This window comes from Saccopteryx leptura, chromosome 4 (assembly GCF_036850995.1).
Source record: "Saccopteryx leptura isolate mSacLep1 chromosome 4, mSacLep1_pri_phased_curated, whole genome shotgun sequence".
Lineage (NCBI taxonomy): Eukaryota > Metazoa > Chordata > Mammalia > Chiroptera > Emballonuridae > Saccopteryx > Saccopteryx leptura.
The window spans coordinates 212608082-212744718 of NC_089506.1; the positions used below are offsets into that span (position 1 = coordinate 212608082).

A 136637-nucleotide genomic window follows, 5' to 3' on the forward strand; every position below is an offset into this window, starting at 1 on the left:
CTAGCAGCCAATCAGAGGCAGCAGCGCTCTGTGTCTCTGGTCCCAGCCAATCACTGTGTCCCCCGGTTCCGCAGTCTCCAAGACCTACTAATAATCCCCCAGACCTGTCCCGGCGTAGGCGCGGTAGACTTCCCCCCGGCCGCCGGGTCCCGCCTCCCTGCAGCGGTCAAGGAGGAGACTGTATGTTTCTCTTCTTTTTAGGTTTGCCCTTAGTGATTCCGGACTGTTGTGCCTGTATGTGGGTCAAGATCTACAAGATCTACGCAGTTTCCATTAAGTTATCTTAAAGAACAGATAAAAGTATCAATTCAAAAAACAAAGCATTTGTTAACGTGGCTAAGAATAGTTTTACATGACAGATGGGTGAAAATCACTAAAAAAAAAAAAAAAAAAAAAGGTCAATCTATTTAAAATCGGTATATAGAAACCTTTATAACAATATTATAACATTTCTAGGTAGGTTAGGAAGGAAGGGCTTTGTGGCTCCCGTGCCCAGATGTTGACTCTTAATCCTGATCACAAGTAAAGAGATGATGTGGTTTATTCCATGACGTGGGGAAGAGAAATGTACGATGAGACAATTTGGAAATTTTTAGACTCAGTTCTGTGAAAAAGAAAAAGTCTATAATGATTCTCAAATAGAATAAAGTCAAATGAGATGAGCTGAAAGAGATTAGGCTGGAATTCCAATAATGTTTACAGAATCGCCTAAAGGTTGATTCACCCAAACCCATGTGCAAACTGCAATGATGTTTTGGTTCCCCCTGTTACTGTAAACCAGGCCATAAAGACGAGCTGAATTCCTCAGAGTGTCAAGTCCCATTAACTTTATTCAACTTGAATTCTTCACCAGATTGCAAGAAAAGGTATGGGTTTGGAAAGACTCAAAATACAAAGGGTTGGTAGAAACATCCTGGGACTAGACCAGGGGTCCCCAAACTTTTTACAAAGGGGACCAGTTCACTGTCCCACAGACCGTTGGAGGGCTGGACTATAAAAAAAACTATGAACAAATCCCTATGCACACTGCACATATCTTATTTTAAAGTAAAAAAACAGAATGGGAACAAATACAATATTTAAAATAAAGAACAAGTAAATTTAAATCAACAAACTGACCAGTATTTCAATGGGAACTATGGGCCTGCTTTTGGCTAATGAGATGGTCAATGTATGGTTCCATATTTGTCACTGCTAGCCATAACAAGTGATATGAAGCACTTCCGGAGCCGTGATGCGTATGTGCCGCATCACTAGAAATAGTACTGTACGTGAGCAATGCCGTGCTTTGCTGCGCGGCCACATACAGTACTCCAGGAGCACAGGATGTGGCTGCTGACCACCAATGAAAGAAGTGTCCCTTCCGGAAGTGCCGCAGGGCTGGGTAAATGGCCTCAGGGGACTGCATGCGGCCCGCGGTCCGTGGTTTGGGGACCCCTGGACTAGACAGTCTCTGGGTCAAAGTTCAGAATAGTGGGTCAGTCCCCAGTGTGCAACCTCCATTCCAGACCCATCCTAGGAGAGTCATTTGCTTCTGCATTTGTAATCATTAGTTGAGAAAATAAAGTGATCCATAGCGCTGATGCTGATAGTGGTTTAGTAACTTTTTTAAAAAGATGCTTAAAAACATTCAGTAATCTGAGATATCAAATGTCTGATTTATTCATTTTCCAGGAGTGCTTAGGAAGACATTACTGGCTGGATCTGCACCCCCACCTCCATTAAGACATCAAGTAGAGTATGTATGGAATTGTTTGAAATGCCTAAGGGAATTGAATTAATCAGGCTTGTAAAGCATATATAATATTTAGAGGGGTCATCAACCTATCAAATTTATAATCTAGCTCTGACTGGATAGCTCAGTTGGTTGTAGCATCATCCTGAAGTGCAGAGGTGCCAGTTCAATCCCCAGTCAGGCACATACAGGAACAGATGTTCCTATCTCTCTCTTGCTCTCTCCCTTCCTCTCTCTAAAGCCAATAAAAGTATTTTATTTATTTATTTATTTATTTTATTTTTTTGTATTTTTCTGAAGTTGGAAATGGGGAGGCAGTCAGACAGACTCCCCCGCATGCGCCCGACCGGGATCCACCCGGCACGCCCACCAGGGGCAACGCTCTGCCCACCAGGGGACGATGCTCTGCCCATCTGGGGCGTCGCTCTGTTGCAACCAGAGCCATTCTAGCATCTGAGGCAGAAGCCATGGAGCCATCCTTAGTGCCCAAGCTAACTGCTCCAATGGAGCCTCGGCTGCGGGAGGGGAAGAGAGAGACAGAGAGGAAGGAGAGGGGGAGGGGTGGAGAAGCAGATGGGTGCTTCTCCTGTGTGCCCTGGCTGGGAATCGAACCTGGGACTCCCGCACGCCAGGCCAACGCTCTACCACTGAGCCAGCCAGCCAGGGCTAAAAGTAAACATTTTAAAAAATTTATGGCCCTGGCTGGTTTGCTCAGTGGATAGAGCATCAACTCAGTGTATGGATGCCCTGGGTTCCATTCCTGGTGAGGGCATAAGAGAAGCCACCATCTGCTTCTCTCCCCTCCCTCTCCCCCTTCTCTCCCTCTTTCCCTCCAGTAGCCAGCGGCTTGATTGGTTAAATTCACCAGGTGCTGAGGATAGCTCAGTTGGTCTGAGCATGTCAGCCTCAGGTGCTAAAAAATAGCATGGTTGATTCCAGCATTGGCCCTAGACAGGGCTTGCTGGTTGGAGTGCATGTGGGAGTCTGTCTCATTATCTCCCCTCCTCTCACTTAAAAAAAAAGAAGAAGAAAATTTATAATCTAATTGAACATTAATCAAAGAATGTGAAAGCCAGTTTTACAACCAAATTATAAAATTAATCAGTACAATGATGTCCAGAAACAAGTATAAAGGCTTAAGGAAAATGAAACGTTAGTTTAATAACTTTAATAAATTGTTTATAAATTAAGACTCAAATAAAGCCCTAGCCAGAGAGCTCATTTGGTTGGAGCATTGCCTCAATATGTCAAGGTTGCAAGTTAGATCCCTAGTCAGAGCACATATGGCAATCAACCAATGAATGCATAAATAGATGGAGCAAATTGATGTTTCTCTCTCTCTCTTCCATTCTCTATAAAATAATTTTTTAAAAAATAAACAGTTGCTTATTGTTTTTTTTTAAGTGAGAGGAGGGGAGATAGACAGATTCCGGCACGCGCCCTGACCGGGATCCACCTGGTGACCCAATCTGGGGATACTCAAATCAACTGAGCTATCCTCAGCGCCCCAGGCTGACACTTGAACCAGTTGAGCCACTGGCTGTGAAAGGGGAAGAGAGAGAGAAGGGGGAGAGGGAGGGGAAAGAAGCAGATGGTCATTTCTCGTGTGTACCCTGACCAGGGATCGAACCCAGGATGTCCACATGCCAGGCCGACACTCTATCCACTGAGCCAACCAACCAGAGCCAACAGATGCTAATTCTTTAAAAAACACACACACACACAAAAAAAACCCCAAAACAACACAAATAAAGCACAAGTCCCCTAACTCCTTAACTTGGGTATGGCTCCCTCACTAGTTTGTTACCAAGGGATGCCCCCTCTCCAAGGGCAGGTCTGAATCCATTCTGTTCTCATGGTCTTTCCCATCAGAGCAAAGCTGCTGGCACACAGCCACATTGTTGGGAGGGAGGGAGGAAGGGAGGGAGGGAGGAAGGGAGGGAGGGAGGAAGGGAGGGAGGGAGGAAGGGAGGACAGGGTGGAGGCTGTAGGCCACCCTAACCCCAGGCAGCCAACCCCTACCCTCAACCCCTGCCATGGCACACAGAGGCAAATAGGGAAGCACATTGCCTTTATTAATACTTCTAGCCCACAGGACACCTCAGGCCAGAGACTAAGCCCAAGGGTCTGGCCATCCTTGCAAAGCAGACCAGGCTCCAGCAGAGACGCTCAGGATGAGCAGTGGATCAGCTCAAGTGCTCAGCACTTCCCATGCGAGCAAAGGCCTGAGAAGAGGCAGAGAGAGCCCTGGTGAGGCGCCCGTTCCTACCTCTTGGGGGGAACTGAGCTCTCTCTCTCCTCTGATCTCTGAGGTCAGTCACTCAGTAGTCACCGACACAAGGTATGAGAGACTGCCATCCCTCCCAAGGGAAGCCCGAAGGGGTGACAGTGGTGGCATGAAGAAAGTGGGGGACACTCTCACCTCCATAGCCATTTTCCACTGGGCCGCTGCTGCCTCTTTTCACCTCAAGGCCCCCTAAGGTACAGACAGACAAGCCATGGGACCTGGGCCACAGAACTCTGAGTGCTCCTGCTCCCCCCAGCTTCACCCCAGGCCTTGGGAGACCCCCCACTCACCAAAAGGCCTGGGGCCCAGCTCTGGCCTCAGCTGCCCATAGGGCCCTAGGGAGAAGTACAAAAGAGGGGAGCGCTGAGTCCCCCCAATGGCCCTTGTTCTATCTGTTACCTCCCACCTTAGTCTAGGTTCCAGGATCATACTCAGGGCCCCTGCTCCACCTATCCCTCCTCCAGTCCCATCCATTCCGGCCCCCTTCACACTCCCACCACCATGAATGTCCCTTCCATCTCTGAAGGGCAATAGGATGGGCCTGGCCCCAGGACCCAGCTCCTTAAAGTCACCCTTTACCCTCCACACAATGCTCTTCCACATACCCCATTACCTGGCTGGCCTGCGACCTCTGGATATGCACCTATGGCCCCATATCCAGACTTCAAGGTGGCCCCCCAAGGCTGGAGGGAGGGCCAAGGAGAGCCCCTCACAGCCTCGGTCTGACCTGCAAAAGGAAAGCTGGCGTGGAAACCCCTGCCCACTGGACCTGGGCACCCAGCATACCCCAGTCTGCCAGGAGCCTCAGAGCGCCCCAGCCACTTGGCCTGGTCCCTACAGCCCTTGCCAGAGTTCACTCTGCTCCCTGAACTCTCATTTCTTACCATTTCCTTCAGAGGCTGGAGCTGCGGCTTTGGGGTACACCAGAGCTTCCCTGCCATACCCTGCAAGAGATCCATGCGATTCATTCCTGGCCAGTCCCTGGATGTCCCTTTACTCCAAACCCCCTGCACTGTCCCCTGGGTCCAACTCACCATCCCTAAAGCCATTGGCCCCAGGGAACCCTGGAGGAGGAAAGAGATCAGAGGCATGAGCAGTCCCTGAGCCTGGCGCCCCTCCCCCCCCACCCCCCCACCCCACCCCCAGGCACCTGGCTGCAGGAGGGCCTCAGAGAAGACGCCAGCTCCCAGACCACCATTCCTGTAACTAAAACCTGCAGGAGAGAGATTTGATGGGCTAGGGGAGGGGGGGGAGATGGCACTGGGGAAGCCAGAGTGACCAGCTCATGGAGAGAAAGACAGACTGACACCGAGGCCACCTAGAGGGCGCCTCTCACATCTCACACCCTCCTACCCTCAGCAAGCTAACCCTGTACAACCTTCTGGAAGCCTTCCCTGACTCCTCTCTGGCTGGTTCCCTTTCCACCTGGCCTGTCTGTCACTCTACCCTCACCTGACATGGTATCGCACCTGGCTCTGGTCACCGTTACAGCCCAGTACGTAGTAAATATGCACTGGGCGAACAAGGAAAGAGGCAGACGTGACAAAGATAGCAACAAGGAGGGCTCGCCACGAGGGAGGCACCAGCTCCTGCCCAAGATGAGGGCCCTGGGGGGCTCACCAACTTTCTGAGGCTTGAGGCCATCACCAAAGCCTGGAGTAGAAAAAATGGGGGTCAGAGATGGGCGTGTGTGTCCTAAAGAGCAGCAAGGGGTGGGGATGGGATGGGAGGAAGAATAATCCAGGGGAAGGGCCTCCTCACCCGGCTCTGCTCCTGGTCCGTAGCCACTCAAAGGGCGGTACACTGTGGGGAGAGTGGAGGATGGTGGGCGGACCCAGACTTCCCCAAGCACGGATCTTAGGAACTCTGAGGAGGAGGGGGGGCTCTTTCTATCCACAGGAGAAGGAATCAGAAGACGTGTTTAGGAAGCAGCAAGAGAGAGGGAGGGTAGACTCAGGAGGGACCTTCCTGGGCTGGAGAGCTGAGGCCGCCTGGGAAAGAGGGGGAGGGGGAGTGGCCCAGGTCCAGCACGGGGACACAGGCGGACGGACTTATACCTGCTTTCTGAGGCTTCAGGCCCCACTGGGTGGCTGGCGTTGGTGCTAGGAGGAAGCCAGGGGACAGGAGTGAGCTCAGGGCCAGGCAGGCTAGGACTTGGGGGAGCTGCCACGTTGGGGGTGACAGGGGGTCTCAGGGCCAGAATTCAGGCTTTTCTTCCTGGCTCACAGTAAGCCTCAGTCTCGGCTGAAGAATGGGCATGTGGGCTTCTGAGCAGCCCAGCAAGACTCGGCCCCTCCTGGGACCAGGCATACCACCCCTCTCATCGCCCCTCCTGCACACTGACCTGGGAACTTGCCATTCTGCACGGGGGGAGGGGGCTGGGATTTGGGGCCCCAGCCACCTGCTTTCCCAGAAGGGGCCCCCGGAGTGGGAAGCCTGGGGAGAAGCAATGGAGGAGCCTTCCCATTGCAGGGACCTAGATGGGAGAAGACGGGAGAGGGCGGTGAGCCCAGACCAGCACCTCCGCCAGGATGCCCGCCTGGCCTTGGCCCGGCCAGTCCACCAGCTTCTAGGGCAGACACAGCTTCCCGGGGTGGGGGTGGGGGTGGGGCATTGGTCAGGTCAGATAAAGCCCAGTGCCTGTGAGTCACAACCACAACCTGTGCTGGGGATCAGGTGACCCAGCCACCTGACATGGTTCCTGCTATTTGCCCAACCAGCCCTCCAGCTGTCCGGCAACCTCCCTCCTGCCCACCCCCAGCCTCTGGGACCTTACCTGGCTGCGCCCCCAGCCCATTTCCATTGCCATAGCCTAGAGAAGGAAAGCAGGCATGTGAGGGATGCTATTTGAGGGAGGGGGTTCCCGGAAGGAGAGGCAGGAGAAGGTACAGGATAGAAATGGGGGACTCTGCCATTTGCCTGGCTTCTGAGGTTTCATACCCCCTCCAAGACCTGCAGGAGAAACAGAGGCAGCCTCAGAAAGTGCCGGCCCCTTCCTGACAGTGAGCCCTCTCTCCCCGCTACTGAGACCCTCATGTACTCACCTGGCGGGAGCCCATTCCCTGGTGTGTATCCTGGGAGGAAGAGCAGGAATGAGGGCCGGGGCTGGGCTGGGAGCCTTCAGGTGGGGGTGGGAGAGGGGCAGGGATGGGCTCACCTGGCTTTGGAGGGCTCATACCCCCCCCCCAGGCTTGGGGAGAGACAGAGGCTGCGTGATAGGGGGACTCCGCTCTGCCCTTCTCTTTCCTAGGACCCAACTCTGCCCCATGGGGTCCTGTGCCATCTCTTCCCCTCCCCCCACCTCCCAGAACTCCACGCATGCGCTACCTCCCTCACTTGGCTGGGCCCCTCCACTGGGGAAGGCTCCGGCTCTCAGCCCATTCCTGTAAACTGGGGACACGGGCTGGGGGGTCGTGAGGGAGGAAGGGTGGAGGGAGTAGGCAGTTTCTGGGGGTAGAGTGGAGTGGGGGGTTCCGATTCTGACACCAATTTCTATTCTAGGGGTTTCCCAACACCACCAAGCAATTTTCAGATACCAGCTGGGTGTTATGCAATTTAACTCAATTCTGACACTATCTATCTGGAGTTAGCATCAAATCCCACAGATTAAGGGCTCAGTGCCCCTCCCACTTCAGGTGCCAATTGTCAGTCCAGGTTGTTACCTGGGCTTTTGTCCAACCAGCCAGCTATATAAATCAGGTTCCCATCACCCCCTGTTTGGTTTCAATTAATTTTCTAGAATGGCTCTCAGAACCAAGGAGAACAGTTAACGTACTAGATCACAGGTTTATTATAAAAGGATACAACTCAAGAACAGCCATAGGAACAAGATGCATAGGAGAAGGGGTGTGGGGAAGCATGAGGAGGTCCCATGCTCAAACCCACCACCATCCCTGAAGCTCTCTCAACCCTGTCCTTTGGGTGTTCATGGGGGCTTCAGTGCATGGGCACGATAAATTAAATCATTCCTCGCTGGTGATTGAACTCAGTTTCCATCACTGCCCCCTCCCAGAGGTCAGGGGGTGGGATTAAAAGTCCCAACCCTCCAATCACAAGGTGGGGTCCCCTGGCCACAAGCTCCTACCCTTAGGTGACGTAACAACTTTCCAAAAGTCACCTCATTACCAAAAAAAGAACCTTTATCAGTCTTAGCACTTGAAATATTCTATATATAGTCTTTTTTTTGTTTTTTTTTGGGGGGGGTTTTTTTAGAGAGGAGAGGGAGAGAGAGAGAGGAGAGACAAACAGAGAGAAAGGGGGGAGGAGCTGGAAGCATCAACTCCCATACGTGCCTTGACCAGGCAAGCCCAGGGTTTCGAACCGGCGACCTCAGCATTTCCAGGTCGATGCTTTATCCACTGCGCCACCGCAGGTCAGGCAGCACTTGGGATATTCTAAGGCTTTTAGGAGCCAGCTTTGTGCCAGGAATGGGAGGAAGATCAAAAGTATATTTCTTTTTTCTTAACCCTTTTATTGTTTATTTTATTGATTTTAGAGAGAGGAAGGGAGAGAGAGAGAGAGACAGGAACAGTGACCTCTCCTTTATGTGCCCTGATCGGGGATCGAACTGCCAGCCTCTGCCCTTTGGGACGATGCCCCAACTAACTGAGCTATCCGGCCAGGACCCAGAAGTATATTTCTTGTTATAAATCACAATATCAGCCTGACCAGGCAGTAGCACAGTGGATAGAGCGTCGGACTGGGATGCAGAGGACCCAGGTTTGAGACCCCGAGTTCACCAGCTTGGCCGTGGGCTCATCTGGTTTGAGCAAAAGCCCACCAGCTTGAACCCAAGGTTGCTGGCTCCAGCAAGAGGTTACTCGGTCTGCTGAAGGCCCGCGGTCAAGGCACATATGAGAAAGCAATCAATGAACAACTAAGGTGCTGCATCGTGCAACGAAAAACTAATGATTGATGCTTCTCATCTTTCTCAGTTCCTAACTGTCTGTCCCTGTCTATCCCTCTCTCTGACTCACTGTCTCTGTAAAAAATAAAAAAAATAAAAATAAATAAAACCCTATCAATAAATCACAATATCACAGTGGGGGCAGAGAAAGAGGGTTTACCTGGCTTCGGAGGCTTCATGCCCTCACCAATGCCTAGAAAAGGAATGGGAGCAGGTGAGGGACCCATTACCCACCCACTGGGCCTCTCCTCCAGAACCTGCATCTGGCCCCAGGGCCCACTCCACCACCTGGTCCATGCCTGGTGGGAACTGCAGGACCTGTGGGGACGGGAGAGGGAGACGGAGAGACAGAAGGAGACTGGGGGCTGGGCTGCCTTTTCTCCCAGTTTAGAAACCAGAAGCCCTGGGACTTCCTCGCCTCCTGCCACCTCCGTTCAATCACCAACTCGGAGATCTCCAAGTCTGGCAGGAACCCATAAGATGGCCATCAGAACAGGGTCTGGGTGAAGACCACTTCCCCCCTCCAAGGGCCCCCTACTCTCCTCCTTGCCAGCTTCTCTCAACCCCTCCGTACCTACCTGCTCTGGAGCCATTCTGAGCTGGGGCCCAGTGGGGTTGGGAAGGATGAACAGAGGGTTTGGAACCCTGGCTAAGGTGAGGTGAAAGCCGCTATGTGGTCCCTCAAAGCCCAGCCAGAACCAGGGATCCTTTTCATCATTCACCCACCTTGCCCCTCAAAAGCCTGGGGAGGCGGGAGAGGATGTCCAGGTGCAGTGCAGACCCCCCTCCCGTCTCACCTGGCTGGGCTCCCAGCCCGTTCCCGTTCCCGAGTCCTGGGGAGACACGTGGAAGTGGGGTATGAGTGGGGGGCAGCAAGCTCTGGACAGGTGAGGAGGGGACAGACAGGCAGGGGTGGACGCACCTGGCTTCTGAGGTTTCACAGCTGCTCCATAGCCTGGGGGAGAGACAGGCAGCCGGTGAGGGCCCCGGCCCCTCTCCTCGCCTTCCCAGAGCCTCAGCCCACCCCTACCTGGTCCGTAGCCGTTGTGAGCTGCAGGGCCTGTGGGGGGAAGGTAGGGGAACGATGAAGCTGGACATGGGGTTGAGGGGCTGCGGGTCCTTTGACCTTGTCCCCCACCCCGAGGTCCTTGGTGGACCTGACACCCCTTACTCCTGAATCAGGTAGTGCCACTCATCTTGAAGGAATGCGCAGAACCCCCACTCAATGCACTTAGTGTTGAGGGAGGGGGTGAAAGAGTGAGGCCTGAGAAGGCGGAGTAGGGACAGGATGGCTGTCCTCTCACCTGGCCCAGGGACTTGTGAGGTGGAGGACTAGCATAGACCGGGCCAGGTCTCTCCTGGGCACCGAGCCTCTGTCGCCCTGGTTCCCTGCGCCCTCAGCTCTTGCTTATCCCCCCCCCCCCCCGCAATTTCTAAGGCCCCAGGCCCTGCTGCCCTCACCTGGCGGGGCTCCCCGGCCACCATTTCCATGACCATAGCCTGAGGAGGGAAAGCAAGGGTGGGCCTCAGGGGCCCTGGAGGCAGACACAGGCAGCCCAAGAAGAGGCCGGTGGGGAGAGGGTCTCTCCCCTCACCTAGTGTCTGAGACTCCACTCCCCTACCCAGGCCACAGGCCAAGCCTCCAGCTCCCCATGCTGGGCACCTAGCTCTCTGCCCCCTCAGCCCCGGCCCCAGAGAAGGCCCCGCTGTTTGCAGGTCCTGGAGAAAGGTAGACAAATGCGAGTAAGGGCGGCTCTGGCTCCAGCTGGAATGTGAATAGAGCCAAGGCTACAGCAGGACTCACCTGGCTTTGGGGGCTTCATGCCCCCTGCAAAACCTGAAGAAAATTAGGGAGCAAGTGAAGGACTCGGGAGCACTCCCTCAGAGCCGTCCCGGTTCCTGCCCGCTCTACTCCTACCTGCTCCGTTTCCATTCGGGATGGCTGGGCCTGGGGAAGAGCAAGAGGGAGCTGAAGGGACTGGGACTCGGGCTGAGCTGAAGGCGGAGGCCCCCCTCCTGGACCAAGCCAGAACGCTGGTATCCTAGAGCAGGGGTCCCCAAACTTTTTACACAGGGGGCCAGTTCACTGTCCCTCAGACCGTTGGAGGGCCGGACTATAAGAAAAAACTATGAACAAATCCCTATGCACACTGCACATATCTTATTTTAAAGTAAAAAAACAAAACGGGAACAAATACAATATTTAAAATAAAGAACAAGTAAATTTAAATCAACAAACTGACCAGTATTTCAATGGGATCTATGGGCCTGCTTTTGGCTAATGAGATGGTCGATGTCCGGTTCCATATTTGTCACTGCTAGCCGTAACAAGGGATATGACGCGCTTCCGGAGCCCTGACGCGTGCGTCCCGCGTCACCGGAAGTAGTACTGTACGTGAACGATGCCTCTCACTGACCACAAATGAAATAGGTGCCCCTTCCGAAGTGCGGCGGGGGGGCTGGATAAATGGCCTCAGGGGGCTGCATGCAGCCCGCAGGCCGTGGTTTGGGGACCCCTGTCCTAGAGGATTCCCCCCAGAGCCCCTCAATATTCACTAGTCCTGCCCCTCGAAGTCCTAGGAGAGAGGGGAGAGGAGAAACCTACACACAGGCACCCCCAGGCTCACCTGGCTGCATTCCAAACCCGTGTCCGTTCCCATTCCCGAATCCTGAGGGGACAGAACCGGGTGGGGTGTAAATGAGGAAAGAGCTCAGGGTCTGGGAGAGGTGCAGAGAAACATGCTTAGGCTCACCTGGCTTCTGGGGTTTCACACCTGCTCCCACACCTGCTGGAGGGACAGGGAGCAGGTGAGGGATCTGGACCCAGTCCCGGCACCTCCCCAGAACCCCATGCACCTACCTGGTCCATAGCCATTTTGAGCTGCAGGACCTGGTGGAGGAAGACAGGGACTCATCAAGTGCCTGACCCCTAAGTTCTCACCCCAGTCCTCCACCTCAGTAGACACCCGGGGGTCCTAGACTACCCCTGCTGTCCAACCTCACTTAGGGAATGAATGTCATACCTAGCATACTGGGTCATCCTAGCTGTGTCACTGCCAGCCACCATGTCAGCGAGCCAAGAAGGTGAACTCCTTGATGTCTTTATCTCCTAATCCACCACAAGCCAGGAAGCAGCCTTAGCTCATGCACCCATGGCTTAGCCATCCGCAGAGCCTGCACTCTCCTGGTCCTCATTTCACAGTGGGCCTCGCCATCTAGTGGGCCCTCAGGACCCCGGTTGAATTTACACTCCTTCCTTTCTGCCTCGACTTCCCCACATTGCCCAGACCTTGGAGGGCCTGTCTCCAGCACTTGGGAGGCCCCTGGCTGTTTGTTGAGTGAGTGTGTCTTGTCAGACATCAAGTGGGAGAGGCAGATTGTGGGTCTCACCTGGCTTCTGAGGTTTTAGTGCTCCAGGACCTGGGGAAGAGATGGTGCTGTCCGAGAGTTCACCTCACTCCTCCTCTCCACTTAGAACGAGGGTCATTGCCCCTATAAGCTACCCCCTCAGTGACACCCATACTCCTGAGCTCTAGGGCAGCGGTTCTCAACCTGTGGGTTGCAACCCCAGCGGGGGTCGAACGACCCAAACACAGGGGTCACCTAAAGCCATCGGAAAATACATATTTATTATGCTGCTCCAGGGCCTTACCTGGCTGAGGTCCTGCTCCTGGGAAAGCACCGTTCCCTGCTCCTGGGGGACAGAGCAGGAGGGAGTAAGGAGAGATCTGGGACATGGGGGCGGGGGGAGCAGACAGATATGAAGATATGAATAGAGTGGGGCTCACCTGGCTTCTGGGGTTTTCCATTCCCTCCATAGCCTAGGGAAAAAATAAGCAGGTGAGGAACCCCGAAACGACCACCTCTGGTCCAGCCCCGGAAACTCAGCTTCTACCCTCATACACCAGCCTCCCTTCTCTACCTGGTGCAAGGCTATTCTGTGTAGTGAAACCTGTTGGGGGTGGAGAGGCATAAGAATATGAGAACAAGAAAGCTGTGTGCTGCTGAAGTGGGAATGGTCCACAGCCTTCTCGAACCTGCTCCGCAGTTCTCTGGCCTCCCCCACACATCCCTGTGTTCATCCTGTCCCGGTTCACAAAGTGGGCAGGTTCTCTGTGATGACCTATGAGAGGAACTGAACTAGGCAGACTGAGGCAGTGAGGAACTGCAGCCCCTGACCGCTCCCCACAGCTGTCCTTTGTTTCTGGCCCATGAGACTTCCAGGTGACTTAAGTCCTGCTGCTTCTTCCTGCCAGTGCAGGGATCCAGGGAGTCCAGCCCTGGAAACATCAGCCTCCAGGACCCAGGGATTTTCATCTCTCCAATCCCCGGGCCTCCGGTGCCCTTCCGGCCTCAGGTCTGCCCTCTCACTCTCCACCACCCATGGGTTCTTTCAGCCTCACAGTCCTGACGGTCCTCGCGATGTCACTGGGCTGTGTGATTCTGTGGTGTGTGCTGAGCTTAGGGTGTTGTTGTTGCTGTCAAGGTTAATCTGAACAGAATCTGCAGTTTCTGCAGAGAAACATCCTTAGGCTTACCTGGTTTCTGGGGTTTCACACCTGCTCCCACACCTGGTGGAGGGACAGGGAGCAGGTGAGGGAATAGGTCCTATCCCGGCACCTCCCAGAACCTCATGCATCTACCTGGTCCATAGCCATTTTGAGCTGCAGGGCCTGGTGGACAGAGAGAGGGGCTTCTCTGAGATTCCACTCAAGCCTGGCCCTTTAGCTCTAACCTCAGACTTGGACCCACAGACTCTTTGTTTCTGGGTCTGAGACTTCACTCTGGTGTCCAGCCTCCCTTGGGGCCTGACTGTCATACCTAGCTTCCTGGGTCACTCACCCTGGCTGAGTGTCACTGTGAGCCGCCCTGTCAACCAGTCAGGAAGGTGAACTCTTTGACTCCTCCTTCCCCTCACCAGCTACAGGATAGCAGCCCTAGCTCCTGCCCCTATGGCCTCTCAGCCATTTGCAGAGCTTGAACTGTCCTGGTCCTCATTTTACAGTGGGCCTCGCCCTCTAGTGGGCAGTCTGAACCGGGTGAATTTACACTCCTTCCTGTCTGCCTCCACCTGCCTACATTGCCCAGGCTATTGGAGGGCCTCTCTCCAGCACTTGGGAAGTCCCTGATGATTGTTGAGTATGTGTGACTTGTCAGACACCAAGTAGGAGAGACAGAGTGTGGGTCTCACCTGGCTTCTGAGGTTTTAGTCCTCCCGGACCTGGGTAGAGAAGGTGATGTCCGTGAGTCTGTGAGTTCGTGAGTCCAGCTCGCTCCTCCTCTCCTCTTAGACGCAGGGTCTGCGTCCCTATCAGACACCCCCTCAGTGACACCCATACTCCTGAGCTGCAGGGCCTTACCTGGCTGAGGTCCTGCTCCGGGGAAGGCACCGTTCCCCACGCCTGGAGAGAGAGAGCGGGAGACAGTAAGGAGAGGTCTGGAATTGGGGGGACTGGACAGATACAAAGAGACGGTACATGGTGGGGCTCACCTGGCTTCTGGGGTTTTCCATTCCCTCCATAGCCTGGGGAAGAGATGAGCAGGTGAGGAACCCCGAAGTTACCACCTCAGGCCGCCCCAGAAACTCAGCTTCTACCCTCATACACCAGCCTCCCTTCTCTACCTGGTGCAAAGCCATTCTGCGCTGCGAGACCTGTTGGGTGGGGGCGTGAGGACATGAAACAAGAACGCTGTGTGCTGCTGAAGTGAAAATAGCTCCCACTCTCCTCGACCCTGCCCCACAAACACCTGGCCTCCATTTACACATCCCTCCGTTCACCCTGTCCGGATTCACAAAATGGGCAGGGTATCTGTGATGACCTATGACAGGAACGGGCTGAGCAGACTGAGGCAGTGAGGAACTGTTGACCCAGACCACTCCCCACAGCTGCCCTTTGTTCCTGGCCCATGAGACTTCCAGGTGACTTCAGTCCTGCTGCTTCTTCCTGCCAGTGCAGGGATCCAGGGAGTCCAGCCCTGGAAATATCAGCCTCCAGGACCCAGCGTTTTTCATCTCTCCAATCCCCAGGCCTCCAATGCGCTTCCAGCCTCAGGTCTGCCCTCTCACTCTCCACCACCCAAGAGGTCTTTCATCCTCATGGTCCTGACTTTCCTCGAGATGTCACTGGGCTGTGTGATTCTGTGGTGTGTGCTGAGCTAAGGAGTTGTGGGCACAGTCAAGGTGGATCTGCACAGAATCTGCAGTTTCTACAGAGAAACATCCTTAGGCTCACCTGGCTTCTGGGGTTTCACACCTGCTCCCACACCTGGTGGAGGGATAGGGGGCAGGTGAGGGATCCAGACCCTATCCGGTCACCTCCCCAGAACCCCATGCACCTACCTGGTCCATAGCCATTTTGAGCAGCAGGGCCTGGTGGATGGAGAGAGGGTGCTCTGGGTACTGGGCTGTGTATTAAGCTCCACCCCAGCCTCACCCCAAACCTCGACCCCTCCGGAATCCCAGTCCTTGGTCCTAGATATTCCCCAGACGAGCTGTCGCTCTTAGGGCCTCAGTGTCCTAACTAGGTTCCTGGGTCATCCTGGCTGGGTGTCACTGCCATCCACAATGTCAGCCAACCAGAAAGAGGGACACCTTGATGCCTCCTTCCCATTACCAGCCAAATGTTATCAGCCTGAGCTCCTGCCATTTGCAGATCCTGCGCTTTCCCTGCTCCTCATTTTGAAGTGGAACATGCCCTCTAGTGGGCAGTCTGGACACTGTTTGAATTTTATTATTACTTTTTACCAAAGAGACAGAGACACAGAGAGACTGAGAGACAGACAGGAAGGGAAAGAGATGAGTAAGTACCATTAAGTTGTAGTTGTGGCAGCTTAGTTGTTCATTGCTTGCGTATGTGACTTGACCGGTGGCAGAGGAATAGGCCCGAGCCAGTCCCCCTTGCTCAACCAGTGACCGTGGGCTCATGTCAGCGACCTGCAGTAATGTCTATGATCCCATGCTCAAGATGGAAATGACCTGCTCAATCTTATACGACCTGGTCAAGTTACATAAACCCTGCTCAAGCCAGCAGCCTCTGCCTTTTGAACCTGGGCCTCAGCATCCTACACCAATGCTCTATTCACTATGCCATGCCCTGTTAGGCCCACATTGAATTCACACTCCTTCCTGTATTATTCCATCTTCCTACAAGATTCAGGCTCTTGGAGGGCCTGTTTCCAGCACTTGGGAGGCCCCTGGCTGTTTGTTGAGTGAGTGTGACTTGTCAGACACCAAGTGGGAGAGGCAGAGTGTGGGTCTCACCTGACTTCTGAGGCTTTAGTGCTCCAGGACCTGGGAAAGAGAAGGTGCTGTCCATGAGTCTGTGAGTCCGTGAGTGCACCTCGCTCCTCCTCTTTACGTAGAACCAGGGACATTGCCCCTATAAGCTATCCGCTCAGTGATACCCATACTCCTGAGCTCTAGGGCCTTACCGGGCTGAGGTCCTGCTCCGGGGAAGGCACCGTTCCCTGCTCCTGGGGGACAGAGCAGGAGGGAGTAAGGAGAGATCCGGGACTTGGGGATGGGAGCAGATATAAAGATACTGCACAGAGTGGGCCTCACCTGGCTTCTGGGGTTTTCCATTCCCTCCATAGCCTGGGGAAGAGATGAGCAGGTGAGGAACCCAGACATGACCAAATCTGAGCTGGCCCCAGAAGCTCAGCTTCTACCCTCATACACCAGCCTCCCTTCTCTACCTGGTGCAAAGCCATTCTGTGCTGTGAGACCTGTTGGAGTGGAGCGTAAGGATATGGAAACTAGAAAGCTGTGTGCTGCTGAAGTGGGAGTGGCCCCCAGCCTTCTCCAACCTGCCCCGCAGTTCTCTGGCCTCCCCCACACATCCCTATGTTCACCCTGTCCCGATTCACAAAGTGGGCAGGTTCTCTGTGACGACCTATGACATGAATGGAGCTGGGAAAACTGAGGCAGTGAGGAACTGGAGCCCCTGACCGCTCCCCACAGCTGCCCTTTGTTTCTGGCCCATGAGACTTCCAGGTGACTTAAGTCCTGCTGCTTCTTCCTGCCAGTGCAGGGATCCAGGGAGTCCAGCCCTGAAACATCAGCCTCCAGCTTCCAGGGATTTTCATCTCTCCAATCCCCAGACCTCCAGTGCCCTTCTGGTCTCAGATCTGTTCTCTCACTTTCCACCACCCATGGGTTCTTTCAGCCTCACGGTCCTGTTGGTCCTCGCAATGTCACTAGGCTTGTGTGGTCTGGGGTGTGTGCTGTGTTTAGGGAGCCACTGGCCCTGTCAAGGTTGATTTGCAATTTTTGCAGAGAAATAGGGTGAGGCTCACCTGGCATCTGGGGCTTCACACCTGCTGCAACACCTGGTGGAGGGACAGGGAGCAGGTGAGGGAATAGGTCCTATCCCGGCACCTCCCAGAACCCCATGCACCTACCTGGTCCGTAGCCATTTTGAGCTGCAGGGCCTGGTGGACAGAGAGAGGGGCTTCTCTGAGATTCCACTCAAGCCTGGCCCTTTAGCTCTAACCTCAGACTTGGACCCACAGACTCTTTGTTTCTGGGTCTGAGACTTCACTCTGGTGTCCAGCCTCCCTTGGGGCCTGACTGTCATACCTAGCTTCCTGGGTCACTCACCCTGGCTGAGTGTCACTGTGAGCCGCCCTGTCAACCAGCCAGGAAGGTGAACTCTTTGACCCCTACTTCCCCTCACCAGCCACATGCTAGCAGCCCTAGCTCCTGCCCCCATGGCCTCTCAGCCATTTGCAGAGCTTGAACTGTCCTGGTCCTCATTTTACAGTGGGCCTCCCCTCTAGTGGGCAGTCTGAACCGGGTGAATTTACACTCCTTCCTGTCTGCCTCCACCTGCCTACATTGCCCAGGCTATTGGAGGGCCTGTCTCCAGCACTTGGGAAGTCCCTGATGATTGTTGAGTAAGTGTGACTTGTCAGATACCAAGTAGGAGAGACAGAGTGTGGGTCTCACCTGGCTTCTGAGGTTTTAGTCCTCCCGGACCTGGGTAGAGAAGGTGATGTCCGTGAGTCTGTGAGTTCGTGAGTCCAGCTCGCTCCTCCTCTCCTCTTAGACCCAGGGTCTGCGTCCCTATCAGACACCTCCTCAGTGACACCCATACTCCTGAGCTGCAGGGCCTTACCTGGCTGAGGTCCTGCTCCAGGGAAGGCACCGTTCCCTACGCCTGGAGAGACAGAGCAGGAGCGAGTAAGGAGAGGTCTGGAATTGGGGGGACTGGACAGATACAAAGAGACGGTACATGGTGGGGCTCACCTGGCTTCTGGGGTTTTCCATTCCCTCCATAGCCTGGGGAAGAGATGAGCGAAGGTGAGCAACCCCAAAGCCACCACTTCAGGCCGGGCCCAGAAACTCAGCTTCTACCCTCATACACCAGCCTCCCTTCTCTACCTGGGGCAAAGCCATTCTGCACTGAGAGACCTGTTGAGTGGGGGCGTGAGGACATGAAACAAGAACGCTGTATGCTGCTGAAGTGAAAATAGCTCCCACTCTCCTCGACCCTGCCCCACGGACACCTGGCCTCCATTTACACATCCCTCCGTTCACCCTGTCCCGATTCACAAAGTGGGCAGGGTATCTGTGATGACCTATGACAGGAACGGCTGGGCAGACTGAGGCAGTGAGGAACTGGAGACCCTGACGGCTCCCCACAGCTGCCCTTTGTTTTTGGCCCATGAGACTTCCAGGTGACTTAAGTCCTGCTGCTTCTTCCTGTCAGTACAGGGATCCAGGGAGTCCAGCCCTGGAAACATCAGCCTCCAGGACCCAGCGTTTTTCATCTCCAATCCCCAGGCCTCCAGTGCCCTTCCGGCCTCAGATCTGCCCTCTCACTCTCCACCACCCAAGGGGTCTTTCAGCCTCATGGTCCTGACTTTCCTCGAGATGTCACTGGGCTGTGTGATTCTGTGGTGTGTGCTGAGTTAGGGAGTTGTGGGCGTAGTCAAGGTGGATCTGCACAGTTTCTGCAGTTTCTATGGAGAAACATCCTTAGGCTCACCTGGCTTCTGGGGTTTCACACCTGCTCCCACACCTGGTGGAGGGACAGGGAGCAGGTGAGGGATCCAGACCCTATCCCGTCACCTCCCCAGAACCCCATGCACCTACCTGGTCCATAGCCATTTTGAGCTGCAGGGCCTGGTGGATGGAGAGAGGGGGTTCTGGGTACTGGGCTGTGTATTAAGCTCCACCCCAGCCTCACCCCAAACCTCGACCCCTCCGGAATCCCAGTCCCTGGTCCTGGATGTTCCCCTGGCGTGCATTCGCTCTTAGGGCCTCAATGTCATAACTAGCTTCCTGAGCATCCTGGCTGGTTGTCACTGCCATCCTCAATGTCAGCCAGCCTGGAAAGGGTACACCTTGACACCTCCTTTCCTTCACCAGCTAAATGCTATCATCCTTAGCTCCTGCCACTTGCAGATCCTGCCTTTTCCCTGCTCCTCATTTTGCAGGAGGCCCCGCCCTCTAGTGGGCAGTTTGGAACACGGTTCAAAAAAAATTTTTTTTTTTCCGAGCTGAGAGAGCCACCAACAGGGACAGGAAGAGAGAGGTGAGATCAGCTCCTAGTGGTAGGACCTTAGTTGCTCATTGCTTGCTTTCCCATATTTGTCTTGACAAAGGCTGGCGGCTCCCACTGAACCAGTGACCCCTTGTCAAGTCAGCAACCGTGGGCTCAGCCAGCAACCATGCGGTCATATCTGTGATCCCATGCCCACCTGTCATCCCCACGCTCAAGCTGGTAAGTTAGGCTCAAGTTACATGAGCCCACGATCAATCTTGCCACCTCAGGGTTTTGAACCTGGGTCCACATTATTCCAGGGTGACACTCTATCCACGACACGACTGCCTGGTCAGGCCCATGGTGCCATTCACACTCCCTGTAGTCTTCCACCTGCCCACATGCTTCAGGTCCTTGGAGGGACTGTCTGCAGCACTTGGAGGCCACTGAATATTTCTTGAGTGAGTATCTCTTGTCAGACACCAAGTGGGAGAGGCGGAGTGTGGGTCTCACCTGGCTTCTGAGGTTTTAGTCCTCCAGGACCTGGGGAAGACAAGGTGATGTCCGTGAGTCTGTGAGTCCGTGAGTCCACCTCGCTCCTCCTCTTTACTTAGAACCAGGGTCAGTGTCCCTATCAGACACCTCCTCAGTGACACCCATAGTCCTGAGCTCCAGGGCCTTACCTGGCTGAGGTCCTGCTCCGGGGAAGGCACCGTTCCCTGCTCCTGGGGGACAGAGCAGGAGGGAGTAAGGAGAGATTCGGGACGTGGGGGTAGGGAGCAGATATAAAGATACTGCACAGAGTGGGCCTCACCTGGCTTCTGGGGCTTTCCATTCCCTCCATAGCCTGGGGAAGAGATGAGCAGGTGAGGAACCCCGACGCCACCCCCTCTGAGCCGGCTACAGAAACTCAGCTTCTCCCTCATACACCAGCCTCCCTTCTCTACCTGGTGCAAAGCCATTCTGCACTACGAGACCTGTTGGAGTGGAGCGTAAGGATATGGAAACTAGAAAGCTGTGTGCTGCTGAAGTTGGAATGGCCCCCAGCCTTCTTCAACCTGCCCCGCAGTTCTCTGGCCTCCCCCACAAATCCCTATGTTCACCCTGTCCCGATTCACAAAGTGAGCAGGTTCTCTGTGATCACCTATGACATGAATGGAGCTGGGAAAACTGAGGCAGTGAGGAACTGGAGCCCCTGACCGCTCCCCACAGCTGCCCTTTGTTTCTGGCCCATGAGACTTCCAGGTGACTTAAGTCCTGCTGCTTCTTCCTGCCAGTGCAGGGATCCAGGGAGTCCAGCCCTGGAAACATCAGCCTCCAGGACCCAGCGTTTTTCATCTCTCCAATCCCCAGACCTCCAGTGCACTTCCGGCCTCAGATCTGTTCTCTCACTTTCCACCACCCATGGGTTCTTTCAGTCTCACGGTTCTGTTGCTCCTCATGATGTCACTGGGCCTGTGTGGTCTGGGGTGTGTGCTGTGTTTTGGGAGCCACTGGCCCTTTCAAAGTTGATTTGCAATATTTGCAGAGAAATAGGGAGAGGCTCACCTGGCATCTGGGGCTTCACACCTGCTGCAACACCTGGTGGAGGGACAGGGAGCAGGTGAGGGAATAGGTCCTATCCCGGCACCTCCCAGAACCCCATGCACCTACCTGGTCCATAGCCATTTTGAGCTGCAGGGCCTGGTGGACAGAGAGAGGGGCTTCTCTGAGATTCCACTCAAGCCTGGCCTTTAGCTCTAACCTCAGACTTGGACCCACAGACTCTGTGTTTCTGGGTCTGAGACTTCACTCTGGCGTCCAGCCTCCCTTGGGGCCTGACTGTCATACCTAGCTTCCTGGGTCACTCACTTTGGCTGAGTGTCATTGCGAGCCGCCCTGTCAACCAGCCAGGAAGGTGAACTCTTTGACACCTCCTTCCCCTCACCAGCCACATGCTAGCAGCCCTAGCTCCTGCCCCCATGGCCTCTCAGCCATTTGCAGAGCTTGAACTGTCCTGGTCCTCATTTTACAGTGGGCCTCCCCTCTAGTGGGCAGTCTGAACCGGGTGAATTTACACTCCTTCCTGTCTGCCTCCACCTCCCTACACTGCCCAGGCTATTGGAGGGCCTGTCTCCAGCACTTGGGAAGTCCCTGATGATTGTTGAGTAAGTGTGACTTGTCAAACACCAAGTGGGAGAGACAGAGTGTGGGTCTCACCTGGCTTCTGAGGTTTTAGTCCTCCCGGACCTGGGTAGAGAAGGTGATGTCTTTGAGTCTGTGAGTTCGTGAGTCCAGCTCGCTCCTCCTCTCCTCTTAGACCCAGGGTGTGCATCCCTATCAGACACCCCCTCAGTGACACCCATACTCCTGAGCTGCAGGGCCTTACCTGGCTGAGGTCCTGCTCCAGGGAAGGCACCGTTCCCTACGCCTGGAGAGAGAGAGCGGGATAGAGTAAGGAGAGGTCTGGAATTGGGGAGACTGGACAGATACAAGAGACGGTACCTGGTGGGGCTCACCTGGCTTCTGGGGTTTTCCATTCACTCCATAGCCTGGGGAAGAGATGAGCAGGTGAGGAACCCCAAAGCCACCACCTCAGGCCGGGCCCAGAAACTCAGCTTCTACCCTCATACACCAGCCTCCCTTCTCTACCTGGTGCAAAGCCATTCTGCGCTGCGAGACCTGTTGGTTGGGGTGGGGGGGGGGGTGAGGAGGTGAAACAAGAACGCTGTGTGCTGCTGAAGTGAAAATAGCTCCCACTCTCCTCGACCCTGCCCCACAAACACCTGGCCTCCATTTACACATCCCTCCGTTCACCCTGTCCCGATTCACAAAGTGGGCAGGGTATCTGTGATGACCTATGACAGGAACGGGCTGGGCAGACTGAGGCAGTGAGGAACTGTTGACCCAGACCACTCCCCACAGCTGCCCTTTGTTTCTGGCCCATGAGACTTCCAGGTGACTTAAGTCCTGCTGCTTCTTCCTGCCAGTGCAGGGATCCAGGGAGTCCAGCCCTGGAAACATCAGCCTCCAGGACCCAGCGTTTTTCATCTCTCCAATCCCCAGGCCTCCAGTGCGCTTCCAGCCTCAGGTCTGCCCTCTCACTCTCCACCACCCAAGGGGTCTTTCACCCTCATGGTCCTGACTTTCCTCGAGATGTCACTGGGCTGTGTGATTCTGTGGTGTGTGCTGAGTTAGGGAGTTGTGAGCACAGTCAAGGTGGATCTGCACAGAATCTGCAGTTTCTGCAGAGAAACATCCTTAGGCTCACCTGGTTTCTGGGGTTTCACACCTGCTCCCACACCTGGTGGAGGGACAGGGAGCAGGTGAGGGATCCAGACCTTATCCCATCACCTCCCCAGAACCCCATGCACCTACCTGGTCCGTAGCCATTTTGAGCTGCAGGGCCTGGTGGATGGAGAGAGTGGGCTCTGGGTACTGAGGTGTGTATTAAGCTCCACTTAAACCTGACCCCTTAACCTTGCACCCCAGACTTCAACCCCTCCGGAATCCAAGTCCCTGTTCCTAGATATTCCCCTGGCGTGCCATCGATCTTAGGGCCTCATTGTCCTAACTGGCTTCCTGAGCATCCTGGCTGGTTGTCACTGCCATCCGCAATGTCAGCCAGCCAGGAAGGGGTCCACCTCCTTTCCTTCACCAGCTAAATGCTATCAGCCTTAGCTCCTGCCACTTGCTGATCCTGCCTTTTCCCTGCTCCTCATTTTGCAGGACGCCCCGCCCTCTAGTGGGCAGTTTGGAACCTGGTTCCAAAAAATATATTTTTTTGAGTGAAGAGAGAGCCACCAACAGGGACAGGAAGAGAGAGATGAGATCAGCTCCTAGTGGTGGAACCTAAGTTACTCATTGCTTGCTTTCTCATATTTGTCTTGACAAAGGCTGGTGGCTCCCGCTGAACCAGTGACCCCTTGTCAAGCCAGCAACCGTGGGCTCAGCCAGCGACCCTGGGCTCAGCCAGCAACCATGGGGTCATATCTGTGATCCCATGCCCACCCGTCATCCCCACGCTCAAGCTGGTGAGCTCGGCTCAAGTTACATGAGCCCACGATCAATCCTGCCACCTCAGGGTTTTGAACCTGGGTCCACATTATTCCAGGCAGACACTCTATCCACAACGCGACTGCCTGGTCAGGCCCATGGTGCCATTCACACTCCCTGTAGTCTTCCACCTGCCCACATGCTTCAGGTCCTTGGAGGGACTGTCTGCAGCACTTGGAGGCCACTGAATATTTCTTGAGTGAGTATCTCTTGTCAGACACCAAGTGGGAGAGGCGGAGTGTGGGTCTCACCTGGCTTCTGAGGTTTTAGTGCTCCAGGACCTGGGGAAGACAAGGTGATGTCCGTGAGTCTGTGAGTCCGTGAGTCCACCTCGCTCCTCCTCTTTACTTAGAACCAGGGTCAGTGTCCTATCAGCTACCCCTTCAGTGACACCCATACTCCTGAGCTCCAGGGCCTTACCTGGCTGAGGTCCTGCTCCGGGGAAGGCACCGTTCCCTGCTCCTGGGAGACAGAGCAGGAGGGAGTAAGTAGAGATTCGGGACTTGGGGATGGGAGCAGATAAAAGATACTGCACAGAGTGGGCCTCACCTGGCTTCTGGGGTTTTCCATTCCCTCCATAGCCTGGGGGAAAGATGAGCTGGTGAGGAACCCCGACGCCACCCCCTCTGAGCCGGCCCCAGAAACTCAGCTTCTCCCTCATACACCAGCCTCCCTTCTCTACCTGGTGCAAAGCCATTCTGCGCTGCGAGACCTGTTGGAGTGGAGCGTAAGAGTATGGAAACTAGAAAGCTGTGTGCTGCTGAAGTGGGAATGGCCCCCAGCCTTCTCCAACCTGCCCTGCAGTTCTCTGGCCTCCCCCCCACATCCCTATGTTCACCCTGTCCCGATTCACAAAGTGGGCAGGTTATCTGTGATGACCTATGACATGAATGGAGCTGGGAAAACTGAGGCAGTGAGGAACTGCAGCCCCTGACCACTCCCTACAGCTGCCCTTTGTTTCTGGCCCATGAGACTTCCAGGTGACTTAAGTCCTGCTGTTTCTTCCTGCCAGTGCAGGGATCCAGGGAGTCCAGCCCTGGAAACAGCAGCCTCCAGGACCCAGGGATTTTCATCTCTCCAATCCCCAGACCTCCAGTGCACTTCCGGCCTCAGATCTGTTCTCTCATTCTCCACCACCCATGGGTTCTTTCAGCCTCACGGTCCTGAATGTCCTCGAGATGTCACTGGGCTTGTGTGGTCTGGGGTGTGTGCTGTGTTTAGGGAGCCACTGGCCCTGTCAAAGTTGATTTGCAATATTTGCAGAGAAATAGGGTGAGGCTCACCTGGCATCTGGGGCTTCACACCTGCTGCAACACCTGGTGGAGGGACAGGGAGCAGGTGAGGGAATAGGTCCTATCCCGTCACCTCCCCAAACCCATGCACCTACCTGGTCCGTAGCCATTTTGAGCTGCAGGGCCTGGTGGACAGAGAGAGGGGCTTCTCTGAGATTCCACTCAAGCCTGGCCCTTTAGCTCTAACCTCAGACTTGGACCCACAGACTCTTTTTTTCTGGGTCTGAGACTTCACTCTGGCGTCCAGCCTCCCTTGGGGCCTGACTGTCATACCTAGCTTCCTGGGTCACTCACTTTCGCTGAGTGTCACTGCCAGCCGCCTTGTCAACCAGCCAGGAAGGTGAACTCTTTGACCCCTCCTTCCTTCACCAGCCACATGCTAGCAGCCCTAGCTCCTGCCCCCATGGCCTCTCAGCCATTTGCAGAGCTTGAACTGTCCTGGTCCTCATTTTACAGTGGGCCTCCCCTCTAGTGGGCAGTCTGAACCGGGTGAATTTACACTCCTTCCTGTCTGCCTCCACCTGCCTACATTACCCAGGCTATTGCAGGGCCTGTCTCCAGCACTTGGGAAGTCCCTGATATTTGTTGAATGAGTGTGACTTGTCAGATATCAAGTAGGAGAGACAGAGTGTGGGTCTCACCTGGCTTCTGAGGTTTTAGTCCTCCCGGACCTGGGTAGAGAAGGTGATGTCTGTGAGTCTGCGAGTTCGTGAATCCATCTCGCTCCTCCTGTCCTCTTAGACCCAGGGTGTGCATCCCTATCAGACACCACCTCAGTGACACCCATACTCCTGAGCTGCAGGGCCTTACCTGGCTGAGGTCGTGCTCCGGGAAAGGCACCGTTCCCTACGCCTGGAGAGAGAGCGGGAGCAAGTAAGGAGAGGTCTGGAATTGGGGGGACTGGACCGATACAAGAGACGGTACATGGTGGGGCTCACCTGGCTTCTGGGGTTTTCCATTCCCTCCATAGCCTAGAAAACAGATGAGCAGGTGAGGAGCCCCAAAGCCACCACCTCAGGCCGCCCCAGAAACTCAGCTTCTACCCTCATACACCAGCCTCCCTTCTCTACCTGGTGCAAAGCCATTCTGCGCTGCGAGACCTGTTGGGTGGGGGGTGAGGAGGTGAAACAAGAACGCTGTGTGCTGCTGAAGTGAAAATAGCTCCCACTCTCCTCGACCCTGCCCCAGGGAAACTTAGCCTCCATTTACACATCCCTCCGTTCACCCTGTCCCGATTCACAAAGTGGGCAGGGTATCTGTGATGACCTATGACAGGAACGGCTGGGCAGACTGAGGCAGTGAGGAACTGGAGCCCCTGACCGCTCCCCACAGCTGCCCTTTGTTTCTGGCCCATGAGACTTCCAGGTGACTTAAGTCCTGCTGCTTCTTCCTGCCAGTGCAGGGATCCAGGGAGTCCAGCCCTGGAAACATCAGCCTCCAGGACCCAGCGTTTTTCATCTCTCCAATCCCCAGGCCTCCAGTGCGCTTCCAGCCTCAGGTCTGCCCTCTCACTCTCCACCACCCAAGGGGTCTTTCACCCTCATGGTCCTGACTTTCCTCGAGATGTCACTGGGCTGTGTGATTCTGTGGTGTGTGCTGAGTTAGGGAGTTGTGGGTGCAGTCAAGGTGGATCTGCACAGAATCTGCAGTTTCTGCAGAGAAACATCCTTAGGCTCACCTGGCTTCTGGGGTTTCACACCCGCTCCCATACCTGGTGGAGGGACAGGGAGCAGGTGAGGGATCCAGACCTTATCCCATCACCTCCCCAGAACCCCATGCACCTACCTGGTCCGTAGCCATTTTGAGCTGCAGGGCCTGGTGGATGGAGAGAGGGGGCTCTGGGTACTGAGGTGTGTATTAAGCTCCACTTAAACCTGACCCCTTAACCTTGCACCCCAGACTTCAAACCCTCTGGAATCCAAGTCCCTGGTCCTAGATATTCCCCTGGCGTGCCGTCGATCTTAGGCCTCAATGTCCTAACTGGCTTCCTGAGCATCCTGGCTGGTTGTCACTGCCATCCGCAATGTCAGCCAGCCAGGAAGAGGTCCACCTCCTTTCCTTCACCAGCTAAATGCTATCAGCCTTAGCTCCTGCCACTTGCTGATCCTGCCTTTTCCCTGCTCCTCATTTTGCAGGAGGCCCCGCCCTCTAGTGGGCAGTTTGGAACCTGGTTCCAAAAAATATATTTTTTTGAGTGAAGAGAGCCACCAACAGGGACAGGAAGAGAGAGATGAGATCAGCTCCTAGTGGTGGGACCTAAGTTGCTCATTGCTTGCTTCTCATATTTGTCTTGACAAAGGCTGGTGGCTCCCGCTGAACCAGTGACCCCTTGTCAAGCCAGCAACCGTGGGTTCAGCCAGCGACCCTGGGCTCAGCCAGCAACCATGGGGTCATATCTGTGATCCCATGCCCACCTGTCATCCCCACACTCAAGCTGGCGAGCTCGGCTCAAGTTACATGAGCCCACGCTCAATCCTGCCACCTCAGGGTTTTGAACCTGGGTCCACATTATTCCAGGCTGACACTCTATCCACAACGCGACTGCCTGGTCAGGCCCATGGTGCCATTCACACTCCCTGTAGTCTTCCACCTGCCCACATGCTTCAGGTCCTTGGAGGGACTGTCTGCAGCACTTGGAGGCCACTGAATATTTCCTGAGTGAGTATCTCTTGTCAGACACCAAGTGGGAGAGGCGGAGTGTGGGTCTCACCTGGCTTCTGAGGTTTTAGTGCTCCAGGACCTGGAGAAGAGAAGGTGATGTCCGTGAGTCTGTGAGTCCGTGAGTCCACCTCGCTCCTCCTCTTTACTTAGAACCAGGGTCAGTGTCCTATCAGCTACCCCTTCAATGACACCCATACTCCTGAGCTCCAAGGCCTTACCTGGCTGAGGCCCTGCTCCGGGGAAAGCACCGTTCCCTGCTCCTGGGGGACAGAGCAGGAGGGAGTAAGTAGAGATTCGGGACTTGGGGGTGGGAGCAGATAAAAGATACTGCACAGAGTGGGCCTCACCTGGCTTCTGGGGTTTTCCATTCCCTCCATAGCCTGGGGAAGAGATGAGCAGGTGAGGAACCCCAACGCCACCCCCTCTGAGCCGGCCCCAGAAACTCAGCTTCTCCCTCATACACCAGCCTCCCTTCTCTACCTGGTGCAAAGCCATTCTGCGCTGCGAGACCTGTTGGAGTGGAGCGTAAGGATATGGAAACTAGAAAGCTGTGTGCTGCTGAAGTGGGAATGGCCCCCAGCCTTCTCCAACCTGCCCCGCAGTTCTCTGGCCTCCCCCCCACATCCCCATGTTCACCCTGTCCCGATTCACAAAGTGGGCAGGTTCTCTGTGATGACCTATGACATGAATGGAGCTGGGAAAACTGAGGCAGTGAGAAACTGGAGCCCCTGACCACTCCCTACAGCTGCCCTTTGTTTCTGGCCCATGAGACTTCCAGGTGACTTAAGTCCTGCTGCTTCTTCCTGCCAGTGCAGGGATCCAGGGAGTCCAGCCCTGGAAACATCAGCCTCCAGGACCCAGGGATTTTCATCTCTCCAATCCCCAGACCTCCAGTGCACTTCCGGCCTCAGATCTGTTCTCTCACTCTCCACCACCCATGGGTTCTTTCAGCCTCACGGTCCTGAATGTCCTCGCGATGTCACTGGGCTTGTGTGGTCTGGGGTGTGTGCTGAGCTTAGGGAGCCACTGGCCCTGTCAAAGTTGATTTGCAATATTTGCAGAGAAATAGGGTGAGGCTCACCTGGCATCTGGGGCTTCACACCTGCTGCAACACCTGATGGAGGGACAGGGAGCAGGTGAGGGAATAGGTCCTATCCCGTCACCTCCCCAAACCCATGTACCTACCTGGTCCGTAGCCATTTTGAGCTGCAGGGCCTGGTGGACAGAGAGAGGAGCTTCTCTGAGATTCCACTCAAGCCTGGCCTTTAGCTCTAACCTCAGACTTGGACCCACAGACTCTTTTTTTCTTGGTCTGAGACTTCACTCTGGCGTCCAGCCTCCCTTGGGGCCTGACTGTCATACCTAGCTTCCAGGTCACTCACTTTCGCTGAGTGTCACTGCCAGCCGCCTTGTCAACCAGCCAGGAAGGTGAACTCTTTGACCCCTCCTTCCTTCACCAGCCACATGCTAGCAGCCCTAGCTCCTGCCCCCATGGCCTCTCAGCCATTTGCAGAGCTTGAACTGTCCTGGTCCTCATTTTACAGTGGGCCTCCCCTCTAGTGGGCAGTCTGAACCGGGTGAATTTACACTCCTTCCTGTCTGCCTCCACCTGCCTACATTGCCCAGGCTATTGGAGGGCCTCTCTCCAGCACTTGGGAAGTCCCTGATATTTGTTGAGTGAGTGTGACTTGTCAGATATCAAGTAGGAGAGACAGAGTGTGGGTCTCACCTGGCTTCTGAGGTTTTAGTCCTCCCGGACCTGGGTAGAGAAGGTGATGTCTGTGAGTCTGCGAGTTCGTGAATCCATCTCGCTCCTCCTCTCCTCTTAGACCCAGGGTGTGCGTCCCTATCAGACACCCCCTCAGTGACACCCATACTCCTGAGCTGCAGGGCCTTACCTGGCTGAGGTCGTGCTCCGGGGAAGGCACCGTTCCCCACGCCTGGAGAGAGAGCGGGAGCGAGTAAGGAGAGGTCTGGAATTGGGGGGACTGGACCGATACAAGAGACGGTACATGGTGGGGCTCACCTGGCTTCTGGGGTTTTCCATTCCCTCCATAGCCTAGAAAACAGATGAGCAGGTGAGGAGCCCCGAAGCCACCACCTCAGGCCGGGCCCAGAAACTCAGCTTCTACCCTCATACACCAGCCTCCCTTCTCTACCTGGTGCAAAGCCATTCTGCGCTGCGAGACCTGTTGGGTGGGAGGTGAGGAGGTGAAACAAGAACGCTGTGTGCTGATGAAGTGAAAATAGCTCCCACTCTCCTCGACCCTGCCCCACGGACACCTGGCCTCCATTTACACATCCCTCCATTCACCCTGTCCCGATTCACAAAGTGGGCAGGGTATCTGTGATGACCTATGACAGGAACGGGCTGGGCAGACTGAGGCAGTGAGGAACTGGAGCCCCTGACCGCTCCCCACAGCTGCCCTTTGTTTCTGGCCCATGAGACTTCCAGGTGACTTAAGTCCTGCTGCTTCTTCCTGCCAGTGCAGGGATCCAGGGAGTCCAGCCCTGGAAACATCAGCCTCCAGGACCCAGCGTTTTTCATCTCTCCAATTCCCCGGCCTCCAATGCGCTTCCAGCCTCAGGTCTGCCCTCTCACTCTCCACCACCCAAGGGGTCTTTCAGCCTCACGGTCCTGACTTTCCTCGAGATGTCACTGGGCTGTGTGATTCTGTGGTGTGTGCTGAGTTAGGGAGTTGTGGGCGCAGTCAAGGTTGAACTGAACAGTTTCTGCAGTTTCTACAGAGAAACATTCTTAGGCTTACCTGGTTTCTGGGGTTTCACACCTGCTCCCACACCTGGTGGAGGGATAGGGGGCAGGTGAGGGATCCAGACCCTATCCCGTCACCTCCCCAGAACCCCATGCACCTACCTGGTCCGTAGCCATTTTGAGCTGCAGGGCCTGGAGGATGGAGAGAGGGGGCTCTGGGTACTGGGCTGTGCATTCAGCTCCACCCAAGCCTCACCCCTTAACCTCGCACCCCAGACCTCAACCCCTCCGGAATCCAGTCCCTGGTCCTAGATATTCCCCTGAATATCTAGTGCTGTCGCTCTTAGGGCCTCAGTGTCCTAACTAGGTTCCTGGATCATCCTGGCTGGGTGTCACTGCCATCCGCAATGTCAGCCAACCAGAAGGAGGTACACCTTGATGCCTCCTTCCCATTACCAGTCAAATGCTGTCAGCCTGAGCTCCTGCCATTTGCAGATCCTGCGCTTTCCCTGCTCCTCATTTTGAAGTGGAACATGCCCTCTAGTGGGCAGTCTGGACACTGTTTGAATTTTATTAATACTTTTTACCAGACAAAGAGACAGAGACACAGAGAGACTGAGAGACAGACAGGAAGGGAAAGAGATGAGTAAGTACCATTAAGTTGTAGTTGTGGCAGCTTAGTTGTTCATTGCTTGCGTATGTGACTTGACCGGTGGCAGAGGAATAGGTCCGAGCCAGTGGCCCCTTGCTCAACCAGTGACATGGGCTCAAGTCAGCGACCTGCGGTCATGTCTATGATCCCATGCTCAAGCTAGAAATAACCTGCTCAATCTTCTATGACCTGATCAAGTTACATAAACCCCTGCTCAAGCCAGCAGCCTCTGCCTTTTGAACCTGGGTCTCAACATCCTACACCAATGCTCTATTCACTATGCCATGCCCTGTTAGGCCCACATTGAATTCAACTCCTTCCTGTATTATTCTATCTTCCTACAAGATTCAGGCTCTTGGAGGGCCTGTTTCCAGCACTTGGGAGGCCCCTGGCTGTTTGTTGAGTGAGTGTAACTTGTCAGACACCAAGTGGGAGAGGCGGAGTGTGGGTCTCACCTGGCTTCTGAGGTTTTAGTCCTCCAGGACCTGGGGAAGAGAAGGTGATGTCCATGAGTCTGTGAGTCCGTGAGCCTATCTCGCTCCTCCTCTTTATTTAGAACCATAGTCAGTGCCCCTATCAGACACCCCCTCAGTGACACCCATACTCCTGAGCTCCAGGGCCTTACCTGGCTGAGGTCCTGCTCCGGGGAAGGCACCGTTCCCTGCTCCTGGGTGACAGAGGAGTAGGGAGTAATGAAAGATCTTGGACATGGGGGTGAGAGCAAATATAAAGATACTGCACAGAGTGGGCCTCACCTGGCTTCTGGGGTTTTCCATTCCCTCCATAGCCTGGGGAAGAGATGAGCAGGTGAGCAACCCCAAAGCCACCACCTCAGGCCGGGCCCAGAAACTCAGCTTCTACCCTCATACACCAGCCTCCCTTCTCTACCTGGGGCAAAGCCGTTCTGCACTGAGAGACCTGTTACTTTTTGTTTGTTTGTTTGTTTTAAGATTTTATTTATTCATTATAGAGAGGGGAGAGAGACAGAGAGAGAGAAAAAAGAGAGAGAGAGAGAGAGAGAAGGGGGAGGAGCAGGAAGCATCAACTCTCATATGTGCCTTAACCAGACAAGCCCAGGGTTTTGAACTGGCAACCTCAGCGTTTTCAGGTTGACACTTTATCCACTGCGCCACCACAGGTCAGGTGCGAAACCTGTTTTGAGGTGGAGTGAGGCTATGACACAAGAAAGCTGTATGCCGCTGATGTGGAAATGCACCTGCAGCCTTCTCCACTCTGCCCCACAGAACACTGACCTCTTGTTATACATCCCTCTATACATCCTGTCTGGATTCACAAAGTGGGTACGTTATCTGTGATGTCCTATGACAGGAACGGGCTGAGCAGACTGAGGCAGTGAGGAACTGGAGACCCTGACCGCTCCCCACAGCTGCCCTTTGTTTCTGTCCCCTGAGACTTCCAGGTGACTTCAGTCCTGCTGCTTCTTCCTGCCAGTGCAGGGATCCAGGGAGTCCAGCCCTGGAAACATCAGCCTCCAGGACCCAGCGTTTTTCATCTCTCCAATCCCCAGGCCTCCAGGGCGCTTCCAGCCTCAGGTCTGCCCTCTCACTCTCCACCACCCATGGTTATTTTCACCCTCATGGTCCTGACTTTCCTCGAGATGTCACTGGGCTGTGTGACTCTGTGGTGTGTGCTGAGTTAGGGAGTTGTGGGTGCATTCAAGCTTGATCTGCACAGTTTCTGCAGTTTCTGCAGAGAAACATCCTTAGGCTCACCTGGCTTCTGGGGTTTCACACCTGCTCCCACACCTGGTGGAGAGACAGGGAACAGGTGAGGGATCCAGACCTTATCCCGGCATCTCCCAGAACCCCATGCACCTACCTGGTCCGTAGCCATTTTGAGCTGCAGGGCCTGGTGGATGGAGAGAGGGGCTCTGGGTACTGGGCTGTGTCTGATGCTCCACCCAGCCCGGTCCTTTAGCCCTAACCCCAGACCCCTGGAGACTCCCAATTCCTGGTTCCTAGATTTTGTCCTGGCATCAAGCTTCGCTTAGGGCAGGGGTCCCCAAACTATGGCCCGTGGGCCGCATGTGGCCCCCTGAAGCCATTTATCCGGCCCCCGCCACACTTCCAGAAGGAGCACCTCTTTCATTGGTGGTCAGTGAGAGGAGCATAGTTCCCATTGAAATACTGGTCAGTTTGTTGATTTAAATTTACTTGTTCTTTATTTTAAATATTGTATTTGTTCCTGTTTTGTTTTGTTTTTTACTTTAAAATAAGATATGTGCAGTGTGCATACGGATTTGTTCATAGTTTTTCTTTTATAGTCCGGCCCTCCAATGGTCTGAGGGACAGTGAACTGGCCCCCTGTGTAAAAAGTTTGGGGACCCCTGGCTTAGGGCCTGACTGTCATACCTAGGTTCCTCAGCCGCCCTGGCTGGGTGTCACTGTCAGCCACAATGTCACCCAGCCATGAAAATGAACTCTTTGACTCTTCCTTCCCCTCACGAGTCAAATGCTATCAGCCTTATCTCTTGTGCTCATGGACTCTCAGCCATTTGAAGAGCCTGCACAACCCTCCCGGTCCTCATAGTGTCGTGGGACACACATTCTAGTGGGCAGTCTGGACACTGCATTTTTTTTCTTTTTTTTTGATAAAGAGACTGACAGAGAGACAGACAGGTACAGACAGACATGTAGAGAGAGAGAGATGAGAAGCATCAACTCGCAGTGTAGCACGGTAATTTCTCATTGTTAGCTTTCTCAGATGAGCTTTGACCGGGAAGCTCCAGCTGAGCCAGTGACTGCTTGCTCAAGCCAGTGACTTTTGGGTTCCAGCCAGGGACCATGGGGTCATGTCTAAAACCCCATGCTTACCCAGAGACACCACGCTCTAGCAGGTGCGCTCGGCTCAAGTTACATAAGCCTTCGCTCAATCAGGCAACCTCGGGGTTTTAAAGCTGGGTCCTCAGCGTTCTAGGCCTATGCCCTCTCCACTATGTCACTCCCTAATATGCCCATGGATGAGTTCACACTCCTTCTGTATTCTTCCATCTGCCCACGTGCTTCAGGCTCTTGGAGGCCCTGTCTCTGGAACCGTGGAGGCCCCTGTCTGTTTGTTCAGTGAGCGTCTATTGTCGGACACCAAGTGGGAGAGCCGGAGTGTGGGTCTCACCTGGCTTCTGAGGTTGTAGTCCTCCAGGACCTGGGAAGAGAAGGTGATGTCGTGGGTCCATGAGTCCACCTCGCTCCTCCTCTCCTCTTAGAACCAGGGTCAGCGTCCCTATCAGCTACCCCCTCAGTGACACCCATACTCCTGAGCTCCAGGGCCTTACCTGGCTGAGGTCCTGCTCCGGGGAAGGCACCGTTCCCTGCTCCTGGGGGACAGAACAGGGGAGTAAGGAGAGATCTGGGACTGGGGGGAGCGAATAGATACAAGAGACGGTACATGGTGGGCCTCACCTGGCTTCTGGGGTTTTCCATTCCCTCCATAGCCTGGGGAAGAGATGAGCAGGTGAGCAACCCCAAAGCCACCACCTCTGGGCCGGCCCCAGAAGCTCAGCTTCTACCCTCATACACCAGCCTCCCTTCTCTACCCCGTGCAAAGCCATTCTGTGCTGTGAGACCTGTTTGGGGTTGGGGGGCAGTGAGGACATGAAACAAGAAAGCTGTGTGCTGCTGAAGTGGGAATGGCCCCCAGCCTTCTCCAACCTGCCCTGCAGTTCTCTGGCCTCCCCCACACATCCCTATGTTCACCCTGTCCCGATTCACAAAGTGGGCAGGGTATCTGTGATGACCTATGACAGGAACAGCTGGGCAGACTGAGGCAGTGAGGAACTGCAGCCCCTGACTGCTCCCCACAGCTGCCCTTTGTTTCTGGCCCATGAGACTTCCAGGTGACTTAAGTCCTGCTGCTTCTTCCTGCCAGTGCAGGGATCCAGGGAGTCCAGCCCTGAAACATCAGCCTCCAGGACCCAGCGTTTTTCATCTCTCCAATCCCCAGGCCTCCAGTGCCCTTCCGGCCTCAGGTCTGCCCTCTCACTCTCCACCACCCATGGGTTCTCCCACCCCAATGGTCCTGACCAGTCCTTGAAATGTCACTGGGCTTGTGTGGTTCTGGGGTTCGTGCTGAGCTTAGAGAGTCGTTGGCACAGTCAAGGTGGATCTGCACAGTTTCTGCAGTTTCTGCAGAGAAACATCCTTAGGCTCACCTGGTTTCTGGGGTTTCACACCTGCCCCCACACCTGGTGGAGGGACAGAGAGCAGGTGAGGGATCCAGACCCTATCCCAGCATCTCCCGAAACCCCAAGAAGCTCCTACCTGGTCCGTAGCCATTTTGAGCCACAGGGCCTGATGGATGGAGAGAGGGGCTCTGGGAACTGGGCTGTGTCTGAGGCTCCACCAAAACCTGACCTTTTAGCCCTAACCCCTGAGTCGGACCCTCCAGACTCCAGTCTCTGCTTCTGAGACCTCCCCTGGCATCCAGCCTCCCTCATGTTGCAGTGGGCTCTACTCTCTAGTGGGCAGTCTGGACACAGGTTGAAAATTTTTGGGGGGGTGGGGAGAGAGACAGGAACTGACAGGAACAAAGAGAGATGAGAAGCGTCAACTCATAGTTGCGGCACTTTAGTTGTTCATTGATTGCTTTCTGAAACATGCTTTGACCAGGGAGCTACAGCTAAGCCAGTGGTCCCTTTGCTCAAGCCAGTGACCTTTGGGCTCCAGCCAGCCACCATGGTGTGATGTCTATGAACTCATGCTCAAGCCTGCAACCGCGAGCTAAAGCTGATGAGCCTGGCTCAAGTGACATAAATTTTTGTCGCAGTCAAGTTTGGGCTGCACATTATCTGCAGGTCCCAGCTGCCGCCTGACTGGGGCTGGTGAATTGCATGAGACCCTCAGAGTCCCTCTGTTAAAAATCGGGTTTGGGGCCCTGGCCAGTTGGCTCAGCGGTAGAGCGTCGGCCTGGTGTGCAGGTGACCCGGGTTCGATTCCTGGCCAGGGCACATAGGAGAAGCGCCCATTTGCTTCTCCACCCCCACCACCTCATTCCTCTCTGTCTCTCTCTTCCCCTCCCGCAGCCAGGGCTCCATTGGAGCAAAGATGGCCCAGGCGCTGGGGTTGGCTCCTTGGCCTCTGCCTCAGGCGCTGGAGTGGCTCTGGTCACGGTGGAGCGAAGCCCTGGAGGGGCAGAGCATCGCCCCCTGGTGGGCAGAGCATCGCCCCCTGGTGGGCAGAGTGTCGCCCCTGGTGGGCGTGCCGGGTGGATCCTTCTCCGGCACATGCGGGAGTCTGTCTGACTGTCTCTCCCCGTTTCCAGCTTCAGAAAAATACAAAAAAAAAAAAAATCGGGGTTGGGCGGGATGCCTAGGACCCTGACCTCTTTCTGTGAGCCCCCTCCACTGCCATTTTATTAATGGGCCATCAAGCCACTGCCAACACCAGATACTGGAGCTGGACAACAGCGTGAGCGATGGGTCGGGGAGGACAAGCACCAGGATCCGTAGGGACACAGCCCACATGGCAGGACAGGAGAGCGGGCTCCCTGGCTTACCTGGTTTCTGCGGTCTCATGTCCCCTCCCAAGCCTGGGGAAAGACCGAGTACCACTGAGCCACACGTGGACTCCACCCCACAGAAATCAGTGTTCTGCCCTCCTGGTCACTGAGTCCCTCCACCTTCTTCCTTCCTTGAACCCCAATGTGGCCTGGCGTCCGCACCTGGCTGGGCTTCGACTCCTGGGAAGGCCTTGGCTCCCATCCTGTTCCCGTTGCCAAATCCTAGAGAGACAGAGCAAGAAGGAGTAAGGGGAGAACGGGTGGCAGGGTGTCAACAGGAATGAATGGAAGAAGAGGACAGGGACATAGGGACAGGGTAGAGCTCACCTGGCTTTTGAGGCTTCACACCCCCTCCAATCCCTGAGAAAGAGACAGTGACCAGGTGAAGAATCCTGGAGCTCCCTTGAATGCCCAAACCTAAGCACATGCCCCTAGCCGCCATCCCTTCACCCTACCTGGTCCCTGGCCACCATTCTGAGCTGCAGGGCCTGTGGAGAGAGGGAAAGCAGAGGCTGGAGCTGTACCAGTGTTGGCTAACAACTTCTGTGCTGTCCTCATCCCAGGACCTCTGTGTCCCACTGTCCCCAACAGCTCTTGCCAGGGAGAAGTTGTAAGAAAGGCCGGGAAGTCTAGAAGACCCTTGGCTGAAGCTATAGGAGTGACCCCAGCAGCCCGATGAAGGGAATGCCAGAGGTTGGACAGGGTGAGAGGGTGGAGCTCTCCACTCACCTGGCTTCTGAGGTTTCATTCCCCCTCCCAGGCCTAAGAAAGGATAAAGAGGTTGGCACTGACCCCAGCAGCCGCCTACAAGAGTGCAGTCATGACCCTGAAGCCCCCTCGCCCTTGCTGGCCTCTTCCTGTAGTCACTGCCCCAGCCACTCTCACCTGGCAGGGCTCCGGCCCCCGGCCAAGGGCTGACTCCCAAACCATTTCTTCCAAAGCCTGCAGATACAGAGGTGGGGGCTGTAAGCCCTGAGGCGGGCTGGTTTCAGGCACACCGGGAGCTGGGACGGAAATGAGCCGGGAACGGGCCAGGATGGGGGAGGCTCTCTGAGCAGGGAACGGGCCAGGATGGGGGAGGCTCTCCGAGCAGGGAACGGGCCAGGATGGGGGAGGCTCTCCGAGCAGGGAACGGGCCAGGATGGGGGGAACGGGCCAGGATGGGGGAGGCTCTCCGAGCAGGGAACGGGCCAGGATGGGGGAGGCTCTCCGAGCAGGGAACGGGCCAGGATGGGGGAGGCTCTCCGAGCAGGGAACGGGCCAGGATGGGGGAGGCTCTCCGAGCAGGGAACGGGCCAGGATGGGGGAGGCTCTCCGAGCAGGGAACGGGCCAGGATGGGGGAGGCTCTCCGAGCAGGGAACGGGCCAGGATGGGGGACGCTCTCCGCTTACCTGGCTTTGCAGGTTTCATTCCCCCTCCCAGGCCTAGGGAGCATCAGGGCAGCTGAGCCTCCTGCTCTCCCTCAAGAACCCACCCCTCTCCCCTGCCGGTTCCCTGAATCCAGCTCTGCCCGCAGCCTTCCCCCGCCCTGCACCCCAGGGTGGTGCCCCGGCACCCTCACCTGGCTGGGCTCCCAGCCCTGAGGAAGCACCAGCTCCCACTCCGTTTCCATATCCTGGGGAGACAGAGCCAGAGGGGAGGATAAGGAGGAGAAGGGGGCTGGGATCCGAAGGGAGCCAGACAGATGGTGAGGCGGACAGAGGGATGGGCGTGGAGAAGGGGGTCTCGGCTGGCTTCTGGGGTTTCATACCCCCCTCAAAGCCTGGGGACAGAGATGCGGTAGGTAAGGGGGCCTCAGGGACCCAGTCCCTTCCTAGGGCTGCATGGCCATGCTGAGCTGAGGGGTGAGCAGGGGCATTTGGGGTCCCAGATGAGGTGGGGGTAAAGCAGGGATACCCTGTTCTGCCGTTCTCAAGCCTGATATCAGGAATCCTTATGGTCCTTCCCTCTGCCTCCAGTGAGCCACCAGTCCTTCCCTGGGGGACCCTGGGAGAAGTCCCTCCTAATGCTGACCCAGCCCTATCCCCAAAATGCTATCCCTCTTCTTCCACCTCACCTGGCTGGGCTGCAGGACCCAAAAAGGCCCCTGCTCCTAGCCCATCCCCATTCCCAACCCCTGGGGAGACAGGCAGGAGTGGGTAAGAGAGGGGTAGAGTAATGGAGAGTCAGGGCATAGAGATAGGGGGAGACAGGCAGGAGCGGGTAAGAGAGGGGTAGAGTAATGGAGAGTCAGGGCATAGAGATATGGGGAGACAGGCAGGAGCGGGTAAGAGAGGGGTAGAGTAATGGAGAGTCAGGGCATAGAGATATGGGGAGACAGGCAGGAGCAGGTAAGAGAGGGGTAGAGTAATGGAGAGTCAGGGCATAGAGATATGGGGAGACAGGCAGGAGCGGGTAAGAGAGGGGTAGAGTAATGGAGTCAGGGCATAGAGATATGGGGAGACAGGCAGGAGCGGGTAAGAGAGGGGTAGAGTAATGGAGAGTCAGGGCATAGAGATAGGGGGAGACAGGCAGGAGCGGGTAAGAGATGGGTAGAGTAATGGAGTCAGGGCATAGAGATATGGGGAGACAGGCAGGAGCGGGTAAGAGAGGGGTAGAGTAATGGAGTCAGGGCATAGAGATATGGGGAGACAGGCAGGAGCGGGTAAGAGAGGGGTAGAGTAATGGAGAGTCAGGGCATAGAGATAGGGGGAGACAGGCAGGAGCGGGTAAGAGAGGGGTAGAGTAATGGAGTCAGGGCATAGAGATAGGGGGAGACAGGCAGGAGCGGGTAAGAGAGGGGTAGAGTAATGGAGTCAGGGCATAGAGATATAAGGAGACAGGCAGGAGCGGGTAAGAGAGGGGTAGAGTAATGGAGTCAGGGCATAGAGATATGGGGAGACAGGCAGGAGCGGGTAAGAGAGGGGTAGAGTAATGGAGTCAGGGCATAGAGATATGGGGAGACAGGCAGGAGCGGGTAAGAGAGGGGTAGAGTAATGGAGTCAGGGCATAGAGATATGGGGAGACAGACAGGCTTGGGGGCTCACTTGGCTTGTGGGGTTTTATACCTCCTCCAATGCCAGAGAAGGATATGGGTTAGTTGAGGGTTTCAGGAGACCCCGTTTCAGGGATGCCTCTAGAATACTGGCCCCAACCCCCTCCCTCATTCTTAGCTCGCTTCTATCTGTTCTGTAGCTATTCTGAGTAGAGGGCCTTTGGGAAGAGGAAGGAATGAACTGGGGAGGTTTGGGGTCCTAGCTGGGGTGGGTGTGCAGGACCCTTGGACCCAGCCAGAAACAGCAAACCTGAAGGCTCCCAGTCTATATCCCCCCACCCCCAGAATCGTTCACCAACCCTGCTCCTCTCCTCTGAGGCCTGGGAGGGAGCAGGGAGAAGACCAAGCCCAGACGCCATCATTCTCACCTGGCTGGACTCCCAGGCCATTCCTGTTCCCAAATCCTGGGAGGACAGATAAAGGTGAGAAGTGTGAGAGAAAGATGGAGAGAGGCCCTGACTGGGTGGCTCAGTGGATAAAGCATCGTCCCAGCGCACCAAGGTCATGGGTTTGATCCCCAGTCAGGGCACATATGAACCAACCAATGAGAAGCAACCAATGAGTACACAACTAAACTGAATAACTAAGAGGAGCAACGAGTTGATGCTTCTCTCTTTATCTCTCTCTCAAATCAATGGTGAAAATTTTTTTTTAAAGATGGAGAGAGACAGACAGACAGAGAGACAGCTGGGGCTGGGCAGGGCTCACCTGGCTTCTAAAGTTTAACATCCTTGGAAGCCTGGAGGAGACCCAGGGAGCAGGAAGGGACCCAGGACCCACCCACCCCTCACCCAGCCTCACACGAAGCCTGCTCCCAACTGGCTTAGCCCAGGGAACATGCAGTTAGGGGCAGGGTACTGGGTTAGACGACACCAGAGCGGTCTTGACGGGTTCTTGGGAGAGAGGGAAAGTGTGTACAGGAGGGAAAAGAGGAGGCCTGTCAGAAGAGGTCTCAGGTGGGCTTCCGTGCCGTTCCCAGGCATTTCTGAGATGGCTGCCCCCAAATCCCATTTGCCCACCCCTTACCTGCTCCCAGGCCACGGTGGGGGCTGTAGCCTGGAGGAAGAAAGGATGTATTGAGCCTAAGGGGGGGAGGAGGGGCCAGGAGCGAGGATTCTCTGCCCTCACTTGGGAGACCCAGAGCTGCCTCCCCCCTCAGCCAGCTTTATCTGATTTGTAGCCACTTGGGCTCCCTAAGCCTGCAGGGTCAGGGAGAAGGGGGTAACTTAGGAGAGGGCCAAACCTGGATGCCTCCTTCCCACTCCACAGAACAAGAATGCACCCCCAGCCCAGGCCTCAGGGTCCCCTCCGGGCACAGGAGGAGCAAGGGCAGACCCCGTGAGCAGACTGGTGGCGGGGGTCCCGAGGGGGCTGTCTGGGCAGCGTGCCTGAGGCAGGCCCCCTACTCCCGCTGCCTCAGGGCTGTGTGTGCCTGGAGCAGGTCCCCTACTCCCGCTGCCTGAGGACTGTGTGTGCCTGGGGCAGGCCCCCTACTCCCGCTGCCTCAGGGCTGTGTGTGCCTCTCCCCTCCGAGGGGGCTGTCTGGGCAGCGTGCCTGGGGCAGGTCCCCTACTCCCGCTGCCTCAGGGCTGTGTGTGCCTGGGGCAGGTCCCCTACTCCCGCTGCCTGAGGACTGTGTGTGCCTGGGGCAGGCCCCCTACTCCCGCTGCCTCAGGGCTGTGTGTGCCTCTCCCCTCCGTTCTTCCTGGAGCACCTGTGGGCCCTTCCTTCTGGGAATCTCTTCTCCTCACCCTATGCCCCAGTCCTCTGTGCTGGCCTGCCCCCCGCCCAGCCAGCCCCTCCAGGCAGCAGCTTGAATGCGCCGGGAAAGAGCCACCTGCCACCCTTAAGGTGCCACAGGCTGCTGTTGTGAAGACGCTTCTGTGACACTCAGCCCCACCTCCCCTTCCTTGCTCCAGAACTCCTCTCTTCCCATCCTGTCCCACCTCTAAGCCTTTGTCCCTCTTGCTTCCAGGAATGTCTTTTCCCTTTCTTGTTACAACCCACCCCCACGTAAGATTCAGCTCTCGGCCCCTTCTCTGGCCCCGATATTCTCATGCCGAGCTGAGATTCTGCCCCTCTCACTCTGCTCCGAGGGGGTGGGTCTGTCTCCCCACTTGAGCTGACCACGGACAAGACTGACTGCCAGGAAGACAGGGAGGGCCCCTGTGCACGTCTAAATCCCAGAGCTGGGGAACATCTGGGCTCTTCCCCAGAGAGCTCCCAGGCCCCTACGAGGAGAGACCAGGTCCTCTTCCTGAGCTCAGTGCTGGGAGGGTCCACTCACCTTTCCCTAGGCCAGGAGACAAAGGTAGCCCTGGGGAGCAGGGGGTGCTGACTTGGGGGGATCCCAGAGACAGAGAGGGGCAGGACTTTGGTATCTATACCCCAGCCCCCCAAAACCTTACCCAGCCCAGATTTCACACACCCAATCCTTCCTCTCTCTGGAGGCCCAGCCTCTGACCGAATGCTCTACCTATACCCCCAACCCTAACCCCAGCCGCCCAGAAACTGAAGCCACCTGCCACCCGCCCTCACCGCCTTGTAGGCTTTCGGAAGTCAGACAGATCAGGAAAAGGGCTGCAGGGAGAGCCCAGGTGCCCATGATGCCCAGAAGAGTGGGAGGGTACAAGCCCTTTGAGTCTTTAAACACTTCTGCAGGGCGGGGGCTCTTACCCAGGCCCCCTGCTGTGAGCGACAGAGGCTCTGTTGGCAGACCCCAGGGGGCCAGCCCCCACCTCCTTCTGCAGCAGGAGTCCAGCTCCTGGCCTTCTCCCTGCCCCACCCTTCATCCATCACAGGTGCTGACAGCCGGGACAGGCCCCAACTTGGCCCCTGGGGCTCCTGTGGGGGGGTACTGTATTGGGCCCTTTCTGTCAGGCCTTGAGCGCTCAGGTGTTACCTCAGCAGCTGGTGAAGGGCAGACAAGCACCGTGGCCACCAGTCCAAACACCGCTGGGAAGAGCGGGGAGCCAGGCCCAGAAATGTAGGCATGGCTGACCGGAGACTCAGAATGAGTTACTGTGTTACAGGGAGAGAGAGCAGAGCAGCAGTCAGAGGCTGCAGTGTTCAAAGGCCTGTGGCCAGGTAACAATGTAGCACACAGTATCTGACAGATACACTTGCCCACAGAAGAGAGGCAATAATATCCAGTCTTACCCTGAAGACTGAAGGTGGGACACTGGGAGATGGGCCTTTGTTCCCACCTGAGCCTCCTTCCACAAGGGCCTGTGAGCACAGGGACGGGTCACCCCAGGCCCATTCTGTCTAAGGTTTCTCACCATTTCTTGAAGACTCGGCTAGGGCCCACCCACTGTGGGAGGCCCTCCCGGCTTCACCGCCACCTCTTGCCGAAATACAGCAGTACTGACTCTAGTTTTGGGGGACAGACCTTTGGAAGGCCACTGCTTAGGGCGTGGTAAAAGCAGGATTAAAGGGGCAGGATTGCAAAGAGGGTACCTGAGGCGCTAGTAACCGCTCTCCATTCGTGGGGGGCGGGCAGATGGAGTCAGGCCAAGCGAAGGGGGCTTGGTGGGAAGATGAGAGGACAGGAGAGGCAGGCCTGGGAAATGCCAGGAGTCGAGGGTCTGGACACCAGCCCTCACTTCTTCCAGTGAGTCTGTGGACCCCACTGGGCTGGCTGGGGACAGCAGTGACTCAGGCCCCCTGGATCCTAGTTCAGAAAGCCCCACACCCTGTCTATCTGCTGGCCTGCCCCCTGCCCAGTCAGCCCATCCTGGCACCTGTGGCTAAAAAGTCTCCCGTCAGCTGTGGGGGCCTGGAGAGGGACTTCAGTGAGGAGTGGGCCGGAGATGGTGAGTTTTGCTTCTTCTGTGAGGCCTTTGCGCACACAGCACTTGTGGGGGCAGGTCCAGCCGCCAGCAGACCGCAGGGCAGGGCCTTTCCCAGGGAGCCCCTCCCTTGCAGTCCCCCCAGCACTGAGCTGAACCCGCACCTCCTCCCCCAGCCGCCCTGGGACTGCATCCTTGCTGCTCTCTCTCCCCACGCACGAGGCCCACACCCAGGTATCACACTCACCTCAGAGTGTGTGAACGCATGCACGCACGTGCGTGCACACATACACACTCACACAACCATGCCTCTGGCACCCACCTCCCTTGACAGACCCACCTTTGCACAAGGTTCCTGCTGGGTGCCCTCAGTCTAGTGCCATGGCACAGCACCCACATGCCCACCACCTGCCCTGCCTGGCAGAGAGCTATGACCTGGAGCCCTGGCAGCTGGACCTTCCACTGACTGCAGGGAGTGGCTCAGGGGTGGCCCCTGTCTCTAACCACCCAAGAGAGCCTGGGACATCTGGGACATCTCACTCAGGATCCCCAGGGTTTGCTTCACCTGCTCCTCCGCATGGCAACAGGGACTGGCTCCCTGGTCTCTCTATGGAGCGCAGCTGAGCGGACCCTGGGTTTTAGCTAGGTGTTGGATTCAGATTCATGTTGGGTTAAGCATCTGCTCTGTCTACCTGGGCAGCCTGAACAGTCTCTGACCTCCCTGAGTCTGTCCACTTTCCTCTAAAATGATGACATTAATAGTACACGGCATCAGGGTTATTGTGGAGCTACTTCACGCCCATTTCACAGGTGGGGAAACAGAGGTAGGGAAGAGAAGGGACTTGGCTCTGATTGTATATGTCCTAAGCAGCAGGACTGGTGTTTGAAGTCAGGCAATCTGCCCTCACCCCCACCTCAGTCCACAGTCTTCTGCTCTCTGCTACTCCACACACTGCTGGCAGCAAGAGGCCCAGTCATTGCTTTGCTCTTTGCTGGCCCCACAACAGTCTGGGCCCAAGGTGTCTGCTTTAGCCCTGGGATAGCTGAGGGCCCCCTATGCAGAACCAGACACAGACATCTGGCTCACCCTGCCGGGCGCCAGGGAAGCTTGGCTCAATAGGAGGCAGTTGGGGAGACCAGGAGGGGCCATGCGGGAGGTAAAGGCCAGTGCCTGCTTGGCCATTGCCAGAGGGAATGCCGGTGCCCACCACCACTGCCAGGCTGTCTGGCTGTTGGCATGGGCCTGTGGGAAATGCCAGCCAGCCAGGGGCCTCAGGCCAGCTTGATGCTGCTCGGGACCAGGGCAGGGCCCAGATGAGCACACACAGCCCCTGCATTGCCACCGCCCCTATTCCCAGTACAGCTGGCCCCCTCAGCTCACCCTCAGTCCTAAACAGGCAGGGTGGGCCTGAGAGCACTTGGGGGCTGACAGAGCCCGGGATGGAACCCAGGCCTGGGCTACCCTTTGCTTCCAGGCTTCAGGGAACATAGTCAAGCCTCTAAGCAGAGGAGCAACTTTTGAAGGCCAGAGGTAGAAGCCCAGGGCAAGGTGACAGCTGGGGTGTTAAAAGAGAAAGAGGCCCAGGAAGTGCGTCACCTAAAAATGACACAGCTTATGTCAATAGACTCCCAGTCATCTGCCCATGACAGCACCACCTGCCAGGGTGGGAATTCGAGAAGAATAGCAGGAAGGGCGGCCAGGGCAGACACCCTGTGAACCCGCAGCTATGCCAAAGGCCCCTCAGGTCACCCTCTCGGCCCTTTATGTCAGCTTTTCAGCCCCATCCTGAATCAAGCCTCTGGGACACCTTCCCAGGCATCCCTAGGCACTCACATGTGCAAAGCTGACCTGTATTAACTCCCTCTCCTCTCCTACCTGTCAGCGTATCTTACGCCAGTGGGAAATATGGCGTGCATTCTGAACTGTGCACAAGATGGAGATGTACAATATAATAAATATTTATAAAGCACACACCTATGCAGCTGGCACAGAGGTCAAGAAATAGAACAGAGCCTGACCTGTGGTGGCGCAGTGGATAAAACGTCGACCTGGAAATGCTGAGGTCGCCGGTTCGAAACCCTGGGCTTGCCTGGTCAAGGCACATATGGGAGTTGATGCTTCCAGCTCCTCCCCACCTTCTCTCTCTGTCTCTCTCTCCTCTCTCTCTCTCTTCTCTAAAATGAATTAAAAAAATTAAAAAAAAAAAAAAGAAATCTTTAAAAAAAAAGAAGACATGCTGTCATCTCACTTTGACCTGACCTGTGGTGGCGCTGTGGATAAAGCGTCGACCTGGAAATGCTGAGGTCGCCGGTTCAAAACCCTGGGCTTGCCTGGTCAAGGCACATATGGGAGTTGATGCTTCCTGCTCCTCCCCCCTTCTCTCTCTGTCTCTCTCTCCTCTCTCTCCCTCTCTGTCTCTCTCTCTCCCTCTCTCCTCTCTAAAAATGAATAAATATAAATAAATAAGAAATAGAACAGAACTAGCTTCCAAGATGCGCCCATCACAATCTCTTCTTTCTGGGGTAGCTGTTGGCACTTGTGGCCATTTCCTTGCCTTAATTCTGTTTGGTGGCCCTATTAAAGAACTCCCTGGAGAAAGTCTCAGTGGGGCCTGGTGCTGATGGCTGATGGCTGATGGGACGGGGTGTGAGTGGTTCAAGCTGGCTCTTTTTGCAGTTGGGATCCTACTCCAGGGCCAGGGTACAGGTGGGGCTTGGGGGCTTTCTCCTGGACAGAGTCCCAGCCAAGTGCTTTGGTCTTGAATCCTGTGGGCCTGTGCCTCTATCCCTGTGACCCCAGGGTGGGTATGGAAGTCCTAGATACCTTTCCTCCAAATTTCTCCTTTTGGCCCAGGCAGCTGCTTTAAAAACTACAGAACACTGTAAATGAGGGAGTGTAAACAACGAGTAAGCTATTGTGTTTTAGGCCCTGTGCTAAGCATTTCACATGTATTTTCTCATTTAGTGCTCATACCCCCTAAGGAGGTAGGAACTATTATTATTACCCCATTTTACAAATGTGGAAACAGGCTCAGAGATATGAAACAACTTGCCCATGATTGCACAGCTTCTGTGTGGCAGAGAAAGAACCCTAATTTCCCTGACTCTAAGACCTATGTTCTAAGCTGCTATCTGTACTTTACATTATAGCCATTCCACACAGTAAAATGTCCATTGAAAACATGTTTTTGAATTAAAAACATATTTTAAAAAGTCATTGCGTATTACATTTTCAAGAATGGGCAGTTGGGAGTCTTGGCCAAATAGCTCAGTTAGTTAGAGTATCATCCTAAAGTGCAGAGGTGATGCCCGGTCAGGGCACAGACAGGAACAGATCAATGTTCCTGTCTCCCTTCCTTCCTCTTGCTAAAAAAATAAATAAATAAGAAGCAGCAGCTGTGGTGGTGGTGCAGTAGGCATGGGCAACAGTGGCGGCTGCCACCTGACTAGGTGGTGGTGCAGTGAATAGAGTGTTGACCTGGGATGCTGAAGATCAAAGTTTGAAACTCTGAGGTGTCTAGAGTGCAGGCTCATATGGCTTGAGCATGGGCTCACAAGCTTGAATGCGGGGTTGCCGGCTTGAGTGTGGGGTCATAGACATGACCCCTATGGTTACTGGCTTGAGCCCAAAGGTCACTGGTTTGAAGCCCAAGGTCTCTGGCTTGAGCAAGGGGTCACAGGCTCAGCTGGAGTCCCCCACCCCACCCTTAAGGCACGTATGAGAAAGCAATCAATGAACAACTAAAGTGCAGCAACTACAAGTTGATACTTCTCATCTCTTTCCCTTCCTGTCTGTCTCTGTCTCTAAAAAAAAAAAAAAAAGAAAGAAAAAAAAAAAGAATGGGCTTGTGGAAAGAGGCCCGAGTCCAGGATTCCTGGAGATGGAGTTGGTAGACGGGTTGGCAGCTGGAGAGGGGCATGCTTGCTTCTCAGGCCTCCTGGGGACAAGCCTGGGGTCTTTAACAAGGATCCAGATGAGTCACAGGGGCTGTGGCTGCCAGCGATGCTAATACAAAGGAAGAGTGCAAGGCAAGGTGGGGGTGCTGAGTCCTCCAGAGAAACTCTGGGTCTCCACCTGGGATGCCAGCTTGCCTGTCCGCTGGAGAAGGTTGCTGAAGGGCAGGTACTGCACTGCAGCAGGCTGGGAGCTCTGCAATCCATGACCTTTCAGAGACTTGGGGGATGGGCAGTCAACAAATAAAACAATAAATAGAGAGGATAGAATTTCAGATGGGGTTAAGTGCAACACGAAGATGAAGCAGGAAAAGGTATGTGATGAAATGCAGAGCATTCTAAGGAGGGTGGTCTGGAAGTATGACTCCCCTCCACCCTTTTGAATGGAATAAAAAGTCCCCTCCATGAAGGAGCAACCCCAGCTACACTAATGTTCGGAATCAGCACTTGCTCTGCTCCAGCCTCTGCTAAGCACATTAAGGGGATCATCCCATTCGAACGTGAGGAAAGCTCCATCAGTTCAATTTTTAGAGAGACCAATCCGAAACTCAGAAAGGCCCAGAGACGTTCCCAGGGGCGTTCGGCCGGGAAGGAGCTGAGGGAGGTGTGAGCTGAGCTCAAGTCTCAAATCCAATGAAAGGGAAGGGCTGCCACCGAGGTGGCTGAGACCCGAAAGCAGGTCGGCTCCAGCCTGTCTGGAGGGCTTCCTGAAAGAGATAGCATTTCCTGGTTCCCGAAGTCGAAGCCGCGCGCTCCGCATTTCTGAGTAATGTCTGTCTGGCATTCCCACCGCATTCCCGGTGTGGTGCACAACGGGTGAGTGTTGTGTATGGGGGTAACCAGCGAGCCCGGGGAACTCCGCCCCGTCAGGATCCCAGAGGTCGTAGGGACTTCCTGTCTCGTCCTGACACCGCCTCTTGAGTTACACTTCTGGGCCAAAACGCGGTGACCGCTCCTTTCATAGACGCGAAAACTAAGCCAGCCCAGAGAGGGTCATGGGTGACGGGACCGGGGTCCAGAGGTCGGTCGGCATCCCGGAAACCAGGCATCCCAAAGTCTTGTTTAGACCGGACGCAAGGTCCAACCACAGGGTGGCACGTCGCAAACCCCCTCTGCCACAAGGCCGGCGCCAAGTATGATTTGCACCTGCGCAGTGAGATCTCACGGCCGGAGGAGCCCGAGGGGCGGGGTCGGCGACGCGCACGCGGGGGCGTGGCGGACGGAGGTTGGGTGCCTTTGATGGGCTGACTCGGGGAGGGGGCGGGGTAAGAGGCGTTCCTGGGCGGGGACTCGAGGCCGGTTTGGAATTTTTGGCGCGAGTTGGTTCCGCGCGCGTTCACGGGCCGTTCCCCCTCCAGAGTGTCCTCTCTTCCCGGCGTAGAGAGCTGTGGACCGCAGACCCTGGCCCTCCTGACTACCCCGAGGGTTCCCCGCGGCCTCTCTGCCCAGGATCTGGGGTCTCGCGGAGCAGCGTCCTGCCCACCCGATCCAGGTGAGCCCAGGCCCAGCCTTAAAGGTTCTCCGGACAGGCCGCCCTCCTCTCTTCTTCCCCTTGTACCCGGCACCTCTTACCCTCTGAGAGCTCCTCCCCAGGTCAGCCTCATCCCTCCCCTCATCCTCCTCCCTCATCCTCCTCCCTCATCCCTTTCACGTTCTCCCTTCCCTGTCGGGCTGGATCCCGCCCTGCCCCTCTGCTAACCGTTCTTTGGGCTAGACCTGCCCGGGGGCGACCCCGCCCACTTCCCCTATAGCCTCCTGTCCTTCTACAGCCTCCTGTCCTGTTTCATCCGGGAACCTCTTATCCCAGCGACTGCCCCCGCCCCCGTTGCCAGTCCTTCCCAGGAAAAGCCCCACCCACGTTCCATGTACAGCCCCTCCCGCATGACAGCTGGTCTACTCAACTTTGTTCGCCAGGGTTTCCCCACGCCCACGGAGGTGAATCTGCTGTTGCCCTGCTGGAGAGAAACTCACAGTCTAGCGCGGTAGACTGAGGTCAGCAGATGTGTCCGGCCAAGTAAGAGGGTGAGGCCTGTGGAAGCTGTAAAGGTCACCCTGGCCTTGCCTCTGCTTAGGGCTATCCTGTATTCACCTTGCTCCTACCTACCCTACCCCACCCCCAAAGCTGTTTGGCCCCGCCTGTGGTACTAGAATGCAAGTGACTTTGGGATTGTCTGAGAACTGGTTTAAGATGCAGGGGTCCAGTGTCTCCAGATGTGACAGGATTGAGTCTGGAGGCTGTGCTTCTAACCAGTGCCCTGGATTCCGACAACTCATTTCTTCACTTTGAGAAACCCTGGAGTGGGATTCCTTTGGTAAAAGAGACAGAGGATGGGTCATCACAGGATGTAGGATGAGGCCCTGGCCGACTGGCTCAGTGGATAGAGCGCTGGCCTGGCGTATAGTCCTGGGTTTGATTCTCAGTGAGGGCACACAAGAGAAGCGACCATCTGCTTCTCTCCCCCCCTTTCCCCCTCCCTTTACTCCTTCTCTCCCTCTTCTCTTCTCACAGCCATTGGCCTGATTGGTTCAAGCTTGGCCCCAGGGCACTGAGGATACCTGGTTGGTCTGAGCCCACAGCCTCAGGTGCTAAAAATAGTTCAGTTGATTCCAGCATCAGTGCAAGATGGGGGTGGCTGAGTTGATCCCTGTACGGGCACATGGGGGAATCTGTCTCACTAACTTCCCTCCTCTCACTTAAAACAAACAAACGATGTAGGGTGAGTCTTCCAGGCAGACACCTGTGGGGGGTCCTTCCCTCAGCCCTCACTCTCCCAGGGACTGGAGGGCACACTTCAGATTACGGCCCCCTCCTGGTTTCAGTTACTGACTATACCCTTGTTAGGTATAGCATCTTTTGATACATTGTGGCTTCCTCTCAAAATTAAACTTCACCCCTTTTGTTTTCTGGGTTTTATTTCAATTACATTATAGCAACGCAAAAGCCCTCTGCCCCAACACACAAAGCCACTTATACCTGTGGGGCCTCTTTAACTTTGTATGTCCTTTAACAGCATTTATTGAGGAATCTGTATGCCAGACACTAGGCTGATCCATCCCTGAGGTTAATATTAAAGATCCTCAAACCCATGAGGCCAGGTATGTTTTGGAATTCAAAATGTGTCAGATTTTATAAAGCTAAAAGGGTGTGTATAACACTTATAAGGTCCTGGCTGGATATTCTAGTGGTTAGTGTCATCTAGATACACCAAGGTTGTGGGTTTGATCCTCAGTCAGGGCACATACAGGACTCAATAAATGAATACAGAAATAAGTGGAACAACATATCAATGTATCTCCTTTCTCTCTTTAAAAAAAATAAACAAAAATAATTTTAATTTATTTGTAGCACCACCCCTGGGTTTGGAACATCATCCAATAGTCAAACACATTAATATTTCTGTTGAATATGAATATTCACACTTAGAGGGAAAAAATAGGTCAGACCAGATTTTTCTGTCAAATGAGTTTTACATGTAGATAGCTGGTTGTGCCATTTGTTGAGAAGACTGTTCTTTCCCACTGAATTGTTCAGTCACCCTTGTCAAAATTAATTTACTATAAATGAGAGAGTTTATTTCTAAATTCTCAATTCTATTGGTCTTTATGTCTATACTTATGTGACTACCACACTGTTTTGATTACTGTAGCTTTTTTCAGTACTAGGTTGTTGTTTTTTTAACAGAGATAGAGAGTCAGAGAGAGGGATAGATAGGAACAGGCAGACAGGAACGAGAGAGATGAGAAGCATCAATCATCAGTTTCTAGTTGTGACACCTTAGTTGTTCATTGATTGCTTTCTCATATGTGCCTTGACCGTGGGCCTTCAGCAGACCGAGTGACCTTGGCTTGAGGTCCAAGCTGGTGAGCTTTGCTCAGACCAGATGAGCCCATGCTCAAGCTGGCTACACCGGGGTCTCGAACCTGGGTCCTTGCATCCCAGTCTGATGCTCTATCCGCTGCGCCACCGCCTGGTCAGGCTACCGAGCTATTTTTAACACCTGAGTTTCATACACCTCAGTGCCCCTCAGTTTCCCTCAGTGCCTGGGCCAGGCTTGAACAAATCCAGCCACTGGCTGGGGATGGAGAAGAGGGGAAAGAGTGGGAGGAGATGTGGGGAGAGGGGTGGAGAAGCAGATGGTTGCTTCTCCTGTTTGTCCTGACTGGGAATCAAACCTCGATATCCATACACCTCCGGAGGCTCTATCCACTGAGCCACCCACCAGGACTGATTACTATAGCTTTTGTAGCAAGTCTTGAAATGAGGAAGTATGAATCCTCCAACTTCATTTTGGGTCTGGTAAATTTCCACATAAATTTAAGAATCAGCTTACAATTTCTGCAAAGAATACACCTGGGATTCTGATAGGGATTGTGCTGAATCTGTAGATCATTTTGGAAAGTACTGCCATTTTATCCATATTAAATCTTTGGATCTGTGAACATGTAATGTCTTTCTATTTACATATTTAGGTTGTCTTTAATTTCCTAAGAAAGCTGAGGGAAGAAAGGGAAAAAAGTGTATATGCATAATGTTATTATATTGACCTTATTTACCACATCTGGTTCTCTTCCTTTGTTCTTGTGGGTTTGAATTTTCATCTGCTGTCATTTTCTAGTCCAATACAGTTTTTTTCCCCTCAATTTTATTTATTGATTTTGGAGAAAGAGGCAGGGAGAGAGAAACATCAATTTGTTGCACTTACCTATGCATTCATTCGTTGAGTCCTGTATGTGCAGTGACCAGGGATCCAACCCACAACCTTAGTGTATCCAGACGATGCTATAACCAACAACTACCTAGCCAGGGCTCCAATACAATTTTGTTCCCTCCAACCTCCTTTGTGCTGTTATTTGCAAGTATATCACATTTCTTTATGTTATATGCCCAACAATACAATTACATACATATTGTTTTATCTTTTTTTTTTTTTTTTTTTAAGACAGAGAGGGACAGATAAGGAAAGACAGACAGGAAGGGAGAGAGATGAGAAGCATCAATTCTTTGTTGCAGCACCTTAGTTGTTCATTGATTGCTTTCTCATGTGTGCCTTGACTGGGGGTGCTATAGCAGACTGAGTGACTGTTTGTTCAAGCCAGCGACCTTGGGCTCAACTCAAGCTGGTGAGCCTTGCTCAAATCAGATGAGCCCATGCTCAAGCCAATGACCTCGGGATTTCGAACTGGGTCTTCCGTGTCCCAGTCTGATGCTCTATCTACTGCACCACTGCTTGGTCAGGCCATACATATTGTTTTAAACAATTGTTTTTTGGTTTTCTTTTTATTAAGTGAGAAGCGGGGAGGCAGAGAGACAAACTCCCACATGTGCCTGGACCAGGATCCACCTGGCAAGCCCCTACTCTGTGATGCTCTGCCCATCTGGGGCGTTGCTCTGTTTCTCAGCAACCCAGCTATTTTAGCTCCTGAGGTGAGGCCATGGAGCCATCCTCAGTGCCCCGGGCCAAGTTACTCATTCAAGCCATGGCTTCTGAGGGGAATAGAGAGAGAGAAGGAAGAGGGGGACGGGTGGAGAAGCAGATGTTCACTTCTCCTGTGTCCTCTGACTGGAATCAAACCCGGGACTTCCACGTGCCAGGCTAACGCTCTAGTGTTGAGCCAACTGGTCAAGGCCTTATACAACTGCTTTTTAAGTTAGTTAAAAGAAGAAAGGAGAAGGAATGTGTATTTATACTGTCTTTTATATTACATAATTACCTTTACTGGTGCTCTTCATTTTTTTGATTATAATTACAGTTTGGGATCACATGATTTCAGCCTGAAGAACTTCCTTTAGTTTTTCTTGTAAAGCAGGTCTCTTGACAATTCATTCTTTCTGTTTTTGTTTATCTGGGAATGTCTTTATTTTGCCTTTACTTGTGAAAGATAGTTTTGTTGGATATAGGATTCTTGGTTGACAAATTGCCTTCTAGCACTTAGAATATGTAATCCCGTTGCCTTCTGGCATCCATTTTTTCTGTTGAGAAATCAGCAGTTAATCTTATGGGGAGGCTTGTAAGTGTTGAGTCATTTTTCCTGCGCTCAAGATTTTCTCTTTGTTTTAGTTTTCAGTGCTTTTAGCATAATGTGTCTGTATGTGGATCTGTGCATTTATCCTACTTGATGTTTATTACTTCTTGGCTATGTTAATGATTTTCTAAATCACATTTGGGAAGTTTTTACTCATTACATCTTAGCATATTTTTCCTTCTCTTCTCTCCTGATGCCTATGTCGGTACACTTATGTTGTCCTATATTTCTCTGTTCCCTTCATTCTTTTTTCTCTGTTTTTCAGATTGTATAATCTCTCAATCTTATCTTCTACTGTTTAACCCCTCCAGTGAATTTTCATTTCAGTTATTACATTTTTTTTCTTTTTTTCTTTTTTATTTTTTTTTATTTTTATTTTTATTTTTTTTTCAGTTATTACATTTTTTAACTCTACAATTTCCATTTGAATCTTTTAATAATTTCTATCTTATTAATATTCCCTATTAAGTGAGATATTGTCATGGTTTCTTTACTTTAAGCATGGTTTTCTTTAATTCTTTGAACATATTTATGGTGGCTATTTTGAAGTCTTTGTTAAATCTGACATCTGGTCTCTCTTACAGGCAGTTTCTGTTGCCTTTTTATTCCTGTGTGTAGATCACACTTTCCTGTGTCTCATAATTTTTTTGTTGAAAACTGGACATTTTATTTTATTTTATTTTATTTATTTATTTATTTATTTTTGTATTTTTCTGAAGCTAGAAACCGGGAAAGATAGTCAGACAGACTTCCGCATGTTCCGCATGCGCCTGACCGGGATCCACCCAGCACGCCCACCAGGGGGCGATGCTCTGCCCCTCTGGGGCATCGCTCTGCTGCAACCAGGGCCACTCTAGCGCCTGGGGCAGAGGCCAAGGAGCCATCCCCAGCGCCTGGGCCATCTTTGCTCCAATGGAGCCTCGGCTGCAGGAGGGGAAGAGAGAGACAGAGAGGAAGGAGAGGGGGAGGGGTGGAGAAGCAAATGGGCGCTTCTCCTGTGTGCCCTGGCCGGGAATCGAACCTGGGACTTCTACACGCCAGGCCGACGCTCTACCACTGAGCCAACCGGCCAGGGCAAAAACTGGACATTTTAGATAATATGTTTTAGTAACTGTGGATTGTATTTTGCTTAGCTAGTGACTGGCTGGGCCATTGTAGTGACATCTCTTTTCTGCAATATGAAGTCCCTGATATTGCTCCTCAGAGGGCCCAGCCTGGAGTACATGAGTACAGGCTTGTGGGAGCCCCTGCCTCTCTGTTGACAGATGCACAACCATGGATGTTGGGTTGTGCTTTAGGGGGTCTCTCTTTGTGCTTTCCCTGACCATAGCCACCTGCTAGGATCCCCCAGTTGCTGGCTCTCTTCTGTATTGTTTTTGTCCTGGGGAATCAAGTGCTCCATAGACTGATCCAATTAAATTTGAGCTCTTTTAACAGGGTAGCTTTTGTGTGTGTGTTTTTTTGTGTGTGTGTGTTTTGTTTTGTTTTTTTTACAGAGACAGAATCAGAGAGAGAGAGATAGGGACAGACAGACAGGAACGGAGAGAGATGAGAAGCATTAATCATCAGTTTTTCGTTGTGACACCTAGTTGTTCATTGATTGTTTTCTCACATGTGCCTTGACTGGGCCTTCAGCAGACCAAGTAACCCCTTGCTCAAGACAGCGACCTTGGGTCCAAGCTGGTGAACTTTGCTCAAACCAGACGAGCCTGCGCTCAAGCAGGCGCTCAAGGTCTCGAACCTGGGTCCTCTACATCCCAGTTTGACCCTCTATCCACTGTGCCACCGCCTAGTCAGGCAACAGGGTAGCTTTTGAGTTCAGTGTTTGATGTTTGTTCTGACCCCAGGAAGGCTCTTTTTTTCCCCTTCTTTTTCTTTTTTTTAAGGGAGAGGAGGTGAGAAAGCAAGACAGATTCTCACATGCGTCCCAACTGGGGTCCACCCTGCAAACCCTGTCTGGGGCCTATGCTCGAATCACCTGAGCTATCCTCAGCACCTGAAGCTGGCGCTTGGACTATCTGAGCTATACTCAGCGGCTGGGCCAATGCTCAAACCAATCAAGCCACTGGCTGTGAGAGAGGAAGAGGCCAGGCCGATGATCTATCCACTGAGGCAGCTGTCCAGGACCCTGAACTAATTTTTGAGAGCACCTTTAAACCTCTCATATTCTCTTTCAAATAAAGTTGTTTTTTTTTTTTCATGGAGAGCTTCAGAGCTCTCTGTTTTATTACCTTCTCTCCTCTAGGCAGAGCAGAGACAGTTATGCCCATCTTCCTGAGTGACACTGCTGCCTCTGATGGGGACAGCAGCCTCTGACCTTCTCAGCTTGCCTCTCCCCGTGTGGGACCTCCTTCCTAGGACTGAGCTGGGGCTTGAGTGATTGGGCTGTGGCATTCCTGGCCTGCTGGATCTAATAATGCTCGTAATGCTCCTGCCTCATGAGGACGGGCTGTGGGAGGAGGGAGCCCCTGCCTCTCTGCTACGCCGAGCTGGAACTTAGCCTCTGCAACACGGGGCTGAAAGGGGAACTCCGCTGCATGAGGTTCAGCTTCACGGCTTTGAAAAACAGAGCAAGAAACTTGGAATCAGACTTTTTCACTTTGGAATTAGAGATAAAGGAGTGTGTGGTCCTGTGTGTTTCCCCCTTCCAGTCTTGAAGGAGATTGCACCTCTTAAGATCAAATAGCAGCTGTGATAAGGTAGGGATGTATGCACAGGTGGTCTGGCTCCAGACCTGCCTTGGTTTAATCTCTGCTGGACTGTAGGAGCCCTTGGGACACGGCCCCATGCATTTCAGTTTGTTTCTATGTCCTTCACGTACAGACGACTGAGCAGATGTGTATATGTTTGTCCTCTGCCTTTCCCATCAGGTGCTCGTGTCCCCACGGCCTCCATGTTTAAAGCAGAACATGTGTGCAGAGTAGACGCTGCTTTCTTCCACAGCCTCTGGATCCACAGGACAAGGAGCTGTTTGAGTGGACACACTGTTTTATACTCTACCTCGGAGGGCCTCCTGTGCTGGCTATGCCAGTGCCCACAGAGGGCACCCCGCCACCCCTGAGTGGCACCCCCATCCCAGTCCCAGCCTACTTCCGCCATGCAGAACCTGGCTTTTCCCTCAAAAGGCCCAGGGGGCTTAGTCAGAGCCTTCCGCCCCGGCCCCCTGCCAAAGGCAGCATCCCCATCAGTCGCCTGTTCCCTCCTCGGACCCCTGGTTGGCACCAGCCCCAGCCCCGGAGGGTGTCCTTTCAAGGCAAAGCCTGTGAGATCCTGCAGAGCCCCAGTTATGACCAGAGCCAGCCCGAGTCCTTCTTCCGGCAAACTTTCCAGAGGCTTGGCCGCCTAGGCCATGGCTCGTACGGAGAGGTCTTCAAGGTGAGTGGAGTGGTAACTTTGTGGGTCTGTCTGGGGGTGTACCCTTGGCTCCCTCCCCCTGCCTGGATAGGATAGTGTCCTGAGCAGCTTCTCTTCTCTCCTGACAGCCCACTTCTTCTGAGCTGAGAGATGCCCCTCCTCAGTGTTGGATTTGGCGCTTTCTCATCCCCCCCCCTACATGGGCCAGTTGGACAGCTCCCTCAGTGCACACTCTCCCTAGTCCAGAGCCTGGCGTGCCAGCAGTGGTTCCCAGCTCCCATTCTCACCCTGGAGCCAGCTATGCTGGGGGTTCTGGTTGCCTCTGTCTGGCCCCCAGAGCCAGCCCCCAGAGTGTGGTGCATGCCCTGCCGCCCACCAGCCCCCAGGCCATAGGCACCTGGACTGGACTCTGCACGCCACCTTTTTTTTCTTAAAATATATTTTCCAATAATTTATATTTCCTTTAAAATGGTAGTTGTAGTTTCCCTACACGAGTACTACTAGATTAGCTCTTCTTTCTGGGGAAACCATTGGGCTTCTTAGGTGGGCATCCTTCCTTCCAGAAATTTCTCTATATCTCTAGAATTGACTATATAGAGACACACACATTAATATTCTACACAGTGGGTCACATTGCTATACTGTTCTGTAACCAGTTTTTTACTGTAACCAGTGTTCTGAACTCACTTCAAAAAAGTCTGAGAGACCCTTTGGGTTAGTACTTAGAGGTCTACCCTCTCTCTTCCTTGGTCGGCCTCCAGTGACCCAGTGCATAGGGTGGAGGTCTTTCTGGTCTTGCTATTACATGAGGAGGGGTCTGTCTAAGGTAGATGCCATTCTGCCTCCTCTGCACGTGTGAAATCTTAATAGAATCTGCTGGATTGTTCTGCTAAATGGTGGTGCCACCTCCCACCCCACCTGCAGACACATTCTTCATTCCAGGTTCGCTCCAAGGAGGATGGCCGACTCTATGCAGTAAAGCGCTCCATATCACCATTTCGGGGCCCCAAGGACCGGGCCCGGAAGCTGGCTGAGGTCCGCGGCCATGAGAAGGTGGGGCAGCACCCGTGCTGTGTGCGGCTGGAGCAAGCCTGGGAGGAGGGCGGCATCCTGTACCTGCAGATGGAGCTGTGTGGGCCCAGCCTTCAGCAGCACTGTGAGGCCTGGGGCACTGGCCTGCCCGAGGCTGAGGTCTGGGGCTACCTGCGGGATACCCTGCTCGCTCTGGCCCACATGCATGGTCAAGGTCTGGTCCACCTTGACATCAAGCCTGCCAACATCTTCCTGGGGCCCCGAGGCCACTGCAAACTGGGTGACTTTGGGCTGCTGGTGGAGCTGGATGAGTCGGGAGCTGGTGAGGCCCAGGAGGGAGACCCCCGCTATATGGCCCCCGAGCTGCTGCAGGGCTCCTACGGGACAGCAGCTGATGTGTTCAGGTAAGGGCTGGGCTGTGGGAGGCCCTTCCCGGCTGGGGTGCAGTCAACAGGAGGGAAATGCTGTCCTAGTCCCAAGTCAGGAAGATTCTGCTTCAGGCTGGAAGACTGTCCTGAGGGGGTGAAGGCCAACCCTCTGGTTGAGGGGGGTCTACAGAGTCAGGGTGTTTAAGCAGCAAACCACCGGGAGCTGCTATACTAGATTCACCCATCTCCTTAGCACATTTCCACAGAGGGATTATTCCATTTACAGGGGAACGGGCGCAGTGGAGTTAAGGGACTTGTCCAAAGGCCAGTTAGCAAGTGAAGCTGGGTTCTGTGGTCTATGCTGGTAACCATTGTTCTACCTCTAACAGTCTATCCAGCCATATGCACAGGGCCCTGATAGTAACACTAGTAACCACAGTGCCTGTTTGGTAGGGGTGCCAGCAGGACTCACCACACTGGTGTGTAGGCTGCACTGGGCACTAGGGCAATTCTTCATAATGTGGTCCTATCACTGGCTCTGCTGGGGTCTTTTCAGAGCCTCCAGCCCCTCTTTCCCCACTTCCCTGGCTCATGGCTTTCCCACCCTCTTCTCAGGGTCCTCCTGGGGTTCTGGGGTCTGTGACCCAAGGCCAACCGTGCCTGTCTTGTATTCCTGTTTCCATTGCTCCACCCCCCCACCCCCCAGTCTGGGTCTCACCATCTTGGAAGTGGCGTGCAATATGGAGCTGCCCCATGGTGGAGAGGGCTGGCAGCAGCTGCGCCAGGGCTACCTGCCCCCTGAGTTCACTGCTGGTGAGTGGGGGCAAGAATGGGAGGAGACATGGTGTCACAGGGAGGGCAGACTTGTGTGGGGGACTGCTGGGCTCAGGGCTCAGTCACCCTTGACATGCCCCTGCCCCTGCCCCGTGGTCAGGCCTGTCTTCTGAGCTGCGGTCTGTCCTCATCACGATGCTGGAGCCTGATCCCAAGCTGCGGGCCACAGCTGAGGCCCTACTGGCCCTGCCTATGCTCAGGCAGCCACGGCCCTGGACTGTTTTGTGGTACATGGCTGCTGAAGCCCTGAGTCGAGGGTGGGCCCTGTGGCAGGTAAGCCTGGCAAAGGTGACAGGCTGTTCTACCCTGCTCCCTGGTCCTGGGTGCTGCCCAGCCTCCCTCGGCCCTGTCCCCACAGGCCCTGCTCGTCCTGCTGTGCTGGCTCTGGCATGGTCTGGCTCACCCAGCCAGCTGGCTCTCCCCGCCGGGCCCTCCAGCCACCCCGCCTGGCTCACCGCCCTGCAGCTTCCTCCTGGAGAGCAGCCACTCCGGCATCTGGGATGATGACAGCATAGGGTGGGTGACGGCTCCGGAACGGGTGGGGGTGGGGAGGTGGGCTGTTGGTGGGCAAACCCCATGTAGACGCTAGGCTCTACCCAGGAGTTCATGGTAAACAGGGACGCCTCCCACAAACCTGGCCCCCTCGTACCCTGGGGAAGGCACCAGGGCAGGTGTAAGTGCAGTCTGGCCTGGTTTGAATGCAGCTGTTTCCTTCTAAGCTCAGTGTGTGCAACGGCCACTGTGCAGAGCACAGCAGAACTGGCAACTTGACGTTTAGGGTGCTGCCACAATACAGAGCAGTGGGAGAGCCATGTCCCCACTGGGAGAGGTATGTGGTACGGCTCCAACCCCATCGAGGCTGCCAATGCCCATGGACAAAAGCATTGTCCTTTTCGGGGGACAGGGTTTCCAGAGCCTGGTGAGCCCCCGTCCTAGGAGGAATTCCTTAGTCCCCGGTGCCTGTGGCCAAGTGAGAGGCTATAATTAAGAAAATGTGGCAAAGGAAAACCACATACTCTGGACACAGTTCTCAGGAGGAATCATACCGTTAATTCCTTATGAAATGTCACCCCATTGTCACAGGGACACTTTTATAGCAGACATAAAGTGCCAGATAAGCGTCATTTAACATAGTTTCATTTCAAAGCCAGCTCATTTGAAGCCTGAGTGTTCTGAAAAGGGACAGGTGAGCTTTGAGTGTGTTCAAGTAGACTTTAAAAGTTGTGGAAGTGATTCTTTCAAAGGGCACCACACTTTCATCGTCCCCAACTGTGGCCCCTGCCTGTGTCCAGCGGGCACCTGCATAGGAACAGGGTTGATCTTGCTGTTCCCACGGCCTCCTTCCTGGGCACTCCCCACCGCGTGACATCCCGCCTGTCTTGCCCACCCTGTGCAGGCACTCGCTCTCTCCCGAGGCCGTCCTGGCCGGAGCTGCCAGGAGCACCTCCACCCCCCGGAGCAGGCACACACTGAGGTGCGTAGGCCCAAGGTCAGAGGTAGAGAAGGGGCCTTTCAAGTCCCAAGTGTCATTTCTCTCTCTTTCTTCTCCCTAGGGATGCTCTGGACCTAAGCGACATTGACTATGAGCCTCCTCAGGGCTCCTTCCCCTCCTTTGAGCCTCGGAACCTCCTTGGTCTGTTTGAGGACTCAATGGGCCCAACCTGAGCCCAGCCCTGCCTTGGTGCTTTTAACCTTTTAGCTCCTTCCCCCATCCTCCCGAAGGCTGGGGTTTCTCTGGGAACTCCGGTGGTCCCTCCTGCCTGCCATGTCTAATAAAAGGTATCTGGATCTTGGGAGCACCCAAGCTTACTTGCATGGCAACACAGCGCTTCCTGCCCATTTTATTGACGTCGCCCTGGGAGGGGCTGAGGCTGAGTGAGCCCTGCTGCGGGGCCAGGCCAGCAGATTGCAGCTGGGAGTCCCACGCTGTGTGGAACAGAGATTTCCTGAGCAGACACATCCCCAGGAGGCAGGCTGAGCTGGCAGAGCATGGCACTCAGATGGAGGGTGGGCCCCTGGCCCAGCGGGGCCTGGGTCCAGGGCCACTCAGCTCTTTACATATTTGTGCCAGTTGCCTGGAAAAAGCAACAGCAGTTCTCTTGCCCCTTGGTCCTGGGGTAGGGAGAGTGTCCTGCTGCCCAAACCCCTCACTCCACAGTCTGGACAGAAGGGAGAAGGGGTAGGTGAGCCTCAGGTTGCTGGGAGGGCTGGCATGCAGGGCTGAAAGATGGGGGTCAGGAACCGTGGGCTGGTTGCTGGGCCAGCCACCCAGGAGGTACCTCATGTGAGGGTCTGAGGAGGGGCAGGGTGGGGCTTTGGCTCTGGGCTGGCAGAGTGAGACGACCCCAGAATCCCTCTGGCCCAACCCTCACAAGTCAGAAAGGGTAAGCCAAGGCCCTGAGAAGGACCATTTTCTTCCAGCCTGCACAGGAAGACAGTGCCCTAGAAAAAGGCAGGGAAGAAAGCTGGAGCTCCGAGGTGTGTGTAGTAGAGGCTCGTCCACAGGGTAGAAGAGGTGAATAGACAGGAGCCTCCAGCCGGGAATCATCCAGGGAGCCGGCCCCTTGCAGACCAGCAGGAGGAGGAAAGCCTGATGTTGTTGGCCCTAGAAGACTGGACAAGCTGGCATGGTGTGGGCGGTGGCTCAGTCTGGGGGGCAGGCATGGTGGGCAGCCCAGAGCAGGTCAGGCACGACGCCAGCGTGCAGCTGCAGGATGGAGCCCACACTGAGCAGGTGCATGATCTGGTGCGAGTTGCCCCAGTAGTCGAAGCGGCCTGGTCCCCAGCGCTCTGGCAGACGGGCCACGTTCACTAGTCCCCCAAGGAGTGCTAGGGCATCCATGCGAAGGTAGCAGGGCAGGGAGCCTGGAGCCCCAGAGCCTAGCCCCACGCCCCGAGCCCCAAACACCAGGAGGCGGGCACCAGCTTGCCAGCCAAAAGCTCGGAGTCGGGCACTGGTGGAGGGGGCAGTGAGGGCCCTCCAGCCAGCCACACCCGATAGCATGGTGTAGCCCACCAGGGCAGCTGGGCGCAGCCAGGGCCTGCAGGCCAGGGTGCAGTGGATGATGGGCAGGGCCCCTGCACAGAGGAGAGAGGAGAGGACACATTAGTCTGGGGGTCTGCCTGCCCTGTCTACCCAGGGCTTGTGTAAGCCTCCCCAGCAGCCCCCTCCCAGTTGCCCTCCAGCTTCCATCCTTCTAGTCCCCTAGCCCATCCTCTGGCTCACCGAGGGTGTTGACGAGGCAGACCCCACACATATCCAGGGCAAGGAGCCTAGTGTACACAGGGCTACCCCCTTGGTGGCACATGAAGAGGTGGTAGAGCACAGAGCCTGCAGGTGGTGCCAGGCAGGCCACACAGTGTGTGCCCCCCAGCCAGCCATCCTTGCCCAGTTGACCCCAGGGCATGGTCATTGGCAGCAACACCAGGAAGCCTAGCAGGGCCAGCCCTGGGGAAGGGAGACAGTTATCCATCACACAGCTTCAGCACAGAGGACAGATCATGTCCTCAGGGAGTCCACAGTCTAAAGAATACAAGAGGAATGAGAGCGAGACAGGCCTTGACAACAGTAACAGCTATCACCAGACCTGGGACAGTCAGGCCGTGGGTTTTTAGGAAATTTACTTACTCAGCAGAGCTCACAATAGTTCTGGAAGTAGAAGAGAGTGTCATCCCCACTCTGCAGTGGGGAAACTGTAACCTGTCCCAGGTGACTCCCGCAAGTAGGAGAGAGCCCAGGCAGTCTGACTCCCAAGCTGCTCTCACGCCTACAGCCATATCACTTCCTGGGGAAGCAAGGGGCCCCAAACCCCTAACCTGGCCTCTGTCAGCAGAAGCCAGAAGGAGGTGTGACTTAAGCTAAGTTCTGAAAAGAACATGTGGACAATGATACCAGGTCCCAGGGCCACTAAGCTTGTTCCTCCCAACCCTATGTCCTCTCTCCATAAGTGACCAAATGAAGGATCTGGGCCTTTCTGTCTTCCACAAGGGGCTAGGCCAGGCAGGGAAAAGGAGCCGGAAGGAACTCGTTCCATCTCCTCCCCAGGCACCACCTCTGGGAACTCCCCAGGCACCACCTCCCAGCCCAGGCGTCTTAACCTTCCCTGCTGGCACTCTGTCATTGACCTCACAGGGGTCAAAGGTGGGCACAGCAGGCTGGGGCTGCTGGCTGTCCACTATCAGCAGAGCCTAGCCAGGCCACAGTCCCCTAGTGGGGTAAGTCCCAAAGCTAGGCCCAGTCCGCTCAGGGCCCCTCTCGGCCAGGGCAGGCCAAGGACGGGCAAGGCTGTGTCAGCACAGCTCCCGCGGGGCCTCGGAGGAGGGGCCCAGCTCCTGTGGGGCAGGGCGGGGGAAGAGGGGAGGCGAGCCACCAGACGGAGCCCCAAGACTGGGCTGCTCCGGACCGGGGCGGCAGGGCGGCCTCGCGGAGAGGGGCTTTTCCTCCTGGACCCTTTCTCCAAGTCAACACCCAGGTCCGGGAGGGGTGCACAGGGGGCCGGGATTACGAAGGGACTGGACACCAGGCTTCTCCCAAGGGCTCAGAGGGATTAAGCAGGCTCGGTCCACCACACCTGCCCCGGGGGCCCCGTCTGGGTAGCGGAAGCAGGCAGCGCCATCGGGACAATGGCAGCTTTGTCACCGTGGCTCCTGGCCGTACCAGGGCAGGGCAGCCCAGGACCTGGTCGCTGGGGCGCTCCTCGGCCTTCGGGAGCCCGGCCCTGAGCGGGCAAGGCTGCCGCAGATATAGGATGCGGGGCGCAGCTCACCGTGTGTGTAGATGTTGCCCAGCTCGTTGTGCAGGTAGAAGAGGCTACGCAGGCAGCCCGAGCCGCTGCTGGCTGGACGGTAGCCGGTCAACACGAACTTGTTGAACTGCAGGTGTGGCGGCGAGCTGGCCCAGTCCAGCAGGCGCGGCCCGGCTAAGAACGCCATGGCCCGGCCTGGCGCGGGCGGGCGGCCCGCGCTCCTCTTACCCACCCGGCCTCCTCCTCAGTGGGGCTGCAGCGGCTGAAGGCTCATCCCGGCGCCTGCCCACGGTCCAGTGCTCGCTTCGCGCACGCGCCGGCCCGGGGGTCCCTGCTCTCGCCTCCCCTACGCTGCGCAAGCGCGGGCCCGGAGCCCCCCGCGCAGGGGCGGAGGCTGGGAACGCTACGGCCGCGGGAGCGCAGTGCGGCCGGGCTGCCGGGGCAGGCGCGCCGCAGGGACAGTTCGCGACAACAGCAGCAGCAGCAGCCAGTAGTCTCTGAAGCCCTAAGGTCGGGTGCGGCGGGACGCTGGAGGGCACGCAAGGCTCCGCCCCAGCTGACCACCCACGCCACTCCACCAGCATTTCGCGCGCTGTGATGCAGACGTAGACGCTGCGAGGGCCAATGGGTACGGCTGGCCGGGTGGCTCCGCCCCGAGGCCCCCTCAGGCCTTTACCCTCTTAGCATACCCTACACTGGCGGTTCCAGTCTCATTTGCTTGGGGTAGCTGTGACTTGGAGCCCGACGTTCTGGGTCCCGGTGGCTTTGCCAGAGTAGCCCAGGCGCCTCGCGTCCTCCCGCAGTGCGCGCACTGGCTTTCCGCGCGACCCCCAGGTCAACGCATCCTTGGGCACCCACCCTCCCCAGCACAGCCCCCCCCCCCCAACCCCACCCCCAACAGCTCGGGCTCTGTCCAAGGTGCTGGCAGCCCAGACATTCGGACAGGTCAGGTCGCCCGCTGCTCCAGACTACGGGGGTGATCTCTTTACAGGCCCGGCTCCCTCGGAGCGCAGCAGGGCATGCTGAGGTGTCCAGGCCTCTTCGGGTTTGCCTGACATATCAGGCGCCCTCGCGCGAGGCCCTGCCCTTCTTTGAGTTTGAGCTCGACCAAACTCCTTCCTGTTATCGCCCACAAATTACACCTTCAGCCCCACCCCAGGGCAGGCAGGAAAGGGAGGAGAAAAGAGAGGGCAAGTAGCCAGGGGAGAAAGGTCAGTCCCCGCCTGGGTTCATACTAATGCGGGCCCAGGAAGAGGCCCTTCTTCCGTTTAACCCGGCTTACAGCCGGCCTTTTTCTCTCCCCTTCTCCAGAGCCTGGCCCACCCATCCTTCCTCCTGGGCGTTCCTTCGTCCTCAGCATTTCAGGAGGTTCCCTGAAACTTTGTGTGGAACGCCCTTAATTTGCATGGACATACCCAACCCTTGGCTTGAGTGTCCCCATCAACATGCTTTTCACCACTTAAGAATTTGCAGAGTCTTATACCAAAATATGTCTTTTTATTCACAGTGGTCTTTTGACCACTTTTGTTGACTTCTCACATTTCACTTAGGGCAGCAGGCCAGGACCACCCCAAGAGGAGATCACAGATCCCTGAAATCAGAGACTGGCATGTCAAGGTCTATGAGGAGGGAAGTTGATTTTTCTTGCCATTTGGCCTCGATCATCCGGACACCTAGAGTCAGGCCAAGTTTCCAGTAATAGTACTAGATGCTTCCTCTCTGACGTCTGGCCTCTTAGATATCACCAGAGGCAGAGCTGCCTTTTAAAAAGTGGAAGCCATGGTAGAATGCGGCATAACAGATGTCCATCCCACTGATGGAGGATCCAGTGGACCCTTGAGGTCCCGACTCAGAGAACAGAGATGAGCGAACGCAGGGAACTCTGACTGGAGGCGCTCAGGGGGCGGTAACTCGAGGCTAGACTCTCGGCCTGGGTGTCTTCGGGGGAGCAGGGCAGTGCCACCCCTCGGGGACGGCGGTACCACACGGCCCAGCTTCTCCTGGAGCCCTGGGAAGGCCTCAACGCCGGGGACCCTTTTCCCGGAGCCAGCAGACAGCTCCTAGAGAGGGAGCAGACGTCGTCAGCCGTTCGAAACCTCAACCAGTCTCACCCCAGCATCCTGCTTCGCCCGAGTTCCCACCTGCAGTTCCCTGTGTGGACTCAACGCCTTGTCCCTCAAGAACCCAGTAGATCCAGCTCCATTCTTTTCCCGGGCCCCAGCTTCCCGCCTGCCCCGGCCCCTGGGCACTGAGGCGTCAGGCACCTGGCTGCCCATCTGAGTTACCCTCAGACCTTGCCCCAGCGAGCGCACCGTTGGCGCAGCAGCGACAGCAGCAGCAGCAGCAGCAGTAGCAGCAGCAGCAGCACTGAGATGGCCATCACTGTCGAGAAGACCCGGGCTGCGGGCACAAGAGTGCAGTGAGGACAGGGCTCCAAAGGGGCTACTCCCCAAACTCCCTCCCATCTCAAGCTTCCGCCTCACCCCCCATCGCGGCCTCTGGAGCCCCAGGCCGGGGGCTGCAGCTCACATTGGTCCCGTCGGGGAGAGCTGCAGGGGTCTGGGCGGAGCCCTCGGGCATCACCGGGTTCTCTGCAGGGTCCTGCACGCCTGCGGAGAGGGGTGTGAGGCCGGGTGGCGGGGGGGAAAGGGCCCAGGGGGAATGGGAATGGGGCGGGGCCGCACCGCGGTAGGTGAGCGCAAAGCCCTGCGCGTGGCCACGCTCATCGCTGCGGAAGGTGAGCAGCAGCGCAGCGGCGCTCAGGCGCAAGGTCCCAGGCGGCGGCGGGCGGGCGCCGTCGAAGGCACGGAGCAGGCTGCCGGAGGACGCGTCGCGCAGCTCCAGCCTGTCGCGTGGGTCAGCCAGCTCGAAGAGGCGGAAGGTGAGCTCCAGCGCGGCGCCCGGCGGGCCAAGCGCCCAGCTGCAATTCTGGTCCGGCCCGTATTCGTCCGGGAAGTCCGGGGAATAGATGACACCCTGAGGTGCGGTCCAGTTCCCCTGACAGGAGCCCACGGACACTGTGGGCGGGGCTGGCGGTCAGAACCCAGAGACCCGCGGGCCCCCCCTTCGCCGGGTCCATGCCGAAGTCCCGCCCCGTTAGCTAGGGCCCGCTACCGGGCTGACCCAACAGCTTCCCCCGGCCCCTTCCATAAGGTTTTACGTCCATCGCTTCCTCAAATCCTGCTCTCAGCCCCAGACCCCGCCCTTGGCCCCCAGGTTCTGCCCGGCCCACTCTTCGGGCCCGGTCCTCAGTCCAATCCCCTTCTCAGGCCCCGCCCTTAGCCGACGGCTTCCACTTCCTACGTTTGACCCTGTCACCCAGGCCCCTCATTCCCGCTCACTGCTCACCCTCGTAGACGCCCAGGCGCCCATCGCCACCGCACAGTTGGCCCGGGTGGCCGAAGCAGATCTGGTCACAGTCCGTGGCCGGCGCCGGGCGTCCCCGTGTCAGGTCGCTTTCAGAGCCACAGAAGCAAGCGTACCCAGCTTCCACGCCAGCCAGCTGTGAGTATAGACGGGGTGACGCCGAGGGCAGGGTCTGGGGTAAGTAAGGGTGGGGTAGTAGGAGCCAGGGGTCCGGCTCGGAAGTGGGAATCGGATTGGAGGTTTAGAAATCAGTGTCAAGGTTGGTGTCAAAATTGGGAGTTGATTTCGGTTAAGGTCAGGGGTCACTGGTCTGGGCCTACGAGCACTACCTGGTAGCCTTTCATGCGGCAGAAGCGAAGGCACACCTGGACCGTGAGCTTCGTTGAGGTGCCACTGGGGCCGCTGAGGGCCGGGGGTGCCCCCGAGTCCACGAAGCAGCCGAGGTACCCGGGCACTGAGGAGACAAGGGAGTCAGGGTCTGTCCAAAAGTGATCTCCACTCAGGCAGCCCAGCGCTCCTACCCTCGTCCGGCTGGCTCACTCACTGTGACACGTGGGGATGTCGCAGTAGCGCCAGTAGATGCCCTCCTCCGTCTCGGCCACGTAGCACCATGGCTGCACATCACCATCTGGGTTTCTGTGGGTGGAAGAGAAGTGGTCCGGATCCTGCTACCCGTAAATCCCAGGCCCTACCCCAGGGCCCACTCGCAAAAATGACCACCGCGTGTGGCACAGCTACTCTCCGTCGTAGTCTTTCGAGAGTACGATTGGAAGTCATTCAAGGGCGCTGAGGGCTGACTTTAGGTATTCAGCTGAGGTCTCCGAGTGTTCTCTGTAGTGTTCGCCCCTCACCCCACCCTGGGCCTCAGCCGCTGGCCTTGACTCAGAACCCTGCTTTAAAGCAGAAGTGGTGACTTCTATCAGAGAAGTGCCCTCCCGCTTAGCTCGGTCCCTGCTGCTCCAGACCGCCGTTGTACTCTGTATCCCCACTCCCTTCACCAGAAAATGCCCTTCAAAGAAGTTGTAGGGCAAGATCCCGGCCCCTCACTCCAGAGATGGCTTACTGGCCTCGCCCACACGGGCCCAGGCCTGACTTGAGGCTGTACACAAGTTGGGCGCCTAAGGCCGGAACCAAGTCGGAAAAGGTTTTGAGCGCCCATCCCCGCTGCGCTCCACCCTCCCGCTGGACCCTGTGCTGGTCCAGCAGAATCCTCTGCTCCACCTACCCACAGCCCTTGCCTCCGGCCCACGCCGGCAATAGTGCACCCAGCCCCGCCTCCAACAAGGCCCCGCCCCAATGCCCCTCCCTCGACAGACCACGCCCTGGCCCCGCCCCTAACCGGCAGAAGTTGTGCGCTCCCAGCCCCCAGCGACCCTGGGGGTCTCTGGCGCTGCTGTAGCTGTGCTGCTGCGTCTGGTCCCAGAAGAGACAAGGGCGGCCCGCCCCGCGCGGGCCCGTGCGGTTCTGCTGGCCGCGGTAGTCTGCGCCGTTCACCTGGAAGCACTCAGACAGGCCTGCACGGCCACGGCAGGGCCATGGGAGGTTCGGAGCTTCGCTGGACATCCTCACTCCCCCCCCCCCCCCCCCCGACGCCAACTCTTGCCCGGCTCCCTAGCTGGTGCCCCCAGGTTCCTGGGACTGCTCAGCTGCTCCCGCCACCTGCTCTGCCCCCTCCCCAGGTTCGGGACCCGGGTCTTATGCGCAGAGGAGGGGGTGGTGACCCAGGCCTAGTCGCCGGGCCAAGACTCACCTGGGCTATGCAGGCTCCCCGCGGAGGCCCCTCGTGGTGGCAGCATCGGGAGGAAGAGGAGAAGAAGGAGAAGGCTCTGCGGGGCTCGTGTCCCCATTACCCCCAACCTAGGAGAGGTCGCCCTAGCCCGTATACCACCTGTGCCACCCCCGGGGTCTCCCTGGCGACCTGGGGGGGCGTTGTCCTCTGCCTGGGAATCTTCGTCCCGCTTTGGGCAGGAAAGCGTCGCTGGGGGCTTTGGACACTCTACGTCTGGAGCGGGAAAATATCTCCCGGGGGTAGTGGCCTCCCAGGGTTTCTGCCCCTGGAGGCGTCTCCTGCCTCGTCTCTACTGGGGGTCTCCCAGGGGATCTCTGGCCAGGGGCTCCTCGTCTCTGCCTCTCGGCGCTCGGGGTCTTGCCTCGGCTTCCACACCTGCCCCCTCCCGCTGCGCCTAGCTCTCTGAGTCTCCCTAGCCCAGGTATCTAACGTGCTGGCTTCTGCCCCTCTCGCGTCCCTATGCGGGTCCCTCCCTCTGGGATCCTCCCTCCCCACCCCCCACCCCCGAGGCCGGGAAGCCCCGCCCGAGACTGGAGCGAAGGCAGCAGGTCCAGACGCCTTCCACGCTCGCCCCGGACCCTTAGCGTCCCGGAGCGCGCCTCTCCGCCCCCTTCCCCTTTCAGGGTCGGCGCAGGTTCCAGGGGGAGCGTATGGAGGAGGCGCCTAATGAGGGAGATACAGGACCCTCTCCCGAGGTCACACGTCCCCCCGGGGAAACCCCGCTCCCAGGCACCTTTGAATGAAATGCACGCACGCACTCCCCATTCAGTTACCCACGCAGTGTCAGAAGCTCGCGTGCTTACCCTTTTCCAGGTCCTCACGCCCTTCGCTCCAAAGGTCCTGACACCTCTGACCTGACGGAGGAGATGCCACTCCCAGCCCCCCCCGCACCGTCGAGACAGACGGGAATGGTGAATGCTCAGTCCTGGACAGGCAGGGGCAGCTGGTGTCTGGAGAAGAAGGCAGCTGTGCCCCTGGTTCCAGCCGGTCCCTCCCTCTTCTCCCCCTTCTCTCCCTAATACCCCCCACACCCCAGCTCAGGCCCTCCAGAGCCATCGCAGAGAGATGGAATTCCCCCAGCGGTACCCCCCTGCCCTCCGCGAGGGAGAGGAGGTTAACAGGCCTGGGCAGGTGTGGGGGGAAATTCCCCGCCCCCTCCCCACGGGCCCGACTCTTCTGAGTTCTCTGATCTCCCAGCGCCGCCCGCCGGCTGCCCCGAGGGCTTGGGGGGAGGCCAGCGCAGGTGCTTAGGAGGGCGCGGGAGGGGGCTCGGGAGAGAAGGTGAGCTGTGGCCAGAGGCCCAGAACGGACCTGCCCCGCCCAGATCCCCTGCTCCTCAGTCCAGCCTCCCCACCCTTCACCAGGCCCGCACCAGGCTATCCGGCCTGGAAGGACCTGTCTCCACCGTGTTAGTACCGCCCCAACCCCAGGATGGGGAGGCACAGGGAAGATTCTAGAAAGGACAAGGAGCTGCTGGCAGTAATGAGACTCAAGACCTCACAGCTAGTTCCTCACACGTAGCTTATTGGGTGGGTGGGTGGGGTTTGCAGAGGAGCATTGGAAGGAAGAGGGCTTGCTGAGACTCAAGGCTGGCGTTGCAGTCACCTCCCGGGAAAGCCTGGTCAGCGGCCAGGCTGGCCACAGCTCACCTCTCAGTTTTCTGGCCCGGCAGAGCTCTTGACTGGAAGTTTCACCTGGTAACTGGAGACTGGGTAGCCGCCCGTGTACTGGGCCCCCTTTTCCCTCCTGCACACGAGCACCGTCGCCACAGGGGCTCGGTGGGGCCCGGAGAGCATTCCTGGCTGCAGGCCTGGGCCAGGGTTTGGGTGATGGAGGTGCACAGGGGGTGTGGCACCGCCATGAGATGAAGGACAGGGACAACCAGGCCCCCACATGTGCAACGAGCACCAGTGGGGGGCGTAGAGGAGGAACTGGCCCCTCCCCTGGAGGGAGGTTGGACTAAAAAAGACTGTCCATTTGGTTCACACACTTCCATTCCCTACTCTCCACTGCCTCAGGCTACTGCAAAGGGGTGTTGGAAGAGGGAGGAGGTGCTCGTTCCAGGACTCAGGCACTGAGTTGAGAGGCAGTATCCCTATTGGCAAGCTCCAGTTCAAGGTGGTCCATGGAACCTCCAACTAAGGAAGGCCAGGGCCCATGCCCCCTGCAAAGGGGACAAACAGACTGGAGAAGTAAACAACAGAAACTTATTGTGTCATAGTCTGGAGGCTAGAAGTCTGAGATGAGGGCTGGATCCTTCTGGGAGCCGGGAGGGAGACTCTGCCCCATGCCTTTGATTGGCTGTGGTGGTTTGCTGGCCATCACTGGCATTCCTCGGCTTGCAGAAGCATCGGTCGCCCTGATCTCAGCCTCCATCTTCACGTGGCATTCTTCCTGTGTGCACGTCTGTGTCCAAATTTCCCCCTTTTATAAGGATGTCACTCAAATTAGGGCCAGGGCTCTCCTACTCCAGGATGAAGAATGACATCATCTTAACTAACTGCATCTGCCACAACCTATTTGGGTGAGTTGTATGGTATGTGGACTATATCTCAATAAAACTTTTACTAAAAAAACAACAACAACTAGGCAGCCTGACCAGGTGGTGGTGCAATGGATAGAGCATTGGACTGGGATGTGGAGGACCCAGGTTCGAGACCCCGAGGTTGCCAACTTGAGCGCGGGCTCATCTGGCTTGAGTGTGGGCTCACCAGCTTGAGCACGGGGTCTCTGGCTTGAGTGTGAAATCATAGACACGATTCCATGGTCTATGGTTTGAGCAAGGGGTCACTCACTCTGTTGTAGTCCCCCGGTCAAGGCAAATATGAGAAAGCAATCAATGAACAACTAAGATGCTGCAACAAAGAATTGATGCTTCTCATCTCTCTCCCTTCCTGTCTGTCCCTCTCTCTGACTCTGTCTCTGTCAAAAAAAAAAAAAAAAGAACTAGGCAAGGTGGTACTGGTGGACACCGACAATTGATGGGACATATAGTGACAGCCAGGCAGGGCATTGTCAAGGATGGCTCTGGGTTTCTACCTGTGCAGTGGGACCATCGACTAGGCCGACAACAAGTAGATACTTCCATTTGCTGCCTGCATGTGGTAATCACAGAACACCCATGGCCAGGGTCCAGGGGCAGCTGGACACAGGTTTGGTTACAGAAGGGAGGGCCAGGCTGGTGATGAATCCTGAAAGTGGCTAAGCAGAAAAGGGCTGAGGTCCAGTTTCCAAAACACCAACCACATACTATATAAATCACCCGAGGGAGAGAAGGCCTATAGGTCAGGTGTTGTTGGGGGCAAAGGGTCCTTTGAAGGAGACTGGGAGGGAATGCAGAGAGGGGTGGTGAACACAGAGGAGGGGTCAAGGGGGGTCAATGCTAGAGGGTGATCTCTGAAAAGCATCTGCTGACTTTAGTGAAAAGGAGGTCCTTAGTTCCACCCTGCAGAAGGCTTCCTGATAGAGGACATGAGGACAGGAGGCAGGGCCTTGCCAGAAGGGAGAGTGGGGCCATGAGAAACATTTCTATGATGCTCACCTTACATCTTTGGGGACAGAAGCTGGGGACCAATCCTCCTAAAGCCAGCCATGCTCCCCATTTTTAAACTTTGAGTTCCTTGGTTTTTATTTGTTTTATGACAGAGACACAGAGAGAGGGACAGGTAGGGATAGACATACAGGAAGGGAGGTGAGAAGCATCAATTCTTTGTTGAGGCTCCTTAGTTGTTCATTGATTGCTTTTTCACATGTGTTTTGACCGGGGGTGGTGGGACTACAACAGAGTGAGTGGCCCTTTGCTCAGGCCGGTGACCTTGGGCTTCAAGCCAGCCACCTTGGGCTCAAGCCAGCGACCATGGGGTCATGTCTATGATTCCATGCTGAAGCCAGCGACCCCGCGCTCAAGCTGGTGAACTCACACTCAAGCTGAATGAGCCCGCGCTCAAGCAGGCAACCTTGGGGTTTAAAACCTGGGTCATATGCATCCTAGTCCAACACTCTATCCACTGTGCCACTGCCTGATCAGGCTTGAATTTCTTGTTGATAACTTTTGCTAATGCTTGAGAACTTTTAATTTTTAAAAATTTTCCATTGATTTGAGAAAGAGTGGAAGGAAAGAGGCAGGGTGGAGAGAGAGAAGCATGAAATTGTTCAACTTAGTTGCTCCATTTTGTTGTACACTTATTGGCTACTTCTCATATGTGTCCTGTACAAGGATTGAACCTGTGACCTTGGGATGCCAGGATGATCCAGAGATACCCAGTTAGGGCCTTAACTTTTTCTTCTTTTTTTCTTTTTTTAGTGAGAGAGACAGACAGGGACAGTCAGGGAGATGAGAAGTATCAGTTCTTTGTTGTGGCTCCCTAGTTGTTCATTGATTGCTTTCTCATATGCCTTGACCGGGAAACTACAGCTGAGCAAGTGACCCCTTGGTCAAGCCAGCAACCTTTAGGCTCAAGCCAGTGACCCTGCGCTCATGCTGGTGAATACACACTCAAGCCAGATAAGCCTGCACTTAAGCGGTGACCTCAAGGTTTCAAATCTGGGTCCTCAGCATCCCAGGCCAACACTATCCACTGTGCCACCGCCTGGTCAGGCTGAACTTTTTATTTTAAATTTCATAGTTAAGACATTGTTGTGCACTGTCATGCAAAGGGGAACAGAGACACCACCCACATCATGTGGTGCAAACATAATAAACTAGGGTTTATTGGGGGAAACTAGCAGCAGAGTGCGAGCAGGGAAGGAAAGCATGGCCCCTCTGAGATGTCACTGTCCACAGAGGGGGCCAGCTTCCAAGAGAGGGATCCACCTGGTACACTTTGCTCTGTGAGAGTGAGGGGGGCAGGGGACATCTGAACCGTGCAGGAAGACACCTCTGGAGTTCAGTAGCTGAGTGGCCATGGGGGCACCCAAAGTGATGACCGTGCCCAAATTCACGTCCATCTGGGCGTCCTCAGTTCAGGCAACACCAACCATCCATCTGGCCTCTAAGGTCAAAGCAAATGTGGAGAAGAGGGAGGGTGTGCCAGCCTCAGCAGCGTGAACGCCCCAGAGGAAAGAGAAGCCTGCATCCTCCTTCGAGTCTCACACTGCACTCCAACCTCTGGGTGCCTAGAGCCCGGCCAACGTGACAACCGTGGGACTCGGGACTGGGAAAGTTGTTGGCATGCAGGCCATACTTGTCAGGCTGCAAAACGGGCCGACTGTGCAGGCTTTGCAGGTGGCAATGGCTGTAACTCAGTGCCTCTCACTCAGGACCTCAGGCCTACGTGAGGGTCCCCATCTTCCAGGAACTGAGCCAAACTCCATCTTCAACCACGTGCTACTAAGACACGTGCAGCATGTGGCTTTGGGATGGCCAGCTGTTGTTGCGATTGGGATGTGGACATACATACCAGCTCTACCTAGTGAGATGTAAAATAAAGTTTATTGGCCCTGGCCAGGTAGCTCAATTGGTTAGAGCAGTGTCTTGATATGCCAAGGTTGCAGGTTCAATCCCTGGTCAGGGCACACATAAGAAACAATCAATGAATACATAAATAAGTGGAACAACAAATTGGTGGCTTTTCTCTCTCTCTCTCTCTCAAATCAATAAATAAAAATAAAAAAATAAAATAAGGTTTATTGAGGGAAATGAATAAGCAAGGAAACATGGAGGCCCCTGAGATGTCACTGTTCCATAGCTGGATGGCAGGCTCCGTGGCCAGCTTGCCAGGAGAGAAAGGGCCTGTCGTATGTGTCCCCCTGCAGTTACAGGACAGGGGCAAGGAGCCTCGCTGTGGAAGATGAGGCTTTGTTAGCAAGCAGCAGCCTCTGGAGTTCCCCAGGGGACATCAGCCTGCTTCTCCTGGACCTGCCAGCTCTCTGCTGCGCTACCAGACTGGAGAAAGAGTTACACCTCTACTGCCACCCAGCTCTGCCCCTCCGCTTGCATCAGATGAACATGGGTGACCCAGGACACTGCCGGCCTCAGCCAGGTACAGTCTGCCTCATGTAGGCTTCTTGTGGACATCCAGGCTGGTTCCTGCTGCCAGCAATGCCACCTGCCATGGGGCTCATGGACACTGGGTTTAAGCTGGAAAACAGCAAGGGAAAGAAAGTCTAACAGTGTATACTAGGGTCCCCGGTTTGGCCTGCTCTGTTACTGTGAGGCACGGCTCTGCTCTGCAGCAGGTGGCCAAGGGGCACAAAGGTCCACGTGGCACCTGGCCAGAAAACACTTGAATGGCTGGAGCTAGGCAGAGCAGCTCCGCTTAGCTCCAAAAAGCAGGAAGTTCCCCAAACGTGCCCTGGCCAAAGCAGGGCCACACCCAGCTGGAAAGTCCTTGGCAAAGTCTCCTGCTCTGCAAGCAGATGGGTGTTCGTGGCTTGGGGCGGTAGAACAAGGAAGAGTGACTTTATCAAAAGATGCTTCTTCAGATCTTTGGGAGGTCAGGCCTTCCCCACATCACGCACACCTGCAAGCTGCCAGCTGCTGGCACTCGTCTTTGCCTGCATGAAGATGCCACGGTATTCCTTCTGGCCTCTTGAGGAAGTGTGAAGGCTGCTGATGCTTTTAAAGAGTAAAAAGGAGCTTTTTTCCAGCAGCAGCTAGCCAGGTGGGGAACGCCGGGTCCTGCGTAGACGTGGAGCATCCCGGACGCTGGCGACACATGTGGTTCCTCTGTTGGAGTCGAAGAGGAGACTGGACTCACTGAGACTTGCTGTCAGGTCTTATATCTTTGACTTTTCTGATTACAAAGAAACACATATTCATTATAAAAACCCAAACATGGCAGAAATAGAGAACATGGAAACTTAAAGGTCCCTGTAATACTTTTCCCTAGAGAAAACATCAACTAAATCATTCTTACATACACACATGTACATATATCAGACCAATTCCTCTCAAACAAGAGATTGCTCCATTGCCATAAAGCTTGGGAATTTTTGGCTTTCTACACCAGCATGTCCTGGGAGGAAATACCAACATGCCTGAGAAGTCCCATGTCCTGCTCCGGAAGTTGCCAGGCCTTTTCAAGATACTTTGTCAGGAAACAGAACTCTCCTTTGTTACTATGTCAGGGTTAGGAATGTCCACAAATCCCTAGATATTCCTCATGCCAAGCGGAAGAACCTACATTCCTCTCCCTTGGGTGCTGTGACTGGCTTCTACAGAACCGAGTCAAGCAGGAGTGAGGGGTGTGACACTGGTCAGAAAGCCCCTCTATGGCTTCCTTCCGTATTTATTTATTTGCGCAAGTGTGCAAGAGAGACAGATAGGAAGGGAGAAAGATGGAAAGATGAGGATCATCAACTCGTAGTTGCAGCACTTGAGTTGTTCAGTGATTGCTTTCTTATATGTGCCTTGACTGGGGGGGGGGGGCTACAGCAGAGCGAGTGACCCCTTGCTCAAGCCAGCGACGACCTTGGGCTCAAGCCAGCATCCTTTGGACTCAAGTGGGTGAGCCTGCTCAAGCTGGAGACCTTGGGGTCTTGAACCTGGGTCCTCAGGATCCCAGGTCGACACTCTATCCACTGTGCTACCATCTGATCAGGCAAGAGATCTTTCTTTTTAAATATAAGTATTTGCAGCTATAAGTTTCCCTCTAAACACTGCGTGGCTGCATTTCATAAGTTTTGATATTCTGTGTTTCTGTTTTGTTCATTTCAAAGTGTTTTCAAGCCCTGGCCCAGTAGCCTCAGTTGGTTAAAGTTGACAAAGATGTCATTGTCTCGACATGCCAACGTTGCAGGTTTGATCTCCAATCAGGGTGCAAGTAAGAATCAACCAATGGACTGACCAGGTGGTGGTGCAGTGGATAGAGCATCAGACTGGGACGCAGAAGACTCAGGTTCGAAACCCCGAAGTCACTGGTTTGAGCGTGGGCTCATCTAGCTTGAGCATGGGTTTACTAGCTTGAGCGCAGGGTCGTTGGCTTGAGCATGGGATCATAGACATGACCCCATGGTTGCTGGCTTGAGCAAGGGGTCACTCACTCTGCTGCAGCCCTCTGGTCAAGGCACATATGAGAAGGCAATCAATGAACAAACAATCATTGAACAACTAAGGTGCCGCAATGAAGAATTGATGCTTCTCATCTGTCTCCCTTCCTATCTGTCTGTCTCTATTTGTTCCTCTCTCGTACTCTCTCTGTCAAAAATAAAAAAAATCATTAGCCCTGGCTGGTTGGCTGAGTGGTAGAGCGTCTGCCTGGCATGCAGGAGTCCCAGGTTCGATTACCGGCCAGGGCACACAGGAGAAGCACCCATCTGCTTCTCCACTCTTCCCCCTCTCCTCCCTCTCTTTCTCTCTCTTCCCCTCCCGCAGCCAAGACTCCATTGGAGCAAAGTTGGCCTGGGCGCTGAGGATGGCTCTATGGCCTCTGCCTCAGGCACTAGAATGGCTCTGGTTGCAACAGAGCAATGCCCCAGATGGGCAGAGCATTGCCCACTGGTGGGCATGCCGGGTGGATCCTGGTCGGGCGCATGCAGGAGTCTGACTGCCTCCCCGTTTCCAACTTCAGAAAAATACAAAAAAAAAAAAAAAATCATTAGAATCAACCAATGAGTGCATAAATAAGTGGAACAACAAACTGATGTCTCTCTCTCCCTCTCCCTTCCTTTCTTTAAAACCTAACTTTAAAAATATTCAAAGTGTCTTCTAATTTCCCTTGTGATTTCTTCAAGTCATTGATTATTTGGAAGTGTGTTGCTTAATTTTCACATATTTGTGAGTTTTCTAAATTTCTTCCTGTTACATTTTCTGCTTTCATTCCACTATGGTCAGATAGCACACTTTGTATAATTTTAATCCTTTTGATTTACGGAGTCTTGTTTTATGGCTCTGATAGGGTCTACCTGGAGAATGTTCTATGTGTACTTGAGAACAATACGGCCTCTGTTATTGTTGGTGGGTTTCTTCTTGCTCTGCTCTCTTGTTTCGGGGAAGATAGTGTCATGTTTGAGGACACTCAAGCAGCCCTAAGGAAGGGTCCATATGGTGAGAAACTGAGTCCTCCAGCCTCCAGCCAAGAAGTGAACAGGTCATTCTGGAACCACTTCTTCCAGCCCCTCAAGCCTTCAGAGGACTGCCACCCTGGCTGACACCTTTCCTTCAGCCTTCTGAGAGACTCTGATCCAGAACCACCCAGCCCAACCACTCCTGAAATCCTGACCCAAAAAATGCGGGAGACAGTAAATATAATATTTATCATTTTAAGGCACGAAATTTTGGTATAATCTGTGACACAGCATTAGCTAACTAATACAATTACCCATTAATCTGCTGGCTTTCAGTAAACAACTCTTAAAGCACAGTTGAACATTAAACAGAAGTTTTATCTTTTCTGAGAAAAAGAATTGAAAACCTGGATTAATAATTCTTTTCTTGTTGAAGGTGCTAGAGCCAATGACACACACCTTGTAATGATAACCTCAAGGCCTGAATACAGAAAACCAGGTAGAATGATGCTGATTTGGGGAGTTTTGGGAAGCCCCAAACTACCTGTGTCTAGCAAAAGAAGCTGCTTGAGATCCTAAGAGTCAGTCTGCAGCCCTTGTCATCAAAAAGATTGGGAATGGGCCTGACCTGTGGTGGCGCAGTGTATAAAGCGTCGACCTGGAAATGCTGAGGTCACCAGTTCGAAACCCTGGGCTTGCCTGGTCAAGGCACATATGGGAGTTGATGCTTCCAGCTCCTCCCCCCCTTCTCTCTCTCTGTCTCTCCTCTCTCTGTCTCTCCCGCTCCTCTCTAAAATGAATAAATTAAAAAAAAAAAAAAAAAGATTGGGAATGCCTGACTGGTTGTGATGCAGTGGATAGAGTGTCAACCCGGGACATTGAGGTCCCAGATTCAAAACCGAGGTGGCCAGCTTCCAAGCAGGGTCGCTGGCTTGAGTGTGGGCTCTTTGACATGATCCTATGGAGACTGGCTTGAAGCCCAAGGTCACTGGCTCCACTTGAGTCCCCCTGTCAAGATACATATGAGAAGCACTCAATGAACAACTGTAGTGCTGCAACTATGAACTGTTGCTTCTCATCTCTCTCCCTTCCTGTCTGTCTGTCTGTCTCTCTCTCTCTCACCAAAAGAGAATAGGAGGAAGAGAAAAAGAGATTGGGAATCAACCAGCCATCAAAGATGATCCAGCCTTTGCCATACCAAAGACACTCCACAACACCCACTTCCTGTTTAAACCAAGCAGTGGCTTTCTCTTGGAAATCCCTTTGTGTTCTAGGCAGAAATCAAGTTTCTTTTGGTTGCTTTATACAATTTGGATTCATTTCTATATTTTATAAGATGTGGCCCTTAATATTTACATGAATTAATATGAGACACACAATGCTTTCTAAAGACTGGTTTTATGTTCTGTTTATGTGACAAGAACCCATTTCGTTCAACATAGCTAATTATTTGCACCACTTCACACGTGTGTGTGCGTGAGCATGTGTACTCACATTAATATATTCTTCTGGGTAGTCTCTATCTTTTCTTCAGATGTTCAAAAGAGACTACAATCGGTAAAAAGTTAAGACCTCTTAAAATAAAAGAAAGAGAAAATGGTAGTTTGTTCTGAAGGATGGGACAGATTTAGGTGTTTTCAGGTTCAGGAGAAGAAACCAGTAGAGAGGACAGACAGAAGACTGTGAAAAGGCAGAAAGGCCAGGGCACAAGGCTCCCCAGACAGTGCTGACCGCAAGGAGTCTGAACCTTGGGCTGCAGGAGACCAAGTCCCCACAGGTCTTTTGTATCCCACCTCTGCCCCCACCCCTGTCTGTACCTGGGTCCTCCTGCTGGGCTGCGTTGGGGAGCCGCTCCCGCTGCCTCAGGGCCTCCAGGCCCACCAGGTCAGGCAGGTGGCAGTGGCTACGCATCACAGTCACCTGCTGACCCTGGGTGATGGCCCGGCTGCGGCAGCCCAGCCGGGCCTGGTCTCGGCACATCCAGTACACCTTCTCGCCGGCAGCCTTCTCCTTCCTGTAGAGGAAGGACTCGTGCACCAGGAACCTCCCCCCGAGGGAAGTCCTCAGGAACTCCAGAGGCTGGAGGGTGCCTAGAAGAAATGTAACAGTGTGAGTGGGGGGCCTGGGCCAAGCCCTGGAGGCAGGGGATGGAGCCTGGGTACCGGGGATGGAGGCTGTTTCCTGTTTCCCACCAGCCTGCTCCAACCAGGAAACCCTCATCCCCCACAGGACTCACTCTGGTCCCTGCCCTCTACCCCTGTCTGTGCCCCAGGGCCCTGGGACCATTGCCCTGAGTCCCTCGAGTGGAGACTGGCGGTCTCTAGGGCCCTGGTGCTGCCTGGGGCGGTTGGCTCTGCAGCCACCCAAACCCTGAGTTCCCTGCAGGCCTCTCCTAACTTGGCTTGGACTCTACACTTGCTGGCAAGCGCCCCGGGGCAGGGGCTGAGCTGGAACATTCCGGGAGGCTCACGGCTGGTCTGAACTGTGAGCACCAGGGGCCTCGGCCTCTCAGCAGTCTGTCCACCCTCCCCTTGGCCAGCTGGCAACCAATCAACTCTCTCTCTTGAGACTTTTAAGTACCTTAACTGAAAGGTCATGCAATGTCGGGGCTGGTGTGGCCAGAGAGAAGTGAGGTAATGTGGCAGGGGAAAGGGAGAGAGGAGACAGAGGAAAACAGACATCAGAGAGGCCTGGAGAGTGCAAGCAGAGGGTCCCCAATGTTCAGGCGCATTGCCCCATACATGGATGCTGAGCACTTCCTGTAGCTGCTAATAATGCCCCCTGGCCACACCCCCTTTGCTCCAGTGGTCTGAGTGGGTTTCTCCCACTGACAGCCCATCCCAGACTGGGACCAGCACCATGAGTGTGGAGCCCAGACACAGCCTATGCCCCCAGGAAACTCAGAGCCCAGAAGACAGACTGACATACATGACTGAACCCCAGTGGACGCGGGCCATGGATAGGAAGTCTTAGCAGGAAGCCTCTAGACAGTGTTTTGGCCCCAGGGGCTGCTGAGGCAGCAGGGAGACCAGGGCCCAGCGCCTGCCCACACCTGAACCTTCCCTCTGGGCTGGGCAGGGGAACTGCTCGCGTTGCCTCAGGGCCTCCAGGCCCCCCAGGTCCGGCGGGTGGCAGTGCCTGCGCATTACCATCACCCGCTGGCCCTGGGTGATGGCCCGGCTGCGGCAGCCCATGCGGGCCTGGTCCCGGCACGTCCAGTACACCTTCTCGCCGGCGGCCTTCTCCCGCCTATAGAGGAAGGACTCGTGCACCAGGAAGCTGCCCCCCAGAGGGGTCCTCAGGAACTCGGGGCCTCCTGGGGAGAAACGGGGGAAGCAGTCAGGGGAGGGAAAGCCTGGAGCCTAGGCCTTGCAGCAGAGCAGGGAGGTGGGCGGTGGCCGCGCTCTCAGAGCCAGAGCAGCGTGACTCTTGGAGTGACCTCCACAAGCCCCACCCATGCTGCAACACCTCCTCACAGCAAGAGGGCCCTGGTGCCCAGGACACAGACACCCCCTCCCCACCAGCAGCTTCAAAACCAGCCTAGCCTCAGCTCCTGGAGCCTGGCAGGGAGGGGAGATGGGAGACTGGTGAGGTGGAGGCCCCTGAAGACAGAGGGCTGTGCCCCCATCTTATGGTGCCCAGAGGAAGTGGGCATCTTTGCTACATCCATTCGCTTATCCAGGTGCCTATAAAGGGTTGCTACCCGGCCCTTTCGGTCCCTGCTGAGTTGGAGGGCCCCCTCTGGGGAATAAGTAGTCAGGAGTGAAAAGGGTGTTTTGTGTGGCACAGAGTGGGCTATAGATGAGCTGAGTTCCCGGGGAACCAGGGTGGGTGGGTATTTGATCTGAGGGCAGAGGGAGAGGCAAGCAATAGTATAGTCCATGTGTCGGGAGGAGGGAGGAGAGTGAACCCTTCTGCCCAAAGGACTCCCTTCCCTCCATTTAGGCACAGGGACCAGGCAGAGGAGCTGCGGACAGACTGAGGAGTCTGTCTCCCCACAGCAGAGAGCAGCGAAAACCAGGGGGGGGGGTGAAAATGGCCTGGAGAGGGTGGGTGTTGGGGTGTCTGGATGTAGGATGGAGCTAGGTGACCTCAGGGCATGTTTCTGATTCCCTGGCACCTGATGAGAATGTCCCCTGAGGAACGAAGGCACAGAACACCAGGCCAGAAATCTGGAGAGGGGAGGGGAGGACAGCAGAGCAGAGATGCTGACAGAATGGTGCAGGCTGCGGGTGTGTGAGGGCATATGGTCACAGACTTGGCAGACCAGCCTGGAGGGGGATCACTTGGCCCAGTGGCCAAGTTGGGAAGGCTAGAGGCCCCGGCCAGTGCTGCACAGGGGGCCTCGGTGTGGGCTGTCTGTATGAAGAGCAGGGATGTGTCTGTGCCTGCAGGAGGAAGAGTCTTTGGGGTGGGGAGGGAGGAAGTAGAAGTCTGCATCTGGAATGGGACACTTCTCGCTCATTTTCCCGCACAAGTCTCAGAATGCCGGCAGCCACTGTGGGAAGTTCCTCCTGTGGGCACTGACCAGCCCAGGCACGGAGAGATGACCCTAAAACTTCAAGCCAAGACCCATCACTTGCATAGGATCAGTCCTCAGAAAGCTGCAGGTCATTCAAGAACAGAGACCAGGCAACCATGGAAGGATTTACAACCTGGAGCTGGGCTAACAGCTACTCTCTCCATCCAGACACCTTCAGACACGCATGGTCTCAACAGTGTGGCCGCCAGGGACCCTTGCTAGGGTAGTGATGAGAAAAGGGACTTCCAAAGACAAGGGGGTAAACCAAGCCAGAGAGAGACCTCGAGATGAGGGTGGACTAGGGCAGTGGTCCCCAACCCCCGGGCCGCGGACCGGTACTGGTCCGTGGGCCATTTGGTACCGGTCCGCAGAGAAATAATAAATAATTTACATTATTTCTGTTTTATTTATATTTAAGTCTGAACGATGTTTTATTTTTAAAAAATAACCAGATTCCCTCTGTACATCCGTCTAAGACTCACTCTTGACACTTGTCTCGGTCACATGATACATTTATCCATCCCACCCTAAAGGCCAGTCTGTGAAAATATTTTCTGACATTAAACTGGTCCGTGGCCCAAAAAAGGTTGGGGACCACTGCTCTAGGGCACCCCGGGAGATGGAGAGGCAGGGCCTCACTCAGACTGGAGCGAAAAGCCTGGAGCTGTCCTCTGCTGGCTGAGGAAGAGAGGCGATGGGCACAGCCCACTGGCGGACAAGTAAAGCGGCTGCTGGACTGCCCAGAAAACAATGAGCAGTGTGAGCAGCAAATAATCGCAGTGTGTTCCCTGCAGAGCGTGAACAGATTTATATACTAAAGCAAAACTAAAAACTGCAGTAACTGCATTGAAAGGACGGGGCACCAGGTAGCAGCTAAACCCTCACTTCTCTCGCTGGAAGTCAACAGAGATCGAAGAAGCAGTTGATAGCAGCAGAAGAAAGTTTCAGGCAAAAGGGCAGCAGACACTCTAAGAAGGGAAGAAGCTCACAATGGTTCTTCTGGGTGGGAAATGGAGGTAAGATGGGGCGGGGCTGCTGTGTGCTTTGTAGGTTTGTCTCCATGTACACAAGTTACATGGAAATGGAATAAAAAGAGAGTCAGAAAGAAATACAGTCAGAGATCTCAAGTTTGAGAGAACTTTAAGGTCAAAAGTCTCACCTGACCAGGCAGTGGCACAGTGGATAGACAGAGCGTCGGACTGGGACGCAGAGGACCCAGGTTCCAAACCCCGAGGTTGCCAGCTTGAGCGCGGGCTCACCAGCTTGATCCCAAGGTCGCTGGCTTGAGCAAGGGGTCACTCGCTCTGCTGTAGCCCCCTCCCTCTGGTCAAGGCACATATAAGAAAGCAATCAATGAACAACTAAGGAGACTAAGGAGCCACAATGAAGAATTGATGCTTCTCATCTCTCTCCCTTCCCGTCTGTCTGTCTCTATCTGTCCCTCTCTCTGTTTCTGTCCCCCCCTCAAAAAAAAGTCTCTAAAGGTGACTCAGATGACTCAGAAAACTATACAACTGGTAACCCCTGAAGGAGAGGCAGGCTTCTCTCAGACATGAGTGAAGAGCTGGGTAAGTAGAACAGGCTAAGCCGAAGCCGTACTTCTTAACAAGATGAGGACAGGAACATTTACATCATTGTGACCGTGAGAGTCCACAAACACTAGGCCCTGTGGGGTGCTCAAGTGGACAAAGATGAAAAGATAGGGGCTGTGACCCTCGTCAATGGCTCCCTTGAGCCAATGATAGAGAGTTATGGAGAAGAGGTGGAGGAGAGAAGGAGTTGATTAGTTTCATGAAAATATCACCTTTTGCCCTTGAACCACTTGGTCTGTAGGACGTGCTTGTTTCTAGGCACCATATTATCCGTTCACACTGTAAAAATGAGAAACTGGCTATTTGCAATTAGCTCCCTCTAAAAATCATATAATTTCTGCCTGACCAGGCGGTGGCGCAGTGGATAGAGCGTTGGACTGGGATGCAGAGGACCCAGGTTCGAGACTCCGAGGTCACCAGCTTGAGCGCGGGCTCATCTGGTTTGAGCAAAAGCCTACCAGCTTGAACCCAAGGTCGCTGGGTCCAACAAGGGGTTACTCGGTCTGCTGAAGGCCTGCGGTCAAGGCACATATGAAAAAGCAATCAATGAACAACTAAGGTGTTGCAACGCGCAATGAAAAACTAATGATTGATGCTTCTCATCTCTCTCCATTCCTGTCTGTCCCTGTCTATCCCTCTCTCTGACTCACTCTCTGTCTCTGTAAAAAAGACGTAAATAAATAAAAATCATATAATTTCTTAAGAAATTAAGGGCAGAGGAAGACAAGAAAGAGCCTGGGATGAGCATGTGCTATAGAGTTTCAGGGCAGGTCGGACTGGTCTGAGCGTGAGGAGAGTGAGGAATAAAACCTGAGCGAGTGGGACTGCCCGGAGTCACCCCGAGTCCCATGGGGGAATGAGGTGGGGTGATGGCCGAGGAGTGGAAGCGAGGAAAAGGTGAGTGAGGTGAGAGGGCTGTAACTCCTTCCAGAGTGCCGCTAGTAAGGAATGGGAGGGTGCGTGCTAGGGGACATGGTGGTTCAAGAGAGAAAGGCTGGCTGGCGGGGTCTCCCGCCTGTCCCCAGGCCTGTCCCCTATCCGCCTTACCTGAACTCCCCCGCTGGGCCGCACCAGGACATTTCTCCCGCTGCCTCAGGGCCTCCAGACCCAACAGGTCAGGCGGGTGGCAGTGGCCTCGCATCACAGTCACCCGCTGGCCCTGGGTGATGGCCCGGCTGCGGCAGCCCATGCGGGCCTGGTCCCGGCACGTCCAGTACACCTTCTCGCCGGCGGCCTTCTCCCGCCTATAGAGGAAGGACTCGTGCACCAGGAAGCTGCCCCCCAGAGGGGTCCTCAGGAACTCGGGGCCTCCTGGGGAGAAATGGAGAAGGTGGTAAGTAGACTGGGCCACCCACTCCTGCCCCCCAGGCCCTCAGGAGTAAGACGTGAGGGGCCCCAGCTCTGGCCAGTGCGTATGGAGAACTCACCCGGGCCCGTGTCCTGGTCCTCAGTGGAGGATCCCTGCACGGCCTGGGGCTTCATGTGCTTTCTGGGACGGGGTTTAGTGAGAGTCAGGGTGCTGGGCCCTCTGCGATAGAGCAGGCTGTCTACACCTTGGAGCAGCTTGTCCACTTGGCCCCCGGGGCCGCCTGGCCTGGCCCGCAGAATCTCCTTGGCCTTCTCCTGCTGCCGCCGGGCCTGCAGGCCCTCCATGTCAGGCGGGTGGCAGTGGCCACGCATCACAGTCACTCGCTGGCCCTGGGTGATGACGCGGCTACGACAGCTACGTAGTGTGTGGTCCCGGCACGTCCAGTACACTTTGTCCCCCACGGCCTTCTCGCGCTTGTACAGGAATGACTTGTACACCAGGAAGCTGCCCCCATAGCAGGTCCTCAGGAACTCCAAGGGCGGGCGCTCTCCTGGAGGAGGAACCGGCAGTCACCTGGGCTGAAGGGGACGCGGCTGCGCAGTGTGGCTAGAGGAATGTGCGGCCGGGGGTGCTGCTCCAAATGCATCCCACGGACCCTGCACCCACTGACCCAGGAGAGAGTTGCAGCTCCTCTCCTGGTGGTCAGAAAGGAGGCCACGTCGGAGATCACGCACCACAAAGGGCCACGCTGATTCCTACTCTACATCCTCAGTGCTTCCTCTTTCCAGGGCATGATTTTTTCTTAGGGTTTGTTTAAAAATGTTATCTAGCCTGACCTGTGGTGGCGCAGTGGATAAAGCATCGACCTGGAATGCTGAGGTCGCTGGTTCAAAACCCTGGGCTTGCCTGGTCAAGGCACATATGGGAGTTGATGCTTCCTGCTCCTCCCCCTGTTCTCTCTCTCTCTCTCCCCTCTCTCTCTAATAAAAATGAATAAATAAAATCTAAAAAAGTAAATAAATAAAAAATTAAAAAAATAAAAATGTCATCTAATTTTTGAGTAATGCTTGCACATGCCATAAAATACAAATGGTACCAAGAGATACACAGTGTGAAACAAGTCCCTCTGCCTTGCCCTGGCACCCAGTACCCGGCACAGAAGCTGCCTTTGGTCCTTCCCAGGTCAGGAAGCACTCAGCCTTGGGACCAAGCCCACCTCCCAGTTACAGGTACTAAACAATGCACAGAAATTCCACCTGCAAGTTACCCAGCGCCATTGCATGCTGGGCCCTGCTGAGTACTTCCCCCATGTCAAATGCTGAGTCTCCCTGGCATGTAGGCTACCACCCATCTTCTGACAACGCTCCCCACACTCCTGAAATCCAGGGACTGTTCTGAGGCTACCCAGCTACATGAGGTGGTACTAGAACTTGAAACTGGGACCCATGGCTCAAAATTCTCCCACCAGGCCAAACTTCCCAAACTGCATGGGTTCCCAGAATCACATGGAGCCACATAGACCCGGCTGCATTAGAAAGTTCCAGAAGGACCTGGGACCTCTTGTTCAGACGTTCTAGTTCTATCCTATGGGCTTAATGAATACTGGGATGATATTTTTACAAGTCATTTTGACTCTGAGCACCCTATTTTTAAAACACGTAGAAACCCACATTTCTATTTTGGCATAAGAAAGGGCCCATGGGTTCATGTCTGTCCGAATGGAGATGACGCGGGGAGGCACTCACCGATCCCCAGGGTTGGGCGTTTCTTAGGGGGCAAGCTCAGCACCGACAGGGCTCGCAGTCCCTCTGTCTCTTCTGGGGCCGGCTTGCTCAGCTCCAGCCCCGGGGCAGGCTCTGGCTCCTGAGGACACAGCCATGGGCCCACCCCCTTGAGTGGCTCTTCCACCTGGGCTCTGAGGACCTCAGGACCCCCCAGGCTTTCCGGCAGGGGTGCGCTGGGCTGCTTCTGTTTCTGGCGCCGGGCCTCCAGGCCCTCCTCATCAGGGGAGTGGCAGTGGCCTCGCATCACCGTGGCGCGCGGGCCTCGGGTGATGGCCCGGCCCCGGCAGCCCAGCTCAGTGTGCTCTCGGCACTTCCAGTACACTTTGTCCCCCACGGCCTTCTCCTGCTTGTACAGGAAGGACTCGAGCACCAGGAGGCGGCCCCCAAACGGGGTCCTCAGGAACTCCAGGGGCTTGGGGGCTGCTAAGGGCAAGGAGAGGGCCAGGTTAGCTGACACGGAGCAAACATGAGGCCAGGGCTGTGGACAGGAGGGATGGGACTGGGAGTGGAGAGGGAGGAGGGCCGTCACACCAGCCTGGGGCAGGTTTGTCGTTAGAGACAAGGAGGCTTGACTTGGAGCAGGGATGGGACAGCCAAAGTCACGCACGGGGAGAGAGGGTGCACAGGGGGCTCACTTCTGATCATGCAGTCAGGGCAACAGGCCCAGAACTCACCTGTGTCTGGCCTGCTGCATTTCGGCTCGAGGACCTGGGAGCTTGGCTGGACTGGCACTCCATGCTCCTCTGCTGGCAAGATCTGAAGGGTCCTGGCCAGGGTGTCGGGGCCAGACATCTCCAAGGACATGATGCAGTGCACTGCTCCGGGCTGGGGGCACACCCCATCCCCATTCTCAGTGGAGGCTGTTAGCAGGACCAGATTGGGGAATTCCTTGGGCTTTGTGGGGACTGTGGGGACGACATCTGTGCCGGTTTCAGGGGACGGCTCCTGGCCAGCCCTCACGTTCTCTCCCTCTTGCTCACTGGCCTCAGGCAGGGGCATTCTGGGACCAACAGCCTGTCTGCCCCCAGTTCACACTCAGGTCCCAGTAGATGGATTTCTCCTCCTCCTCCTCCCTGGCTAGGAACCAGGCAGTCCAGGGGCTCGGGCCTAAGGAAGGAGGCAGATGGCCATCAGTGGAGAAGCCTGGGGCTCAGGAGAATGGGCCTGGGCTGCGGGTTGGGCAGACAGGGAACTAGGCTAGGCAAGGACCTGAATGGAGCCAGAGAAACCCAGGCTGGCGCTTCTGTTTGGCCAGTTCCTTTCTTGGCAGCAGTGAGTAAGTCACCTCCCCCCATTTAAATCTCACTTCCCCATGTGTAAAATGGGCCAAATATAAGGCTCTTTGGTTCAGGGCGGGGGCTGTTGGGGTTTAAGGTACTAGTGACTGTGAGTTGACTATGAATCAAGGCCTGAGAGTGCGGAGCATAGGGCCAAGTATTTCATGTCTTTTTTCCATTTAACCTCCCAGCCCAAGTCATGAAAGGTCATCATTCTTACTGACCCGGCTTCCAGATGAGCACACTGAGGCACACCAGGGCAACCACACTCCCACAGCGGCAGAGCTGGGAGTCTAGGTGAGAGAGATCTGGAGCTCACCCCCAAATGGCACCTGGTATACCTTGTCCAGGTAACAGTCACTGGTGTTCCTGAGCACCAAGCATCTGAGACAAGCACTGGGGACAGGAGCTCAGACTTCCTGGTGGCCTTTCACCCTGACACTCTGCAGGCCACAGAGGGAACCAGACCCTGAGGGCGGGACTCTATGCTCACAACTAGACCCTGCCCCCACCCTAGACTGGAGGTTGGGGCCACCCAGAGCTCAGGAGGTACCAGGACCCCATGGGAGCAGCGACCTTGTGCCTGAGCTGGTGCTGACGCTGCCTCAGCTGGGAGGGGACGAGGCTGTGGAGTTGTCTGGAGAATCCGTGGTCACTGAGGGCTCCCTGGCTTCTGGCCTGGAGAAGCAGAAAGAATAGACTCTGGGGGCAGGCTGTCCTGGAGACCTGCATCCAGGGACATCAGTTTGGGGTGGTCTTTCTGTCATCTTGGTGGACTGGGTGGCGGGCAGATTATGGGATCCTCCTATCTCTCTGTAATAGCCCAGAAACAAGACTGTACCTCCCCTCACATTTCACTGTGAGCTGTCACTCCCACTCCAAGTTCTGCAGTTCTGATTTCTCCTGGTCCCCCACTCTTAACTCACAAGTTCTCTGGGCGGGTGCCCACAGTCAGCTCCCCGGGGCCTGGTCAGCCCCAGCGCGGGACCCCAGGGTCCCAGCATCCCTGACAGCGTCCCGCAGAAGTCCCTGGGCTACACACTTGCCCAGTCCTGAGGGGCGAGACCCAAGGAAATCCTCCAGGTACCAGGACATCTGGTTTGGAGTCCTCACCCAACCTTTTGCGTCATTCTCCACTCACCCCAGACCAACTAGCAGACAAGCCAATGTATGGTCCTCCTGTGCGGACCCTCTTTGCCCTGCCCAACCTGCCCCACAAGGCGATGTGGGCCAGACGGGGACCGGGGACACCGCCAGCAGCAAGATACCGCGAGTACCTCCTTAGGTAGAGCCCCTCTGGGCAGGAATGGGTTACAGCTGAGGCCCCGCCCACAGGCCACCCAGCTTCCCGCATTGATTGGGGCCTCCTGCACTGTCCCGTCACCCCCACCGGCAGTCCGCCCCTCCGGCTCACGGTCTCTGGGGCAAGGGTGGTGTGGGGGGGAGGTCAAAGGTTGGGGGGAGTCATGAACGGAAGAAAGTGGTGGGTCCCGGATGCTGTGTCCTCCACGCGATCCTGCCTTCCCTTGCCTCTCCCGCGGCTTCCACTGACAGGTGGTAAACACACTGAGAACCTGGCTCTCCGGTTCACAGGCCTTTCAGACCACGCAGGCCACCCAACGTGGGGTGTGGTCACTGTCCAGCCAGCATGCACGTTCCTACAGAATCAGGCAGTCGTCTGCACCACACAGCGGGAGAGTAGCGAGGCTGCAAGGACCCCCCACCCCACCCCCATCAACAGCCTCAGCCTCAGCCTGTCAGACGCCAAAGCCTGGCCTCCTCCAAGGTCAGCTGGGGTGGACATGGCCAACCCTGGCCAACGGAGGTCAGCATGGCAAAGACCTCATATTTCCTTGGAACTGTATGCCGAGTCACAGGGACCCTGAGTCAGGAGACACTGCCATCCTCTCAGCTAAAATTACTGTTGAAATTCAAGATTCACGTGCCTCCAAGGATATGGAAAAGGTTCCAGTACCACAAAAGACCTTGGACTACGGCTGACCACCATCTGTCAAAAGGCCCGGGTACCTCAATAGACCAGAATTTGGATTCGACTGATAGTTCCCATTCTCAGTCACTAACGGGCCTTAAAGTGGTAGATCATTTCATTAATGACCACAAGTTCTTCCGTAAAGTATGCAGGCCCCTTTGCACTGGGGTCTTGGATCAAGACTGGCCTCCATCCTGGATTGGTCAGTTGCGGTGTGACTTGTTGAGTGTGCAAGAAACACACTGTGGGGGTTTGGAAGTCCTTGCTCTCATGGTACATGGCCCTGAGACCGCCAGGGAAGAAGGCTGTACAGGAAGCCACAGGCAGGGGACAGAGGCTCTGCCAGGCGTGGAGGAAGACCATCTTGCACTGTCCAGACCAGCAGACCCTCCAGCGAGGCACAGCCACGTGAAGGTGCCTGACACAGCCAGCAGAGAAATAGCCCCGCCACCCCATGAGAACCTGACCAATAAAAAACTACTGGTATTTAATTAAGCCAGTAAGATCAGGGATCATTTATTACACAGCCATTCTTGGCAAGTGACTTAACCTCGTGGGTTTTGGCTTTCTGACGAATGGAATAATACTAATAGTTCTGAAATATCCAACATCAAAGTGCTTTTGAACTCCAGGTGCCACGCTACATAAATGTTAAATCCCTAAGATTAAAAGTCTGATAATCTAGTGAAAAAAACAAAAATATTAAGTATAAAGGATGGCAAATGAGAATTACATATTGAAAAAGTCTGTAAGCGAGTCACAAAAGAGTATTCCACTCACATGATGTAGCTGTAATGATCAAACTCAGAGTCAGAAAGTAAAAGGGCAGTTGCCAGGGGCTGAGGGAAGGAGGATGGGAAACTGTTGCATAATACAGTAAGACATCTGGGATGATGAAGAGATGAATGGTGGTGATAGTTGCACAACACTGTGAATGCACTTAATGCCACTGAACTGTACACTTTAAAATGATTTAAGCCTGACCTGTGGTGGGGCAGTGGGTAGAGCGTCAACCTGGAATGCTGAGGTTGCCAGTTCAAAACCCCAGGCTTGCCTGGTCAAGGCACATGGGAAAAGCAACTACTATGAGTTACTGCTTCCCTCTCCTCTCCACTCCCCTTTCTCTCTCTCCTCCAAAATCAATAAAATATTTTTAAAAATGATATAAGTTGTTAATTTTTGTGTATATTTTACCATACATGCAAAAAAAAAATCTGTAACAAACTATATCAGTAATGCATCATTTACCTAACATCTGTTTAACTAAAGGTATCCCTCCATGATTCAGAATTTTACAACTTTGTCTGTTTCACAAGTTATCCATTTGGGATAGAAATCTTCATAAGATCTTATCATGCCTTGTTTTTCTGGCTAAAGAGGGCACATCTATTTTATCTTTAGAAAATAAAGTGTCTTCGATTCCTGGTCAGGGCACACAGGAGAAGCACTCATCTGCTTCTCCACTCCTCCCCCTCTCCTTTTTCTCTGTCTCTCTCTTCCCCGCCCACAGCCAAGGCTCCACTGAAGCAAAGTTGGCCTGGGCGCTGAGGATGGCTCCATGGCCTCTGCCTCAGGTGCTAGAATGGCTCCGGTTGCAGTGGAGCAATATCCCAGATGGGCTGAGCATTGCCCCCTGGTGGGCATGCCAGGTGGATCCCAGTCGGGCGCATGCAGGAGTCTGCTGCCCCCAACTTCTCACTTCGGAAAAATACAAAAAAATAAAGGAAAAAAAAAAAGAAAATGAAGTGTCTCCATCCATTCCCCCTGGCACATCTCCCTTCCCTCCAGGGGGGGCCCTTCTCCGCCATTCAGGCCCTGCTCTCTTCTGATCACCAAACTTCTGTGCCTCCACTGGTTGTCTGTATTTGGATAATCAAGGTTTTTAGGTCTCCTGGATTCTAAAACAAAACCTAACAAGAAACCCTCCTTCCCTTAATGGTTTAATTCTGCAAGAACAGCCCATATCCCTTCCTTCCCACCCTGGTCATCTGGCAGCTGCCCCTTAACTCTGCAGGCGCCACTCTCCTCGCTGGTCTCCATGCGGGGTCAGCACCGCTGAGTCGGTCCACAAACCACGTTCCCCTCTGAAACACTTGCCCGTGACGGTGTGTGGTCAATCTGTACAATGGAATTTATTCAGCACTGGAGGGATGAAGTTCTGGCACATGTTACAATGTGGATGAACCTTGAAAACATGAAGCTCAGCGAAAAAAGCCAGAAATAAAAGGTCATACATTGTGTGATTCATTCATAGGAAACGTCCAGAAAAGGCGGATCCATGGAGACAGAACGCAGATTAGTGGTTTCATTGAACTGGGCGGTTGCTAAGGGATGTGGGGATTCTTTTGGGGGTGACAAAAATATAAAACTGATTGTGGTGATGGCTGTATAACTCTACGAATACACTAAAAACACTGAATTATATACTTTAGATGGGGGAATTGTATGGTATATAAATCATATCTTAATAAAGCTGTTTAAAAATCCCTATAGGCATGGCTCCGGTCCCCAGGGTCACTTGAATGAAAACCCAGTTTTCTACAGAATAAACAGGCTTCTGACTCCTGGGTGTGGTTTTCTCATCAAAGGAGAGGGGTGGACTAAATTATGTATTGATATATTTTATAAGTTGCTAATATTATATTGTAAAAACTATAGAGAAAACATTTTTAAAATGTTAAGAACAGGTTCTAGCTGGCGACTCAGTTGGTTAGTGTCATCACAACACACAAGGGTTGCTGGTTCAATCCTGGGTCAGGGCACATGCAACTATCAACCAATGAATGCATAAATAAGTGCAATGACATATTGATGTCTGTCCCCCATCTCTCTCCCCCTTCCTCTCTCTCTCTCTCTCTAAAATCGGTCAATTAAAAACTGTTAGCCTAACCAGGTGGTGGCGCAGTGGATAGAGTGTCGAACTGGGATGCAGAGAACCCTGGTTCGAGACCCTGAGGTCACCAGCTTGAGCGTGGGCTCATCTGGTTTGAGCAAAAGCTCAACAGCTTGGACCCAACGTCGTTGGCTTGAGCAAGGGGTTACTCGGTCTGCTGAAGGCCCATGGTCAAGGCACGTATGAGAAAGCAACCAATGAACAACTAAGGTGTTGCAACAAAAAAACTAATGATTGATGCTTCTTATCTCTCTCTGTTCCTGTCTGTCTGCCCCTGTCTATCCCTCTCTCTTACTCTCTCTCTATTTCTGAAAAAAAAAAAAAAATGTTAGGGCCTGACCTATGGTGGTGCAGTGGATAAAGTATCGACCTGGAACATGGAGGTTGCTGGTTTGAAACCCCAGGCTTGCCCTGTCAAAGCACGTGAGAAGCAACTATGAGCTGATGCTTCCCATTAAGTCCCTCCTCCACACCTTTCTCTCTCTCTCTCTCCTCTCTCTAAAATCAATACATAAAATCTCCTAAAAAAATGTTAAGAACAAAATATTAGCAAATCGCCCATAATCCTACTTGCATGCAGCTATTTACATTCATGTATCTATACCATTAAAACTTTATTTTCTGTTGCACACACATTGTATACTGCTATTATATACTATGTTAGAATGAGCAGACCAGATAGAGAGAGACCTTGTAAAGGAGCAAAGCAGTATGTAAGGTAGGCCCATAAAACAGTTATGAATACGCAAATCTAAATCCTCAGCAGTAATACTGTAGAAGACCACAAGATAGCGATGTTGCCCATTAAAAGTGAACGTACTTCATCCTTGGTAAAAATTAAATGCAGGAACAATGTTTCCACAAGAATTTGGAAGTTTGAAAGCGTCACAAAAATAATTCAAGAATAATTCTGAAATATTTATATTTACAAAACTTGTTAGAAAGCAGAATCCAATTAACAAATTCAGTAAAGACTATTTTTTATAAGCTCAATCCATTTTTCTTCTCTTTTTGACTCCAGTCATATTTTCTATTTAGTGACTAATTTTATTTTATGTACTCATGATTTTAAAAATACCTTAAAGAACCAGGGAAAAATATCTTAAAATGTTAATAGTAGTAAGAACAGTGATTTATTTTTCCTTACATTTCTTCTGTTGTTTTCAAAATTGCTTACAATGTGCATGAATTCTTTTTACAGTGGGAAAATATTACATGCTCTAAAGATAAGCTGTTTTTCCTTACTTGGTAATTTTTTTTTCTTTAACTCTGTAACTGAGAAAAAGAAGGGAACATTCCTTTGTGACATGATAGCATACAAGAAAATAAAGAGTGATGTAAAACAATAGAGCAGAGAAATGAATAAAAATCTAGTATATTGAAATCCCTGTTGTGGATTTCCATAGCCTCAAAGATATCTTCCCGGCCCTGGCCGGTTGGCTCAGCGGTAGAGCGTCGGCCTGGCGTGCGGGGGACCCGGGTTCGATTCCCGGCCAGGAATCTTCTCCATTTGCTTCTCCACCACCCCCCTTCCTCTCTGTCTCTCTCTTCCCCTCCCACAGCCAAGGCTCCATTGGAGCAAAGATGGCCCGGGCGCTGGGGATGGCTCCTTGGCCTCTGCCCCAGGCGCTAGAGTGGCTTTGGTCGCGGCAGAGCGACGCTCCGGAGGGGCAGAGCATCGCCCCTAGTGGGCGTGCCGGGTGGATCCCGGTTGGGCGCATGCAGGAGTCTGTCTGACTGTCTCTCCCCGTTTCCAGCTTCACAAAAATACAAAAGAAAAAAAAAAAAGATATCTCCCCCCAAATATTTATTATATAGGGAAAGATAGTAACTTGGCAGTGAAGAAATCCCACAGACACCCCCTTAAGTGAGCAAGGTCAACTTCATCAGTAAACAGACACACTAACTCAGTGACCTCCTTGATAAAAGTCACTGAGAAGGACACATCATCTCTGTAACAGTCCTGCCTAAAACATGCACCCCTATTCTAGTCAGACAAGCCACATAGAGGGACGGTCTACAAAACAACTGACCAGGACACTTCAAAACGGTCAAGGTCACTGAGGACAAGGAAAGGCTGAGGACCTGTCCCAGACCGGCTCAGACTGAGAAGATGTGACATCTAAATGTAACCTGGGATCCTGGAACAAAAAAAAGGATGCTAGGTGAAAATCTGCTAAGGTCTGAGCCAGGTCAGTGGTTCAGGTTCATAGTATTCTACTGATGTTGATTTTCTGGATTCGATCATCGTACAATGTTAGTTAAGTAAGATGCTGACATTCAGGGAGACTGGGTGATGGGTTACGGGAATTCTTTGTACTATTTTTGCAATTTTTTAAGTCTAAAATTAAGTCAAAAGAAAGGGTTTTTGAAAACTCAAGTTTCAAACTTATGGACACGATGAAAGTTGACAGAGAAAATAAGTCACTCAGAGACTCCCTGGGTGGAAGGGACGAAGAGAGGATTAAAGTGAGAACCGCCAGTTACAGAGGAAACCGAGGCACAGAGTTGCAGCCGGACCTTCAGAGTAAGTTGTCAGCGGCATGATGCGTCCCTACAAGACCAAATATTTTACGGTTTATCACAGTGGCGTCCAGCTGATCTGGCCAATGGGAGGTACCGTGGGAGACTGGAGGGTGAGTAAGGAGGGTGTCTCCCCAGTTACATGCCCAGTGTGGTCCAACCAGTGCTGTCTGCTCCAGCTTTGCAGGGTTCCCCGCCTGGCACCCTGGGTCCCTGGCCTGGCTGTGGTGGCACCATCTAGCCACTGCTAATCTCTGGGGTGCTAGTCATTCTTGTTTGGCTTCTCAGTTCTTCCACCACCAGGGAGAGCAATGAAATTCCTAGCTGAAATATTACAGTAGTTGCTGTTTTCCCAGTTGGATTCTGACCAATAAATCCTTCACGAGTCTGAAGGACTGTGATTCCAACATTAACTATTTACCAAGTAGCAGTTTTGTGCCTGGCACTAAGCTAAGGACTTTGCAGGCGTGATTTCGTACCACCTTCCAAACAGCATCATCAAGTAGAGTGTACTGCTCCTTGACATTACAGAAGAGGAACATAGGCTTAATTTTAGGTTTCTGAGACCAACAGCCAGGTCAACAAAGGACAGACAAGAGTCAGTATTCAAAACTCCTGGGTCTGCCTTCAGGGCCTAAACCCTTAAAATGGGTTAAAATAGTTCCCACCATAGGTATCAATCAATGTAGTGGGTTAGGATTGGTGGCTCTCAGTCAGGGTAATCTGCCCCACAGGCAACATTTGGCAATGTCCAGAGACATCCTTGGTTGTCACAACTGGGGGGCAGGGCATGCTACTAGTATCTAGTGGTTAGGGGCCAAACAGGTTACTTCTACTCATCCCACAGTGCCCAGAGCAGCCTCTCCACCCCACCCACCTCAAGGAAGGAACTAGTTTAAAATGCCAACAGTGCCAAGACTGAGATACCCTGCTTAAGACCAGTGTTTAAAAAATGAAATAGAGAGTATCCATATCATGAAGCTCACTATAGTTTTATCTTTAATTAAAATTTTTTTTTAAATTTATTGAGTTTAGAGAGTGAGGGAAAGAGAGAGATAGAAACATCAATTTGTTGTTTCATTTTCTCATGCATTTATTGGTTGATTCTGACCAGAGGTGGAACTGGCAATGTTGGCGTATCAGGTCAATGCTCTAACCAACTGGACTACCCAGCCAGGGATAGTTTTCCTTCTTTCTTTTTCTTTTTAATATTTTATTTATTGATTTTTATGGAGAGGTGTCTGGATTTTACACTCTAGAGAGGGACTCAAGAATCTAGATTTGATATCAGTGGGAGTCATGATTTTATCTTTTTAGAAATGATCCTTTAACAATTTAACAAGTTTCAGACTCTGGCGTATTGTGGGAACCTCAAGAAGACAGGAACTGGAATAAATTTATAAGTGGCACAGGTAAGATCTGGTAGAGAGAGCTTCCTGGCCATGGCTTCTATACCTCAGGAGAGCAAATGCTGGACTTCAAAATTAAATCTGAGATTCCTTATAAAGCCTTCCAGAAAAACTAACTCAAAAAAGCCTATATGGTGAATGAACACACTTGTTGCACCTAGGCAAAAAATCAAGGCCAAATCTAATGAGACCAGCCTTACTTCATGATCAAAAATATCTTTCATTGGCCTGACCAGGCGGTGACGCAGTGGATAGAGCGTCGGATTGGGATGCAGAGGACCCAGGTTTGAAACCCAAAGGTCGCCAGTTTGAACGTGGGCTCATCTGGTTTGAGCAAGGCTCAACACCTTGAGCCCCAAGGTCACTGGCTTGAGCAAGGGGTCACTCAGTCTGCTGTAGCCCCCCCAGTCAAGGCACATATGAGAAAGCAATCACTGAGAAACTAAGGTGCTGCAACAAAGAATTGATGTTTCTCATCTCTCTCCCTTCCAGTCTGTCTGTTTCTGTCTTTGTCACAAAAATAAATAAATAAAATAAATAATCTTTCATTGAGATGATCAGATTGTAAGAAAATTTGTTCAATGGAAAATTAGAGAATTGATAACAATGCAAAATAATCCAGTCTACAGACAATAAATTCTCTCTCTCCATGTAGATAAATAAAGACATGTAGATGATTATTCCGACTGGAAAAAGCCAGTTTTTTAAAACTGAATATAATATTTTAAGTTGAATTTATTATGGTGACATTAGTTAACATAATTATACAGGTTTCAGGGGCCCAATTCTACACCTCTCTGTATACCATATTGGGCGTTCACCCCAGAAGAAGCCAGTTTTACTTCCATCTGCACATTTATTTCAACATTCCTGACCTATACCCTTCTAGAATCTTCTTTGGGTTCTCTTGCAAAGTGGTTGTAAGATCTTACCGGTTTCTTGATTCATGAGTTGTGTAAAAGCTTTCATGTGTGTTCATTTTATATTATTTCCACTCTTTTGGTCTAAGGCTCTGCTTTTCATTGGTCCTATCATCATTGGGTTCCAGTCAATAATTTAAAAAATTGCGTCAGCTATACCAATCTCTAGTGCATGTAATAAAAGTGAGTGTTATCATATGAAATCTTATTTGTTATACATATGTAAATTCTACATGGATTTGAATTTTTTATTTTGGATGGTCATTGTTTTGAGGTAAATCCTTGGGCCCTAATGTATTTATTTTGTAACATTTAATTTTTACTCAATAAAGATTTCTTGAGTGTCTGAAGTGTTTTTAAGTCAGGCAGATATAAATGGAAAATTTAAGAGCTTCAGTTACGGCTGGTCACTCTCTTATCCTCTCTCCCCTTCCCCCAAAACTGAGGGATAGGGTAATTTGAGGGCAGTATTCAGACTGCCTGCCCCGATAATGGGGTCTGATAATGTTGGTGGTTCCAAAGGGCTCAGTATAAACCCAGCACCCAGGAGACAGCCCTGGGTCCAAGCCCTAGTCAGTGAGACCCTGAAAAGCAGAGCCAGGCTCAGCAGCCTGTGGTGGGTCAACAGAATTACCTTCATACAAGAGAGCAACAACCACCATCGTCAGGTGCCAACACCCAGGTCCTTTGCGATGGTTTGCTGGGTGGGGGGCCTGGGGTAAACCCCACCACCTCTCTGGGCTGGTTTCACCTGCGAACCAGGAAAAGTAGCAAATAAGATATTGTATGTAAAATTCTTCTATAAACTGTAAAGCATCACACAAGAACAAGGAATCTAGGCCCCAACAGAGGTCCTGAAGAGTGAGAGAAGAGAATGTCATGATGTCTGAAAAAGCTCCTAGATTATTCAAACTGCTGTCTTCCACCCTCCCCCACTAATGAGCTATGTGGGTTAGAGGTACATTGTCAGGGGCCCATGAAACCTTCTAGGATTCTATGCACTAGTCTGAGTGTGTATACAGACATTATTCTTGGAAAAATTTGAAGGTGGTAGTGATAAAGATTAAGAACTGCTATTCTAAAGTAGTGCTTCTCAAAATCAGCACCACTGCATTTTGCACCAGCTAATTCTTTGTTGTGGGGCTGTCCTGTGCGATGAAGGATGTTTACCAGCATCCCTGGCCTCTGCCTGCTAGATGCCAGGAGCAGCCCCCAAGTCCTGACAACCAACACTGAATGTCCCTGAAAACCACTGCTCCAGAACAACTTAGAGATGCACTCCAGAAAGAGATTACAGCCAATGGAACTCCTCACCCCCAAGCCCCCAACCCCCCTATTTTTACTCCTCCCTTACCAGGACTAATGTATTCTCAAATCTCATTCTCACTACACCTGATCCTATCATCTTCCATGCCTTCCACTGAAGTCCACATCACCTCAGCACTTCAATCCCCACCACCTCCCTAAATGGTCTTCCCTTCTAGCGCCCAATCCTCCCAATTCTCCCTATATAACGCAGTACTGACAGGTTAATCTCCCTCAAGTTCAACTTTAATCATTTCTCTCTCCAATAAAAATGATCTCTATCTCTGTTATAAAAGCTCCACAATCTAGCCCCAACTTCATACACTATCTCTTCCCCTAGTTTTACTAGGAGCTTCTGGAAGGGAAACAAGAGAAACCTGATTGAATTAAACCAGAAAATTCAAATCAAGTCCTGGAAATGGTTTTATCCCTGAATCACAGAAATGTCAAAATAATATATATACCCTTTAGAAGGCTACAAGTGATTCTCTGATTATTGGAGCTCAGCATCCTCCAAAGACAAGGAGTAAAAAAAGCAAAAGACTGATGATTAAAGCAAGCCTTAGGAACTACGGTCATACCAATTAGGCCCTGAAATAAATTTCACAGGTTAGCAATAAAATTGTTATGGAAAGAATAGGATAGGATAGGATAGGATAGGATAGGCTGGGTTAGAATGGAACAGAACGGAGTTTATTAGGTGCGTCATGTGAAGTTAGGGTAGTATCTTCTTTTCATTAATCCATATCTACAGGCACAGGGTTTACATGCAAAATATATTTCTTTATGTAAACTGAAAAAAAAAGTTTGAAAGCCACAACGGACAATCTACATACGCAGAAGTGGAAGGAGGGATGTAACAAAAGCAGAAAGTGCAAGGTCAGTGATACCTCCAGAGCCACAAAGATGGGTACCAGGGTGGAGGCAGTATGCGGTAGGTTGGACACCCCCGAGGAAGAAGGGCCAATGCAGGGCTCCCTGATTTGGGGTGTCAGGGGGTCAGTCCCAGGGTGAGTGGGGTAGGGTGGGATGGGAGAAAGAGGGACGAGAAGAAAGGAGGTCCATCTCGGGTGAAGGACAAGGAGGCGGCCTAGGCACCGGGACCCAGAGTCTGGGGACCATCCGTCTCTCAGCATCAGCAGCCCTTGGGACAGCTGGGAGAGTCGCGTCCACCCCATGGGACCCGGGACCATCACCACCCACTGGGACCCGTCCTTACCGGGCACCGGCCGACCGGCGACGGCAACGGGGCGCTTCCTCTTCGGTGACCGAGCCGCTGCACGTCTTCCGGCCTCGGCCACTGCAGCAACAGGCGTCAACCTTGCGACCCAGGGCCCTCAGGCCACCGCAGCTGGAGCTCCCGATCCCCGCCCCCCACATACTCCCTCGGGAGCGAGCCCCGTGCCCGCGCGCACCGTCCCACGGGCTGTCGGGAGCGCGCACCACCCCGTTGGGATGCCGGCCTCCCGGAACGCCTAAGCGAGCTCCTGGTGAGCATGCGCAGCAGAGCCCATTTAGGGGGACGAGCTCCGCTTCTCCGGGTCTTTCCTATGCGGCGCGGAGCTGGAAGCCGGACCAATAGGTGCGGAGAGGTGGGGGTAGGGCTCGCAAAAGAGGCGGGGAAATTCCAGGATTGGGTGGCGGCGTCCCAGGCGGAGCCTCAGTAGGACCTGTGGCTTGGGCTGGGGGTCGCGAACCCGTAGTTGTCAGACAAGTGGGGGTTAGGGGGCTTAATTGGGAGCCATGGACCCGCTCCAGGATTTGACTCCGCGTTTACCAAGCGGGAGCATTTGTTTAAATGCATCATTAGGCCCATCACTTTCCTTAGCCAGGAGAAGGAATTTTCTTATGCACCTCATTGAAACCTTAAATGACCCCACCCCAAGCGGGGTCAATTTGAGATTCAAAATAAATAATTATAATGGATTATAACCTTGAATAAAATAAGAATTCTTGAGTCGGCCCTGGCCAGGTAGCTCAGTTGGTTAGAGCGTTACCCTGATATGCCAAAGCCATGCGTTCGATCTCCAGATCAAGGCACACACAAGAATCAACCAGTGAGCCCTGGCTGGTGGCGCAGTGGATAAAGAATGATCCAGGAGCTGAGGCTGCGACTCAATCCGGGGTCGCCGGCTCGAGCTAAGGTCAGGGCACGAATGGAAGCCATCAATAGGTACACAGCTAAGAGGAGCAACAGTTGATGCTTCTCTCTCTCCCTCCTCCCCCTGCCCCCCAAAAGAATTAACCAATGCATGCATAAATAAATGAACAAATCGATGTATTTCTCTCTCTCTCACTTCCTCTCTCTCGAAAAATCCATTTTAAAAAACCCATGTCAATACTGATGTAAATAAGTAAATGGGGTAGAAGGGAAAGCGTTTTCTTACAATAGAAAAGACACATAAGCTTATTTTACATATATATGATTGCCTTTTCCTATTGGACATTTCGTTTCTAAACCTATTATTAATATTGCTGCTGTGGCTGGCATCATTCCTAATATTTGGAAAATATGGATGAAAAATACATAAGAATCATTTATATACTTATTGCAACTCTTCTGTAGGTGTGAAATTATGTCAAAATAAAACGTTGGAAAAACAAAACTATCCGCCACTTTGGCATTCTGGGGAGGAAAAACATCTTTTTCGCATTGGTCCCTCCCTCGTCCATGAGTCCAGCCTTGGCCAACTGGTCCCGACCATGTCCTTTGGTCCATCAGTCGCTCTTTGCACAGCCACATGACACTTATTATTATCATTCAATCACCCTGTGCGGTGGCGCGGAGAGTTGCGGGGTCTCGGTACTGCTTTCCTAGACACTTGGCGGTGGCGGCAGGAGCTGCCTCAAACGCTAAACACCTGCATGTTGCCGGGACGCCTAGCTTCCCCTTCCTCCCGCTCAGCGACCTGGGACCTCGCTCACCAAGACGACCCCCAGCCCTGTGGGACCGCTTTCTCCATCCGCTCCCCTTCGCCCGGCAGGGCCCCTAGTCTTCTGGCTGCGCGTCCTCAGCCTCGGAGTTTGCAGAGTAAAGACGCCGCTGCTTCACTTCAGGAAACTCCACGCTCCGCAGACACCCCTCCCCTCCGCCTCCCTTTAGTTGCTCTAAAGCAGCTGCTGGAAGCGCCCCCTGGCTCTACGAAGGTGCATGTCCAGGTCCCCTGGGGCCCTCCCGCTAGCTCCTTGGTTCCAAATTCTCCACTTGCTCTATCGAGTCTCTTACCCGCCTTCTCCCGCACCCTTTCCCACGCTCTGCTCCCTGCCTGCATCCTCCACGTCTTCCTCTCACACTTACGCTCCGCCCAACCCCGAACCCCTGCCCTCCACCAGTGCTCCGTGTCCTGTAGCCCTTTCTCACCCCCTGCACCTCGCTGTTCTCCACGCCCGATGCCTCAGGGACCGACATCGACAAAGCTCCCGGCCCTGGTGATGCTGAGTTTCTGTTATGCGAGGCAGGGCAGAAAGCAATAGATAAAAACACTGAGTTACTGGTCTGTTAGAAGTAGTACGTGCTTATTGAATATAAACTGTAATTGAAAAATAAAATTTAAATTAAGAAAACGAACTGCTATCGAGAAAAAAAAATGGAGGACGTGTGGCTGCAACTTGTGCTAGACTTTAGGTTGGAAGACGACAAGGAGTAAGGCTCTCACCCGCATTCTCTCGGTAGTGGGCCATCTCTGCCTGCCAATCGCCTGCCTCCTCCCCATGCAGAAGGCACCTTAGAGCCAGTGCCCGATCCTTAAGGTGCTTGGATGGGTGTCTTGAGTCTGTGGCGTAGGAAAGACGGAGGCTGCGTTAGAAAAAATGGCACTCTGGAGGCCTCAAGGCCTAGGTTTTGGGGAGGTGCCTGAATCGCGGCTGAGTACGCTCGCACCCCCTCCGGCTGCCAGGACCATCAGCCACACTCACAGAGTCGCCGCGGGTGGAGAACCTGGGGTCCCATGACGAGCTCTCCAAAGCAACCAAGGGAAATGCAACTCCCCAGAGAAAACACGCACTAAGTTGTGCACTCAAGAAGGAAGTGGAGGGTGCTGTTATATTATTATTTTCTAATGATAGCACCGGCTGTTGGCAAGGATATTATTATTATTATTTTCTAATGATAGCACCGGCTGTAGGCAAGGATATCTGAGAGCCCAGTATTCACAGGCACTCTCACTTCTAGAGCTTTGTTCTAGAAAAGCCAAACGCTGTTTAAAACAGCGATTTTCAACCGCTGTGTGGCAAGAATCTTTAAAACATGCTAACCTGACTATTGAGTCAGTAGCACTGACTTCTTTTTAGTTTAAAAAAAAAAAGACAACACAACAATAGCTGTCCGATGTGAATGAATAAAGAGTATACTTTTTTTTTGTCAGATCACCAAATAATATATTTTTTGGTGTGCTGCAGAATTTTAGTAATTAGTTCATGCGTGCCTGCTCCGGGAAGACATTAAGATCCCCAAGAAGTGAAGGGGCAAGGAAGTGGCAGGAGGAAGAGGGAAAAGATTAGAGATGAGAGTGAATCTAGGTGAGAGCTACACCATGTTTCCTGCACTGTTCCTTCAATTTTTCTGTGAATTTGAAATGTTTCAAAATAAGGAATATGTTGACATCGCTGGCCCCAGTGTGTGGATTCCCGGCTTGGCTCAGTGACGGTTTCCTGTCCCATGGTCCTGAACACCTTCCAGGCAGATGATGGGCACCACCTGCCATGCAGGAGGAAGACAGGCCCTTGCTGTGCCCTCAAGCAGCTTCCAGCAGCCACCAAGACAGCCAGGCCCCTACTTGGGACATGAGTGCCTATCTGGCCTGCAGCTTTCCTGGCAGCAACAGGAGGGGTCAGTAATGCCACACTAAGGTTTGGGAAGTGGCTCTGGTGGGTTGGCTCAGTGGTAGAGCATTGGCCCCATGTGTGGTTGTCCCGGGTTTGATTCCTGGTCAGGGCACATAGGAGAAGTGACACTGCTTCTCCAATCCTCCTCCTCCCTTCTCTCTCTTTCTCTCTCTCTCTCTTCCCATGCCGTAGCCATGACTCGGTTGGAGCAAGTTGGCCCTGGGTGCTGAGGATGGCTCCATGACCTGCCTTACGTGCTAAAGTAGCTTGGTTGCTGAGCAACAGAGCAACAGCCCCAGATAAGCAGAGCATAGGGGGCTTGCCAGGTGGATTCCAGTCAGGGCGCATGTAGGAGTCTGTCTCTCTGCCTCCCCACTTCTCACTGAAGAAAAATTTTAAAATAAATAAAGTCCAGGAAGTGGGTAGGCCTGGGTTAATCCTCTCTGACCTGCCCTGGCAGGGGCTGCCTGTACGTCCGACTGAGTGGCATGAAGTCACACCTTGCCTGCCCCCACTCCTCACTTCTTCACTGCTGCTTCCCTGGTGGCACTCTACCACCATTAGACCCCGAGTAACTCCTCCTGCAGTCTTACTATCAGAAAAAAAACAGCCCACCAGAAGATGACTTAGAACTGAGGAAAGGAAAAATTGGTGAGTAAGGGGAATCTATTTAAATATGGAATTAAGACAAAAGAACATCTCAAATTATGGTTACAGAATATAAACGTTACACACATGCTGTGAAAATAAAATAGCAAAGTGGAGAGCTGGCAAGAAAACCATGCTGAGTAACTCACTCTCCTAAGAGGAAGTCAATAAATACCGATTACATTTGGGAAATGTTATTTTAAAACATAAGACCTCTAAACTCTGCACATTAAAAATAAGCCATTTTCGACGCCCAGGATGGGCAGAGCATCGCCCCCTGGTGGGCAGAGCGCCGCCCCATGGTGGGCGTGCCGGGTGGATCCCGGTCGGGCGCATGCGGGAGTCTGTCTGACTGTCTCTCCCTGTTTCCAGCTTCAGAAAAATGAAAAAAAAAAAAAAAAGCCATTTCCTTGTGCCCAGGGGCAGTTTTCAAAGAACGAAGACTATATGTGGAGAAGCAACCGAGGCTGAAACCTTTCCAGTGGGGACCTTTATGGGATGCTGACTTCCCATAAAGGGAGGGGAATGGTGTGTTTCTTCACCTCCTCCTTCAAACGGGGAAGAACCCAGGGTCTGGGAAGGGGCTCAGGTTCCTGGTCATCTACCTCAGACCCCAAACCACCTGGAAGAAACATCACAGGAGCATCACACACTTCTGTCAGGGTCCCCACTTCCAGACTGCAGCCCCATCCCCTCCTCAGCACAACTGGTCTGCCATGGTGGCAGGGCCTCTCTGCAGGGGGCTCTCAGGCCCTAGTGGCTGCCTGGATGACCTGAGCCTCGAGGGGGTCCAGCAGGAGCGGGCTGAGGCTCCAGCACGGGATGGGCTCTGGAGAGAGAGTCAGGGAGGAGTTGAATCAGCTTCCTAGGAGGTCAGGGCTGGAGGTCCACTGCCACCTTTCAGACCAAGGCAGCAGGAAAGCGAGCCTCAGAGACCCACCTAGCCTCTGGGCCAGGGGCTACTTTTCCAGGCTGAGGGCCTCTAGGGGTGTGAGGTCCTAGGGTGTGGAGGCCCCCAAGAGCCCCCTTTCCCAGGTCTGAGAGATAGCCCAGGCCAGGCAGCCCCGAGGAAGGGCTCGGTGAGGGCTGGCATGGTGAGGGCTCCAGGTATGTTGGGGGGTTGGAGATGGACCTCAAAGGACCCAGAATCCTGGAATTTTTACAACCTGTTCCTGATGAGATCTAGCATATAGCTTATTTTTTTCTGTTACGATTTATTTTTCTGCTTACAAAAGTAACTTACACTTGAGCTGAAAACCATTACACAACGTTGAAAGTGAAAATCAGCTGGGGACTGGGCCCCAGGTAGAAGTAGTCACAGCCAAGTTCACTGACCCATCAAGGACATTGTGTCTGCAGTTGTCAGGGTTACGGGGCCTTGCTGGGCCCCACAGAGGATTCCTTCCCGCCTTCTGCGGCACTGGGGGCAGGTCTTCCCGCCAACTTTTCATCTTCTTTTTCTTCTGGAAGAGAAGGGGGTGGGTCAGGCTGGTGTCAGAGGAGAAGGGAAGAGCAGGGACTGGGCCCGGAGCACTCAGCTCACCAGGGGGTGTTCTGGGGCACCACTGACCAACTCAGAGAAGTCATTGCCAACTCCAGGGAGATGCCCCCAAAGGCCACAGAGGCTGCTGAAGTCATTTTCAGGAAACTCGGGGCTATATTTGGGCTGAGCACTTGGGAAGCTGGAAGCTGCTGCTATTTCCACTGCCAGGCTTGGGACGGAGCAAGAGGTCGGGAAGTTGTAGATCAGGTATAGCGGGAAAGACAGGGGTGGGGAGGGGGTTGACTGCCGGAGTGCCTGCCTTAGGGAGTCTGTAGGGCTGAGAGGCAGTCCTTGCTCTGCTCTCTCTCTCCCTCTGAGGAAGGGTGGCTTGGTCCTAATTCTCACAACCACCTGGGCAGATGCCTAAGCAGAGGTCTCAGAGCGGAAAAGACCTCAGAGATGATCCAACCCACTGAGTTGAGTGGGAAGAACAGGCTCTGAGCTTGATGTCCCCCCTTCACCCTCTGCAGTGATCAGCTGCTGGTCTCACGGTGCTAACTCGGCCTCTCAGCTCTGCTTCCCAACAGGTCATGGGACAGCACCCTCTACCCCCTGCGCTGGCAGGAGTTAGCAGTTAGACACGTGGAGGCACCTGAACCAGAGCTGGCTGGTAGAGGTGCTCACAAGGGTGAGTTGGGCATGCTGCAGAGGGGTCTCCAGGCTCTGGGGAGAGGGGGACAGAGAGCAAGGGGTAACTCAGGTCCCCCGTGAGCTCCAGGCCTGTAGCTAGGAATGCCCCAATCTCAGAGGCCCTGAAGTCTCAGCCTTGGGGAAGCAGTAGGGCCGCCCCATGACTTCAGATTACTCACCATTAAACTTTCATCGATTGGGAGGGGGCCCCTGCACTGTCCAGCTACCTGAGGAAAACCAAGAGGCTTTGCTTTCCCTTCCCTGGGGCTGACTGCAGGCCGAGTGCACTGACTGACTGACTCCAGGGGGCGCCTGTCCAGAGGCAGCAAACAGGGCCAACTGCTGTGCCTTTTATTTGTTCTATCTTCTTAGGGCACGACAGACCCCACCTCCCGCTGGGGAAAACCCTCCAGCTCATCTCCTTCCCAGACACTAGGCCTTCCCTCCCCTGGGCATCCCTCAGGATTCCAAGTTCCTCTCACCTGCACCGAGCCTAGTGGAGGTGGGGATGGGGGGGTCTACTTGGGGCCTCAAACAGATTCTGGCACAGACACATGCACACACAGACCCCCAAACACATAAGAGCTGACATGGACAGAAATAGGCCCAGGGACGAGGACATACAAGGACACACACATAGACACCCCTTCCCAGGCAAATCCAGATGTAGACACAGAATGGATACACACGTGTGGAGGCTACAAACACGCAGAGATTTACACTGAGGTGTAAGGTGGAGAGAGAGAATACAACCAGACACGTTCACAGCACAGGCGCACTCTTTCCAGACCCAGCCTAGCCTGTGTCCCCTTGGCTGCCCAGGTATCAGGGGACTTCCAGCCCCAGGAAGACTTGCTCACAACTTTGCTTGCAGGGCCCAGGGCCTCACCTGTGTCCAGCTTCCTGCGTTTCTGTTCAGGCTCCTGGGGGGGTGCCTCAATGGCACGCTGGGCCTCAGGGTGGATCTTGAGGAGGGCCTTGGCCAGGGTGGTGGGACCGGGCACACCCAGAGACATGATGCAGTGCACTCCTCTGCGCTTGGCTGCGGCCACTTTGGCACTGTCTTTGGAGGCTGTCAGCAGGACCAGTTTGGAGAACTTCTTTGGCTTGCTGGGGGCTGCTAGGATGACATCTGTGCCTGGCTCAGGGGACTCAGGGGACGGCTCCTGGCCAGCCTTCACACTCTCACCCTCCTGTTCACTGGCCTCAGGCAGGGGCATTCTGGCACAGAAAGCCAGACCACAGTAGATGGATTTCTCCTCCTCTTCCCTGGCAAAGAACCTGGCAGTCCAAGGGTTCTATCCTATGAAAGGAAGCAAACCCCCATCAGGAAAGCCTGAACTCAGAACAGATCTGAGGTGCAGGTTGAGTAGATGAGGCATCAGAATGAGCAAGGACCTGAATAAAGCTGGAGCATCAGCCCAGGTGCTGAGGATAGCTCGGATGGTCCGAGTGTCAGCCTCAGGTGCTGAGGATAGCTCGGTTGATTCCAGCATCAGCCCCAGAAGGGAGTTGCCTGATGGATCCCATTCAGGGCGCATGTGGGAGTCTTTCTCTCCATAACCTCTCCTCTCACATAAATAATAATAATAATAATAAGTATATATATAAGAAAGAAAACAAGGTCCCCATTCGTATGCAACATAATATCACATAAGAAAATAAAGATTAATATAAGCCTAGGTAGGCCTGACCAGGTGGTGGCACAGTGGACAGAGTGTTGGCCTGGGATGCAGAGGACCCAGGTTCAAAACCCTGAGGTCACTGGCTTGAGTGAGGGCTCCCGGCTTGAGTGCAGGCTCACCAGCTTGAGCATGGGGTCACCGGCTTGAGTGAAGGATCAGACATGATCCCACGATCGCTGGATTGAACCCAAAGGTTGCTGGCTTGAAGCCCAAGGTTGTTGGCTAGAGCCCAAGGTTGCTGGCTTGAGCAAGAGGTCACTTGGTCTGCTGTAGCCCCTGGGTCAAGACACATATGAGAAAGCAATCAATGAACAACTAAGGTGCTGCAACGAAGAACTGATGTTTCTCATCTCTCTCCCTTCCTGTCTGTCTGTCCCTATCTGCACCTCTCTCTGTCTCTCTCAGTCCTGTCTTGGAAGCAGTAAGTCACCTCTCTCATTCAGCCCTCACTTTCCCTCCATGTAAAATGTGCCCCCAAACAGAGCTCTTGGGGAGTTGATGGAGCATTAAGACACTGATAACTGAGTTACTACAAATCAAGGACTGTGGGTGCTCAGCACAGGGCAAAGTGTTTCATGGGTTTTTCCATTTAACTCCCAGCCCAAGTCATGAAAGGTCATCATTCTTACTGACCCAGCTTCCAGATGAGCACACTGAGGCACACCAGGGCAACCACACTCCCACAGCGGCAGAGCTGGGAGTCTAGGTGAGAGAGATCTGGAGCTCACCCCCAAACGGCACCTGGTATACCCTGTCCAGGTAACAGTCACTGGTGTTCCTGAGCACCAAGCATCTGAGACAAGCACTGGGGACAGGAGCTCAGACTTCCTGGTGACCTTTCACCCTGACACTCTGCAGGCCACAGAGGAAACCAGACCCTGAGGGCGGGACTCTGTGCACTCCAACTAGACCCTGCCCCCACCATAGACCGGAGGTTGGGGCCACCCAGAGCTCAGGAGGTACCAGGACCCCATGAGAGCAGCGACCTTGTGCCTGAGCTGGTGCTGGCGCTGCCTCAGCTGGGAGGGGACGAGGCTGTGGAGTTGTCTGGAGAATCTGTGGTCACTGAGGGCTCCCTGGCTTCTGATCTAAAGAAGCAGAAAGACTGTCTGGTTAGCTCAGTCATTTAAGAGTGTCATCCCAAAACAACAAGGTTGTGAGTTCGATCCTCAGAGCACACACCAGAAGGAACCAAAAAATGCTCAACTAAGTGGAACAACAAATGCTTCCCTTCCCCCTACCCTCTCCCTCCATTCCTCTCTGTCTCTCTAACAATTAATAAAAATTAAGCCCTGGCTGAATAGCTTGGTTGGTTGGAGCGTCATCCCAGAACATGGAAATTGCTGGTTCGATTTGTCTTTCTCTCTCCCTGCCTTTCTCAAAATAAAAAAAAAGGAGCAGCAAGGACAGACACTGGGGCGAACTGGTCCGAATAGCAAGGCCCTGAGGCATGAGCTTCGAGTGGTCTTTTTTGTTTAGGGTCATCTGGGTGGTAGACAAATGGCAGATCTTCCCAGTTTACAGTGTTAACCCAGAAACAAGGCTGCAGCCTGGGGAGACATCTTGTCTGCCCTGTCCATGACCCAGGAAGCAGCAAGGCCCACAGATGTTTACTTGCATCCCTGGACCTGTTTCTTCAGCTGGCTTTGTGGTTCTCACTGTTTCCTTCTTCCTGTGTCCTCACAGGTCTTCCCTGTGTGAATCTCTGTCCTGGTATCTTCTTGTGAGGATTCTGACCATACTGGGTCAGGGCCTACCCAATATAACACGATTTACTCTTAATTACCTCTTTTTTTTTTTTTTTTTTTACAGAGACAGAGAGAGAGTCAGAGAGAGGGATATACAGGGACAGACAGACAGGAACGAAGAAATGAGAAGCATCAATCATTAGCTTTTCGTTGCGCATTGCGACACCTTAGTTGTTCATTGATTGCTTTCTCATATGTGCCTTGACTGCAGGCCTTCAGCAGACCAAGTAACCCCATGCTCGAGCCAGCGACCTTGGGTCTCAGCCGGTGAGCTTTTGCTCAAACCAGATGAGCCAGCACTCAAGCTGGCAACCTCGGGGTCTCGAACCTGGATCCTCGGCATCCCAGTCCGACACTCTATCCACTGTGCCACCGCCTGGTCAGGCCTTAATTACCTCTTTAAATGCTCTGTCTCCAATACAGTCAGAATCTGAGGTCCTGAGGGTTAGGACTGCAACATATAAATTTGGAAGCAGGCACAATTCAGCACACAACAGCATAGAACATGGTAAATGCCCAAGAAATCATAGCTCGTGGTATCTCTCCATCTTGATCCCAAACTTCCTAGTACATTCAAAGCATGAACATGCTCCCAGGGGGTGAGAGCACGCAGGGCCCGCACATGAGACCAGGGGCTATCTGCTCTGTACGAAGCCCTCATGCCAGCGGGATCTTAGCACCGATGCCATACAGCTCCAAAGGCTCTGCCTGTCAGCCAGGGGAGCCAGAACAGGCTTATACGGATTTTCTTCCCCTTTGATCATAATCCAAAAAAGTGAAAAATGCTTATAGAAACCACCTTCATCCAGGAGCTACCAGTTTGAAAACACATTCCTGCACAATAAACAGCTTCCCACACGGCTGAGACCCCACGCTTAAATTCTCGGGATTTGGTTTTCTAACCAAGGAAAAGCAAGACATAGATTATATTGAGATTATTGAAAGTTTTTGAAATATTCAACTGAAAAAAGGTTATATAAAATACATTAAACAATAATTGTAAATCCACATAATCCCAGCATCTATCACAAACTGCTTTCATTTATGCAGTTTCATACATATATTTTTTTCATGGTTACAAGCAGTGGTGGGATTCAGCCAGTTCATACCAGTTCGGCAGAACCGATACCTATTTTTTTTTTTTTTTGAGTTCGGCGAACCAGTTGTTAAAATGGCACTTATTTTTTTTTTAAAGACTTTATTCATTTTAAAGAGAAGAGAGAGAGAGAGAGAGAGAGAGAGAGAGAGAAAGAGAAGAGAGGAGGAGCAGGAAGCATCAACTCCCATATATGCCAAGCTAGGGTTTCGAACTGGCGACCTCCGCATTCCAGGTTGATGCTTTATCCACTGTGCCACCACAGGTCAGGCCACCAAAATGGCACTTATAATTAGGGTTCTCTCTAAGGTGGGCACCTGAGCAGCTGCCCAATGTGGAAATCACAAATTTACATTCCTTACTCTTTTTTAACATTCATCTGTGCAACAGCGTATTCTAAGTGTCCGTAGTGATGTTCATTCCATCCATAGGTGAAAAAACTGCAAGTGAGGATGCCAGTCAAGAAGCAATATGAGGCCCTGACCAGTTGGCTCAGTGGTAGAGCATTGGCCTGATATGTGGATGTTCTGGGATCAATTCCGGGTTAGGGCACACAGGAAAAGGGCTCATCTGCTTTTCCATCCCTCCTCCTATTGCTTCTCTCTCTCTCTCTTCTCCTCCCCTCCTGCAGCTAAGGAACAATTGGAGCAAGTGGGCCTCTGGCACTGAGGACAGCTCCATGGCCTCCACTTCAGGTGCTAAGAAGATCTCGGTTGCTGAGCAACAGAGCTATGCCCCAGATGGGCAGAACACCACCCTCTAGTGGGCTTGCTGGGTAGATCCCTGTGTAGGTACATGCGGGAGTCTGTCTCGGCTTCCCCTCCTCTTACTAAAATTAAAAAAAAAAAAAAAAAAAAAATCAAAAACAGCCTTGGCTGATAAACTCAGCAGTAGAGCATTAGCCTGGCTTTGGATGTTCTGGGTTCAATTCCCAGCCAGGGCACACAGGAAAAGCACCCATCTGTTTCTTTCCCCTCCCCCCTCTCTTTTCTCTCTATCTCTCTCTTCCCCTCCCCCAGCCAAGGCTCCATTGGAGCAAAGTTGGCCCAGGCGCTGAGGATGGCCCCATTGGCCTCTGCCTCAGGTGCTAGAATGGCTCCAGCTGCAATGAAACAACGCCCCAGATGGGCAGAGCATCACCTCCTGGTGGGCATGCCGGGTAGATCCCAGTCGGGCGCATGTGGGAGTCTGTCTCTCTGCCTCCCCACATCTCACTTCAGAAAAATACAAAAACAAAACAAAACAAAAACAAACAAACAAAAAACAAGATGCAATACAGAAATATCTTAACAGTTTTATTATCTTTTGTCAGGTATTATTTAATATTTTTAATTAATATTTTAAAACTCTTTCTTATAACGTAATCTAGTTCTGTGAACCTCTTTTGTTCTTATTTAAGTATTAAATATATGAAATAATAAACTACCTTTCGGTGTATCTTTTTTATAGTACTTAAAATGGTCATTAGGACAGAGAACCGGTTGTTAAATTATTTGAATCCCACCACTGATTACAAGCAAAACTTTCAAATAATTGTGTTTCCCGTTTTTTTCCACTTATAAAAGTAGACATCACCAGCTTACGGACCAGATGCAAAGGCCTTTATAAAGAGCCAGAGCACAACTTAATTCACCCCTGTATTTGTGGAAAATTCAATTTAAAACTTAGGCAATGGCCTGACCTGTGGTGGCGCAGTGGATAAAGCGTCGACCTGGAAATGCTGAGGTCGCCGGTTCGAAACCCTGGGCTTGCCTGGTCAAGGCACATATGGGAGTTGATGCTTCCAGCTCCTCCCCCCCTTCTCTCTCTGTCTCTCCTCTCTCTCCCTCTCCTCTCTAAAATGAAAAAACAAAACAAAACTTAGGCAATGTATTCTGGAAGGCCACAAGATGAAGACGTTGCTCCTTAAAATAAACCATTTTTCCAAAAGAGAGAGAGAGAGAGAGAGAGAGGTAAAAAGGGATATAAGAAAGCTTTAAAGTGTTTATATTTGGTTTACACAAAAGCATTGTTGGAAAGTCCAACGAATGCTCTCTTCCGCAGCCCATACACTGTCAAGTCCAATGAACACCTTTAGCTGATCTTTTCTAGGCTAAACTATGCATTTTCCCAAAAAAGGACCAAGAACTTTGGTCCCTCTCCTGTGTCTTTCTCAACCCCTTCTCTTTCCTTTTCTTTATTCTCCATTCCAGGCATATTTGTCATGCATTTACTAATTTTATTTGACCTGTACTTAACTTCAGAAGCAGGTGCTTTCTAGTTTGTTCTCAAAGAATTATATAAAAATACACTAAAGCCTACTAAGAAGTAATTTATCAAAATATTAGCAGAGGGGGAAATCAGGGATTTCATTTTTTGCTAATTTTCTTTTTAATTTTATATATTTTTAAAAGACTTTATTCAGTTTGGAGAGAAGAGAGAGAGAAAGGGGGAGGGGCAATAAGTGTCAACTCCCATTATGTGCCTTGACCAGGCCAACCCGGGGTTTCCAACAAGTGACCTCAGCGTTCCAGCCTGACTCTTTATCCACCGTGCCACCACAGGTCAGGCCCATTTTTTTGCTAATTTTCTATTATTTTTTGCTAATTTCCTATTATTTCTTTTCAAACTGTACTGTACATGAACTAATTTTACAATAATAAAATATGTAACAAAAAAAAAGTAACATTTAAAAAATGACATGTTGCCTGACCAGGTGGTGGCGCAGTGGATAGAGCGTCAGACTGGGATGCGGAAGGACCCAGGTTCGAGACCCCGAGGTCGCCAGCTTGAGCGCGGGCTCATCTGGCTTGAGCAAAGAGCTCACCAGCTTGGACCCAAGGTCGCTGGCTCCAGCAGGGGGTTACTCGGTCTGCTGAAGGCCCACGGTCAAGGCACATGTGACAAAGCAATCAATGAATAACTAAGAAGTCGCAACGCGCAACGAGAAACTGATGATTGATGCTTCTCATCTCTCTCCGTTCCTGTCTGTCTGTCCCTGTCTATCTCTGCCTCTGGGAGAAAAAAAAAAAAAAAAAAAGGCATGTTGGCCCTGGCCGGTTGGCTCGGTGGTAGAGCGTCAGCCTGGTGTGCAGGAGTCCCGGGTTCAATTCCCGGCCAGGGCACACAGGAGAAGCGCCCATCTGCTTCTCCACCCCTCCCCCTCTCCTTCCTCTCTGTCTCTCTCTTCCCCTCCCGCAGCCAAGGCTCCAATGGAGCAAAGTTTGCCTGGGCGCTGGGGATGGCTCTATGGCCTCTGCCTCAGGCGCTAGAATGGCTCTGGTTGTAACAAAGCAACGCCCCAGATGGGCAGAGCATCACCCCCTGGTGGGCATGCCGGGTGGATCCCGGTCGGGCGCATGCGGGAGTCTGTCTGACTGCCTCCCCGTTTCCAACTTCAGAAAAATACAAAAAATAAAAATAAATAAATAAATAAAAATGACATGTTTACTGAGACGGTAATTTTCTTTTTAGTCCACTACTTAAAAACCAAGGTCCCAGCTCTGGCCAGTTGGTTCAGTGGATAGAGTGGCCTGGCACGCTGACGTCCTGGGTTTGATCCCTGGTCAGGACACACATGAGAACTGACTGCCTGCTTCTCTTCCCCTCTTCCTCCCCCAGCTCTCCCTTTAACCCTCTCGCAGTCAGTGGTTTGACTGATTTGAGCATCAGCATACACACACACACCCGGGTGCTGAGGATAGCTTATTGATTCCAGCATCAGCCCCAGACAGGTGCCAGGTGAATCCTGGTCCGGGCACATGCAGGAGTCTGTCTCTCTATCTCCCCTCCTCTCACATAAAATAATAATTAATAATAAGAAAACATGTTCCCCATTCTTATGCAACATAATGTCACATAAGAAAATAAAGATTAATATAATCAACTAAAATTTTAAATGAAGTAAAATTAACTAGAGAGAGAGAGAGTGAGAACACTTTCTGCCCCTCTGGAACTCCTGTCCATGATCAACATTAAAGTAACCTGCCCAGCCTGACCTGTGGTGGCGCAGTGAATAAAGCGTCAACCTGGAACGTTGAGGTCACCAGTTCAAAACCCCGGGTTTGCCTGGCAAGGCACATACGAAAATTGATGCTTCTTGTTCCTCCCCCATTTCTCTCTCTCTCTCTCTCTCTCTCTCTCTCTATCTCTATCTCTTTCCTCTGTAAAATGAATAACTAAAAAAAAAATCTTTAAAAAAAAAATAAATAAAAATAAAGTAACCTGCCTAGAGCTATGTCATTGGTCCTCAAGCTGGGACCTGAGTCAGGAACAATAATCCTATGACATCAGCCCATACCTCCAGAACTATATACCCCAACAACCTTCCTTCCAGGTGTCACCATCAACCCAGCTCTGCCCCTGGGAAGACTGAGGTTTGGAAAATTAAGCAAGTGGTCCCGGACAGCAGAGCTAGCAGGAGCCAAAACTTGAGCCCAGGCCAGGCTGGTCCAGAGCCAACGTTCCTTCCTTCGCCCTGAGCAGCTGAGGCTTCAAGTGAGAAACGCCAGTTCCAGTGGAAACAGCATCCAGGACTTGAGAGTAAGTCCCCAGGATATAACCCAAAGAATAAAACACATACTTATAAGTCTGCAATCACACAATAATTGAATAAGTAAATAAATGGGGGAAGGCCTGACTGGGCAATGGCGCAGTGGATAGAGCATCGGACTAGAATGCGGAGGACCCAGGTTCAAGACCCCAAGGTCGCCAGCTTGAGCACGGGCTCATCTGGTTTGAGCAAAGCTCACCAGCTTGGACCCAAGGTTGCTGCCTTGAGCAAGGGGTTACTTGGCCTGCTGTAGCCCCATGGTCAAGGCACATATGAGAAAGCAATCAATGAAAAACTAAAGTGCCTCAATGAAAAACTGATGATTGATGCTTCTCATCTCTCTGTGTTCCTGTCTGTCTATCCCTATCTATCCCTCTCTCTGACTCTCACTCTGTCTCTGGAATAAGTAAATAAATAAATAAATGGGGGAGAAGGGACAAGTCATCCTTATGAAGAATTCCATAAAGTAATGACTTCCCCCTTCAGGAGGTGAACATTAAGTCTGACCCTTGCTGGGGGGAAAAGAATAGACTTTTCAACAAATGTTGAATGCTGAGACAACTAGATATCAAATACAAAGGAACAAAGATGAACCTGCTCCTCACATCATACACAAAAATTAACTCCAAATATCATAGACTTAACTGTAAGAGCTAGTTGTATAACTATTATTTATTTTTATTTTTTTATTAAGTGAGAGGCAGGAGGCAAGGAGGCAGTAACAGACTCCCACATGTGCCCTGCCTGGGATCTACCCAGCAAGGCCCCTACAGTGGGGTGCTCTGTCCATCTGGGGCCACTGCTATGTTGCTCTGCAACTGAGCTATTTCAGCACCTGAGGTGAGGCCATGGAGCCATCCTCAGCACCCGGGACCAAATTGCTGGAACCATTCAATCCATGGCTGCAGGAGGGATGGGGAAGAGGAGGGGAGGGTGGAGAAGCAGATAATTGCTTCTGCTGTGTGCCCTGGCTGGGAATTGAACCCAGGAATTCCACATGCCAGGCAGATGCTCTACTGCTCAGCCAACCAGCCAGTGCTATAAAACTCTTTTTTAAAAAAGGTAGCAGTCTGACTAGGTGGTGGTGCAGTGGATATGGCATTGGACTGGGATGCAGAGGACCCAGGTTCAAAACCCTGAGCACAGGCTCATCTGGTTTGAGCAAGGCTAACTGGCTTGAGCCCAAGGTCACTGGCTTGAGCAAGGGGTCACTCGGTCTGCTTCAGCCACCCAGTCAATAGCCCCCCCCCCCCGTCAAGGTACATATGAGAAAGCAATCAATGAACAACTAAGGTGCCGCAACGAAGAATTGATGCTTCTCATCTCTCTCCCTTCCTGTCTGTCTGTCCCTATCTGTCCCTCTTTCTGTCTCTGTCACAAAAAAAAAAAAAAAAAGAAAGGTAGCAGTAAACCTTCATGACCTTGGATTAGGCAAAGCTTTCTTCAAAATATAAGCAACCAAAAAAGAAACAGATAAATTGGAAAAAAATTTAAACTTTTGTAAATCAAAAGATACCATCCAGCCTGACCTGTGGTGGTGCAGTGGATAAAGCTTCGACCTGGAAATGCTGAGGTTGCCGGTTCGAAACCCTGGGCTTGCCTGATCAAGGCACATATGGGAGTTGATGCTTCCAGCTCCTCCCCCCTTCTCTCTCTCTGTCTCTCCTCTCTCTCTCTATCTCTCTTTCTCTCCCTCTCCTCTCTAAAATGAATAAATAAATAAATAAAGAACCAGCTCCTGGTTTTAAAGAAAAAAAAAAAAAGATACCATCCAGAAAGTGAAAAGATAACCCACAGAGCTCTGGCTGGGTAGCTCAGTTGGTTAGAGCATCGACCTGATAAATCAGGTTACGGGTTTGATCCCCTGTAAGGGCACAAAAAGAATCAAACAATAAATGCCTAAATAAGTAGAACAACAAATAAGTTTCACTCTTTCTCTCTATCTCTGTCTCCTTTTCTCCCTTCTTCTTCGTCTCTAAAAGCAATTGAAAAAAAAAGATAACCCATAGAATAGGAGAACATTTTTGCAAATCATATATTTGATAAGGGGTTTGTATCTGGAATTTATAAACAACTCTAACTCAGTAATAAAAAAGACAAATAACCCAAATTAATAATGTGCAAAGGCTTTGAAGAGACCTATCTACAATGGCTAATAAGCACACAAGATGCTCAACATCATTCATCGTGAGTGAAATGCAGAACAAAACCACAGTGAGGTACTACTTCACACCACTAAGGATGCGCACGTTAGTCTCTTTTACGGATTCATCACAAGCATCTAGAAATTTATTTTCTAGGTGTAAAGGGAAGAGTTGAGAAGCAACTACTTTAAGTGTATATTTTGAAAATTAAATTTTTACTCAGTCAAAGCTCAATAAGTAACACCATTTTAAAAAGTGAAGCAGAAATGAATTTAAAACATCAAAAAGCTTAACACTGCCTGACCAGGTGGTGGCGCAGTGGATAGAGCATCAGACTGAGATGCGGAAGGACCCAGGTTTGAGACCCTGAGGTCGCCAGCTTGAGCGTGGGCTCATCTGGCTTGAGCAAAAAGCTCACCAGCTTGGACCCAAGGTCGTGGCTCTAGCAAGGGGTTACTCGGCCTGCTGAAGGCCCCCCGGTCAAGGCACATATGAGAAAGCAATCAATGAACAACAAAGGTGCTGCAACGAAGAATTGATGCTTCTCATCTCTCTCCATTCCTGTCTGTCTGTCCCTATCTACCCCTCTCTCTGATTCTCTTTCTGTCCCTGTAAAAAAACAAAAAACAAAACAAAAAAAAAGGCTTAACACTTACCCTACTTTGCTGGGTTTACACCCTCCCCCTAACTGTGTAATCTGGTGTTCCATATTGCTGTGGCCTCCCATCAGTCACTTCTCCCAACCAGCTCTCCTGACATTGAACTGCACAAAGGAGACCCAGAGTGTAAAGGTAGCTCAGTGTAAGCCCCGGATCACACAATGTTAAGAAGTGCAGGAGCCTCTGAGATATCACCAGGTCTTTGGGAAGGAGAATAGTGGTCCCCCTCAAATGTCTAGGTCCCAATCCTGGAACCTGTAAATGGATTATCTTACATGGCAAAAAGAAATTATGTTTTCGGGTGTAATTAAGGTTACTAAAGTAGGAGATTAGCTTGGATTATCCAGGTGGGTCCAATCACAAATACTGTATCCTAAAAAGCAGAAGAGAAAGGCAGAAGAGGTAAGGATGCACTGATGGAAGCAAGGTCAGAGGATTGCGATGTGGCTGTAAAGATGGAGGGAGGGGGCCATGAGCCAAGGAATACTGGAGGCCACTAGAAGCTGAAAAAGATCAAGAAATTGATTGTCTCTCCTAGAGCCCCAGGAAGGAATACCATCCTGCCCACACCTTGATTTTAACTCTGTGAGAGCTATATCAGACTTCTGAACTCCAGAACTGTAAGAGTGTCACAAAGCTATGTTGTTTTCAGCCATTAAATTTGTGGTAATTTGTTACTGAAGAAATAGAAAACAGAGAGGTCCAAACTCTTATTGGTGAGATTCTGAAAGCTGGGAGCCTTGCCTGGTGGCTGATGACAGATTAGCAGAATTACCTTCATAGGTATGGGAGAGAAGTACCATCATCATGTACCACCACCTGTGGCCTCAGCCATGAGGGCAAATCCCTTACCCTCTCTGGGCGGGTTTCACCTATGTAATGGGAATAGTGATGAATTTACCAAGGATTCTTAATAGGGTGAAGCAGTTGTTTTAAAAAGTTCCCAATGATATTGACAGGTGCCACCCCACCCCCCAATCTCTGCCCCATGTGGTTCACGGAGGGCTGTCACTGGATTGCTGGTGGGATAATGAGCCAATTTAGCTGTGAAAGTACATATCCTCACGGGGAGGTTTTTAAAGCAGCAGTGACCCCAATAAAGGTCAAGCAAGAACTGCTACTCTATAGGACGCAGGGAAGAGCTTCCCCAACCTGCGAACCTCATGTCATGGCGCCTCCTTTCCCCAATCACCATGGCTCGGAACATTAGTCACCTTTACTCCTCCTTATGTATTGTAATCTGTCATCAGACCTGTCTGTGCTTCGTCCAAACGGCCCCAGCTCCGAGCCTCTCCAAACATTCCCATTGCATCTGACCAAGCTGCTTTGTGTTTGCCCGCCCCAGTATCTCACACCTCCGACTCTGCGGTCCCTGGGACCCTGGGGCTGAGGATGGGTGCAGGGAGAGCAGGACTGGGTGTGGTCAAGGGAAGGCAGGCCAATGTGGGGCTCCCTGATTTAGGGTGTCTGTCGGGGCTCAGTCCTGGGGTCGGGTGGGCTGAAGGAAGGAGGAGGGAGGAGGAAGGAGGGGGACCGCGGATGTAAGACAAGGAAACGGCCTGAGCGCTCTTCCGTAGAGGCTGGGGGACCCCCAGGATACGAAGTCCTTAGGAACCCCGAAAGACCCCTGCTGGGGGTGCGTCCTCGCCATGAGACCCATCCCGCTGGGGCCCGTCCTTACCAGGCAGGCACTGGCCAGGAGGCGACCGCAGCGGGGACCTCCTCAGGCGACCGAGCTGCTGCTAGTCCCTTAGCTTCCGCGCCTGGGGCCCCCGCCTCGGTAGTGGCCGTCACCTCAAGCTAGGGTCACGGTGCAAGCATGCGCAGTAGTACCGCAAGGGCCCCATTCCTTGGGCAAACTCCGCTTTTCCAGGTCTTCCCGCAGCGGCGCCGGACTCACCAACCTAACCAATCCGCGCGCGGGGCCTCGGCGATTCTAAGCCTGGATGGCGTCCCAGCAATAAGCGAGTGGGTTTCACTGAGACCCCCCCCCCCCAGGCCCCACAAAGATGTGACCCCGGATCCCTGCGGAGGAAGGCAGAGCATTTTTCTTTAAAGCCCTCGTTCATTCCAGAGTCTTTCCTGAGCGAGCAGAGGGCAGGTCTCGCCTTCAGCTCACGGAAGCCGCTGGCTGTCTCAGTGCAGCATCCTCGACGGCGCAGCATCCCAGCGTTGGTCCCTCCCTCACCCATCGGTGTGTCAGTCGCCCATACGTCCAGCATTCGATAACCGTCCATCCCATTCATCCGGCCATCGCCCCTCGGTCCCGAACACGTCCACTGTGTACAGCAGTCACCTTTCGCACAGCCACTGGACATTCATCATTCACTGTCCATCCTGTGCGGTGGGGACCGGGATAACAGTGTAGGAAGCTGCGGAGCGTCGTCGCTGCTTTCCTGGACACTCGGCTGGTGGATGGCGTCGTAGCGCCAGCATTATCCTAACTGACGTCCGTCTTGCGCCTCAGGTGTCCTGGGCGCTAGCCCCTGCGCCTGGCTGGGAAACCCCGCCTTCCCTGCAGCCCCGCCTCCGCCCGGGGCTAGGCTCACTGCAACCCTCTCTCAGGTCACTGGACTCTTCCTTCCATTTGTTCCCCTTTGCTGGGCGGAGCCCAGTTTCTTCTGGCTGCACACCCTTGGTGCTTGCAGAGTGAAGACGCTGCTCCTGTCTAGGAACCCCTACGTTCCCCTGATGCCCCTTTTCTCTCCGTCCCTCTAGTTCAGGGGTTGGGAACCTTTTTGGCTGAGAGAGCCATGAACGCCATATATCTTAAAATGTAATTCCCTGAGAGCCATGCAATGACACGTGTACGTTCAGCATTATCCAATAAAAATTTGGTGTTGTCCTGGAGGACAGCTGTGATTGGCTCCAGCCACCCGCAACCATGAACATGAGTGGTAGGAAATGAATGGATTATAATACATGAGAATGTTTTATATTTTTAACGTTATTTTTTTTTATTAAAGATTTGTCTGTGAGCCAGATGCAGCCATCAAAAAAGCCACATCGGCCCTGGCCGGTTGGCTCAGCGGTAGAGCGTCGGCCTAGCGTGCGGAGGACCCGGGTTCGATTCCCGGCCAGGGCACACAGGAGAAGCGCCCATTTGCTTCTCCACCCCTCCGCCGCGCTTTCCTCTCTGTCTCTCTCTTCCCCTCCCGCAGCCAAGGCTCCATTGGAGCAAAGATGGCCCGGGCGCTGGGGATGGCTCCTCGGCCTCTGCCCCAGGCGCTAGAGTGGCTCTGGTCGCAATATGGCGACGCCCAGGATGGGCAGAGCATCGCCCCCTGGTGGGCAGAGCGCCGCCCCATGGTGGGCGTGCCGGGTGGATCCCGGTTGGGCGCATGCGGGAGTCTGTCTGACTGTCTCTCCCTGTTTCCAGCTTCAGAAAAATGAAAAAAAAAAAAAAAAAAAAAAAAAAAAAAGCCACATCTAGCTTGTGAGCCATAGGTTCTCAACCCCTGCTCTAGTTGCTCTAAAGCTGCTCCCAGGCCTGACCAGTGGTGGCACTGTGGATAGAGCGTAAACCTGGAAAGCTGAGATGGCTGGTTACTCCTGTCCAGGGTAACAGTCACTGGTGTTCCTGAGCACCAAGCATCTGAGACAAGCACTGGGGACAGGAGCTCAGACTTCCTGGTGCCTTCATCCTGACACTCTGCAGGCCACAGAGGAAACCTGACCCTGAGGGCGGGACTCTGCACTCACAACTAGACCCTGCCCCCACCCTAGACAGGAGGTTGGGGCCACCCAGAGCTCAGGAAATGCCAGGGCCCCAAGAGAGCAGCGACTTTGTGCCTGAGTTGGTGCTGGTGCTGCCTTGAGTGGGCAGGTATGGGGTTGTGGCATTGTCTGGGGAATCCGCGGTCACTGAGGGCTCCCTGGCTTCTGGTCTAAAGAAGAAGAAAGGACAGCTTACAGGGCCCAGGCTGGTCTAAAGACAAAGGTCCTGGGGCATCAGTTTCAAGTGGCCTTTTTTGTTTAGGGGCAACTGAAGGTGGGCAAATGGCAGGTCTTCCCAGTTTACAGCGTTAACCCAGAAACAAAGCTGCAGCAAGAAACGTCTTGTCTGCCCTGTCTAGGATCCTGGAAGCAGCAAGGCCCACAGATGTCTACTTGCATCCCTGGACCTGTTTCTTCAGCTGGCTTTGTGGTTCTCACTATTTCCTTCTTTCTGTGTCCTCACAGGTCTTTCCTGTGTGTATCTCTATCCTAGTATCTTTTTTTTTTTTTTTTTGTATTTTTCTGAAGTGAAAAGCAGGGAGGCAGATTCCCACATGTACCCAACCAGGATCCACCTGGCATGCCCACTAGGGGGCGATGCTTGGCCCATCTGGGGCATTGCTCCATTGCAACTGGAGCCATTCTAGCACCTGAGGCAAAGGCCATGGAGCCATTCTCAGTGCCCAGGCCAACTCCCTCCAATGGAGCCATGGCTGTGGGAGAGGAAGAGGGAGATTGAGAGAAAGGAGAGGGGCAAGGGTGGAGAAGCAGATGAGTGCTTCTCCTGTGTGCCCTGGCCGGGAATTGAAAAACCCAGGACCTCCACATGCTGGGCCGACATTCTACCACTGAACCAACTAGCCAGGGCTTGTATCCTAGCATCTTCTTGTAAGGACTCTGATCATACTGGATCAGGGCCTACCAAATATAACACAATTTACCCTTAATTAACCTCTTTAAAGACTCTGTCTCGGCCCTGGCTGGTTGGCTCAGCAGTAGAGCATCAACCTGGCATGTGGAATTCCTGGGTTTGAATCCTGTTAGAGCACACAGGAAAAGCGACCATCTGCTTCTCCACCCCTCCACCTTCTCTCTCTCTCTCTCTCTCTCTCTCTCTCTCTCTCCACTTCCCACAGCCATGGCTCAAATGGTTTGAGTAAAGTTGGCCTGGGTGCTGAGGATGGCTCCATGGCCTCTTCTCAGGTGCTAAAACAGTTCGGTTGCCAAGCAATGGAGCAGCAGTCCCAGATAGGCATAGAATAGCTCAGGTAAAGGGCTTGTTGGGCGGATCCAGGTAGGAGCACATGTGGGAGTCTGTCTTGCTGCCTCCCACCTCTCAATTAATAATAATAATAATAATAATAATAATAATAAAAAGGCCCTATCTTGCCCTGGCAGGGTAGCTCAGTTGGTTAGAGCATTGGCCCAAAGCACAGATGTTGCCAGTTTAATCTCTGGTCAGGGCATATACAAGAACAGATTGATATTCTCGTCTCTCCCACTCTCTCATTTTCTCTCTCTGAAATCCAAAAACTAAACATTAAAAAAAATAAAGGCTCGATCTCTAATACAGTCAGAATCTGAGGTCCTGAGGGTTAGGACTTCAACATATAAATTTGGAGGCAGGCACAATTCAGCACACAACAGCATAGAACATGGTAAATGCCCAAGAAATCATAGCTCGTGGTATCTCTCCATCTTGATCCCAAACTTCCTAGCACGTTCAAAGCCTGAACATGCTCCCAGGGGGTGAGAGCACGCAGGGCCCGCAATGAGACCAGGGGCTATCTGCTCTGTAAGAAGCCCTCATGCCAGCGGGATCTTAGCACCGATGCCATACAGCTCCAAAGGCTCTGCCTGTCAGCCAGGGGAGCCAGAACAGGCTTATATGGATTTTCTTCCCCTTTGATCATAATCCAAAAAAGTGAAAAATGCTTATAGAAACCACCTTCATCCAGGAGCTACCAGTTTGAAAACACATTCCTGAACAATAAACAGCTTCCCACACAGCTGAGACCCCATGCTTAAGTTCTCAGGATTTGGTTTTCTAACCAAAGAAAAGCAAGACATAGATTATATTGAGATTATTGAAAGTTCTTGAAATATTCAACTGAAAAAAGGTTATATAAAATACATTAAACAATAATTGTAAATCTGTATAATCCCAGCATCTATTACAAACTGCTTTCATTTCTGCAGTTTCGTACATATATTTTTTCATAGCTACAAGCAAAGCTTTCACATAATTATGTTTTCCCTGGTTTTATTCCATTTATAAAAGTAGACCACCAGCTTACAGACCAGATGCAAAGGCCTTTATAAAGTGCTAGAGCACAATTTAATTCACCCCTGCATTTATGGAAAATTCAGTTTAAATCTTAGGCAAAGTATTCTGGAAGGCCACAAGATGGAGATGTTGCCCTTTAAAATAAACCATTTTTCCAACAACAGCAACAAAAAAAAGAGGACACGAGGTAAAAAAGAATATAAGGCCTGACCAGGTGGTGGCGCAGTGAATAGGACATAGGCCTGGGACGCAGAAAACCTAGGTTAGAAACCCCGAGGTCACAGGCTTGAGGGTGGTCTCACCAGCTTGAGTGCAGAGTCTGTGGCTTGAGTGTGGGATCATAGACATGACCCTATGGCTGCTGGTTGAACCCAAAGGTCTCTGGCTTGACACCCAAGGTCTCTGGCTTGAGCAAGAGGTCACTTACTCTTCTGTAGCCTGCCCCTCCCGCCCCCCTTGTCCCCTGACCCTTACCCCCATCAAGGCACATATGAGAAAGCAATCAGTGAACAACTAAGGTGCTGCAACAAAGAATTGATGCTTCTCATCTCTCTTCCTTTCTGTCTGTCCCTGCCTGCCTCTTTCTCTCTCTCTCAAAAAAAAAAAAAAAAATGCACTAAAATTTACTAAGAAGTAATTTACCAAAATATTAGCAAGGGGGGATATTAGGGGTTTCATTTTTCGTTAATTTTTAATTAATTTTTAAATTTTCTATTATTTTTCCAAATTGTACAGTGTGTGAACTAATTTTACAATAAGATATTTAACATTTAAAAAATAACCTGTTTACTGAGACATTTTCTTTTTAGTCCACTACTTAGAAAACAAGATCCCCATTCCTATGCAACATAATGTCACTTAAGAAAATAAAGATTCGCCCCCTGGTGGGCGTGCCGGGTGGATCCCGGTCGGGCGCATGTGGGAGTCTGTCTGACTGTCTCTCTCCGTTTCCAGCTTCGGAAAAATACAAAAAAATAAAAAATAAATAAAAAATAAAGATTCATAAACAACTAGAATTTAAAATGAGTAAAATTAACTAGAGTGAGAAAACATACCCTGCCCTCTGGCACTCCTGTCCATGTTCAACATTAAAGTAACCTGCCCAGAGCCATGTCATTGGTCCTCAAGCTGGGACCTGAGCCAGAAACAATAATCCTATGACAAGTTCCGGCAGGTTGGCTCAGTGGTAGAGCATTGGCCCAGCGTGTGGAAGTGTTGGGTTTGATTTCCAGCCAGGGCACACAGGAGAAGTGCCCATCTGCTTCTCCATCCCCCCCAACCCCCATCTCTCTCTTCTCTTCCCACAGCCAAGGCTCCATTGGAGCAAAGTTGGCCCAGGCACTGAGGATGGCTCCATAGCCTTCACCTCAGGCGCTAGAATGGTTCTGGTCGCAATGGAGCAACACCCCAGATGAGCAGAGCATTGCCCTCTGGTGGCCTTGCCAGGTGGATCCCAGTCGGGCGCATGTGGGAATCTGTCTCTCTTTCTCCCTTCTCTCACTTAATAAAAATTAAATAAATAAATACAAATACAGAAATAAAAGAACAGAGATGGACCTCCTCCCTACACCATAAACAAAAATTAACTCTAAATATCATTAGACTTAATTGGAACAGCTAGTTATAAAACTTTTTGAAAAAAGGTGATAGGAGTAAATCTTCATGACGTTGGATTAGGCAACACTTTCTTTGATATGATACTAAAATATAGGCAACTAAAGAAGAAACAGATAGCCTCATCTGTGGTGGCACAGTGAATAGGGTATCAACCTGGAATACTGATGTTGCTGGTTCAAAACCCCGGCCTTGTCCAGTCAAGGCAGCAATGAGAAGCAACTACTACAAATTTTTGCTTCCTGCTCCTTCCTTCACCCTTTCTCTCTTCTCTATCTAAAATTAATAAATAAAATATATATTTAAAAAAGAAAAGAACTGATAAATTGAAGAAAATTTAAAACTTTTGTGAATTAAAAGAGACTATCAAGAAAATTTAAAAATAAGCCACAAAGCCCTGGCTGGGCAGCTCCGTTGGTTAGAGCATGGACACGATACACTAAGGTTGCAGGTTCAATCATGGTCAGAGCACATACATGCAAGAATCAACCAATAAATGTATAAATAAGTGGAACAACAAGTCAATGTCTCTTTCTTTCTCTTTCTCTCTGATTCTAAAGTCAAATTTTCAAAAAAGGTCATCCATAATATGGGAGAACATTTTTGCAAATCATATTCGATAAGGAATTTGTATCTGGAATTTATAAACAATGTTAATTCAGTAATAATAATAAAGACAAATTACCCAAATTATTTATGTGCTAAGGTTCTGAAGAGGTCTGTCTGCAAAGAAGATACACCACGGCCAATAAGCACATAAAATGCTCAACATCGTTAATCGTGAGTGAAATGCAGAACAAAACCACAATGAGGTACTACTACTTCACACCACTGATGCACATCAGTCTCTTTTCTGGATTCATCCCTAGCCTTCTAGAAATTTATTTTCTAGGTGTAAAGGGAAGAATTGAGAGACAGTTAATTTAAGTGTGTATATTTTGAAAATTAAATTTTTACTCGGTCAAAGCTCAATAAGTAACATCGTTTTTAAAAATGAAGAAGAAATGAATTTAAAACATCAAAAGGCTTAACACTTACCCCACTTTGCTGGGTTTACACCCTCCCCCTAACTGTGTAATCTGGTGTTCCATACTGCTGTGGCCTCCCATCAGTCACTTCTCCCAACCAGCTCTCCTGACATAGAACTGCACAAAGGAGACCCAGAGTGTAAAGGTAGCTCAGTGTGAGCCCCGAATCACACAATGTTAAGAAGTGCAGGAGCCTCTGAGATATCATCAGATCTTTGGGAAGCAGAATATAAACCTCCTATCCAGAATGTCCAGGTACCAATCCCTAGAACCTGTGAATGTACTACCTACATGGTAAAGAGGCATTAAATTTTTAGATGGAATTAAGGTTACTAAGATAGGAGATTAGTTTAGAGCAGCGGTTCTCAACCAGTGGGTCGCGACCCCGGCGAGGGTCGAACGACCAAAACACAGGGGTCGCCTAAAGCCATCGGAAAATACATATTTATTATACAATACATTTTTTAAATATGTTATTTCCGATGGCTTTAGGCGACCCCTGTGTTTTGGTCGTTCGACCCCCGCCGGGAATGCGACCCACTGGTTGAGAACCGCTGGTTTAGAGTATTCAGGATGGTCCAATCTTCAATATCCTAAAAAGTAGAAGTGGAAGGCAGAAGAGAGAAATATATGCTAATGGAAGCAGGGTCAGAGGGATGCAATGTTGTGGCTGTAAAGCTGGAGGGAGGGGGCCATGAGCCAAGGAATACTGGAGGCCACTAGCTAGAAGCTGAAAAAGATCAAGAAATTGATTTTCTCTCCTAGAGCCCTAGGAAGGAATGCCGTACTGCCCATACCTTGATTTTAACCCAGTAAGAGCTATGTCAGTCTTCTGAACTCCAGAACTGTAAAATTGTTACAGAGCTGTGTTTTCAGTTATTAAATTTGTGGGAATTTGTTATTGATGCAATAGGAATCTAATGGGAGGCCCAGTCCCTTTTTAGTGAAATTCTGAAAGCTGGGAGCCCTGCCTGGTGGATGATGACAGATTAGCAGAATTACCTTCATAGGTATGGGAGAGAAGTACCATCAACATTCACCACCACCTGTGGTCTCATCCATGCGGGGAAACCCTTACTCTCTCTGGGCTGACTTCACCTATGTAATTGGAATAGCAGTGAGTTTGGCAAGGATTCTTAATAGTAGGTAGGCATGGGTGAAGTAGTTATTTTAAGAAGATTCCAGTGATACACACAGCTGCCTTCCCCCACCCCCACCCCCGCCCTGCCCCTGCCCAGGCCATATTCCCTGCTCCATGTGGTTCAAGGAGGGCTGTGATTGGATTGCGGGTGGGATAATGAGCCAATTTAGCTATGCAGGTCCACGTCCTCACAGGGAGGTTTTTAAAGCAGCAGTGACCCCAATAAAGGTCAAGCAAGAACTGCTACTCTATAGGATGCAGGGAAGAGCTTCCCCAACCTGCGAACCTCATGTCATGGCGCCTCCTTTCCCCAATCACCATGGCTCGGAACATTAGTCACCTTTACTCCTCCTTATGTATTGTAATCTGTCATCAGACCTGTCTGTGCTTCGCCCAAACGGCCCCAGCTCCGAGCCTCTCCAAACATTCCCATTGCATCTGACCAAGCTGCTTTGTGTTTGCCCGCCCCAGTATCTCACACCTCCGACTCTGCGGTCCCTGGGACCCTGGGGCTGAGGATGGGTGCAGGGAGAGCAGGACTGGGTGTGGTCAAGAGAAGGCAGGCCAATGTGGGGCTCCCTGATTTAGGGTGTCTGTCGGGGCTCAGTCCCGGGGTCGGGTGGGCTGAGGGAAGGAGGAGGGAGGAGGAAGGAGGGGGACCGCGGATGAAAGACAAGGAAACGGCCTGAGAGCCCGGACCAAGAACTTTGGGACCCCAGGATCCAGGGCCTTTAGAAACCCCAAAAGACGCGGGCCGGGGTCGCGTTCACGCCATGGGACCCGGGACTCTTCGCGTCCCGTTGGGGCCCATCCGTCCCAGGCACTGGTCAGGCCACGACCGCAGGAGGGCCTTGTCTATCCGGCGACCGAGACGCAGCAAGTCGCTTAGCGTCGGTGCCCGGGGCCCCGCCTCGGTGGTGGCCGTCACCTCAAGCTAGGGTCACGGTGCAAGCATGCGCAGCAGACCCGGGGGCCCCATTCCTTGGGCAGACTCCGCTTTTCCAGGTCTTCCCGGAGTCGTGTCGAATTAGCCACCTAACCAATCGCCTCGCGTAGAATCGGCCATTCTGAGGCCTGCATCGCGGTCCCAGCAACTGGCGAGTGCGTTTCACTGAGACTCCCGGGCCTCCTCAAAGGTGTGACCTGGATCCCTGCGTAGAACGTCGGAGCATTTTTTTTTTTAAGGCCTCGTTCACTCCAGTCGCTTTCCTGAGCGAGCAGAGGGCAGGTCTCGCCTTCAGCTCACGGAAGCCGCTGGCTGTCTCAGCGCAGCATCCTCGACGGCGCAGCACCCCAGCGTTGGTCCCTCCCTCGCCCATCGGTCCCGCCTGGTCCGTTGGTTCACCTCCGCCCATAGGTGAAGCTCTTTCCATTGGTCCCTCCCTCGCCCTTCCAGCGCTCGCACAGTGGTTTCTCCCGCACCGAAGGTCATACCCCAGACCATCGCTCACTTTCTGGGAGCGCACCCTGGCTTGGGTCAGGTACCGGTCCAGCGCTCTTGGAGCCCGCGTCCTGGGCCTCTGACATCTCCCATGCCCTCCTGCCTCCCAATCCGCATATTACTCCTCCTCTCGTTCAAATATCTACAGGGCCCCGCACACAGTTCCAGAAAGGCTCACTGCTTCCTTCTGGCCCTGACTGCACGTGACTCCTAATACCCTAGCTTCATCTTCATGGTTTACATTGTCTCCAAGTCTTATCCTGGGGCCACGTCCTTTTTCTGGACATTTTCCAGTGTCATTTAAAGGCCTTCATAGATTTGCCATTATTAATCATCCACTGACAGCTGGTTGTTTATCATAACCATGTACCTCATAAGCATCCTGTGTATATAAATTGCTGATATCTCTAATTATTCCCTTTCTTTAAATTTCCTAAAGAGGTCAAAGAAGTGGCCCTGGCCTGTTGGCTCAGTGGTAGAGTGTCAACCTGGCATGTGGAAGTCCTAGCTTAATTCCCAGTTTGATTCTAGTCAGGGCACACAGGAAAAGGGACCAACTGCTTTTTCACCCCTCCCCTCCCCCTTCTTTCTCTTTCTCTCTTTCCCTACCTCAACCATGGTTTGATTGGTTCAAGCACATTGCCCCTGGGCACTGAGGATGGCTCCATGGAGCACCCTCCTCAGGTGCTAAAAATCGCTCAGTTGCAAGCATGGCCCCAGATGGACAAAGCATCCACCCCAGATGGAGATTGCTGGGTGAATCCTGGTCAGGGCGCCTGCAGAGTCTGTCTCACTATCTCCCTTCCTCTCACTTAAATAATTTTCAAAAGTAAATAAAGTAGCCTGACCAGGCGGTGGCACAATGGATAGAGCATCGGACTGGGATGCGGAGGACCCAGGTTCGAGACTCCGAGGTCGCCAGCTTAAGTGCGGGCTCATCTGGTTTGAACAAAGCTCACCAGCTTGGACCCAAGGTCGCTGGCTGGAGCAAGGGGTTACTCGGTCTGCTAAAGGCCCATGGTCAAGGCACATATGAGAAAGCAATCAATGAACAACTAAGGTGTCGCAACGAAAAACTGATGATTGACGCTTCTCATCTCTCTTCGTTCCTGTCTGTCTGTCCGTATCTGTCCCTCTCTCTAACTCTGTCTCTGTCTCTGTAAAATAAATAAATAAATAAAATAAAGTGGTCAAAGAAGGTGAATATTTTAAAGGCTTTTTAAACACATTGCCAAAAGAAGTATGTAAATTTGGGGTCAGACGCTTGGGTTCAGTCCCAGCTCTGGCATTCATTAGCTAGCTGCATGACTTGAGCAACTACTTCCCTTTTCTGTGCCTCAGTTTGTTTGTCTTTTTCTTTCTAAAGTTTTTAGTTTATTAATCCTTTCATGAAAAAAACTGTACAATCACCATAGATAAAGTCACTGAAGAATCTTTTTTTTCCCCAGCACCAACATTGCCCTTTGCAGTCTCCCTGACATCTTCATTGTGTTCTTGCATACCTTTTTCTGTTTTCCTGAGGTCTTCTTTCATATAGTCCGTGTTTTGAAAGTCTATGTTTGGGTTCATTTTTCTCTGCATAATCCAAGAAATGATAAATCATGCCAATGCCAGTTGTCTTGCCACCATAAGACTGGGTTCTTAATCCAAATACAAAGATGACATCAGTGTTGTGAGATAGAATAAACAGTATCAGGGTGCCTGACCAGGTGGTGGTTCAGTGGATAGAGCATTGGACTGGGATGCAGAGGACCAATGTTTGAAACCCCAAGGTCCCTGGCTTGAGCATGGGCTCATCCGGCTCAAGCACGGTGTCACTGGCTTGAGCATGGAATCATAGACAAGACTCCATGGTCACTGGCTTGAGCATGGGGTCACTCACTTTGCTGAACACGCCCTCCCTCCAGCCCCCTCCATCAAGGCACATATGAGAACACAATCAATGAACAACTAAGGTGTTGCAATGAAGAATTGATGCTTCTCATCTCTAACCTTTTCTTTCTATCTGTCCCTATCTGTCCTTCTCTCTGTCTCTCTCTCTGTCCCTGTCATAAAGAAATGGGAACAAAAAGAAAAAAAAACAGTATCAGGACAAGAAAAGGGGGAAAAATAGATGGGGGTTTATCTGACTCACTGAATGAAGGACTCAGCAGTTGTAAGATCTGCCAAAACAGAAATCACCAGATGTTCACATAACCTTGAAACCAGTATAAGGAAGGGGAACCTTGAAATCCTGTCTTTAGCCCTGATGACAAGGAAACAAAGTCTTGACTCTAAAAGTATATAATTCTTAAAACTTTAACAGGTGGGGTGCTCAGACTAGCTGAGTTTGCCTTCTGGTGTGTTGGGCCAACTATATAGCTTTGCTTTATAAACTGCTTGCCTCACTTGAATGCTGTAGCGAAAAAAGAAAAACCAATAAAAGGCAACTTTCCACCTTACTTGGGGTTTGTACTGCCATCTTGGTGCCTGACTCTTTCCTCTTTGGGAAATAATAAATTTTTCTGCTTCAGCATTTCTATGCATTGTGAATTCCTTCACAATCCTCATCACCTGCTGACCTAACATTTTGGTGGCCCATATGGGGATCTAAATTCCCACCCCCCACCTTCTAAAGTTTGCTAAGTCTGGGTAGCAGTGGGTAGTAGCAGCCTCTCCCAGGCTTACCCCCAGACCCTACTTCCAGAAGGTTGAGAGTTCTCTTCAATTTTTCTTCCTCCAACCTTATGGACATCCTCCCTGATATCCCCTAAGTGACTGGCTATATCGGTAAGTCCCACTGAATCAGTTTCGGTTTGAGAGCTCTCATCCATCTGTCTGTCTGAAATTTTTGCTATTCTGCAAACGCTGAAAATCCTCTTGTCTTGGCGGTTTGGGCTTTGTGCCATCTGGACCTTTTATTTATTTATTTATTTTTACACTGAGAGACAGAGAAAGAGAGAGAGAAAGGAGAGACAGAGAGAGAGAAGGGGGGGAGGAGCTGGAAGCATCAACTCCCAAATGTGCCTTGACCAGGCAAGCCCAGGGTTTCGAACTGGCGATCTCAGCATTTCCAGGTCAACACTTTATCCACTGCACCACCACAGGTCAGGCCCATCTGGACCTTTTAAAGGTCACTCGCAATACTGGTTAATGTGAGAGAAGGTTCTAAGACTAATGTCTCAGTTCCTGCTTCAGAGAATTTGATATATAAAGACTTATTTGTTTGAACTCTGTCCTTGTTTTAGATTTTGTTTATGTTTTGAAATAAGTAGCTCAGTCTCAGTTTCACCAGAGAGTCTGTTAGGCTGTACTCTAGCTGCCTGGACAACTTACAGCTATAAGTCAATGACTAATCAAAATTATGTCATATACCAGCTTTTCATGTTGTTCCTGTCAACGTAAAACAACCTCTGAACCTGTAAGAATTTTTTATTTTATTTGAGCAGAACTGTCGGCAATTTCCAGGAAGCAAAATCTCAATAGATTGAGAAAGTGCTCTGGAAAATGGAGGTTTCACTACTTATTTTATACAGGAGAATCAAAGGGAAAGTCATGAAATTGATTGGAAATGGAGGGGACAGGGAGAGGCAATCACTGGGATTGGATAAAAAGTGAAAATGTGCGTGTTGTTGAAATTTTTACATAGGTAGGAACAAGATAGTTAACAGTTAATGACTCACATAACAATAACATGAGGGGGTTTGTTGGTTCCTGCTCTGGTGGGATGTCTGGCCTGATGGAGACAAAAACAAAAGAAGATGCTGACCCTTACATTTCAAAGGCATGTTATCAGGCACAGTTATAGTAGATGCAAAAGACAACAGGCAGGCTTAGTAAAAGTAAGCATTGGCCTTTGTTCAGAGAGAAAATACCTCCCTAGGACATGACTACCCACCCTGAACTGCTTGTAGTTAGAAAGGTTTAATTTAGACCAGTGGTCCCCAACCCCTGGCCCGCAGACCAGTACTGGTCCGTGGGCCATTTGGTACCGGTCCACAGAGAAAGAATAAATAATTTACATTATTTCCGTTTATTTATATTTATATTTAAGTCTGAACGATGTTTTATTTTTTTAAAATGACTAGATTCCCTCTGTTACATCCGTCTAAGACTCACTCTTGATGCTTGTCTCGGTCACGTCATACATTTATCTGTCCCACCCTAAAGGCCGGTCCATGGCCCAAAAAAGGTTGGGGACCACTGATTTAGACCATTCTGTGTGTTTACTTTAGGTCTCTGAGTTTGTAAGGTCACCACGCAGGGTTCATCTGAGCTTGTCAGGTTTAGTTCAAGGCCCCATCTTTTATTTTTTTCGTCCACATTCTGTAAGGAGTTTTCTACTCAGAAAGGAAATACATTACCGTATTTCCCCATACATAAGACACACCCTTTCCCCAAATTTTGGGGTCTAAAAACTGGGTACGTCTTATACAGTGGTTGTAGTTTTTTTCACTTGTATTTCCCGCCTTTTCACACAAAGAGTTGTATGAATTTTATGATGAATAAAAGTTGAGTTCAATAACTTTACGTAATACTTTTTTTTTTCAAATTTTGGACCCTACAATTAAAGTGCGTCTTATACATGGGGAAATATGATAATGGTTTAAAGTGAAGGGGGCGGGGGGTATCACTCCTCTCCCAGATAGTAAAACACAAGAAGAAAAACCAAAAGGGAAGAAGAAGTCTTTTAAACACCTTTTAGAGCCTCTTCCTGGACATCTGGGAGCTATTGTGGTCTTGAGAACAATAGGAGAATTAATACCACTCCAAACCCTGTGTAGCCTATAGGAGTAGTAGGGCTGATATCATAACCTCAAGGTAAACAAACAAAAAAGTGCAAATAGCATTTTTAAAATCCAAACAGCTCATATCAGCCTGTGCCTGATATGTCCCCCCCCTCCTCTCTAGTCACCTTGAAAAGTTGTCAAGGACAAATGAAAAGTCTTGCCTTCTCTACAACTATTAATAATACTGTTTATATGTATAGAAAATACAAAATTATTCCAAAAAAAATTTTTTTTCCAAATTTTTTTTTAAAATCAGGTGGTCTGGAAAATAATTTTGTATTACTACTGGTTTAAGTTTAATTCATGTCTTTTAAAGTTCTTAACAGAAAATATGTGTTTGTGTTGCCTGGGGTTTCAAAAGGTCCCTGTTACCTCTGTTATGTCTTTTGAAAATATAATTATGTTGCCACTGAAAGAACCTGTTTCTAAAGGTTGTGAACTATGTTCCTTAAGATATCAATCTAAAGAATGCTAATTACTTTTGGTTGTCACTGAAAGCTAAGGTTTCTGAGAATTGGGAGTTCTAATTCAGTTGCAACTATATTTTTAGTAATAAAAATATAAGGTACAAAGTTACATTTTTAAAAAGCAGAATTAAAACTGCATTGTTCTGAAAACAGTTATTTCTAAATAAGTCGCAGAAAGAAGGTCAGTACAAGTCACAGAAGCTTTATGCAGGGAGAAGAAGCCAATAAAGAAAGAATTGAGAACTTGACAAAAGATGAGAAAGGCATATAAAGCAAAGGGGAATACTATTACAGAAAGAAGAAATATTGGAAAAAGAATTGTCCAAAAGGAAAGGCGTTTAAATAGGTAATAAAGCTGAGTAGTAACTTTGACTACAAGTGGAAAGGTCCAGGTCTCCCTTTACTTTGTAAAAGTGTTACCTTCCCACAAAAGCCCCTGGATACAATTAACAGTGAGGAACAAATGGATTGATTTCTTAGCCATTACTGAAGCCAGTTATTCGGTTTTGACACTAAATTGATCAAAAGGAGTCAGGCAACTGTTTCAGTTAACAGGAGTTGCCTAACAGATAAAACAAACAGCCTTTCTCCAACCTTCCCAGTATTTAAATTCTTTTAGTCTATATGTCATTTATTTCTGCTTTGATATTTTTAAAATTATTTTTATTTATTTATTCATTTTAGAGAAGAGAGAGAGAGAGAGAGGAGGCGGGGGAGGAGCAGAAAGCATCAACTTCCATACGTGCCTTGACCAGGCAAGCCCAGGGTTTTGAACCCGTGACCTCAGTGTTCCAGGTCAATGCTTGATCCACTGCGCCACCACAGGTCAGGCCCCCAGTGTTTAAAATTTGAGAGACAGAAGTAAATTTAGGTTATTCCAATTGGCCCTTGGAATATCTCAAGAATTTGTTCTCTCTCCTAAAAAATATAGATTGTAAGTTAATTAAGCTTATTTAATGTATTTAAAATTACATGGAAAACTGCAAAATAGAAAAATAATAAATAATAACTATATTCTATTTGCATACATATATTTTGTTAAAATCAATATTCTGGTAATTCTGTGAAAATCTCCAAGAGTTTATAAGGTTCTAATATACTTTTGTTTGTAATTCCGATTGTTATCTTAAAATGTAGTTGCCAAAAAAATAACAACACAACAAATTATTTTGTCCACTGCATTATTTTTTTTACTTTTTTTTAAATGAGAGGAGAGGATATGGAGACAGACTCCCGCATGCACCTCAATAGAGATCTACAAGGTTTAAGTCAACTGAGCTATCTTCCATGCCTGAGACAGATTCTCAAACCAATCCAGCCCACTGGCTTCAAGAGGGGAAGGGAGAGAGAAGGGGGAGAGGGAGAGGAAGAGAAGCAGATGGTCGCTTTTTATGAGTGCCCTGGTTAGTGATTAAACCCAGGATGTCCATACACTGGGCCAACACTCTACCTACTGAGTCAACTAGCCAGGGCCTGTCCATTGCATCCTAATGAGGTCTATAACCATGTCACTTTAAGTTTTTTGTTTTTTTTTAATTTTAATTCATTTTAGAGAGGAGAGAGAGAGAGACAGAGAGAGAAGGTGGGGAGGAGCTGGAAGCATCAACTCCCATATGTGCAT

At 52.3% G+C, this 136637-nt stretch overlaps 6 protein-coding genes and 1 long non-coding RNA gene across 23 annotated transcripts; 2 read left to right on the forward strand and 5 right to left on the reverse strand.

The window, feature by feature from the left end:
- Nucleotides 1-3884: 3884 nt before the first annotated feature.
- GREP1 (glycine rich extracellular protein 1) lies at nucleotides 3885-41922 on the reverse strand. The gene is made up of 68 exons (XM_066383663.1): nucleotides 41859-41922; nucleotides 41605-41634; nucleotides 40344-40373; nucleotides 39686-39721; nucleotides 38340-38399; nucleotides 37845-37898; nucleotides 37168-37224; nucleotides 36738-36770; nucleotides 36610-36642; nucleotides 36445-36504; nucleotides 34937-34969; nucleotides 34188-34220; nucleotides 34061-34102; nucleotides 33901-33930; nucleotides 32608-32637; nucleotides 31524-31556; nucleotides 31394-31435; nucleotides 31224-31253; nucleotides 30172-30204; nucleotides 29563-29592; nucleotides 29430-29462; nucleotides 29302-29343; nucleotides 28485-28517; nucleotides 27751-27783; nucleotides 27622-27663; nucleotides 27453-27482; nucleotides 26421-26453; nucleotides 25813-25842; nucleotides 25681-25713; nucleotides 25553-25594; nucleotides 24734-24766; nucleotides 23871-23912; nucleotides 23702-23731; nucleotides 22666-22698; nucleotides 21914-21946; nucleotides 20964-20996; nucleotides 20230-20262; nucleotides 20099-20140; nucleotides 19929-19958; nucleotides 18918-18950; nucleotides 18176-18208; nucleotides 17224-17256; nucleotides 16490-16522; nucleotides 16360-16401; nucleotides 16190-16219; nucleotides 15162-15194; nucleotides 14420-14452; nucleotides 14289-14330; nucleotides 13467-13499; nucleotides 12717-12749; nucleotides 12581-12622; nucleotides 12319-12348; nucleotides 11789-11818; nucleotides 11682-11714; nucleotides 9851-9988; nucleotides 9726-9761; nucleotides 9089-9121; nucleotides 6799-6834; nucleotides 6367-6498; nucleotides 5784-5825; nucleotides 5643-5675; nucleotides 5173-5235; nucleotides 5057-5086; nucleotides 4907-4966; nucleotides 4636-4749; nucleotides 4313-4357; nucleotides 4158-4211; nucleotides 3885-3960 (listed from the first exon to the last, which is right to left on the reverse strand). Exons 1-68 carry the CDS (start codon nucleotides 41920-41922, stop codon nucleotides 3935-3937), a joined length of 2808 nt encoding a protein of 935 aa, XP_066239760.1. The 3' UTR covers nucleotides 3885-3934.
- A 6460-nt stretch (nucleotides 41923-48382) lies between these two features.
- On the forward strand, nucleotides 48383-60367 carry PKMYT1 (protein kinase, membrane associated tyrosine/threonine 1). Of its 3 annotated transcripts, XM_066382805.1 has the most exons (9): nucleotides 48383-48554; nucleotides 48977-49084; nucleotides 55957-56461; nucleotides 57383-57876; nucleotides 58547-58653; nucleotides 58775-58947; nucleotides 59033-59190; nucleotides 60071-60148; nucleotides 60228-60363. In XM_066382805.1, exons 3-9 carry the CDS (start codon nucleotides 56111-56113, stop codon nucleotides 60337-60339), a joined length of 1473 nt encoding a protein of 490 aa, XP_066238902.1. In that variant the 5' UTR covers nucleotides 48383-48554; nucleotides 48977-49084; nucleotides 55957-56110; the 3' UTR covers nucleotides 60340-60363. The 3 variants fall into 3 exon arrangements, with proteins under 3 accessions (XP_066238902.1, XP_066238903.1, XP_066238904.1); XM_066382806.1 differs by lacking the exon at nucleotides 60071-60148 and having other exon boundaries at nucleotides 60228-60367; XM_066382807.1 differs by lacking the exons at nucleotides 48383-48554; nucleotides 48977-49084 and adding an exon at nucleotides 59590-59605 and having other exon boundaries at nucleotides 55988-56461; nucleotides 59033-59194; nucleotides 60047-60328.
- A 135-nt stretch (nucleotides 60368-60502) lies between these two features.
- On the reverse strand, nucleotides 60503-63957 carry PAQR4 (progestin and adipoQ receptor family member 4). Of its 3 annotated transcripts, XM_066382812.1 has the most exons (4): nucleotides 63443-63957; nucleotides 63005-63162; nucleotides 61901-62122; nucleotides 60503-61752 (listed from the first exon to the last, which is right to left on the reverse strand). In XM_066382812.1, the coding sequence occupies exons 1-4, from the start codon at nucleotides 63604-63606 to the stop codon at nucleotides 61319-61321; spliced, it is 978 nt and encodes a 325-aa protein (XP_066238909.1). In that variant the 5' UTR covers nucleotides 63607-63957; the 3' UTR covers nucleotides 60503-61318. The 3 variants fall into 3 exon arrangements, with proteins under 3 accessions (XP_066238909.1, XP_066238905.1, XP_066238906.1); XM_066382808.1 differs by lacking the exon at nucleotides 63005-63162 and having other exon boundaries at nucleotides 63441-63930; XM_066382809.1 differs by lacking the exons at nucleotides 61901-62122; nucleotides 63005-63162 and having other exon boundaries at nucleotides 63441-63949.
- Nucleotides 63958-64903: 946 nt separating this feature from the next.
- Nucleotides 64904-68831, reverse strand: KREMEN2 (kringle containing transmembrane protein 2). 8 transcript variants are annotated; one of them, XM_066382803.1, is made up of 9 exons: nucleotides 68536-68831; nucleotides 68125-68299; nucleotides 67330-67421; nucleotides 67115-67239; nucleotides 66768-66921; nucleotides 66104-66436; nucleotides 65903-66028; nucleotides 65713-65819; nucleotides 64904-65479 (listed from the first exon to the last, which is right to left on the reverse strand). In XM_066382803.1, the coding sequence occupies exons 1-9, from the start codon at nucleotides 68630-68632 to the stop codon at nucleotides 65183-65185; spliced, it is 1506 nt and encodes a 501-aa protein (XP_066238900.1). In that variant the 5' UTR covers nucleotides 68633-68831; the 3' UTR covers nucleotides 64904-65182. The 8 variants fall into 8 exon arrangements, with proteins under 8 accessions (XP_066238900.1, XP_066238901.1, XP_066238896.1 ...); XM_066382804.1 differs by having other exon boundaries at nucleotides 65732-65819; nucleotides 68536-68825; XM_066382799.1 differs by having other exon boundaries at nucleotides 65732-65819; nucleotides 65949-66020; nucleotides 68536-68749.
- LOC136403725 (uncharacterized) lies at nucleotides 66213-70071 on the forward strand. The gene is made up of 3 exons (XR_010751177.1): nucleotides 66213-66300; nucleotides 66776-66923; nucleotides 69388-70071. It is a non-coding gene; the product is annotated as an uncharacterized lncRNA (long non-coding RNA).
- Nucleotides 70072-74180: 4109 nt separating this feature from the next.
- Nucleotides 74181-109425, reverse strand: FLYWCH1 (FLYWCH-type zinc finger 1). 4 transcript variants are annotated; one of them, XM_066382795.1, is made up of 10 exons: nucleotides 100264-101219; nucleotides 98374-98490; nucleotides 88581-88682; nucleotides 87402-87834; nucleotides 86689-87147; nucleotides 85062-85493; nucleotides 84682-84945; nucleotides 80573-80836; nucleotides 79338-79610; nucleotides 74181-75308 (listed from the first exon to the last, which is right to left on the reverse strand). In XM_066382795.1, exons 4-10 carry the CDS (start codon nucleotides 87724-87726, stop codon nucleotides 75292-75294), a joined length of 2034 nt encoding a protein of 677 aa, XP_066238892.1. In that variant the 5' UTR covers nucleotides 87727-87834; nucleotides 88581-88682; nucleotides 98374-98490; nucleotides 100264-101219; the 3' UTR covers nucleotides 74181-75291. The 4 variants fall into 4 exon arrangements, with proteins under 4 accessions (XP_066238892.1, XP_066238889.1, XP_066238890.1 ...); XM_066382792.1 differs by having other exon boundaries at nucleotides 86689-87150; nucleotides 100264-101218; XM_066382793.1 differs by lacking the exon at nucleotides 88581-88682 and having other exon boundaries at nucleotides 86689-87150; nucleotides 100264-101218.
- On the reverse strand, nucleotides 105700-120353 carry FLYWCH2 (FLYWCH family member 2). Of its 3 annotated transcripts, none has more exons than XM_066382813.1 (3): nucleotides 120234-120353; nucleotides 107579-107992; nucleotides 105700-105979 (listed from the first exon to the last, which is right to left on the reverse strand). In XM_066382813.1, the coding sequence occupies exons 2-3, from the start codon at nucleotides 107907-107909 to the stop codon at nucleotides 105885-105887; spliced, it is 426 nt and encodes a 141-aa protein (XP_066238910.1). In that variant the 5' UTR covers nucleotides 107910-107992; nucleotides 120234-120353; the 3' UTR covers nucleotides 105700-105884. The 3 variants fall into 3 exon arrangements, with proteins under 3 accessions (XP_066238910.1, XP_066238911.1, XP_066238912.1); XM_066382814.1 differs by lacking the exon at nucleotides 120234-120353 and adding an exon at nucleotides 109361-109463; XM_066382815.1 differs by lacking the exon at nucleotides 120234-120353 and adding an exon at nucleotides 108088-108240.
- Nucleotides 120354-136637: the final 16284 nt, after the last annotated feature.

Excerpts from the sequence above, each read along its gene's own strand:
- GREP1 (XM_066383663.1), bottom strand. The coding sequence starts at position 41,922 with ATGGGCACCTGGGCTCTCCCTGCAGCCCTTTTCCTGATCTGTCTGACT. Across the intron at positions 41,635-41,858 it reads GACTTCCGAAAGCCTACAAG|GGCTACCTTTGTCTCCTGGC; the intron begins GCGGTGAGGGCG and ends CCTGCTCCCCAG. Across the intron at positions 20,997-21,913 it reads TGGAAAACCCCAGAAGCCAG|GTGTTGCAGCAGGTGTGAAG; the intron begins GTGAGCCCCACC and ends TCCCTCCACCAG.
- PKMYT1 (XM_066382805.1), top strand. The coding sequence starts at position 56,111 with ATGCCAGTGCCCACAGAGGGCACCCCGCCACCCCTGAGTGGCACCCCC. Across the intron at positions 58,654-58,774 it reads GCCCCCTGAGTTCACTGCTG|GCCTGTCTTCTGAGCTGCGG; the intron begins GTGAGTGGGGGC and ends CCCCGTGGTCAG. Across the intron at positions 58,948-59,032 it reads GAGGGTGGGCCCTGTGGCAG|GCCCTGCTCGTCCTGCTGTG; the intron begins GTAAGCCTGGCA and ends CTGTCCCCACAG.
- PAQR4 (XM_066382812.1), bottom strand. The coding sequence starts at position 63,606 with ATGGCGTTCTTAGCCGGGCCGCGCCTGCTGGACTGGGCCAGCTCGCCG. Across the intron at positions 62,123-63,004 it reads CCCCGCCCTGCCCCACAGGA|GGCTGGCCCTGCTAGGCTTC; the intron begins GCTGGGCCCCTC and ends TCCCTTCCCCAG. Across the intron at positions 61,753-61,900 it reads CTGCCTCGTCAACACCCTCG|GGGCCCTGCCCATCATCCAC; the intron begins GTGAGCCAGAGG and ends TCCTCTGTGCAG.
- KREMEN2 (XM_066382803.1), bottom strand. The coding sequence starts at position 68,632 with ATGGGGACACGAGCCCCGCAGAGCCTTCTCCTTCTTCTCCTCTTCCTC. Across the intron at positions 66,922-67,114 it reads GCCGCATGAAAGGCTACCAG|CTGGCTGGCGTGGAAGCTGG; the intron begins GTAGTGCTCGTA and ends CTATACTCACAG. Across the intron at positions 66,437-66,767 it reads GCGCCTGGGCGTCTACGAGG|TGTCCGTGGGCTCCTGTCAG; the intron begins GTGAGCAGTGAG and ends CCCCGCCCACAG.
- FLYWCH1 (XM_066382794.1), bottom strand. The coding sequence starts at position 87,726 with ATGCCCCTGCCTGAGGCCAGTGAGCAAGAGGGAGAGAACGTGAGGGCT. Across the intron at positions 84,946-85,061 it reads GGACCAGGACACGGGCCCGG|GAGGCCCCGAGTTCCTGAGG; the intron begins GTGAGTTCTCCA and ends ATTTCTCCCCAG. Across the intron at positions 80,837-84,681 it reads GGCCCAGCGGGGGAGTTCAG|GAGGCCCCGAGTTCCTGAGG; the intron begins GTAAGGCGGATA and ends GTTTCTCCCCAG.
- FLYWCH2 (XM_066382813.1), bottom strand. The coding sequence starts at position 107,909 with ATGCCCCTGCCTGAGGCCAGTGAACAGGAGGGTGAGAGTGTGAAGGCT. Across the intron at positions 105,980-107,578 it reads ACGCAGGAAGCTGGACACAG|AAGAAAAAGAAGATGAAAAG; the intron begins GTGAGGCCCTGG and ends CTTCTCTTCCAG.